The following is a 113073-nucleotide window of genomic DNA, read 5'->3' on the forward strand; positions in this document are numbered from 1 at the left end:
GTTTTATATATGCTGTATGTCTACATTAGTTTTATATATTTTTTATTTTTAGTATTAAAATTAATTAATAAGAAAAAATTTGTGTTTTGTCCAACTAATTATATTTATTTCCATATGTGTGTGTTAAAAACATTTTTTACATATTTGATAAATATAAAAAGAATAATGTTAAGTAATCAATAACTTTCTTGAACAACATGAACAACTATCAATCAAATCAAAACACACTACATCTTTAAATTATCCACTTAAATCTTAATATTAGAATAATTATCTACATACTTAGTAAAATGAACATCTAATATATCCATTGTTCACATTATTTAATATTTTCATTATCTATTTACATTTTTTCATATAAAAAATATTAATGTGATGCACATTTTGATTGTTTCTTTCACAAGTATATAGCAGAGACACTATAAGTCTATAAGGAAGAGTAGTGTAACCTGCAGGGTAGTTATCTTAATTATATGACATTAATGTAAGGATAGTCATATGGGGTTATTTTAATGCCACCATATCTTGCCCGACTTTGGATTTTCCGAATGGACACTAATGACGATCAATGTGTTATCTTATCCACATTTGTTAATTAATTGATGGCAACAACTTGCCAATAGAATAACATAAAATAAATAAGATGGTTGTGTTTTTATTAAAATGATAATAGTACTACGTTTTGGCAAACAAGCTTAGCTTTTCCCTATCTCACTCACTTTTTATCTCTTTAATATTCGTGTGTAGTGTAATGTCCTTTACATAAAAGTCCATGGCTTTGCCAGTTTTCCATAATGATGTGATTTCTCATTTTTGTCACTAGCTACGTCCATGTGATATTTGACTCGTTTCGTTTAATTTGATATTTATGGGGCTTTGTTAATTTGATATTTGATGCTATGATTATTATTTATTATCTTAATATCACTTTAATAGGCCCAACAACTAACGTCCAACTTGGGTGGATTGCAATTACTCATCTGAAATAATGGCATGTTTGAATGACTAAAACCTTAGAATGATCCCTCAGATTAATAAGTGACACGTAAACGAATATAGTTATAATACGTAGTACAAATTAATACATAATTAAATAGTATTGTGATACATGTTATATGTTATTGGTTAATACATCATCGTATTATTATACGTGGATAAATTATAAAATAACATGTGTCACGTCCATATCATCAACTTATGTTATCACGTCCTTAATTTTTAAAGATATAATTGGTGTAATTGAAATTTTAGAGATAATTTTAGTGTACGATACAAATCTTAAGGACCATTTTAAAATTTTAGTCATTTTAAATTCGTTTTTTTGTAATTATTTTTTAATGAAAAGAATAAAATAAAACACAAACACCCATTTGATAATGAAAAGTGGTTTATAATTGTTAAATTTTACAATTAAATAGAGTGAACTACTTAGAGTTCCTATAAACATGCATTAACAACTAATTAAATGTATCCGTTTTATACTACTAGATGATTTGACTTATGAGATGTAATTGTGTAACAGTTTTAATTTATGTATTTTTAAAATTTATATTAACATATATTTATATTTTTATATATTTATTTATAATTTTATATATTATTTTATTATAATTTAATTATTTCAATTAAACTGGTTGAATATCTAAATGAATAAATCAATAACTAAAATGAACATGAGCAATTTGATTTTTAGAAACTTGGTGTAACTTTGTTAATATGTTAATAAACATAACACAGTATATATTACAATGAACTTGATTTTTTATTTAAAAAAAAAGAATGACGAGATTTTCATTTAATGGATAGCTTTAAAAATCCATTGAAAAATAAAAATAATTTTATCGAGATCATTGATGTGAAGGCAAACGTAGACAATTAACCACTCTAGATGTGGAGTCTGAGGTTAACTATTTGAGGATACTACAAGAATTCTCACACAATTTAGGATTATATAATTCACATCTTAATTTTAAATATGTATAAAATTATAAAAACAAAAATATTAAAAGAACAAATCAAACCAATACTTAACTTTTCTTCTATCTTTCAGCCTGGTTGATTCTCCTTTTTATTAAAAAAGAAAACAAAGTAAAATTATCTATACCTAAAAAAATATATATGACAGAAGAAGTTAGTTATATCATATCAAGTCATATAATATTGTGGATGTGTAAAATCGTACTTGAGTAAATAAAAAAATATAAAATAAAAGAACAAGGGAACACTTTGAAAGAAAAAAAAAACAATAATGAGAGGTTAATAATAAATAAATAGAAAATATCTTTGTCCATAATAATTAGTGTTCGGTATTTAGATATATAATTTAATTTATGTTATCAGAGAAAGAAAAGTAATTTAAGAGAATTTAACTAGTTAACTTGATGAATTTTTTGTCCAGAATAAAAAATTTGACTAGCTAATAAGTTATTGTACTCAAAGGATGAAATTTAATTTCTTAATCTTACCACTTTAAGTTGATTAGTAATTTTTTTAAATAAATATTTTAATTATTTTATTTATTAAGAAAGGTATTTTAATGTCCTTAGGTCTCGTTACATAATTTGTTTATCATATAAACAAAATTAGTACACATATATTCTATTACACTGTAAATAAAATAAGATATAATTTTATTTAACTTTATCTTATTTACAAATAAAATATATAAAAATTAAAAAAAATACACATATTACTAGATAAATTTATAATTATTGAAATATATGTATTATTATAAAAAAATTACGATTAAAAATAACATTTAAAATATTGATTTAAATTAAATATGTTTATATTTTTTATATTTTAAACTTTTTTTAATTTAAATAGCTCATCCTTTATTTCAATACATTTGTTTAATAAACAGTACTCAAAATCTTTAAAAGAAATTAAAACCATATTCTATAAAATTTTTATTAATAACAGAATATAATATTCAAAATTTTTAAAATATAGTATATAAGACAATATAGTTAATAGGAGGACTGTAATATAGTACTCTCATCAACTATATTAATTATATATTATATTTTAAAAATTTTAAAATATTATGTTTTATTATTGATAAATTTTTTTTGAAGTATTATTTAAATTGTAACTCTTCCCCCCTCACAAGTAAATTGATGTGGGCTATTATTAGATCCACCTGTAAATGAATAAATTAAATTTTGTTTTACATAAATTAAAATAAGATTCGTGTAATTAAACTAAAGTCAGATATTCGTATAGGCTTTACAATTTTTTGCAGTTTTAAAATAGAATAACGCTATTTTTTATCTGTTATTCTAGCTAGGTTGAGTACGTTACGTGGAATCTTTAAATTTGACTTTGTTCTATACAAATCTTCAATAAAATGAAAAATGAATATAGAATTTAGATTTTACTTCTACTATCTGATTCTTTTCACGACTGAATCTCAATCTTGATTGAAATGAAAGACAGATGTAAACTTTAAAAGAAGAAGAATGAAAGAGACAACTACAGAGACAAAGAAAATAATTATTAATCAATAACTTGACTTACAAGATAACTTTTTTATAAAAATATTTATACACTTAGAGAATGAGTCTAAGATATTTCTAATTGATTAAGTAGCACTACTATCAGATTGTTTTGTAAAATTTCATTAAAAAATTATAGATATATTTTTTAAATAAATATATTATAACTTTGATTGAAAACTTAATTATTTAATTATTCTATTTTCTTAAACACCTTAACAAATACTCTTATAAATTTATTGAGTTAGAATATTCTAAATGTAGTGCTAAGCATTGAAGAATATTATTGGTAATGTAATTCATTTCATTTAGAGTACAATAGCTTAATAGCTAAATGTACATTACCACACAACAATCAACCCTATTAGTATATAGAAAATCATAAAATACCCAAGACTAATAAGTATTAAGTAAGAAGGAATTATTTAAGCTGTTATGTTCTATACATGATACTTTATAGCATAGAATACTATCATCTTTTTGTTGGGTTAATTTTGCTATATATACTTGCACATGATGCTATATTCTCCCAATCTTTTTTTTACATGACAAAAAAAAAACATTCCGCCAATATTGTAACCAAACATAATCTTTTACATTCCTTTTAGGTAATTTATGCATTATATTAATCACATTAAATATAAAGCATAGTATAAATAAAATATCACGGCCAATTTTAACACCAATTCCGTTGTTGTCCAGCGGTTAGGATATCTGGCTTTCACCCAGGAGACCCGGGTTCGATTCCCGGCAACGGAATTATTTATTTTTGTTTTTGGGTTTTTAATTTTTAAGTGGAAGCCCGGTATGTCATGATTTTCTTGTCAAGCAGACATTCATTCACCTATGTATTGAGCGACGACCCAATGATAGTAATATTGGTTATCTATTGGCCTTCAGAAGGGCAGATATACTCATTATAAGCCGACATAATCTTACTTTGACGGAAAAAAAAAAAGAAAGAAAAGAAAAAGAATAATCTAAAATTTTGAGACCATATTAAAAATAAATAATTAAAAACCGTCGTGCATTGGTCTAAAAATAAAATGACCAAGAATTAAACAGTTGCCTCTGGAAAATGATGTCTCATCTTATCTTATGAAATGATATATGATACCTAACCTACTAGGCTCCTTTTTTTTTTTTCTCACTCAAGAACCATGGCTACCACTATATATCTTTCACTTTACCTATTTGTTTAGACTTGTCTTTATCTTTCCAAGCACTGCAACCCATTATTGAATATTGACCATCCAACCATCTACTAGAGGACGACTAAGTTCTTGCAAAGACCATAAAGTATGGATTTAGAAAACTTGAAAAAAAAAGGCCCCTACACTCAATTATCCGAATCATAGATACTAAATCGCATTTAGATATTCTGGGGATATTAATTTATGAACATGTCATATTGGATATTCAATTATGTTATCCATATTGTATAATTCTTTATCAAATATTAGGAGAGAACAATGGTAAACAGTAAACACTGAACAAATTAGTGTACGTGAAAGGAACAATAAGGTGTATTATTATTTTTGCCTTAGGCCAGTTTAGAGCCTTTGTGAACTTGCTCATCTAATTTGCAGCCGAATTAATAGCATTGGTCATTTTTCACCTTTCTTAGAATCAGGATCATAAGCCTTGCAGCAACCAAAAAAAAAAAGCATAAAAATGGTAAAAGCAAAGCAAGGGCTATGCTTTTTATATAGACACTTGCACAGATTCCCTATGGTGAAAATTTTTACTATTTTAGCACAGAAACTACATACCAGCTATATGGAAAGAAGAAAACCATATCAACATCTCTTCAGTGAACATTTCGGGCCGGTGGTGCGACTTCTCCTCGCCGCCACCTCCCATCGAAAACCGGCAGAGGGGGCAGGTTTTGTGGCGACCTTTGAGCCATCTATTCACACAAACCTTGTGGAACTTGTGCAGGCAAGGAAGGACTCGAATTTCGTCTTCGTCCTTTAACCTCGACAAGCATACACAGCACCAAACAGCCTCACCATTATTCTCCATGATGAGTTCATTTGATGAAGATGCTGCTGCAGAGTCAGATGATAGCAAATAACATAAAGAGACATTGCTTGGTCCCTTTGTTAGACCAATTAAATTGAACACAATTGAAACCAAGTTGTTGAGATTATTCATCTCTGGTTTATCATTGTTGGGTGTGCATTTTTGTTAGATCCTTAATAAGAAGTAAGAACTAGAGTTGCAAATAACGGGTCACGTTATCATAAATAATATTTTTTCCTATATAGTCTGTAGTTTAGTTGTTTTGCTTGTTTTGAAAGGGTGGTTAGCTAAGAGGGTGTGTTACACCAACACAAGAGTGTTACACTCGACCTAGATATTCAGATAGATACCTCATTGGATTGCTTTTAGGGTGAATAATACCATAAACTACAGGATCTCTAACTATTTTGTAATACTAGTGTTATGTGGTTGATTATAATTTTTAGCATTTTATTTGAGTTTATATTAGGTTTTGCACTGTTTTCCAATTTCATCCAATTATATATTTATGTTCGTGTGACTTTAAGTTAGTAATTTTTTACTGATTTCACGATACCATGCATACAAATTAACATCGGTTCTTTTTTCATTCCTCATTGCTTTTGGAGAGAATAATACTATAAACTACCGCAACCAGCAACCTACCTTGTTATGTGGTTGATTAAAATTGTTACCATATTTGTTTTATTCGTCAATTCCTTCTTTACCTCATTGCTTTTGAGGGAATAAAACTACACTACGGAACTCCTAACTCATGAATAGTAGTCACTAGTCAGACGATAACATTTTAAACATTTAAAAAAGAAATCTTCATTGAAGATGTCTTTTTATCTTGTTTTACCATAAATGGTCATCGTTGTCTATTTTCATAAGTGTAGTTGGCGACAAGGCAACATCGTCTTATCAAATCCTATTTGTGTTGAAAACTATCAAAGTTATCAAAATAGTAACAATAGGAAAAAAATGCTCTGGATAGTTTAAATTATACTGACAGGAAAATTTCATAACTGTATTGAGTCTGCACAGTAAGTTTAGTCAATCGCATTTATCAAATATGATTATTATTAGAATTTAATTTTCATGTACCATTAGTATAAAAAAAATTTATACAAACAACTAATCGTGTATCCCTGTATCAACAAATTAACTAATTTTCAAACCTACTACTTGAAATGTCGTCTGAATATCTGAATCTCATTGAATGATTGTATAAAATTCTTTACATTATCAGTATATTAAATTATTATTATTGTTATTGTTATTATGCCATGAAAAGCTACTTGAATTTATTTGCCTTATGAACAGTTATGTTGATTGTATTCCCTGTGTAAAACACGCTGTAAAGAAAGAAAGAAAAGGAAGATGGCAGGTAGCTATTCACCATTGAAGGGTTTTCTCTTGACCAACTTGTTATTCAGACACCTACCTCTCACCTATAGAATTAAAGCACCATATGCCGTATACATAAGAAAAATCTCACAATTATACCAGTTTCTCACATCAGCCTAGACAAAACAGGGAATTTGGATTTGTAGCTTGCTTAAGCAACGAATCACGGTTAAAAGTGAAAGCGAAACCAAAACCATAACCGATAGAAACTGCTGACAATTATTTTCACAAGCCTAGACAGGAATATGTTGAGGGTTGAATTGAAGTTCAAAAATGTTAAGAAGGTTGTTGTTAGGTTACAAGAGACAAATCTTGTACCAGATCTCATGGATGCATACCATTGCACAATGCATTCAAGTTCAAGTAAAGCTATCTTTTATATTAATCTTTTATTAGTCAATAGATTAAGGATGGCCACCACACCTCAATCTAATTTGATAAAATGTCAAAGTATTCAAGTTTCCATGACTCCCAATGCAAGCCATTTACCTTGATTATGTCAGCACTCATACTACTGATCATAATCCAATATCTGCAAAATTTAGATCTGATACGGATAAATACTACGGATATTACGAATGGAATCCTGATTTGTTCACCCCTAATCATAGTTCAAAGCTCTGTAATGCTATATTTCACTAGTATATTGACAGGGATTAACGTGCAAAATTAACTACTAAATGTGTACAAAATCAATAAAAATAAGATTAGGTGAGGTAGTAAGTAGTTTATAACTTAATTATAAGGTATTTTAAAAAAAGAAAATTAGTGTACCACGCTTTTTCATATCTAAAAGCTCTTAATTATCAGCACTCTTACATGCAACACCTCTTAATTTCAAAGGACATTATTATAATTTACTCAAGACAGTGAGAGTTAAACAGAAATTGATGAGAGTTATTTGCAATACTAATAACTGAATGAGCACCAGAAGAGTCACAATTAAAGGAAGAGACGCTGAAATCTCTTACAGTTCATCTTCTTCCTTGATGTTCTTCATTCATTGCAGACGAATTAGCATCAGTGGCATCTTGTTCCTCGAGTATCTTCCCATCTTGTGGAACCAAGCAAGGGATCCCGTTTTTGATCTGAAATAAAACGGAATATGCGGATGGTTAGAGATTGAAGTGATGAAAGCAAAGATTGAGAAAGGAAAGCGAAGTAGCAGTAAACTGACAGGAAAGGAAACGGCAATGGCGTCACTGATTAGGGAATTGGTTTCCTGGCAGTACCTCAAGGGATGCTTCGAGAGAGGACAAACCAGAACCTCCCAGAGCCTCTTCCCCACTGGACCCATCGCCTCTTTGCTTCTTCTTGCCACTCTCCTGACAAAAGAAAATGTTATCTGTTCATTTTATTTTTTGTGGGCCCAATGACGTTCTTTTTATTGGGCTTTCCTACCAAAAAGAGCTTTCTATCAGACCAAACTATTACCCAGAACGGATCTACTTGATTTTTGCGTGTTCGAACAAAAACTAGTCTTTATGCCATGAAAATAAATATTAGTTATAACAACAACAAAAAAAAAGGAAGAATTTAGTTTAGTGAGGATTGAAAAGGAAGAGAAAAAAACGAAAGGAGATAATAGTAGATGGTTTCAATCAAATTATTATGTTATATAAAACACTTAAGAAATTATTTAGTCAATGATTTAACATTTAGCTGACTAAATTTGATTACATCTATAATTATTCTATTAATTTAAATATTAAAATTTAATTTTAATCTAGATATTTATAATAATATATTTATAACTCTGCATATATTGCTATTATTCTATTTTTATTTATGTTCTATTAAAATTCACGTGTATTTATCTGTAAAGTTATAAAGTTATAAGTTGAAAATTTATTAAATTATAACTATTATTTTATTAATTTTATAGGAAGATAATTATAGGTAAGTTTTGAATTTTAAATTAAAAGTAATTATTCTATTTTATTTGTTTTATTAATAGTAAATAAATTACTTTAATTTTAAGAGAATTTTATCAGAGTCATTTTTAACGGTAATAGAAATTAGAAAAAATGTTGATCACGAACATTAAATATTTTAATTTTTATTTTAAAAAAATGAATATAGGCAACGAATCAGGCGCAGTGTTTAGAGAGGTTTGGCAACCTCAATTGATTGAGTGGTGATCTAAACACGCCGTGAGAGTGAGCAGAGAGCAGAGGCATGTTTGTTAATGGCAATTAAACGATCAACTTGTCTATGTCAACCTTCAAATGAATGGTCAGAGTCTCATCTCGACAATTTCAACTTCTTCTCTGAAGCACCCTTTTTTCCCACCCAATAACCACTTTTTCTTCGTCTTCATCATTTTCCAATCAGTTGAATGAGGTTATTACGTTGAAACAGCTAGGAAATGATTCCTGCATGCTATCACAATAATCTTAAACATTGAACAAAGTAAAAGGAAGCCACTGAACTGAATAACATTCATTTGGTGATTCAAAATCACAAAGACCACCAAACCGAACAATATTCATGTGGTGAATAAATGGTGATCAACTTTCAATCAACAAGAATAGTATTTCTCTTCCTCTTCCTCCTCCTCCTTCTTCTTTCAAATTTGCGCACGTAAGTTCTTCTTCTACTTCTTCGCGCACGCAGATTTTTCTTTTCTTCTTCTTCTTTTGTTATAATCATCACCAACAACCGAACACCAATCATATGCTGAATTAATCAACCACTAAGAAAAACATTTCTGCATGTACAAGGGCTCAACTGAAAACATTAACAATCAAGTGAATCAAAATGAACAACTCCACTTAACCGAGCAAAATGTTAGTGTTGTTGATGATGATTATGACGAAAGAAGAAGAAGAATCTGCGTGTGCGAAGAAGTAGAAGAGGAACCTACTTTCGCGAATTTGAAAGAAGAAAGAGGACGAGGAAGAAGAGGAGAAATACTATTCTTGTTGATTGAAAGTTGATCACCATTTATTCACCACATGAACATTGTTCGGTTCAGTGACCTTTGTGATTTTGATTCACCAGATGAATGTTGTTCGGTTCGGTGGTCTTTTTTTACTTTATTTAGTGTTTAATATTATTGTGATATAATATTTTTCTCTTCTTTTACTTTGTTTAGTGTTTAAGATTATTGTGATATGATATTTTAAGATTATTGTGATATGATATTTTTCTCACGTTTATTCAGCACATGATTGGTGTTGGATTCAGTAGTTCGATTCACCTGATTGTACTCAATGAACGAAACATAATTTACTATATAAAATTAAATTCGAAACACTTCTGTCTACAATTTAGATATTATCAATTCAATTCAGATTCAGAACATTTGCTTTCATTCAATTCGATTGAAAAAATAATCCATTAGCAAAATGTTGGTGATGACGATAACGAAAGAAGAGAAAAAGGATGAAGAGAAGCAGAAGAAGAATCTATGTACGCAAAAATGAAGGAAGAGGTATACGTAAATTTAAAATGAAGGAGGAGGTATACGTAAATTTAAAAGAAGATGACATATATACATATTTGAAAGAAGAAACAGGAGAGAAGAAAAAGATAAAGGGCGTGTTTTCACTCGTTAACGAACACATACAACACATCTCAAGTCTCAACTGTAAAATTAATTAATTTTTGCCCGTAATCTTTCTAATACATCTGCTGAGATTATGAAATTGGTAGTAACGCATACAAGTACCTAAAAACAAAATCCGAAGTCAGAACGCCTTTAGCAGTTAGCACATAATACAGCTACCACATTGGCAATTTGGCATGCCTAACACAAACAGCCTTCGAAGATTCTTTAACAGCGGAAACGAACATTAAACATATAACACCACGTTGTGTTTAAAATTAGAAACCATATGTTGCCAATGATTAAATTATCAATAAGCAGAATCAACCAGAATTCACCAATTACCTTAACCAGATTCAACTATTTACTTACATATTCAAAACGTCCCCTAAGGTTCATCAACAAAGATACGTCTGATCCGTGAACAGTCAACAAAAATAGTCAGATAGATAGAAGGCAAACAACCATAAGTATAGGATCAATGCACATGGCAGATCTTTGACAAGCAAAACAAAAGCACAGGCAGAGATTTGAAAGACAATGTTAAAAAGCTTAACAAATCATTCAAATGCCCATTGGTTTTCCCGACGAACTTCCTCCTCTTCCTCCGGAGTGAAATCATTCTTGATGTTGAAGGTCTTACGAATTTCCTCGGGAGTCTTCCCCTTGATCATGTCTGCCACAGTTTGGCATGTGAGGTCCAGAAGGCTCTTGATGTTCAAGTAGTTCGCAGCCTGAAAAGAACAAATGTTACTTAAGTGCAATTGCAAAAAATTAAAACACCGGAAAACAAGAACTCATATGCATACTTAAATGTAAAAGTAATCAAACCATGGAAGCAGGAAAAAATGCAATAACAATTAGCAATTCTGCTTGTGAATGCAAACCACCAAATACTAACAAGAATCTATATACGAATTGATGAAACAACTAATGCACTAAAAATTGAGGTTATTGCACAAAAATTCATGTCGTGTGAAAAGCAGTGTTCAAAACAATATATAGTACCTATACATCAATGCAATTTTTAACATAGTGGTGGCTTTTGAAGCAAAAATCAACAACTGAAATCACAGTCTCTTATACAGACACAATTAAATATAAACACAAGCTATGTCTTCTAACCCTGCAAGATGAGTAAAATAACGAACCTTATTCAGCTCAGAATCAACCATGACCACACAAAAAGAATATTCAATATCTCAAGAAACTCTCATACCACAGAGAAAGGTTCACAATGCTCAAAACTACATCATCGAAAATCATAACAAGAAATTAAAATTCGAAAACAAAGTAAAGCAACATCGACACAACAAAAAAACTACACAATTCCGCAATCCAAAACTAGGAAACCCTAAATAACCATAATAACTGCACAACCACAAACAGATACAAGTCAAGAGATCGAGACAATGAAAAAAAAAGAAACCAAGAAATCAGCATAACCAAAAAAATTAAACAAATAAATAGAAATAGAAATAGAACAGACCAGGATGAGATCGAAGAGGGTGGCCTGGTCAACCTTGACGAAATCTGCGTCCCAGGTCTTGAGGTCTTCCTCGTTGGGCCTCTCTTCGGCGTTCGCAGCCTCGACGTGCTTCTTGCAGTACTCGATGACCTTCGCAAGGATCTTGCTGGTGACGTTGGGGAGAGGGATGCCGCTGTCGGCGCAATCGTCCTCGATCATGTGCTTGATCGTCTGCGATTCCAGCGCCACCGCCTCGTCCACCTCGAACGCCTCTCCGTCCGAGCTCTTGAGGGTGATCTTCCTCGTCGACGACATGATTGGAATGATATCAGAGATTGATCCTCTTTTCTCTTTCTCGTTCCCTTTCGCTGTGAAAAGGTAAAATCCCTAACCCTAGCTTTTTATTTTCGTTTTCGGCCCCTTATCTCTAATTCTCGATGAAAATCAAGCGAGGGGGCTGGGCTTTGGTTTTATAGAGGGGCACTAGAAGCATCTATCTTGTGACGTTTGGGTTATCCAATGCATCATGCCCTCCTACGTGGCAATTTTTTTTAGTTTTTATTTTTTATTTTAAAAATAAAACTTGGATATCTTACTACTTTCTGTTTCTTTGGCAGATTTTTATTTTTGGAGATAAATTCTGTTTTTATTTTCCGTTGAAATTAATTAAATTCAGGTTTCAACTTTTTCCCCTTTAACTTTTTCTATATATTTCCATCAGTTACGTTGATTTCTCTGACTTTGGTATGATAAGCGGTACTAACGACTGACAATAATGATTACATGCGGCATAAATGACGAGGGAAAAAAAATTAGAAAGCGGTCAAATGTAAATATTAGGTTATCTTCTTTTGTTACCCAATCTAATTATCAACGATATTCTGAAAGCAGTGGCTAAAATTTCAACACGATGAAATTTAGGATCTTTAAAGAAATTTTTTAGAAAAATGTCATTTTTATATATTGGAGAATAAATATTATTACTTTTATCTTGATAATTTTTTTTATAAATTCACAATACAAAATATTAAATATAGAATGCCATAAAAAAATAAGAATGACAATATTATTATACTATGTATTATTATATAAAATTAAAACTAAATAAGACTAACAAAATCCTAACACATTTTCTTGAAAAAATATCTTTTTTAAGGGTTTTTTTTAAATCTTATTATATGAAGTTAAAATTAAAATAAGACTTTTTTTTCTTTAATTCTTTTTATCTTTTTTCGTTTAATTCTTAACAAAACCCTAACACAGACTTTGATTCTTTTTATCTTTTTATCTTATTATATGTTTTTAAGGGGTGTTCAAATCTGACTCCATCCAACTCAATTAAATCACTTATCTAATTTAGTTCTAATATACTCTAATTCAATCTAATCTAGTATACTGACAGTACTAGTACCGAATAGCTAGGACCAGGAGCCAGGAGGGTCCCTTTTTTTTTGGGACAATATTCTCCGTGATTCCATTCCAAAATTATGACTAATGTATTCGTGAAAGCTAAAGACCCAACAAAAAAGGGGTTTAAAGTCCCATAAAATATAAAGTCAAAAAAAGTCCCATAATATATCGTGACAAACATACCAATATACCATGATACTAAACAACTAAAATCAAATTATATTAAACAAGGAAACCAATACATCAGTGGCTAAATCTGTAAGCTTTACACATGGGTAATGAGGCCAGAGGTATTGAGGGAAAAGGAAAAAAAGAAAAAGGAAATACATAGTTTCTGTCTTGCTATGAGTCCCACTAGCCAATTGCCTCTATTTAATATGTGGTTCAAAACACTCTTGAATCCCTAAACAACCGAAATACAATCTCATTTGTTCTAAGATTCCATGTACTGGGAAGGTGGAGGGCTTGTTTTGGTCTTCTCGCGATCTGCAAGTGATTCAACATTAAACATAAAATAGCTTTTGTTAGAGTATAATTAAGATCAATTAGCATTATCTAGCCTATCTTTTTCGTATTGTATCATTCCACACAAATCTTCTCTACCGCTATCTCTTACCCTATCTAACATGGTATCAGAGCCATGTTTTCCTCTTTGAGGAGGATAGGTTGTTTTTCTTCCGGTGAAATCACCGTATTTTTCATACTTCTCTTTCGTGCCAATTTTTTTTCCTTCTCTTTTGTCCATGCTTTGATACTTTTTTACCGATTAGCTTATTCATTACTTACTTATTCTTATAGAGAAACCATATGTTTTCCATCACCTTTCGATAGTTTGTCATCTCTTTACACTTTGTCACTTTTTCAGCAGTTTTCCGGCAGTTCGCCATCTTTTCAAAAGTTTTTCGACAGTTGGCCACTCTTGCGGCAGTTTCGTATGCGTTTCCTTCCGGCGGTTCCGTCTGTGTTCCCTTCCGGTAGTTTCGTCTGCACTTCCTTCCGGCAGTTCCGTCTGTGTTTCCTTACGGCAGTTTCGTCTGCGCTTTCTTCAGACAGTTCAGTCTGCACCCGTTCTATCAGTTTATGCATTTTTTTTATTTCGTTGTTTTAAATAAGTTTCAAACTCTAAGTTGTCACTTGAGTTTGAGAGAGATGTTAAAATATAATTAAGATTAACTAGATCAATTAGCATTATTTAGCATATCTAAATATTTATTATAGGATATTACGTCTTTATTATTTCGATTCTCATAACACCTATGAATACCCTTTCATATTGTATCATTCTCGACAATTTGAATACACTCAAACCTTTTCTCTATCGTTCTCTCTTGCCTTTTCTAACAGCTTTGATGAAATGCAAATTCATATTTATAACAAAAACAACTAGACCAAGAAAACCAAGCTGGATACAATTCAATTATGACTTTGGATTATATTCTATTTGTAATTTAATTCCACCATTATAGATATGTTAATGTGTCACAGGAAATGGGGAAAAAAACTTCCAAGTGTGAAGGATTGATGTGATAACATAAGATATTAATCACCATTGACTTTTATCATGAGCCCCACTACCTTGATTCAAGGATAATTAGATTCTCACTTTCTTACTTTAACAACTTCTTCACTTTAGAAGAACTTGATCCTGGTAAATGCAATGTGTTATGGTTATGTGGCACTAGCAGCACATGTTAGCGAATCTCATCTCATGACTAGACTAAAATGACCCACCCAAAATGCTGATTTGGATCTGCAGGGGACTAAAATTACTTGGGACTACAAAGCCGAAGACTAAAGTGAAGCTTCACTTCAATTCAAGAGGATTTTCCGAGAAAATGAAGAGACAAGACCAAAACACTTGTCTAAAGTTATGAATATTATGCACAAGAAGCAGAAGAATGAGTAGGACATACCACTAACTCCGCGGATCTCCACTTCTCTCCATTCTTGCACAAGGGCACAGCAGCAACACATCAAATGAGATAGAAAATCATCAATAAAGCCTCCCTGAAATAGAATTTAAATGTTAATACTTAAACATTTTATAGAGACCGGAAAATGCACACAAGTTAATACTAATTCTTCAATTCCATTGTATTGCTCGCGCCTTAGCAAATATACTTTATGCATCTTCAATGAAGCTAACAACATCTAAATACAAACACAAATAAGAGAAGAGATTTAGCAAGCATTACGGTGATGTTCAACATCTTCCGAAGCTTCCTCCTTACGCAGCAGGTATAACAACAGCAAGACAAAACCAATGAATATGCCATCAATTCACTACATGCATCTCCAGAAGCTGAAAAAACACAACTAAAATTAAAGTAGCGGGACCTTAATAATCTTTTGAGCATTTCAAATTAACTGGATTGAAGAAGTGCATACAGTGAGAAGTTTTGCACTCTGGATTAAAAAATGTAGCATTAATCTTTGAAAAAAAAGGTCTGAATGACATAAGAGTATTCTTCACAGTATGAGAAAGTGCAGACAGTCCCCCCCCCCCCCCCCCCCTCTTCTTTCTCTCTCTAAATGTTCAGTTCAATTGATGAAATAAAGATTTCAGATTGCATCACAATTGCTTCTCACAAAATTATTGGTAACCAGGGAAAGATACTAGGTACAAAATTAAAATTGAAGCCAAATATAAGATTGATATAAACTTGACAAACTTAAACTCTAGACTTGTTGGAAAGAAACAGCAAGAACCATTTGAAAAGAAATAGCACATAGATGTAGATTCATCACATTTAGTGCTAGCAGTACTGGAATAGATTATGACCAACTTACATATGGGCCTGCCTTTTGCAACAGTGGCAATCTTTGAAAATGTTCCACAAGGATAGAAAAATGTCTTCATACCTGCAGATCAACTGCCATATTTAATATTTATTACTTGAGAAGAAAGGTATAGCAAAATCAGAAAGTTCTCCTGTAACCCTGTTCTTTTATTAAAAAACACATTGTCGAAAGAAAGAGAGGTTATGCTCGATGAGATTACATACTGGAAACTATTCAAGCATAATTCAACATGCAAAGTAAGAAAAAAAGAGAAATGAAGCTTCCGCTAATAACAAACTTTCCTCTAGTAGTAGTCTCGCTCAACTGCTCAAGGTTCGGGAAAAACAGACTTCTAGCAACAGTATATAGCCAACTTTATCAAATAATTTTCATTTAATTCGATTTAGTTGTCCTTTTTTCATCAAATCAAGGGTTTGGCAACATCTTGTGCAAATCTAATGAAAATCGAGCAGGATAAAACTTACAAAGAGAAGGTTCAGAACAACAGCCAAGTAAATCAGTATGCCAGTCTTCCTGCTGATATGAACCTCCATTTGACAGCAGATCCTTTTGGCAAACTGCTGATCTGTTTCAGTTTGGGCATATAAGCATCATTAAAAGAATTATGAAAACATGGGATTGAAGAAGCAGGAACTGTAGAGTAGTCAAAAAAAGTAAAACTAAGGGAAAAATTTAGATCTTCCTGGATGTCAGAAGTGCATGAGTTCACTCAAGATTCACAAAATATTGTCATTGTTGGTCAACTAATTATCTCAAATTACATATTAAGGTTAAGGAAGATGAATAATGACCTTGATGTGGAAAGTGGGTCACTTTTAACTTGGTATTTTTCACTAGATGAATGGTCGTTGTCATTATCTACATCATTATAGTTGTATTCCTCCTTCTTATGAACCTTGTCAGTCTTCTCTGGAAGAGTATGAGCTGCAATTTCTGTGACATCTAACAACCGTTGAATGACTTGACATTGATTCATATCAAGATTTGCTTGTGAACGTTGTAGCTCTAGTCTAAGCTTTTCATTTTCTTTTTTAAGTGCTTCGGTGAATGAACAGTTGGGATATGAACAAGAAAGTGTTTTCTTCAGCATTGCAGCATCATCTTTGTCAGGATCTGGTTTTAAAATAACTGTCTGCACCTTTTCATCCTCAACATCCAGTGTGTACTCACGTTGATCCTTTTCAATAACTTCAAGTCTCTCCTGAATATTCCAGAGAATCAATAGATTTTTAACCCCTTTTGTTTTTTGACAAAATGATTTTTATGGAAAATGCTACAAGATAAGTCACAATATAAAGCAAACATAACTGTCCCTATAAATGTTAGGGAAAAAGTAAAATCTACAAGCAAAATGATGCAGGTTGTGCAAAACGCTCACATGTACTATCAACACTCAAAACATGGGGAAAAGCAACTCCAATTTGAATAATTGCTCAATTGGTTACATCTTCGGCTACTGCCTTTTGCATACAGATACTAGTTGAATGGAATACTTTGGTCAAAGTAATACCAACTCTATCTAAATCTAAAACATATCATTTCAACTAACATATGTTGGGGTCGTCCTATCCTCAGCATAAAATACTTATCACAAAGCATTGGGAAATTTTCTTATGATTGCCAAGAAATATGAATCAAAATGCTTTGAGTTTCAAAAGGTGCATTAAGCCAAATGCTATTTAAACTAGTTAACTGTACATCCCATCTTTCTGAATTCTATTATCTAGTGTATCAGATTCAACCACATGCAACTGTTTCCTCCCCCACACACCAAAATGAAAAAAAGAAAGAAGAAAATAAAAGGGCAACCAATCAATAAACAGAATAGTCTAGGACAATCTAATTCCTGCCAAAAAAATATTCCATACCACCAAGAGTTAGGCATCACTTGAATGAAGCAATCCCCATTTCAAAACTTGACAGCTTCAAACTAAAACATTGCTCAATGTTGAAGCTGAGAAAAAAACTTCAACAAATGTTGAAAATCAGTCAAAAGTTGGACTCCCAGTCTATTATTTTTTCACATAAGGATTAACTGAATTATACCCCCTCTACCAATAGCTTAGGTGACCCTCAAATTCCTCCCTACCCATGGACTGTTACATAGAAACCAGGAATGTTATAGCTTATAAGCAAATATGGCTATGAAAACCAGACAGAATAAATAATACCGAAAACTCTTTCCTCTTATTTTCTTTTTATGACCAAAACACAAAATTCCAATTCAGAACAAGACATAGCATTGTGAAGAACAAAAATAGCTACCCTGACTCGAGCATTGTCAACAAGAGTGATGAGCGGAACGAGCCGCAAGTATCTGTCAATCTCGTTTTGTGCCTTCCTGAACTGATAAACAATGTTCCATCCCATGGCCAGCAAGTAGAGGTAGCTCCTGTCCTGACAACTATTCACCAATATATATGACCTTCTGAGAGCATCCTCAAGCTGCTCCAATGGCTCCCTTGTCTCAGGGTACCTCTTCAGCTCCGAGATCTTCAGCTGCTCCAACAAGTTCCCAATCAACTTGAGATGCTGTGCAAATTGCCTGCAGTTTTTCTTATGCATCCTCGCCGTGCTCGCCGCTTTCACAATCAACCCAATCAAACGCACTGCATCTAGACCAGTTAACTGAGCCACATTTGCAATTTCCCCCATATGATCCCAAGGAGACGCCATTGCTTTGCTCCCTCCAAAATCAAAATCAACCCTAAATTACAGATATGTAAGCCTCAGCTCAAATCTCTAATTTCCATAATCGCTTTTTTTTTTTCAAATTAGAAATTGCAAGACATGAATAGTGTTCATCCATTTGTTTTTTCCTACCTCTGTTTAGTGGTTAAGCAAATAATAACATTGAGTTCCCTAAGCTTTTGATGGTTGAAAATGATTATGCGAAGAAACAAGAAAATTCTTCAACAGAGAAGGACTTTGTGTGCCGGATCAAGCCTCCTTCTGGAAAATGATTCTCAGAGACAGCATTGACCCTACAAGATTTGAATAATCAGAGACGAGAGCATGCAAACATAGCAAACATTCTTTTTCTTTTTTAAAAAAATAAAAAATATCAATAGTAATAATTAACATTAAACTACAGAAGAAGAAGAAAAAAAAACCAGTAACTCAGAACTTCAAAGACATGCTTCCTAGCATGCATGAATAAACAGCGCAAAATAATCAATCACCAGCTCCAGAAGAAAAATGTAATTATCATTTATTTATTTATTCCATTATTTAATTTAGTTTACCTTTTTCTTGCTTCTAAGAAGTGGTTACGTTACGTGAAATGGGCAAAAGGAGCGTCATAAACACGGAAGAAGTAAAACATTGAATTCAGTTAAGGGCAGACATTGCTTTGCGAGAAGGAGGACTTGCTCCTCTGAAATACTGTTTGTCTCTCTCTCTTTCTCTCTCTCGCACACTCTCTTTCTCGCTCTTATCTCTCGGTTCGGTGTCGTTTGTGCAGAGCACGGGAGTGCTTGGTGCAGAACTCAAAGTACCAGAGTGCCCTCCGTTTAGTCGCGTAATTACGAGGGTACCACTATTGTACGCTTTACGGAATTATTTGATTAAATTATTATCTATAAAAATAACGTAGCTTTATATTAGAAGGTAACGACCTGATAGTAACTGACACGGACAGGTTGACCCTTCAAGAAAAGTTTTTATAGCTAAGAGGAGACTGAATGCTGAAGAGGTTCTCTTTGACTCGTTGGTCATATTTTGTTACTAAAAGATGCAAAGCCAGCTGGCACTTCAAGCTGTGTGCGTTAGTAGCAGCTTTCATAGTGCCTACCCACGTGAAACAAAATTACGTATTAGACAACCACCAAATCAAAATACATACAGCCACATATTTTTCTCTCCACGGCTAGCAATGGATAAATTTTGTATTTGTTATTTTATAAATATGTATTTTAAAAGTATTATAAAAAATATTAATTTATTTAAAAGATCATTTTTTATGTTTTAAATATATTAAACAAAAGTTTTAACTTTAAAAATATGTCTTTAAAATACAAATTAGTTAAGTAATATATTATTTTATATATTTTTTAATAAAATAAATAGTTGTTAGAATAATAAAATCTTATATAATAGAATAATTAAATATATTATAGAATATAATTATTTCTTTAAAATAAGATTATTAAATTTTTATAAATACTAAATATTAAAATATGATAATTAATTAATAAATATTTTTTAAGGGCAAAAAACAAAAATAAGTCAAGGGAGCAAAAAAATTATCTGAATCAGTCAAACTAAAAATTGCTTCACGAATCAGCCAAAGCACATTACTATGTAATTCGAACTAGCTTGGTTCGAACTCTATAAACATATAATTCGAACCTACTTGGTTCGAACTACATGTAGTATAATTCGAACTTGGTTGGTTCAAATTACACTTGTGTTTCACTCCCCTAGTAATTTGAACCGAGTTGGTTCGAATTACTCTCAAATTGCATCAAATCGTAATTCGAACCAGGCTGGTTCGAATTACTAAGTTTTCGGCTATATAAAGAGTTCGAATCACCCTCATTCGAACAACTTCTCCATCCCATACCCCACCCAAATTCCAGAGAAAACGACCCAGATTCCATTCGACAAAGACTCGAACAGAAAATTCTGCTGATGGGAGACGATCCTGCAAGGCTATATCGGTTGGACGGAGTCGCTCATATAGCCGGGGTGATCAACGACGAGGATAGTGGATAGAACACTTCTTTGCAATCAGTTTATCTGAGTTAGTGGTTTTGCATGTGGTTTTAGTGGCGGTTTATGTTAGTGGTTTATCGTAGTGGTATTGCAAGTGGTTTCTTTTAGAGGTTTTGTATGTGGTTTTAGTTAGCGGTTTATATTAGTGGTTTTTTTATAGTTGTTTTGTTGATGGTTTATGTTGGCGAATTACTTTAGGTGGTATTGGAAGAGGTTTATCATGTGGTTTTATGTGCGATTTATGATAGTGGATTTGCATGTGGTTTTTTAAGTGGATTAGCTTCCGGTTTCTGTTAGCGGTTTAAGCATGTGATTTTGTTGACGGTTCAGTTTAGTAGTTTTAATTAGTGGTTTACTATGTGCCTTTGTAAGCGGTTTGTTATATTGGTTTCATATGTATATTGTGTTATTGGTTTCGATAAGTGGTTTCTATTATTACTCATTTTTGTTACTGGTTTTCTATGTCGATCTACTAATGCGGTCCATGTAATGCCCAGCCACAGAGATGCATCAGGAGCATGCGGTGGCAATAGGGCATGCGACTCGATGAGCGGTATGTGCCGTACTTGCAGATGGCGGGGTTATACCATCTAGCGAGGCTAAACGATAGATGGTTCCAGATAGATGAGTCCCTTCTCAGTGCCTTTGTGGAGCGGTGGCGTCCTGAGACGCACACTTTTCATATGCCCTTCGGAGAGTGCACGATCACGCTTCAGGACGTGGCGTACCAGTTGGGGTTGGCAGTGGACGGCCGTTATGTCAGCGGTTGCCTTACGGATTTCCATATATATATATCGAGGGTGGACGTCCTGCTTGGGTGTGGTTCGAGGAGTTGCTTGGAGTGATTCCTCCTCCGAGCCAAGTTCAGAAGTTCGCAGTAAACTGTAGCTGGTTCCAGTAGACATTTGGAGAGTGCCCCGAGGGAGCCGATGAGGACACCGTGCGGCGCTTTGCTCGTGCCTATATCATGATGTTGTTGGGCACTCAACTGTTTGCCGACAAATCCGGCAACCGCATTCACATCAGATGGCTTCCCTACATAGCTAGGCTTGAGGAGATGGGTTCCTATAGTTGGGGGTCTGCAACATTGGCATGGTTGTACCGGTGCATGTGCCGAGTGGCAAACCGACATGTGGTGAAGTTAGCGGGCTCACTTCAGCTACTTCAGTTCTGGATCTTCTGGCGCTTTCCTAGGTTTAGGCCTGCTGGGTATGATACGTGCAGCTGGCCTTTGGCATCGAGGTAATCTAGTGTTCTATTTCAAGTTAAATTAGCTAATGTTGATGTACGCTTTGTGCTATTTTATAATTCTGTCATACTTTTAATTAGAAATAACACCCATGTCTGATGCAGGTGGTCAGGTTACAACCCTTCCGTTAGCGAGAAGGGTCCTAGAGTGCAGATGTGGAGACTGCAGATAGACATGTTACAGCCCAGGGATGTGAGTATACTTTCGGTTACTTTTATTTAAATAACTAGATTTTAAGATTTTGTATAAATAGTTTGCTTGACAATGTTGTAACTTTTGTGCAGTTTATCTGGATGCCGTATAGCTCCCCCGAGGTACTGCAGGTTGTGCATTCGGAGGCGTTGGAGCCTCGACACACGGCGCTGTGGCGATCTGTGATGTCACTGATATACTTTGTCGTCATAGAGTGGCATCAGATAGACAGGGTTCTACCATAGTTCGGGATGTCCAGCCCCAACCGCGTCCCGACCTGAACATCGACTTTCTGATGTCGAAGGACGGGAGAGGCGGTGATCGTTAGTTCCCGTCCGCTTTGCAGCATTGGCATCTTCATTGGGAGAGTCGTGCAGACCACGTCCTCTGGTTCGATGTTGTTGTGGATCCTGGACCGTTGCACACATACATAGATTGGTGGAGTCAGCATAGAAAGAGGTTCTTGTCACCAGAGATGTATTTGGGGATTCGAGGGGCATTCCTATTCCTGTGGAGGCGTCACAGAGGGGTCCTGGGCTAGTTCCTGACATGGATCGAGTTGACGACGTTCCTGATATGCGTCAGATAGAGAGGAGAGCTCGAGTCAAGACACGACGGAGCCAGCGTGAGTTGAGGTGGCTAGACCAGGCTATTCAGGAGGCTGATGAGGCATGTCGGGGTTGTGGTCGAGGACGAGGGCGTGGAGGCAGACGGAGGGCGCCTGTTGTGGGGCACGACAATGGTGATCTTGGTGACGTGGCCGGTGGGGGAGGGGCTGCAGTCGGGGTTGTTAGTCCCCATCATGGTGGGCAGGGTGGAGAGGGATACGCTATCGGAGATCCCTCTACCCATGATGAGGTTGGACTTGGGGAGGGGCCGCTCTAAGATTACTTCGTTGGTGTTCCCGGTGACGACCAGATACTTCAGGAGAGTATGCCATGGGTGAGTTCGAGCAGCACGTTCTCAGACTTCTTTGCCAGTGTTGGTCTTGATGTAGATTTTGGTGGACCACAGTTCCTCGATGAGATCAGTGCCATCATACAGGAGGATGAGGCTGCCCGTGGCCGGAATCAGACGACGGGGACATAGGGACCGTTAGATGTCGATCTAAATGAGCCTCCCTCCGTGCCTCCTCCTGACTATTTCGCTTTGGGTAGTACCCCAGCTTCGACACATACTGCTGGGTCACATTCAGTTGCTGGGCCGTCTTCATCCCGACTGTTACATGTCCAGCCTAGGACGCCTGCACAGGCAGCCCCGCAGGACGAGGAGGATGAGATCGAGGATGAGGAGCCCCTTATCCGGAGAGGTCAGAGGACACGAGTACCACGTCGTTGCTTCACGGGGTCACACTTATTTAGATGATTAATGTGCCATGTTGTATGTTACCTATCTTCGTCTATGTATTTATCAGTTAATGTATGTTTGTGTTACTTATTGCTTTATCGTCTATCATTTACTATGAAAACATCTGTACTTTGCGTTTTGATATTATTTAATTTCTGCATCACGTATTAATTTAAATTGTAGATTTATTTATTGCCGTGTGCATTCAACAGACATTTCGTTTAAAAATCTGATAACAAAACAGTTTCATTACTTAGGATCCCATGCTTAGTAATTCGAACCAGCCTGGTTCGAATTACGATTTGATGCAATTTGAGAGTAATTCGAACCAACTCGGTTTGAATTACTAAGGGAGTGGAACATAAGTGTAATTCGAACCAACCAAGTTCAAATTATACTGCATGTAGTTCGAACCAAGTAGGTTCGAATTATATGTTTATGGAGTTCGAACCAAGCTAGTTCGAATTACATAGTAATGTGCTTTGGCTGATTCGTGAAGCAATTTTCAGTTTGGCTGATTCGTGAAGTAATTTTCAGTTTGGCTGATTCAGGTAATTTTTTTGCTCACTTGACTTATTTCTGTTTTTTGCCTTTTTAAATATATATATAACATGATTGCTATTTGTAATAGTTCCAAAAGTTTAAGTGGTATGGCTTTGGAAAAAATTTATTGGAAAAAGTTAATTAAGCTATTATTATATTTTTTTATTGACTGGATTTGATGTGTGATAGTTAATATATTAAACTTAAATTATTCAAACACTTTAGATTAACTCTCATCAAATGTATTTGAGAAGAGATTAGCCAACGAGTTATAGTTCAAATGACATAATTTTTTTATATTTGTTCGGTGGACGGTTACCGTTCAATTCGGGTGGATATTTGAGGGGGTGAGGACGCTTCAATCGTGGTCGTGCTGGGTTCGGATCTGCCGAGTAGCCGAGCTCTCGTTGTGGAAGGAAAGAGGGGGTGCCACCTGCAAAGACACTCCGACGCTCTAGTTAGTTAGTGTGCTGGTGTGGAATAGGTTAGGTGGAAAGTGTGACATACCTTGGGGAAGGGTAGGACCCTTCCCTTATATACCATGTCAAGTGTGGGCCCTAGGAGGGCAGAACCCACCTTCTTCGAAGCTTCCTTGTACAGATGTGGCGGCCAGCTGTCTCAGAAGGATGCGCGGGTCGGGCAGGTTCGGGTCACCTGACCGTTGAGGTCGGGTAGTGATCGGGTCGGGTACGCCCAAGTTCTTTCTTGGGCCAGGTCGTAACAGTGCCCCCGACGCGTGAGCAACAGTCGCGTGGGCTGTTGGTGACGCGACGTTCCTGACCTATTGTGTTGTCGCCAATTCGGACGTCCGTGGGGAGGACGTGCCCCTTTCGCGCGTGCCTGTTTGTTGCTGGGGTGATTAGTTACTACCTCGTTTTTCGTGCCGAGCATTAAATGCTCATAATGGGTTTAAAACCCTTTATGCAAAGACTGATATGCCCCTCGACTTTCGCGCTCCCTTTGGTGGTGGTTTTTAAAACTGTTCAGTAGTGCTTTTGGGATTCATTTGGCGATCATCTCCTCCGATTCCAATTCTGCCAACCTCCATATTCTTCTCCCTTATCGATTCCAGGGTGCTTGTTGCTGCCTTCTTTCCAGATTTTGGTTATCAACATAGGTAACTTCCTTTATCTTTTTGTCATTCTTCTGCTTCTGCCATTACTTCTTTTTGTGCATGCCGTATGTTTATCTTGCATGATGGTTGATCTTAGGTCCTAAGGGGGGGTTGCCATTCTTAGTGTGACTTTGTTTGGACCTTTTACGCTTTTAATCGTGTTTAGCCTTAGTTGGGGAGTAGTGTGGGGGGTAGCTTCTGTATTCGCTCCGAGCACCCGACCTCTTAGACTGACTGGATGGTCCCCCATGTAGGTATGGCTCGCACCGCCTCCCGGGCTTCCCCTTCTCCCGCGGCGTACGACCCCTACGCCTGGGTTATTTCCGACGTAAAGGACTCTCCCAACCAAATGGGCGAGGAGGAGCTCACCGAGTTCCGTCAAAACGAGTACTTATGTGGAGGGACCGACGAGGAGGCCAATTACGACGTCTTCGTCCCGGCTCCTCATGAGCGCTTGTACGAGCTCAATTTCCACGCTCCCCGAGTTGCCGACTGGATTTGGTTCTACAAATCCATGTTTACTCATGTGGGGGTCCGTATTCCGTTTTCCGCCTTCCAAATGGCGCTTATAGGTCGGATTTCCGTGGCGCTGTCGCAGTTGCATCCGAACAGTTGGGCTTCAATCCGCTGTTTCGAGATGGTTTGTGAATATCTCGAGCTGCCGATGTCTGTAGATGTTTTTCTTTTCTTTTTCAATCTTACAAACCCTTCGAAGGAAGGGAAACATAAGAAGGGGTTCATGTCCTTCCGGTCTGCCCAAGGTCGGAGGATTTTTGGTTTGTTTGAGGACTCCTATCACGGATTTAAGGATAAATATTTCAAAGTCCGCCCGGTCAAAGGTCGTCATCCCTTTTGGTTGTCGTTGGAGGGGGCACGCCTCATCCCGACTTATTGGAGCTTCGGGGCAGGGTCCAATGCCTTTGTTAAAGTATCCTATAAAGGCATGTCTGCGGTGGACAGGAAGATTGCCGATGTGTTGCTGGCAATCTTTGGGAGGAATCACGTGAATCCTCACCTTCTCATGGGTGACCGGAAGGCCGGTCGAAACTATATTTGTGAGAAATCTTTGCTTGCTTTGTCTCTTAGCTTCTTGCTTTTCCTAATAACTCATTGCGTCTAACGGACTTCTTTTTCTTTTTACAGTGGGAATGTCTACCGAGATAACGGGTCTCCCTAACTTGTTCCAAACCTTCCTGTGCGCGAGTGACGACGAGGGGGGTAATGAGAAATCTGTTGCGGTCGACGAGACCGGCACCTCGGCTCAGGGTGCCTCGGTTCAAGGTGACAAGGTGGTTCACGTTTCCCCCTTCCGCGAGGTGGTCGGCACTGGGGGTTCGACGTCCAACCCTGATGCCGACGACGAGGCGGAGGAGGTCCCTAGCCTCAAAAGGAAGAAGAAGATGTCCAGCAGTCCTGAGGGGGTTCTTACTGTCATGGAGAAGAATTTCGACTCCGGGAACTTTATAGATTCTCAGCTGATTCCTGGTACCGAAGAGCATTTTCATGAGTCATCCCTTGTCGGGCAAGCGAGGTGGATGTATGGTACCCTCTTGCGCGGCGCAGTGATAGCTCGGAAAGCCGAGTTCGAGCTGTCTGGGATGGAATCTCTTCGCCGGAGGTTGGAATCTGCTGGAAAGGCTAATAATGAGCTTAAACGCGAGGTTGAGACTCTTCGGGGGCAGTTGACCCAATCTAATGAGAAGCTTGACGCTGCCGAGAAAAAAGCTACTACTGCCGAGAAGAAGGTCGCTGCCGCTGAGAAGAAGTTGGAAGAGTCGGACGCTAGGGTTTCACGTCTTGTTGAATGCGAAATGACTTTAGAGAGTCAGGTCGGCGCGGCACAAGGACGGGTGGCCGCGATGGAGAAAGAGAAACAAGCCGTGGAAGCTGAACTAGCAGCGTTAAAAACAAAGTACAAGGACGTCGTCAAGCAGGGGAAGGGTGCGATCCTGGCAACGGAGGAGGCCCTTAAAGCTCAGGTCAAAGTTGTTGCTCCTGACTTCGATACGTCAGCAATTGGTGTTTTCAAGGTGATTAAAGACGGCAAGATTATTGACGTTCCCAAAAAATGATTCCTTTCGACTTGTATGAAACTTTTGGTTGGCCGTTTTGGCTTTTGTGAACTGTTGTTTTACCGGGTTGTTTGCCCATGTTATTATAATCAACACTTTTTTGTTCGTCTGGTTGTGTAGTCGTTTATATTCACCGTTATTGGTTTGCGGTTGTTATTCGTTTTACCGTATTGGTAATATTCCGGCTAAGTTGGTTGAGCCGGATCGTGGCTTTTCGTGTAGCCGTTTCGTATTGTGGTAATTGATGGGCTTCCGGGGTGATCGGTCCCGGGGTCGCGCGTTGTTGTTGAGTAGGGGGTTTTCGCTTGCGCAGTGGAACAAAACAAAAGAGAGAGAAAAAATTTGCACAAGTATATTTTATTCGAAAATTGCGTAAAATGCCCTAACAAAAAGTACAATTCAGACGCGTTAAATACTTAGCTCGGGTGGTCGGTATGTCGCCTCATGTGTTAGGAGTAAAACCTTCTCAGGTTGCTCGCATTCCACGTTCTTGGGATTTCTTTGCCATTGAGCCTTTCCAGCTTGAAAGCGCCTTTACCCATCACTTCTTTGACTCTATAGGGGCCTTCCCAGTTTGCTGCCAGTTTGCCTTCTCCTGGGGTCGGCAAGCCGATGTCGTTGCGCCTTAGGATGAGATCATTTGGTTCAAACTCTCTTTTGAGCACTTTGGCGTTGTAGCGTAGTGCCACTCTTTGTTTCAGCGCTGTTTTCGTCAGATGGACCATTTCTCTGGCTTCGTCTATCAGGTCCTTCTCCACGGCTTCCCCTACTCCTTTCAGAAGTAGTCGCGGGCTCGGTTCTCCGACCTCTACGGGTATTACTGCGTCTAACCCGTATGTTAGTCGGTAGGGTGTCTCCTTGGTGGAGGACTGCTCGGTTGTTCGGTAAGACCAGAGGACCGAGGCGAGCTCGTCTGCCCAAGCTCCTTTTTTATTATCCAGTCACTTCTTTAGCCCTAACAGGATAATCTTGTTCGCGGACTCCACCTGTCCGTTCGTTTGGGGGTGTTCTACCGAGGAGAACTTCTGTCTTATACCCAGGCCGGTGAGGAACTCCGTGAACTTCTTGTCGGTAAACTGTGTGCCGTTGTCTGAGATGACGATCTCCGGGATCCCGAATTGCGTTATCACCTGTCTCCACATGAATTTTCTGCAATTGGACGAGGATATGCTGGCCAGCGGCTCGGCCTCTATCCGTTTGGTGTAGTAGTCAATGGCGACTATAAGGTAGTGTTTGTTTTCGGAGACAAGACACGGAGACATGGACAGCACATTCTTAAAAAGCGTTTGGAAGCAAAGACATGGACACTGAACATATTGTCTCCGGGACAGTTTTTTATACTTTTGTGTCCACTCTTTTACGAAGGATAATGATGGACACGGAATTTGGAAGAGGGACACGGACTATTTTTATGAATTTCTTTTCTTTTTTGTCCATGGTGCTATTTTTTATTATTCCATTGTTACCCCTTCTTATTTTTCCTATTTTGCGTTGTTCTCAGAAAGTACTTTTTTTCTTTTTCTATCTCTACGTTCTTTTTCTTTCTCTTTTTTTCTCAGATACTCTCTCCTCTTTATAAAAATTTTTATTGGACTAGATAATTTCTTTTTTCTTATCATTATTACTTCAACATCATTTTAACCTTATATTATATTATTTGATTTGTAATAAAAATAATAACAAAAATAATTAGTCTGGAGACTTTTAAAAGATAAATATTATAAAGGTAAAATTGATATTTTAAAATGTTAAAAAATAATTTATAAATTGTAATTGATTTTATATAATTTAAAGAAAAATTAATTTTTTGAAAAGAAAAATAAAATTTTAGATAAAAATAATTAATTTTCTAAATAAAAATAGATTTTTATGTGCAAAAATTAATTTTTTCCATTTAAAAATGGATTCTTTTTTTAAAACTGATTTTGTATTTAAAATTAATTTGGCTTATTAACCTAAATGAAATTTTTTATTAATCAAACTCAGATTTTTTTTGTTAATATTAACCATATGTATTCCTACATATTAATAATAAATTTTAAAAAAATAATTATATTTATAAATTTTATTTTAATATAAATACTATTATATAATTTTTTATTAAAATTTTTTACTGCTTCAAATATTTTTTTCAAGTTCCCACTGTCTGTACTCTTACGTACTCTCATTATTTATTAAATTAGTTTATACTAAAAAATTTGGAATCACATGGCTATTTTAGTCATTTATATAATATTTTAATCTTGTCCATGTGTATCCAAACATAATACTGGACATTACATTAGTGTCCTATCCATCGTATCCAAACACGAAGCACAAAACATAATTTTTAATGTTTCTGTCTTATTGTCTTTGTCTCAGTGTCCTGTTCTGTCGTGTCTCTACAAACAAACGCTACCTAAGGTACTTGACTTGTCCGGGGCCAACTGGAAAATGTCCTAGGAGATCGACTCCCCATTGTGCGAATGGTCGGGAGGCCGTTAACAGGCTTAGCTCGGAGGCCGGTGCCCTGTGGAAATTGGCGTTCTCTTGACACTTGGTGCATTTCCTGACGAATTCCTTAGAGTCTGCCATCATCGATGACCAATAGTACCCGGCCCGGACTAACTTTCTTGCTAAGGCTTTGCCCCCTATGTGATGTCCACAGCAGCCTTCGTGGACTTCCCTGAGGACGTAGTCCATCTGGTCGGGGTGTAAGCATTTCAGTAGGGGCTGGTTGAGCCCTTTCTTGAATAGCTGTCCTTGAATGACCGCATATTTGGCTGCTTCCCTTCTCAGTTTCGCGGTATCCTTTTCGTCGTCGGGGAGTTTGCCATTTTCTAAGAAGCTGGTGATGGGGTCTAGCCATGAAGGACCCAGTCTTGATAGATGCAGGGTGACCGCCGGCTCCCTCGTCATACCTTGGATGAGGGACCGGTTGCCTTCTCCTGGTTTAGTGCTGGTCAATTTTGATAGGAGATCTGCCCGTGTGTTCCTTTCTCTGGGCACGTGGTGGACCGTGACCTTCTCAAACTTTTGGCTCAAATCCTTGACTTTTTCCAGGTACTTTTGTAATAATGAGTCTCTGGCTTGATAGCTCCCGTTTACCTGGGAGGTGACGACCTGCGAATCGCTGCATATTTCCAGCCTTGTTGCTTCGACTTTCGCTGCTAGGGTTAAGCCCCCTATGAGGGCTTCGTATTTTGCCTGGTTGTTCGAGACGGGGAATTTGAACCTGATCGACTGCTCGTATACGACTCCAACCGGGCTTTCCAGGATGATCCCGGCGCCCCCAGAGGTCTGGTGGGAGGCTCCGTCTACGTGGAGCTTCCACCGTGCGCTTGTTTCTTCGGTTGGATCTCCCGTTACTTCTACTAGAAAATCTGCCATTGCTTGTGCCTTGATTGCTTGCCGGGGCTCGTACCGTATGTCATATTGGAAAAGTTTGATGGACCAAGTCATCATCCTTCCCGCCAGGTCGGGTTTTTGGAGCACTTGTCGGATCCCTTGGTCCATTCTTACGACTATCCGGTGACTTTGGAAGTATTGTTTTAACCTCCGTGAAGAGGTCAAGAGTGCTAGAGCTAGCTTTTCCAGTTTGCTGTACCTTAACTCTGCCCTTTGTAAGGCTCTGCTCATGAAATAGATCGGTTGTTGAACCTTCCCTTATTCTCTTACCAGAACCCTGGCCAGGGCTTCTCCTGTTATGGCGAGGTACAGGTACAGCGGCTCCCCGACCTTTGGTTTTTCGAGAACCAGGGGTGCCGCCAGGATTTCCTTGAAATGCCTAAAAGCTTCCTCGCACGCGGGCGTCCATTCGAACGCTATCCCTTTCTTCATGAGGTTAAAGAAAGGTAGGGCCTTTGCTGCCGAGGCTCCGAGAAAACGGGATAGCGAGGTCAGTCGTCCTGCCAATCTCTGGACATCCTTGATACAACCCGGGCTCTTCATCTGGAGGATCGCTTGGCATTTTTCCGGGTTAGCCTCTACCCCTCTTTGGGTTATCATGAATCCTAGGAACTTTCCAACTTCCATAGCGAAGGCACATTTGAGGGGATTGAGTCTCATGCCATGTTGTCGGAGAGAGGCGAATACGTTCGCCAAGTCATTCAGGAGGTCATCAGGTCGCGTTGTCTTTGCGAGGATGTCGTCCACATAGACTTCTACAGTCTTGCCTATGAGGTCGTGGAATATCTTGTTCATCAGCCTCTGGTATGTTACTCCTGGGTTTTTCAGCCCGAAGGGCATCACCTTATAACAGAAGGTTCCTTCCGGCGTTATGAACGCCGTCTTGTCCTCGTCGAGACGGTGCATCGGTATCTGGTTGTGGTCGGAGTAGGCGTCCATGAAGCTCAAATAGCGGTAGCCTGCCGCAGCGTCGACGAGCGCATCTATGTTGAGGAGGGGGAAACAATCTTTTGGGCATGCCTTGTTAAGGTCGGAGTAGTCTACGCACATTCTCCATTTGCCGCTGTGCTTTTTTACTAGAACTACATTCGAGAGCCATGTCGAGTAGTCTAGTTCTCGTATGAAACCTGCTTCTAGGAGGCCGGCCGTCTGCCTGGCCACCTCCTCTGCCCTCTCTCGCGACATCTTTTGTCTCCGCTGGGCTACCGGGTGCGCATCCGACTTCACGGCCAGGTGATGTGACATAATTTTGGGGTCTATGCCCGGCATGTCGGCCGGTGTCCAGGCAAACAGGTCCCCATTGGCCCTGATCATTTCTACCAGGGGCTCTTTCAATTCATGTGGGAGGTTCCTGTTGACGAACGTGAACTTTTCCTCCGTGTCGCCGACCTTGAACCTTTCCAGGTCCCCTTCTGGTTCCGGTCTAGGCTTGTCGTCTACCCTGGCGTCTAGGTCAGCTAGGAACACTCCCGACGCTTCCTTAGATTTCTTCCTTAAGGACAGGCTGGCATTGTCGCAAGCGACCGCCGTTTCCATATCTCCCCTTATAGACCCTACGGACCCATCGTCGGTAACAAACTTCATGACTAGAAGCTTCGTGTTGATTATCGCTTTAACATCATTGATCGTCTTTCTCCCTAAGATGATGTTGTAGGCTGTGGAATCTCGGAGAACCACGAATTCGGCCATTGCCGATCTCCGGCCCTGTGCCTGTCCCACAGAGATCGGCAGGGATATTACCCCGTCTGGCTTGATGAAGTGGTCGCCTAATCCAATGACCCCGTGTTGGTGCGATGATAGGTCGGCGTCTCTTAATCCTAGAGCGTCGAACACATTGCGAAACATGATGTTCGAGTCTGCCCCCGTGTCGACAAGGATCCGTTTAACGAGGCCGGTTCCCACCCTGACCGTGATGACCATAGGTGGGTTCTCGGGTGCCTCGTCGAACCATTGGTCTTCGAGGCCGAAGGAGACGCATGGGGGGCCTCTAAGAACTTCGCATTGGGGCGGAGGAGACCGCCAGGATTTTGGCGTCTTTCTTGTGGGCTGACCTAGACCTTGGCGCAGAGTTTTTGGCGGTTACTACGTTTATCACTGTGAGACTGTGGTCTTTGTCTTCTGGCTCTTGTCGCCGCTTTGCTGCTCGGGTCTTGGCCTCTTCGCTGTCTTGGTCGCGTTGCCGTCTCCTCGGCTCCCGTATGAGATGGGAGAATTCAGAGAGTTTGCCATCTCTTATTGCTTGTTCTAATGCATCCCTTAGGTCAAAGCAGTCTTGTGTTTGGTGTCCGTAGCCCTTGTGGTAGTCACAGTAGAGGCTCTTGTTCCCTCCCGTTCGGTCCTTGAGTGGTCGGGGCTTCAACAAGATCCCTCTTTCGGCTGTTTGCTGGTAAACTTCCACAATGGGAAGTGTTAGTGGGGTGTAGTTGGTGAACTTTCAGATCCGGGGAAACGATCTGTGTGCCTTGGTCAGCCCTCCCTCCTTGGCTTGTTCCTTGTGCCTCTCACCGTTACCCTGTTGCCTAGGTTGATTGTAGTCGGAGTGCCGTTTATTGGCGGCCACGACCTGGCTGCCTTCTTCGTCATTTATGTATTCCTTAGCCACCATTTGGATCTCGTGCATCGTCCAGACCGGTTTCGTGGTAAGGTATTTTCGAAAGTCCTCGTTCAGGAGGCCGTTCGTCAGGCAAAGGCTGGCCACCGAGTCGGTTAGGCCATCAATTTCCAAGCATTCGTCGTTAAAGCGATCCAGGTATTTTCTGGTCGGCTCCCCGGGTCTCTGGGTTATCCCGAGCAGGTTGATCGGATGTTTTGCCTTTGCTATCCGCGTTGTGAACTGAGCCAAGAAGGCACGGCTGATGTCCGAAAATCCGTAGATGGATCCCTGCGGGAGGCCGTTAAACCATCGAATCGCGGGTCCAGCTAGGGTGACTGGGAAGGCCCGGCACCTCACCTCGTCCCCTACTCCCTCCAGATTCATTCTAGCCTCGAAAGCCGTGAGGTGTTCCAGAGGGTCTTGAGTTCCATCGTACCTCATGTCCGTCGGTTTGTCGAAGTGCTTTGGCAACCGGACCTCAAGGATGGACCGATGGAACGGGGTGGCGCCCATTATCACGGGTTGCCGCGTCCTCACAAGCCTTCCTTTCCCGCCTTCACGATCTCGTCCTGTGTGGTACGTTTCCTTACCTCGGGAGTAGATGATTGTGTCGTTTCGTCTTCTCGGGATGGGGGAGTCTTCTCGGGTGCTTTCCGCTTCCGTTCTGGAAGCGGAGGCGTGCCATGGGTGACTTCGGTGGGAATCCCTCTCCCGGCTTTCTGGGGACGGGGAGTAAGTAGGATCGGTGGTCCGTCGATCGTGCTCCTGATCAGCTAGTTGTCGTTCCAGATTCTGGACTCTGTGCGTAGTTCCTGCATTATTCGGGCGCTGTCACCGCAGTTCCTCCGAAAGGTCGCGTCTCTCGCGTTCTAGTTCGTGGTTCGATGTGTTGCCGGGGGGGACCTTCGTCGTCCTCCCGGTGATGCGACAGAGGCTGCCGCCTCTGCGCCGGCTGCTCGGCCTTGGTCTCCAAGACCCGGCACAACTTCCATAACAATCCCCACAGACGGCGCCAATGTTCGGTGGACGGTTACCGGACAATTCGGGTGGATATTTGAGGGGGTGAGGACGCTTCAATCGTGGTCGTGCTGGGTTCGGATCTGCCGGGTAGCCGAGCTCTCGTTGTGGAAGGAAAGAGGGGGTGCCACCTGCAAAGACACTCCGACGCTCTAGTCAGTTAGTGTGCTGGTGGGAAATAGGTTAAGTGGAAAGTGTGACGTACTTTGGGGGAGGGTAGGACCTTTCCCTTATATACCATGTCAGGTGTGGGCCCCAGGAGGGCAGAACCCACCTTCTTCGAAGCTTCCTTGTACAGATGTGGCGGCCAGCTGTCTCGGAAGGATGCGCGGGTCGGGCAGGTTCAGGTCACCTGACCGTTGAGGTCGGGTAGTGATCGGGTCGGGTACGCCCAAGTTCTTTCTTGGGCCAGGTCGTAACAATATTCATCTAAAAAGTCACAAGTTGGAGTCTCCCTATCTTCAATAAAAAAAATTTGTGCTAATTATTTTATTAGATCGATATTTTAAGTCAAATTAATACAATTATGTTAAATATGAATTAAGATTAGTCATCAACAGTATAAATATATATTAAAATATAAAATATATATTTAAAATAAATTTAACAACATATACATTTATTCATAAATATATTATGATTAATTTTAATAATTAATATATAAATAATATTGTTAAAATTCATATCTAGTCATGGATTGGGGTTGTGGATTTCCAAATCCAAATAAGGGGGGTTAGATGAGCAAGGAGGAAAAAGTAAACAAGAGTTACGAAGCCAACAAGGAGCCCAAGAGGTATCAAAAGAGTGAGGGAGCATTAGCGTCATTTACGCTGTGCTTAAAAAGGAAATTAAGATTAAAAAAATAAAAATAGAGGTTAAGAAATACAAGCCAAAAAATTTAATTAAATTTTTGTATTTTTCCGGTTAATAATATATAAAACTAAATTATATCTCATTATTCTATTTTATTTAAAATAAATATAAAAATTAAAATAAAAACAATTACTAAAATATTTTTATTTATTAAAAAAAAAATTAACACTGCAAAACATAACCCTTTTTGGCTTTTCTATTTCTCTTTTCCTGAGCCCTCAACCTCAAACCTTATCTCCTTCCCTTATTTTATTTTTTAGACAAAAATTATAAGTTAGGATCTTACAATGAAAAATGATAAGCCTTAATTTATTTTTAAAAATAATAAAATTAAAATTTAAAAAAGTTAAATAAAAGTATTTTTAAAAAGAAATGTTCTATTTTAAAAAAATTTAACTTGTGTTTTTTATTTAAAAAATACTAAAAGACTGGAATTTTATATTTTAATAATAAAATTTTAGTTTTAATTTTTAACCGTTAAATATAAATTTATAATATTAAACTTTAGTCTCCTAATTTCAATTCCAACAAATAAACACACAATAAAATAAGACTTAATTTGGTTAAACAATTTAATTAAGTTATTTTTGAAAGATAGCTTAAACAATAAATAATTATATTAAAAATAATTTATAAATAAGTTATTTTGTGTTTGAATTTTTAATTCTAAAAGTGTTTATTTTATAAAAATGTGGTAAAAAATAATAGTATTACGAGAGAAGTCATTTTTTCTAATTTTTCTATAAGTTCTTAAATAACTTCTTAAAAAGTCGTAATTTAATTTTAAAAATTGCACCAAATATTAATACTATTATTTTTTATAAATCAAAAATAAAAAAAAATTATTTTTAAAACTTCTTAAACGAGTCTTTTAAGTGGTCACCAAGGAAAAACAAGAAGCTGTAATTAGAAATACAAAAATGGAAGGGGCAATTAGAGATAGGGGCATACCGCAAGATCGACGATGATGGAACATCCATTTGTTGAATTCTCTTGTGTGGCAATTGGGAGGTTGTGTAAGACATGGCAGTGGAACATGACAGAGAGGGCAAATGTGATGAGTCGCACATGGCCCTTCGCTTTTCAATACCTAAATAGTTGTACCTTCTAGTAAATTGTTGGGAAATAATACTTTCTCTAATAATAATATAATTTTGTGTTTTTCGTGATTGATACGTGCACATTACGGTCACCTTGTTAATGAAAAAGTTGATTCTCAAGACTAATCTGTCCTTTGTTAAACTCTTTCCGCCCCTAGCGGGTTCACCATTCATGCGTGCGGTCCATTAATTAGGCACTTGTTTCTTATTACTAAGGTGAGACAGCTTTTTTCGCGACGGATTAATTTTTAATCCGTCGGATCGTGAGATACTATTTGAGTAAACAAAAACAAAAAAAAGTGAGAGTGTTTTTATAATTTTTGTGAGAAAAAAAAGAATTAATGACGGTTTTGTTATAAGTGTAGAAAACAATAAAATTAATCAGGAGATCATTTAAACAATTTTATTTACTAAAAGACTTACAGTAAAACTTTTAATAGTATAAAATTAAATTTTATCAATAATTAAATTTCAGTTAGAATTAAATTAAATTTTAATGTTTAGAATGAATTAATAAAATTATACAATTAAATTAAATCTCAGTATTTAGAATGTTTATCAAATAAATTAAAATTTTATGATAGACAATTTTATTTTTTATTAATATAATATTATATTTAAATAATAAATATATTTATATATTAAATTATATGAGACAATTAAAAAATTATATTTTTTAACTAAAATTTATTCACTTCTTTTAAAAAAATCAAAATTAGATTAATCTAAAAATATTGAATTCAAAAAATATTATTATTAATTAAAAAATTAAATATTTTTGATATTTGATTCCAACGACAAACCAACAACAGAAAACAAATTTAAACTATCAAAAACCAACTTATTGAGTGGTTTAATGACATAGTAAGTAAAATAAAATTAGTTATTAATAATAAATTATAGCAACTAATTCATGTTATTAAAATATAACAAAAGTATGTAACTTTTTACTAGTGTCATGATTGACACAATTTCATTTAAAATGTTACGTACTGACAAATACTTAGTGTCATTAATTTAAGTTAAACACAAAATTTATACAAGTGGATAATTTTTTTAAATATACATAATAAATCTTTAAAAAAAATAGGTATATATTATACTAAGTAACTTGAAGAAAAAGAAAAAAAAAAGAAAATGAATATAGTAAGCGAAGAAAGAGGATGTATTAAAAGGTAGGAAACATTGAAAGAATATGAGTGACAAAAATTAAAAAAATAATTAAATTATAAAAATATTTTTAAATTTTTAAATTTTAAGTAAAATTTTAACAAAATAAAATTTCAATTTGAATATATATTTCGGTCAAAATTAAATTTAAAAAAATAATAGAATTAAATTAAATTTTATCTGAACTAATTTAATTATTTTTATTTTAAACACTGAAACTAAAAATAAAAATTGAATTAAATTTAAAAAAAAAATTCAAACACATTATTAATAATTATTGTCAGTCATTCAATAAGATCATTTAATGATTTCACCCCAAAGTCATACCATATAAATATCACAAATATTACATGTATAATTAATTTATATATAATTACTTATGTAATTTACCAAAAAATATAATAAGAATAATTTTGAAAACAACCAAAAGTATATTTTTAAAAAATATCTATTTAAAATAAAATAAAAAGAATTGGTTATTTGAAAATAATTGAAAAAAATTAATTTATAATTTAGAATTGTTATAAAATTATTAATTTTAAAATTTAAATAAATAAAAAAATAATATTAATAATTATATTTCTAATACAAATTTATATAATATATGAAGCTTATACATAATTTTCATTAAATACTTAAATATTTAATACTTATGAAACCTAATCGTAGGCCACCGAAGAATTGCACCTGCTTCTGTATGTGCAGTGTGCTATCCATGTGACCCACTATATCCACGTCACGTTTGCACACGAACGGTGCTTTATGCGAGTAGAAATGTTATATAAATCTTACAAATTATTACGTATACGGGTTTTTTAATATGTTATTCAACTATTTTCTGTTTTTAAAGCGCTATACTCATCATGAAGTATTCTTTTTTTACTTTATCTTTTTTTTTCTCTTCCTCTTTCTCTCCTTCTCCCTCTTCCTCTTTCTCTTCTTTTTCTTTTTCCTCCTCCTCTTCTTCTTCCTCCTCTTCTTCTTCTTTTTTTTCGTTTTTTTTTTCGATTTTCATGGTTTGTGAAATCAAGCTTTGAAATCGTTTTGAAGATAATGGAACTTTAGAAATACACCTAAACGATTACAGAAATACACCCAAACGATTATAAAACTACACCCAATGAATTTAAGAAATACACCCAAAATTCGTTGAAGTATACCTTATGCATAATTCAGAACTCTTTCTCTTTCTCATCTTCATCTTCTGCTGCTTCTTCTTCTTCAAAAATGATTTCAGAGCTTGATGTCAAAAAACAATGAAAATCGAGAATAATGAAAAACGGTTCGAAGCGCGTTTTGAGTGTTAGTTTTAATTAGACTTGTAAGACTTACAAATCTTAATTGCTTGTATGCGAAAAATTTCTCATTTTATTATTTTGTAAAAAAAGTAGTTATTAATATCTAAAAATATAAATTAAAAATAATGGTCAAAATAAATAAATTATGATTTTCTGTTACGTGAGTGGCGCGTAGTGACTAGTGAGTAATGCATAGAATATTTATATATGAATGCTTTATTCTGGTTGAACTAATTATTAATTAATAAATATAATTAATGACTCTTTATGATTAGACCACAATCTTTAACTAGAGACAAACTGCGAGACTGCTGGCAACGCAAATAAAGTAACTTCCCATTAAAGTATTGTATCTTTATATGTATAAATTATTAGTTAGTACAACTAATTGTTTTGTCACGGGCAAAATGGAATAATAATATATGTATCGTGTATACTTTTGTATTCAACATATATAATTAGGAAGTTACAAAAAAAAAAAATACATATATAATTAGGTATAGATGTATGTGACCATATCAAAGTCTGAAACCTTTAATTTGCTGCTTTTTTTTTTTTTTTTCCCGTGGACGGGGCTTTACTGCTGCTAACTAGCCTTCACGGACCATTTTTAAGTTACGACAATGCATGGATGGGTACAAAAATTAAGTAATTAACAATAAAGTTTCCAACATGAGAACCATTTTTTGTCTTGATCTAGCTATATAATAATATGATGATAAATTGATAATCATTTGGTTTAACTGCCATACATCTATATCCTCCTCTCTTGTTAACAAAAAAAATTCTGAATTTGGTCGTTTAAGAGTTTGTCGAGGAATTCGATATATACCCAATGTGAGATTTAAATTATCGATATTTAGATTTACTTTGATAAATTTTTTTATAAAAGGTGTTTGTATTTTTTAAAAGTATAAGTACTTTATTTGATATTTGATAAATAAAAAATTTATGTGCTTATATTTATAGTTTTTAAAATTTAGAGTACTTTCAAAAATATTTAAAGAAGAAATTTTTAAAATTATTCTATATTTATCAAAATTAAAAAGTTTAATATAATCTTATACATTAATTAATATTCAAATTTAATTTTTACACTAATGTCTATTATAGTATTTTTGAATTTTAAAAACTATTTTACTAAATGCAGATGTTAGTGCTTATACTTATTAAAAATTATTTTTCATTTAATTTATCAAATAAAGATGCTACGACTTTTAAAAATTAGTTTTTATAAACTACTTTTGAAAAATATAAACTTTATCGAACTAAGTCTTACTTAACTGGGATAAATGAGTTGATTCGACCCTAAGTTGATTAATAATTTTAACTATACTAGAAGTACACTAATTAGTATTTTTTCTTTTTTCATCATATTCTTTCAGTCCGGCAGGTTGAGAACTAATCTGCTACGGTACTGAGTTTCATTTAAGAGTTTGTCGCTGGCCGATAAATTGCTACATGCACAATGCAAAATTCGAACTTCTACACTTATTTAAGCGAACTAGTAAACTAACTACCAAACCAATTTGATTGACATCAATAGTTTTTTTAATCTTTCTGTTTTTGTTCGGAACTATTTTGGGACAAACTATGCTGTCATCAGTTTTACTTTTACATCATTCCGGACCCAAAAACCTGAAATTGGATTAGTTGTTACGGACCCAATTGTTCAACAAGGCCCAAGTTTCCTAACGCATTTCGTGTAAGTTACAAAGTTCTGAAGAGTCATTGGCGACGGAAAAATGATTCTCCTGATTTGGTGTTGACATTTGAAAATATATAATTTCTGATTTTTTAGTCATTTTTCTTTATGATCTCTTTGACAAGGATATCATTTCCAATTGGGATGACTGAGAGTTTTCAGTTAAACCACATAGCTAGGTGAACTAAACAAGAAGACACATTAAGTTACAAACAAAAAAGTATATGAATGAAGAAGTAATATAGTGAGAATGAAACCAGTGTCAAATGTCATATTCTTCCCATACTCATCTAAGAGGTTGCGGTTCGAATATCTCTATCTTCGATTAAAAAAAAAACAGTGTCAAAAGAAGTCGTTGATTTTGTGACGGAGCACCATAGAAGTGATCAATTTATAGGCTTTCTCGGTAGGATGGTAACTATCCCAGAATATATAGTTTGAATCATCGGTACATGTGTTTATGCTGAGGGAGTTGCAGGACATGCTCGCTTCTATAATTCCTGTTCCACAGCATCCTTTGTCTACTACTTCAAAATCTACATCAACAGTTACCATATACATATAAATTTAATAGTAAGTTAAGCAAGGCAATACCATGCAACTGAACATGTGCTTGCTAGCTAGCTAGCTAGCTAGTGAGATAGATATGGAAGTATGGAGCTCTATTATATACGTATGTACGTACATATTGTTTTAGTTGGTAGTTGAGGTATATCTATTGCCATACCCATATGATATGATTTGATACCATGATAATTAATGAAGGGTGCTTGTTCCAATACAGATTTGAAGTATACATAGATATAGAAAAACAGAAAAGAGGGAGTGAGTCACATTGATCCATTATTTAATATGAATTGTAACTCAGGTTTAATTATTTAAAATAATTATAACTTAGTCTTAATTATCATTTATTTTTTATTTGTAACTGATACTTTATTATCGATTTAATGACTATTATTTTTATTTTAATGACTAAACGATCATAACATGAATATTATTAATTAATTTTATATTTTTTATATCTAATTTAAATAAGTACTTACATGATAAACTTTATAAATTTCATTTCATGTCTAAAAAAGGCAGCGGTTAATTCCAAGAGCAGACATTTTGTGGATGTCTCTTTTATTTAATTCATTTACATTTGTATGTCTTTGTATGTTATGTATATATTAAACAATAGATAATAATAGGGAGACAAAAAAAAAAACAGCTAGAATTTACTTTATTTAATATTTATTAATTATTGCAATAATTAATAAATGTTAAATAACACAAGTTATAGTTATTTTTGACCAATTTTTTTTATTATCAAACATTTTTGTAACAATAATGTTAAAAAATAAAAAAAATAATTAAAATTTATTTTATTTAATATTTATTAATTATTACAATAAATAATGAATATATATGAGTAAGATCCTTAATCAGGACTAAGAGTATGAAAACGGTCCAATATTATGATTTATGAATATGCAAGTGAATTTAATGGTTTTTTTTTTTACTAAATAAAAAGATAACTTTTAAATAAGTATGAAGAGATGGTGTCATTTTAAATATAATTGATTGACAATTAAATTTAATGTTAGTGTAGCTAGTTGCTGATTTCTCTATGAATATTATGTTAAAATAGTATCATCATAACTTACAACATGACTATATTATACCACTATTTATTATTTATTTTTATGTAACACAAAATCAACGTAGTGATTAATTAAAGAATATATAATATTTGTCTGTCACGCAATTTAAATTTGGCCCTTTTAAATTATACTTTTGACGAATTCTTTTACCATTAAACTATAATATTATTTTAATATTTTTTGGTTTAGCTAAATCATTTAATGCAAGAAAAAGTATAGATAGATAATAAAAATACTAAACAAAATGAATAATAGATATATCGAATATTTATTTTATTAGGTGTGCAAATAGTTATTCTAATATTAAGATTTAGGTGGATAATTTGAAAGTGTAATGTATTTTGATTTGATTGGTAGTTATTTATATTGTTCAAAAAAATTATTAATTACTTAGCATAACTCTTAATGTAATATAAGAATTTTTCGTTTTTTTCCTTGTACATAATATTAAATGCTAGTTATAAATATTGCAAGTGTATAATTAAATTTGGGTTGGTAGAGTGATCAGTTCATTTATCTATTTAATTAAGTATTAGGATTTGTATGCAGAATTTATTAACCAGTGATATATCTTTAAATAAAGAGATTCACGGATTACTCTTTAGATGGTGGGACCCAGGGATACCCTGTACCAAAAAAAAAAAAAATTAAAAGTGGATAGAGAGAGCATTTGATTACCATATTGAGCTGGGTTTTGAATCACTTGATCCAATGTGTTGTAAATATCGAGGTAGACGATCCTAGCATCTGGAAACTGTTTATTGAGGAGCTTTGTTTGAGAGAGGAGTTTCATGTTGAATAGAATTGCAGCTTGATTTTCAAAATCTGAACATGCTCTATTTATGCCTCCCTCTACTGTCCTCTGTGACGGCACACACCCTATAATTGGCATGCTAACCACTCCAATCCTCCTAGCACCTACCCCATAAAGCTCCTGCTTTCAAATTCCAATTCATCAATAATCAAGAATTTAGAAATGGGATCTATAATAATTCAATTCAAAACATATATAATATACCTTTAAGAATGTGAAGGCTAGTGAGGCCATTAAGTCAGTGTAAGATGGAATATCATATTGTGATTGTCTAAATGGAAGGTAAGTGTTAGCAATATCATCACTTCCCAGGCACACTATGTATATGCTCTTTGATACTATTGTTTCTGCTCTGTTTTCTCCAACTGCTTCCCTTATCTTCTTTTGGTACTCCCCCAATTTGTCTAATTGATCTGATAGTGACATTGCACCCTAAATCACAAACAATAGGAGTGTAATAATAATAATAATAATAATAATAATAATAATAATAATAATAATAATAATAATAATAATAATATGTATTCTCCTATTAGTTTAAATTTTTAAAATAAGTAATTTTATGATATAAGAATTCAATTCTTATTAATTTTAAAAAAAAATCAACATAAAATAAATAAAAAAAAAGATATGTAAAATTTATGCAAAATCTAAAAAAAAATTTACTTAAAAGAATATAATAAAAATATAATTATTTATGTGTTTTTTTTAGCATAAATTTTCCACACAAATGAATTTATTACTAATAAATAGTTTTGTCTGTATTGATGATATTTCAATATGAATAAAAGATAATAGCTTACTGCTGCTTTTGAGGTAAGAGGATCGTATCCAGCGCCTCCCGAGGCAAAACTTACACCAGTAAGAAGTTCTTGAAGTTGCAGATTTGGATCCAGATATGGTGGCAAAATATCTTTTACTCCAAATATTTCAGCTGGAAAAAAAATAATAATAATAATTGAGTTAGAACATGTTGATAATGTTGACTACTACATGCAATGGCACGTAATTGAAGTTTGTACCAATGAAATCTGAAGGGACTAAACCATTGCTGAACCTCCCATTAGGTTTATATCCTCCAGCAGCAAAGTCTCTACCATATGGTGGGAAATTGCATTTCGCAATGGTTTTGATGTAGTTGTTGTTACCTGTGTCCACTATGGAGTCCCCAAACACAAAGATTGCTGGCACACTTTCATTCTTCTTTCGTATATTCTGTTCTTGACAGCTCATACCTTTGACACAACATGAAATAATAACAAGAATGACTATAGCCACATGATAATAAGGAATCGCTTTAAAGATAAACCTTATCATCTTAAATTTTGAGACTAGAACAATGATTGTGTATATATATTATTGCAAGCTATTTATAGACATTTCTTTAAATATACAAGATAATTAAGGTTCAAATATAAAATTATATACTGATATCATTTTATCTTAATTATATATTAGTGCAGGATGACAAATATTTTACATTTTAATTTAAAAACTTTAGATTCATGTTTTAGGAATAATATATTTTTTTTATGAATATACAAGAAGGGTCTTAATTTGTTTCAAAAAAATTTTGCACTCTAATTACACCAAATCTCATTAATTAATTCTGCAAAAGTTGGATTAACTTGGTCAAAAACGTATTTCTGAGATTTTGCACAAATTGCCAATAACATTCAGTCAAGAATGTAGTTAGAGATTCGAACAATTAAACAACAAGATGCAAGTTATATTTCACTGTCAATCACAGTTTATAGAAATTCGAACAATTGAGATATTTATAAAATTGAAGATAAAACTATGACTTCTATTGGATGTGCACCACATGAACAAGCTAGATCTCTTTTATTTAATATTACAATAATGTGAATGACTTCTTCTGAATAAATAGTGATAGAACCTAGCCCACAACAACCCCCAAATATCATCTTAGTTGTAGGGGTGTATATGGTCCGACTCGGTTTGAAGATTCGGTCTGAATCCAAAGAATTTTGGACCATGAAGATTCGGACTCAAAGTGACCGGAGGAGAAGAAATAAAATCTGAAAAGTGAGTAAAATCGAGATTGGGCTATAGTTCAGGTCACCCAGATTCAGTCTGATGGTCCGATTATCATACATAATTAATATTCTTAATTTCTTATGTTAATATTTTATATTTTGAATGAATGATAGCTATTCTTATGTGAAATTTAAGTATTGTAAACTTTAATATTTTGTGTTATTAGTTATTATAAGACTACAGGTTAGTGTTTAATGTTTAGAATGCATAAGACTTTAGACTAATGCATAATATTGTGTTATTTGTATTGACTTAAATATTTGGTATTATTAGACAATATTAGTATTGATTGTGGTTATGTTTTAATTAAGAAGGATTGGTTCTTGTTATATTTTTTTAAGTGAATTTTACTATGTTAATAATGGTTGGAATTTTAAAAATTTGGATATTTTCAAGAAAATATTAAGGTAATAGAATGTTAATTGTCTAATTTTCGCTTGATTTTTACCCGATTTTCACCCTATATAATTGTGACCAAAAGTATGTAGGCTTCATCGGATTTAGCATCGGATTCGAATCTAATAAATAAATTCAATATATATTTTAGACCGAATTTGTATCACATCAAATCCGGTTTCACTGATCGACTCATGAACACCTCTAATTAGTGGTAACTAATAATTAATTAGCATTCTTTAAGCATAATAATTGCGCAACTGCACTAACATGGCTTATAAGCTAAGGGCACATGGGAGTCTTCAAGCTAGACTAGCTAGTTGTGACTTGTGAGTAAATTTAAGAGTGGGTATGGCAGATTCAGGTTGAAGTTGAAGTTGAAGACGGTTGGGGATTAAAGGGGTATGGGTTTCCACACTCAAAATTAAGAAAACGTGCATCTTGCACTCACTCATGAGACAAGTAGACAAATGCATTCAAGGATCAGATTTTCAAAATGCGGCGCAGCACCAGAAACAAACTCAGAAATTAAAGAGTAGCTACAAATATATATGACTAAGAAATGTGTTTCCAATACTCAGGAACGGATCCAGAAATTTTGGGGGCCAATAACATATATAATATTAAAAAATTATGCAAAAAATTATATAATATAAAATACATTACAAAAATATATTGATAGAAAATATATTTTAAAGTACAAAAAATATATATGTACTTTTTATTAACAAGTGGTCAATTTTTTGTTTCATAAAATTCATCGATAATAAAATTTGTGTCAAATTTTTCTGTAATTTTTTTTTAATATAATTAAAAGACAATTAACAAGAAATTTATCTTTCATTTTATTTTTGAATTATTCTTCACAATATTCATAGTTGAAAAAAAACTCTCAGTTGTAATAATTGAAATAGAGAAAATTAATACCAAATGAATCAAAAAAGTTGTTCACAAGGAATTGAAAAATTTTATTTAATTAAAAAATATTAGTAATAATATTTTTTTATATTTTTTTAATATTATTATTTATTTTTTAAATATTAAAAATAATTAATATTTAGGCTAGACTGAATTTTTATTTATATTAGACTAAATACTAAATAAATTTTAAAAAAAATTAAGTCGTACTTAATAATTTATTACTATTAATTTTTTTTTAAAAAGTTGAGACGAGGCCTCCACTCGCCCGGGGCCGCGTAAGTCCGTCCCTGCCAATACTAGTGAGTAAAACTCTCATGTCTTACACGAGAGATTCAATTGGTAGAAGCATGAAATACTTAATGAACTTTGTTTATTATTAGGTCAAATTTCTTTCATTTTTTTTTAGCTGGACCAAATAAATACCACACGATGACAAAACAAAATCCTCAATGTACAGAAATTTTCCTACGCAATACTACTTACCTAGGAATTTAAGAAAAATGTAATTTATATTGTTTACGTATATAACTCTTTTTTTATATGATAAAATATATTTTTTATTTTTTAATATTTATTATTATTCCTTTTAATACAAAAAATAATAAGTACGTAGAAAAAAATATGTTTTGTAACATAACACCTATACAAAAATATATTATTATTCTTTTTAATCCATAATCATCATATAAATCCGCAATAAATTAGTGTTAGCAAAGTCTTTTTTTTCTTTTGGAGAGTGATGTACTTTTGAATTTTCTGTTAGGAGTAAACACAGATCGGATATGACCAAAATCTTGATCTAATTTGCACTAAAATATCGAATCCAATCCGATTCATATATTTGCATATGTGATCGGATATGGGATATATCCGCAAAACATATAAATACTTTTTAAAAGTTTATTTTTATTAAAAAATATCAATAAAATATCTTTTTTCTATTTTTTAAATATATTTATTTTTAAAATAATATTAAATATGTTTTTTTAAATAATAAAAATAAAATAATGTAACATATATGATAATTATTAGTTAAAATAAAATATAAAAATAATATTTATTTATTTATTTTTACTGACCCACTGATATGTATATCGGATACGTAAATATCTACATAAAATCTGCAATTTAATTGTATTAGTGTGCAAATTGGATCGATAGCCTTGCAAATTGGATCTATATCTGTAATTTTCAAATCGAATTTAAATAAATACCGCAGATATATTCATTGAATCAAATTCGATCCACAAACACCATACTTTTCATGGGTTGGGGGCAAGAACGATTTGAAAAAAAAGCCCAATTCTGTAAAAACCAATATGAAGAAGAAGAAAAATGGGGCTTTAGTGAACAACTAACTGCTATGGTCAAGATACAGACATCCCCCTGCTCTAATGTTAGTCAGCAATTTATTACTTGAATTATAGTCATGTAATAGTTATTCTCAAATGAAAAAGACTAAATCTTTCTTCTGTTGTTGTAATTGAAAACTTCGCCTATGTTATACTTGCGGTACATAGCCGGTCCCAAGCCCGGATAAAGGAGGAGGGTTATGTTAGGTCTTCGACAACTAACATAAAAATATAGTCGAACCCCCAGCTTCCTAAGATGGGTAGGAGAAGAGGTAAAGTGGGATGCGAATGGAAGCGCGGAAGAGATGTGGAGGGAGATGGCAGAAGTTATTAGAGGAACAGCAAAAGAAAGCTTTGGTGAATCTAAAGGAATAGGACCAAGAGACAAGGAGTCATGGTGGTGGAATACGAGTGTACAAGATAAGATAAAGATAAAAAGGGAGTGCTTTAAAGAGTGGTCTCTATGCCGCAACGCAGATAACTGGAAAAAAATAAGGCGGCTAAGAAAGAGACAAAAGTGGCTGTAAGTGAAGCAAAAACAAGAGCATATGAGGGTCTCTACCAATCTTTGGGCACGAAAGAAGGAGAAAAAGGTATATATATAGAATCGCAAAGAGCTGTGAAAGAAGAAGGAGAGATTTGGATCAGGTTAAGTGCATAAAAGATAAGGATGGAGAGGTGTTGGCTCAAGAGGAGAAGATTAATGAAAGGTGGAAGCGCTACTTCTACGAGTTATTTAATGAGGGACAGAAGACTCTTCCGAGCCTTGGTCGGTTATGCACAAGGGAAGAAGATCAAAACTTTGACTACTATCGGAGGATCCGAGATTTCGAGGTAAAAAAGGCTTTAAAGCAGATGAAAAACGGCAGGGCAGTATGACCTGATAATATCCCGATTGAGGTTTGGAAGGGTCTTGGAGAAAAAGGCATCAACTGGTTAACCAAGCTTTTTAATGAGATTTTAAAGTCAAAGAAGATGCATGATGAGTGGAGAAAAAGCACATTGGTACCTATCTACAAGAATAAGCGGAATATGCAAAGTTGCAAAAACTATAGAAGGATCAAGCTTATGAGTCATACCATGAAGTTATGGGAAAGGGTGATAGAACGGAGGTTGAGAAAAGAAACACAAGTAACAGAGAACCAATTTGGATTTATGCCAGGCAAATCTACCACTGAAGCGATATACCTTTTAAGAAGGATGATGGAGAGGTATCGTAGTAATAAAAGTGATCTACATATGGTGTTTATTGATTTGGAAAAAGCGTATGATAGAGTACCAAGGGAGGTCTTATGGAAGGTTCTAGAAAAGAGGAGAGTAAGGATAACATATATTCGTGCAATTAAAGACATGTATGATGGGACCACAACTAGTGTGAAGACTCAAGGTGGTGTGACAGAGAAATTTTCTATTGGTATAGGATTACACCAGGGATCATCCTTAAGTCAATACCTTTTCACATTAGTCTTGGAACTACTCACAGAGCACATCCAAGAGCCTGTGCCATGGTGCATGCTTTTTGCCGATGATATCGTCCTTATGGGAGAGTAAAGGGAAGACCTAAATAAAAAGTTGGAATTATGGAAAGAAGCTCTAGAAGTGTATAGTCTGCGCATAAACCGTAGCAAGACGAAATACACAGAATGTAAGTTCAGTCTGAAAAGGGAAAACCCTAATATATAGGTGAAGATTGGAGAAAATAGCTTATGAAAAGTTTAAAAGGTTTAAGTATCTTGGATGCATCATACAGGATAATGGAGAGATTGAACAGAATGTAAATCATAAGATTCAAGTAGGTTAGTCAAAATGGCGGAGTGCATCTAGTTTTATATGCGACAAAAAAGTGTCTTTAAAACTTAAAGGTAAATTCTATCGCACCGCTATAAGACTGGCTATGCTTTATGGTACGGAGTGTTGGGCGGCTAAAGGGGAGCACAAACATAAGTTGAGTGTGGCAGAGATGAAGATGTTGAGATGGATGAATGGTCATATGCGATTGGATAAAATAAGGAACGAAGATATAACGGAGAGAGTTGGAGTAGCACCCATTGTGGAAAAGATGGCTAAATCGCGTCTCAGGTGGTTTGGACATGTGAGAAGAAGACCGATAGAACATCCATTCAAGAAGGTGGATGAGATGGAAGATGGACAAGGGGTGAAAGGCAGAAGAAGACCCAAGAAAACCATCCATGAGGTGGTCAAACGAGATCTACATGTAAACGGTCTCTCTGTAGACATGATACATGACAGAGCATAATAGCGTCGTTTGATTCATGTAACCGACCCCACTTAGTGGGACAAGGCTTTGTTGTTGTTGTTGTAATTGAAGAAATGAAAATAAAAATTATCAAGTAAATTTTTAAAGTTAGAAATTCTATGATACTTATAAAAACTATTTCCGTCCGGGTTTAAATGAAAGGAATCATCCAGTTGCAAACTCTTTTAATATTTACCTTCATTTACCTTCAAATTGTGAGTTAATTAGAATAAAGAAAGTTACTTTTATTAATATAAGGATGTTAAACCTCTTTCGAATAACAGATTCTACTCTTTTAAACTGATTTACCTTACTTCTCACTTAAGAGTTGGATATAAATTTTTTTTTTTATGCATAAAACTAACAACATATTTTATCATGTTCATCCACTTTATATACTAAAGAAAAAAAAAATAAAACACTAAGCGAAAAGAAAGAAAGAAAAAATACTAAGCTATTGTGAGAACTGAGAAGAACTAATAAAAATTTTGGATACAATTAATTTAATTACTCTCTCACAAAGAAAATGTGTTACAACGAAAATAAAAAATGTTTAAAAGAAAGTGGTCAAAACAAAAAAATGAGTGAAATATTTCTCATGAATGTTGAATATCTTGCCTCTTTAAAATAGCTAACTACTCCTTAAAGTACCCAAGTACTCCTTAGAGTATCTTATCTCTTTAAGAAATAAAAATTTTAGGAATGCACACATATATATATCCTAAATGATAAAAAGAATAAAAATTCATTTTCAACACAATAAAATGATTTAAAATTATATATATATATATATATATATATATATATATATATATATATATGATGGAGGAAAATAGATAAACTTGGCCTCAAAGAATCATGTGTAGTAAGTAAATGTTACTCAAACAAACACACATTTCCTTTAAAAGAGAAAAAAAAAAGAGATAAAACACATGTAAATATATCTATACACAGAAAATTTATGCAATAGACACCGTTACACTTACATCTAATCACTCACCATTGTAATTTATTACCGAATGAAACCAAAGCAACCCAATTCTTTTCTATTACTCTGTCCACCAAACATAAAAAATCTACAAAACACTGGGTAAAATATAAGGGACAGTGACATTTGCTTTAAAATATAAATATCAAACATTTATTATAGTTAAAAGAAAAAAGAAAAAATTAGTACTCAATAAATAAAACAAAAAAAAATTACTGGTCATCATTAAATGTAATCAAACAATTTATTACCAATCTTTAGCAAATAATTCCACAAAAGAAGATAACAATATAATTAGTAGTCAAAGGCTTGCTAAGCATACAGTATGCATCAATCACCCTTGCAGATTGCTCAACATCGAAATCCCTTTCTTTCAAAACAAATGATAGGATTAAACAAAAAATATTAGCTTCTCCTATAACTCATTCAAATACACAAACTTTCAAACTATTCACCAAAGAGTAAAGAGGCAAAGCAAAAAAGTGCAAAGAAAAACATCAAAGAAGGTTATCCCAACAGACCGACCTAAGAATGTAAAAATCAGAATGCAATTTGTTTTGCCAATCTTTATATTTTTCATCCAAATTCACACCCTCTATATCATACTTCTTCTTTCCTGTTTTAAAATTTGGGGTCAAAGAGAAAACACTTCTTAATTTTAATTATTAGCTGAGAAAAAAATTATGATAGCATAATCATCGATTTAAAAGGTAACAATCCTATTAGTTCTTCTTAGACATAATCATCAATTTTACATAACTTTTTCTACAAACATTAGTAGAACTCGATCCATATCATTCACAGAAAAATGACAAATTCAACTCAATCCATTTTGGCCTATGATTAACACCCAAAAGGGAACGTGTTTTGAGAAAACATATTTTTTAAAAAATAAAATGTAGTTTTGTTTTGAGTATACTTTGTTTTGTTTAAATCTTTTATGTCTTCAATGCTGATGTTAGTCCTGCATGCCCTCCATTAGGCCTTGACCACTTCCATCCATCCACCAAAGGTCCATTCCTGCCAACTGATCATAAAGCAAGCAAGTATCATTAAATTGCAGCTAAATGATAAGCAAAGGTGACATAATGAATACACAACACCACCACAATAAAAATACTTCTCCGACAAAATAACCTCTCAGGTTTCCGCAGCAACATGAAGTTCATCTTCTTTAATGAATTTAGTGAAGGATGAATGATCACACACTCACAAGGAATTGCTCGTCACAAACAGTTAATGAGCAAAATGCTTAAAGGTAAAAAAGTTGCAAACTTTGAGGGTACCCAACATCATAAAAAGCAGAATTCGAACCAAATTTATAAAAAAATAGAGAGAAATGAAGGATGGGGTATCGATAGAATAGGAGTGTACAAATTACTTGAGTTGGAGAGATGAAGCTTGAGGTCTTGGGGTTAGAGTTCGATACCGTAGCTCAGCCATTTCATGAGTTAAGTCTTCTACTTCCTCTTTGTCCTTTAACTTTTCTACTCGCAATTCTTCCTTGTTAGCCTTCAACTCCTGCACATAAAAAGGCATTACAATGAGAATTTCTATTTTAATAGGACATAAATTAAATCATTATGGCAAAGATATATCAGATGACTAAAACTTGAATCCACCAATTGGTCCTACTTGATGAGCACCTTGAGTAACATCGTCCATTAGCCCTGGTCCAGCCCCTGACCATGAAGTGCAATCCAAAAGATTTGCAATCTGCATAGCACACATACAAAACAGTAAATAACTATTATTTTCTTTTATAGAAAAAGATTTTATCAGAAAGAGAAATAAAAGAGATGAGACATCCTCACATAAATACAAAAATATATTATTAAAACCTAAAGGGATAAGTCATGTACCAATGTTAGATTATCCTTTTTCATTAGTTAGGAGAAAACACTTAAGCAAACCAGGAGCTTTTCATCATAGGAAAGCCGAAATGGTAATCCAAATTCCTATCCCAAATGAAATCACATTTGAAAGTACTCAATAAAATTCCTAGGGTTCTTTTCTATGTCAAACCTTTTCCAATATCACATTAAATTACCTAAGCCAAAAACTAATAATGTTTTTCAGAAAGCAAACTTATATTATTCACAGAAAGCAAGAAACAGGCATGAAGTTAGCTCTTCTGCTTGAATGTAAAAAGATCTACAATCAAGATATTAAAGGAATATATAGTGAATTTGCCACTCATAAGAAGGGCCAGAGTTATATGCTTATAGCCTTTCCTGATCTTATGCTCAAATTTTAGTGCCACTTCAGAAATAAAAAGTAGAAATCAACTAAGCTCGAAGTCCATGTGATTATCTATTCGATTGAACATATCAAATTCATTTAGCTTTGCCATGACATTTATCTTTGCATGTAGCTTTTCCAAATTCGACAGTGTGATTGACACTATCACATGGACCAACCTATGGATAGAAGAAACTTGTTATTTAAAACAACTATCCAGTCTATCAATTATTTGGAAAATGCATCTCTTCGTTTTTCAAAGTGTGACTAATAATTAATCAGTATTGGTATAAAATTTTAGTTCTTCTTCATAGTATTGTTCTATCATTTTCTTCTTCCTTCTTTCTAAGTCAAATCCTAAAGACAGTTTTAAAAATGAATAATAATAATAATAATAATAATAATAATAATAATAATAATAATAATAATAATAATAATAATAGCAAAAAACTTTGCACTGCAAAAGCAAAGGAATTAAACTACACAAATAAATTCTAAAAAAAAAAAACACCATATTTGGTACTTTCTATCAAACAGAGATCATTTTTGGAGAGCCAAGATATCATTTCTTTCTTTTAAAACTATTATGTCAAAATTTTTAGGTGTCTTGGGGAGGTCAAAACAATAGTATACTCACATTATTTATTTGGTGGCCAGTGCTCTCTCTCTTTTTTTTATTCCGTAAATTCGCACATATCAATTGCTAAATTTGTTTTCTTTATTTTAAATAAACAATGATGAGAAGACTCAAAAAAGGAAATTTAGAAAATAATAGAAACAATGCAATAATCTAAATAAGGACCATTCTTGCCTTACAGCAAATTATACTACTTTCACCACTAATATAACAATAAAGAGACACTACAACCTTTGCCACTGCTAAATGATCAAACCTGATTTGGTTTTGCTCTTTTGCCAGAACTATTTGATCATTTTTCTTATCATGACATTTGCTATGGCCTGTGGAAAATAGGAACCACTCTCACTGCATACTATTACCACCTATCACTGTTATGTTATTAAGCACACACCCATATTATCCCCAAGAAATTTCAGCTTCGGTTTTGGTACTCAAGCAATGTAGAATGATTGTGAGATTGAATTGAGAGAGAAACAAATTGAGGAAAAAGAGAGAGGGAGAGAGAGAGAAATGATGAATTCGAAATTTTTTTTGAAGATTAAAACTTTAAAACTCATTCAAAAATTTTTGCGGGAAAATTCGTGCTCATGAGTTTTGTTTAGAATTTGAAATAAAAACATTTGGCTGATCAGTGAAAGGCAATCCGTGTGATGGTGTTATCAGCCAATCAAATGCTACGATTATCCACTGAAGAAAAATACAAAACTACAGAGAACAGTTGTCACTCTCTTAGAAATCATTTAACAGTGCAAAATAGTGTGTGAATTTACTGTTTGGCTAGTTAACCATTATATATTAATAGATAGATAATAAATAAAAAAATTTATTTAAATTAAAACAAAAACAGAAAATATTTACAAAATCTTATACTTTATAAATGGAAAGACAATACTTCTTAATCTTTTGTCAACAGAATATCAATATATAAATAGCGTTACCGCTGAACACAGTTGGTTGAAGTCCTCTTGATTGAATACACCTGCACAGAGAAAGAGAAGATGGAAGATAATAATAAAGATATCAATAGAATATCAATATATAAATAGTGTTACTGCTAAACACAGTTGGTTGAAGTTCTCTTGATTGAACACATCTGCAGAGAGAAAGAGAAGATGGAGCTGCTTTGGTTGGAGCTGGAGTGCTTGGATTCCTATGCCATGTCTCAACTTGGATGGTTCGTTTATTCCTTTCATCCATCTCCCTCATCAATTAAATTTATTTTTCTAATTGAAATTTTCGTTTTTAATATAAGATTCAGCTATCCGTATCCTAAAAGCACACCTAAACATTACTACTAATTAAAATTTATAATTTTCTTTAATAAATATATTAAAAATTTAACTTTACATATTTTTCTATAAAAGTTTTCTTTCTCTTACGGGTCTGGCATCACGGTTTTGGTGCTTTCATGGATATGCACACAGATGGCAGATGATTGAGATGCACGTGGCTAAGTCTGGGAAGAGGTTTGATAGGTACCATGAATTAGGGAAATATGCCTTTGGGGAGAAGCTAGGGTTATGGATTGTGGTGCCTCAAACACTCAGCGGACGTTGGTACAGACATAATTTACATGATTACTGGTGGCATGAATAACAACAAATATATTAGCAACGGCAGTGAGCCAGTGGGGTTTATCGAGAGACATGAGGATGTTATCAGTAACAGAGTTTTCAAAAGCCCAGAAGTAGCACAAACCCACAACAATGTAAGCAGCAATCAGTCCCTTCCACATGGCCTTCTTTGAAGGCTTCTCCGGTCTCGAAGGAACTATTGCTTGGATCTCAAATAACACATTGTGTGCAGCATACCCAAATGCTAGGGTCCCCAAACTGGAAAGAAGTCGAAAACGTTCCCCATCGTAGTTGAAGATCTTCCATCATATTTCACATCTGGTAAGGCACCTTTACGAGCCGAACTTATCCATGCAGTCGTTGAGTAGCTGCAATTTTCAAATATATGTAACTATCAAGTTCTTAACTAATATAATTAATTACCATACTAATATTATTTTAGCATACAATATATATAAACTTTTAGGCTGTGTTTGGAAATTGTATCTAGCACAGAAATATAGAGATAAAAACCAGAAAAACAGAAATACATATAATGACCGATTTTTATCTTCTTGTTTTTGGCTCCAAAACAAGATCGAAACATGGTCTTAATTGATAAATAAATATGTGATTACCAGATGAACATGACGGCTGCGGAAATAGATACACCAATGATGGAATTGAAACTCAGGCTTGCAAAGATCATAATGAAGTAAGTGGTCCTAATTGGCTTACGGTCTTTGCAAAGAATCTGATGGGCCTTCTTCAAGGAATTTCCACCAGTAATCATATATATTATGTCCATACCAACATCCATTACGAATGTTTGAAGCAACACAATCCATAACCCTAGCCTCTCTCCGATGGCATATTGCCCTAATTCATTGCAACAGTAGTCATCCATTATATATAACATGCATATCCATGAAAGCACCAAAACCGTGTTGTCAGGACCCCTAAGAGAAAGAAAATTTTTATAGAAAAACATGTAAAGTTAAATTTTTAATATATTTATTAAAGAAAATTATAAATTTTGATTAGTAGTAATCTTCAGGTGTGCTTTTAGGATACATGATAGCTAAATTTTAATTAATGAGGGAGATGGATAAAAGGAATCAACAAACCATCCAAGTTGAGACATGGCATAGGAAAATCCAAGCACTCCAGCTCCCACCAAAGCAATGACATTGTGAAAAGCACTGTACCAAAAGATATTGATATTCAGAGAACTTCAACCAACTGACTTCAGTAGTAACACTATATATTTATATATTGATATTCTGTTGACAAAAGATAACAAAAGATTAAAAAGTATCGTCGTACAAGATTTTGTAAATAATTATAATTATTCAAACCTAGTATGAATTACATAATAGAAAACCAAATTCAATCTAATGCCTACAATTCATAGGATACCTGAGAAATCCTAAATCAATCTAAACCCTACTAACCTCCTGTATCTAATCGAAGATCTTCACCACCTACATCATCAGATCAGAGAATCAGAAGGAAGAGAGAAATCGAACTTGTAAAGCTAAATATCTTTCAGTCACTCCCACAAATCTCTCCCAGAAATCGATACTCATCTCTCTGAACCCTAACCCAATAACACTAGAGAGAGATAGCAGAAAAAAATGTGGCAAATAGTAAAAAATTAAATCAAACAACACAAACAGAGAAATAAAAGAAAGGTTTAAAGAAATGAATCAATCAAAATAGAATGCTCACCAGCCTGAGCAGGAGGAACAGCTTAGAAGCCAACTGAGTTTGCTGCTGCTGAGCCGCCGCAGCTGAGCCCTTCTTGAGTGGAGACGCTGCTGCCGCCGTGGCGATTTGCCGTGAGGGGTCCTCGGCGTCGTCACCTCGCAAATGGAAAGGGTTCGACGTCGCCATTTCTAGAAAGCTGGCGCGACATGAAGTTCGACGAAGCAGACCAGAGAGAGAAGATTCCACCGGCTGAACTAACCCGCGTCGTCGCCGTTGCTGTGCTCTCAAACGACGAGTTCGAGTAGCTACGGTTAGGATTTCGGATGGAGATCGTAGCGATTGGTGATCTCAGAACAATGGAGGAAGAAATTTGCGAAGATTGAAGAGACATACGAACTTGAAGGAGGAAAACGGGGTTGAAGAGGTCAAGAGGTAGGGTTTGGGAGCTAGATCGCGAGAGAGAAAGAGAGATCGACGGAGCGAGTGTGTCTTTGTGTGTGACGAAGTAGTGGTATAAGACAGAGAGAGCTTCTTCCTTTTCTCCCTTCACTTTCCCTTTCGCTTTCCTTTTTGATTTACAAAAAAAAAAGTGTGATACGAGGTTGGGTTATTTGTGCAGTTTTAATTGTACAGTGCAATTTAGATGAGATGATTTAAAAAAAAAATACTGTTCTAATTTGATCCAATTTCAAATAGTTTTGATTAAATTGAATTTATAATTTTTTAAATTAAAAAAATTAAATATACATAATAAATTTTAATATCAAATTTTACATAATCAATAGTAAAATAACAAATTTTAATAATATTTTAAAAAATAAATAATAACATAGAAATAAAATTATAAATTAATTAAAATAAATAAATAAATTTTATTTTGAACATAAAATATTTATTAAATAATAATAATACATGAATAATATAAAAATGTATAATAAATTAAAATTATAAATATGATAATAAATTTTATTATTATAATACATAATGTAGTTTGAATTGGATTTGATCGGTTTTATAAAATAAATTTAAAATTTGATCTGGTTCGTATAATTTACAAAAATAAAATCTAATCAAATTTAACTTAGTGTGATTTTAATAAATTTTTGATTTAAATTAAATTGGATGAATAATTTAATTTAAATTAGTTTAAATTTAAATACTCCTAATATCAGGTGAGATTAAACCCCCACTCTTTATACAAGATTATTGCTTAATAGATTTTTAATATTTGAATAATAATTTCTATATTAGTATATAATATTATGACTTATATAATATTTTTAGTGATTACTTTAAACAAGCTTTAAGTTAGAATAATCCATTTAAACGATAAACAAACATAAAAACTTTTTATCTGATAATGAGTTAGTCTTAGATTTAATAATTATGAAATGTTTTCATGTCTATTTCCTATGAGTATGAATTGTAGTTGTTAGTATAATTGATACTTGTTGTAAAATAAATAACTAAGATATGTTAAATATAAAATAAAGAAATAGAATTAGGTGATTCTAGTATTAATATTCACCATAATTAATATCTCAATATAATATTTCAAAGATTGATTTGGTACTAATTATTAATCTAATTTGAATCCTGAAGCAATTTAAAAAGCACAGAAGAACCTAATATCTAATTTCTTCAATCCCTAATTTCTCAGATTCACTTCAATTATTCTGTAGCATAAACTCAAGTTTTTTTATTCACTACTTTTTTCAATGATTCTGTTTGTATTGAGCGACTTTAATTTGTTTTCTTTTGTTTTAGATTAAATCTTAACTCTATAATTTGTTATTGAACTCTTTTCAAAGCCAACTTCAGCTTCATTTGGAAATCCCCGTAAACCATGACCTAATTGTAATTTCCTATTTTCTAAATCCAGAAATCCTGGTCATGTTTTTTTCTGGTCCTAATCGTGACTCTCTGAAGTCATGAACTCTACTGAGAGGAAAGAATTATTCAGAAAGTTTTAATTTATGCCTAGAATTAATCATGTTTGTGGTGGCTAAGTCATCTGAAATCTAAACTAAATATAGGTGTTGTTGCTATCTGCATTTTGTGTAGGACTCAGATCTCTCTATTTCATTGGCTACATTCTGAACGGGTTGACTAGTTGTTTGCACTTATTAGATTTATCGCAAGATTTTACAATGACTAATTTGTTGCCATAAACTAACAATAGTTAAATCCTGGTCATGTTTTTTTTTTGTTCTATTTTATTTTAAGAGCTAATATGTGTCTAAGTTCTGTGCTAGCAGAAAACAAGTTCGCAGTGGGAAGTGGAGCCAAAACTGTTTGTATATGCTACTATGAGCAGGAAAACAACTGGTTTGTCCTTGCTTCTTTCATATATTTTATTTTTCCATGCTTATTGCATCCTGGCAATGTAATGATTATGTTTTTCCATTTTTTCTTTTGGGCATACTTATGACTTTTCCTATATATCTTATATAAGTGCAATTTTTTATGTCATTTTGAAGTAAACTTCTACCTTTATGTCATTTTGGATTTCTCTTGTTTTTAATTTCAGTGAATGATCAACTAAGTTAGATGATTTAACTATTTTTGTCTCTGCTCAATGAAGTGTATTGATGGCTGTGTTCTGTTTGTGCTTGATATTTTTAACAGTGGGGTTCTTAGAGAACTTTGGGTGCTGTTAAGAGAATCCAGTTTGTTTGCCAAAATGCTAGTCTTTGTGTGCCAATGAAATACACAATGTGTCCATGAAGGTACCAGGTTGTATGGGCATTCAGAAAAATATGGTAAGATGGGAAGGTAAGGTCAGAAGGCCAGGAAATTCAGAAAAATATGTCTTTTAACAAAAATGTTGGAAACAAATCTGGGATGGTGGAATTTGTAGGCCCTAATGGGGAGGTTTTCATGTGTAGAAGTGATGTGGAGATTGGTTTGTCTCACCAAGATGCATTGATTGAACTTGGTTGCTGTTGTAAGAATGACCTTGCTTTAGTACACTATGCTTGTGCACTCAAGTGGTTTATTAATCATGGATCAACAATTTGTGAAATATGTGGACACATAGGCAATAATATCAGAATCTCTGACTTCAACAAGGTTGTTGGTTCTCTGAAAGAATATGAAGCCTTGAGGGAGAGAACTGTCAGTAGGGATCCTGGTCCTCATGTTCATGCAAATAATAATACTGGCGTTGATCCTGACGCTGTGGCTGCTATCCGGAGGCAAAGGCTAAGTGAGATTGCATTATGGTTTTGTCCTCATAATACCAGTAGTATAAACAACAATAGCAATGCCGACACAGTTTCACAGGTTGCTTCTGAGCAGCCTTCAAATTTTGTTACTGAAGATGCTGGCCCTGCACAGAGTCCTGCAACCAAGTGGGCCGTGGAAGGCGCAGGGATCCTGCTTGCTACTGGCCTGCTTACAATCACCCTTGTGTGGCTGATAGCTCCTCGAGTTGGAAAGGTACATAAGATTTAAAGCCAATCACAATAAGTGGTGAAACATACCAAATTCTTTATATGGTAATTTCTTGCCTAGATGTCTTTTGCCTGAATGTGTCTGCATATTTTGGAACTGCCCTAAATATGGGGCCTCAAAACCTATGCATTTACATTAATTATTATAGGGTTGAACTTCAGAATGTCATGATAATAATGCATGCATTGGGGTCATGCAAGCATGGTATTTCACTAAAACATGGAGCAAAGACACTAGTCTGCCATTGCTTCCATATAATTTGTAGAGCTTGCCTTTATTTCTCATGTCTCTCTATCTGCTAGATTAATACGAAATTGGAAACTTTAGCTAGCAATTTTATTCAAGGAATTTGTTATCATTCTTATAAAGGACATGAGATTAATAATGGACTCACGTTGATGTTATGGACTGGTATTCTCATACTGATCACTTATAAGGTGTTCTTCCCTTTGGCCATACGCATATTTAGGGCTTGTTTGGGTATGCTTCTAACTAGAAAGCCTCACAGAATTAAGCTAACAAACAATTAACAATCAAATGGATCTAACTACTCATAGTGTAATGAATCATCGTTCGTTTATAGATCAAGATTAAGCCTAGCCTAGAGTTTAGATAACTTAGTTCCAATGTTTAGAGCCACATCAATTGATCAATCAATATGAATTATGTGGACTCTGGCTTATATTCATCTGTAGGCTTCATTTTTTGTTGTCTTTCTTTTGATATGTTTGCTCTGTGAACATCTAGCTTAAGAAGAATAATGTCACTAGCGTTTGTGTTGTAAGGTGGTTACTTTTCTCGGAGAAGTCATTTTTTAACTCTCTGGAGCACTGGCTGCACCACTTTACCCTAGAACAATTTTTGCTGGCTAACTATGAAATGGCTCTAATGAAAAAATTGAGGCTTAAATCTTATAGCAGGTTGTATTTTATGCTATCATTCTGTGCTTCTGGCCCCAAACCTAACTAATTGCTCCATTCATGGCAACTTCGAGAGTTACTGATTTGGATGGGCAAAGGAAGGGACTGGACAGCCTTAATCACATCATAGCTTTTTTAGTCTTAGTTGAATATAGTTTTTTCCATGTTCGGGTTCATTCCAAAATACAGTGGTGTTGGTTGTGTTTGGAAGTTGATTATACAACTTGTTTGCTTCTTCGATGTTGATTTTGGTTAGAAGCCTGCATAATTCAACCTAACCTATAGTTGATCGTATTGTTGTACAGAAAACAGCCAAAAGTGGTCTTCACATCCTACTTGGAGGTGTTTGTGCTTTAACAGTGGTTGTTTTTTTTTCTGCTTTGTAAGTACTTCAGGCACCTTTCTATTGTATTTTGTTTGAGAAATTCGATCGAGTTTTGATTCTTGGATCCTGATAGTTTTGTATACTTGAGTTATTGCAGTTTGTGCTTATTAGAATCAAGTACGGACCTGCACGTTATTGGGCAATCTTGTTCGTTTTCTGGTTTCTTGTGTTTGCAATATGGGCTTCACGGACCTTAGTACTTAGACACATGGTGCCCATACACAATGCTAGTCCTTGGTACTGTGCACGAAGCCAAGGGTTCCAGGTACCAGGCTTTTGGTTTAGGAGATGATTGTTGGAATATTATTTGTCATACTAATCAGAATGAATGATATTTGGTCCCCCACCCCCTTTCTTTTGCAAAATGTAATGATTGGTATTAATTCACAAGGTCATGGTCTGAATTTTTGTTTCTAGACTTTGATATACTTGGTTTCTTGTTTCTATTTACATCAGTCCAAACAAAGTAAATTCATTCTTCGTTTCCCAATTATTATGGAATATGTGCAGGTGGAGGAGCGACTAGTCTCTGTGGATGAATTGCTAGATGCTGATGAGGTCTTCTGCACAGTGTTACTTATCTTGGCAACAGGTATCTCTTGTAGTACTACATAGGTTTCAACTTTCAAGTCTTTAGGTCGGTGGTTTTTTATGTTGTTTATAAGTCTCTTACAAAATTTTCCATAAACTTATTATTCCCCGAAGTAAAAACACCCGCTCCGTCCAATGAACCTAATATATTTTAATTAAAGAATATTCTCAAAAGACATAATTGTCATTTTATAAAGACAGTGGTTATATATATATTGTTTTCTTCCACTAGCAGGGATGGTGGTTGGTGGATTATTAAACTAGTCTATAGGTTTAGCTGTCTGAAAAGTGTCATGTGATATACTACGAATTATTAAGAAGAAAAGAAGATTAATGAATAACCGGTGACTTTGGTTTCCTAGCTAGTTAAGTCTTTTTAAATAATTGTTGGAAGACCTGGTGATTGGCTATGCGATTTAGCTAGCTAAATGCTTATTAGGTAGGTATCTAGGAAAACAAATTGGAACCAATGATTGACATTATTAAACTACTGTAGGTATCCTTTGGAGAAGGTATTGGAGCAGTGTTCCAGCAACTCTATGGTGTCCTTACAAGACTACAGATGGGTATTACAGAGGATGTGATGAATTGGACTGTTGAGTTGAGATAGGCACACAAAGAAATAGCTGGCACTGCATCTTCGCTGAAATCCCGTGCAAATCTCCAATCACTAGACCTAGTTCTTTGAAAATTTTGCTTTTGGATATGATTAGTTCTTGTGGATAGTCACTCGGGTGTGTGTATTGCTATTGAATGACCATATTATTTCTCTTGTTATCTAATATTCTATATAAATTTTATTTTTATATTCAAAAGTTTATTTGCATTAATGATTTATTATTTTTCAAATAGAAAAAATAATTAAAAAGATATAGGTATATAACTATTAAAATCGATAGTAGCGTAAGAATTTGTCGGTATCTAAATAATTAAACCAACGGCAATTATGTTATATAATAATATCGACGGCAACGTTGTCGATTTTAATAAGAAGGTAAAATTCTCAAACTCATATTATAAACGAAAATGATGTCGATTTTATTAAATTATTATCGACGGCTAGGCAAGCTGTTGATTACTTGATTTTATTCGAATTTTGAAAAATCGACAAGTTTAATAACAACCATCTCCGCTGTCTATTTTACCGTCGATTTTTAATACTATCGAGAAAAATCGACAAGTTTAATAACAACCATCTCCGCTGTCTATTTTACCGTCGATTTTTAATACTATCGATGGCTTAGCGGTCAATTTTAACGATGTTTCTTGTAGTATATTTCTTGTAGTATATATATTACCAATATATAATAGCGTACATAAGAGAGAGAAAAAAAAGAGTGTATTAAGTATTAACGGTATAAAAGAGAGAGAAGATTTTAATTGATTGAGTATGTATTATCTCACGTTCTTGTCTTATTTATAAAAGAAAGAGAAAATAAAGTACCGCTCACGGTTAATATTGCACCGCCTAAATTAATTTGATTGGACATTTATATTGCAACAATACTAAAGTTATCTATGGATTAATTTATACACAAAAAATAATATGGCTAACTCTAGAAGTATATAAAATTAGAGTAAATAGTAACTCCGAAAAAAAATTTTAATATGTGATTAAAATGTCAGAATAAATTGTTTTACTTTAAAAAAGCATAAAACAAAATTTTAAATTACCAAGGACAGTAATTTAAAAAATTATGCGGTGATTTAAATGTATAATGTCTTTAAAAGAATACTAAAACAATTTAAAATCACGATTTATTGGTAAACACGTAAAATAATTTAAAATATACAATAATATATAATTTAAAATTGAATAATATTAATTATAAAAATCTATTAAGTATAAAAATGATGTGAATGAATTTATGAATGTTATATAATAAATAAGGAATGTATTTTTATTATTATAATATAAATTAAATGTAATAAATATAAATTGTGTATTTATTTAATAAAAATATAAATTGATAAATGTATATTATTATAATGTGTTATTTTTTTGGAATTTAAATTCTCTAAATTTTGAATTTCACTTCGGTGGATAAAGTAATCTCTCACAATTTATTTTATAAGTAGAACCAAGAAAAAATATGAGAGAAAAATCATTCAAAAGTGAAAGATCACATTTTATCTTCTAAAATAAAATTCAAAATTTTAATTTATTTTTTAGTTGCTCCTAATATCCCTTAATCCGTCGGACTAAGAACTAATCCACACCCGACCAACCCAAATTATTTATTATAATATGTTATTTAATATATGCAATCAATGCTTTTATATATAGTAAATATTAAGATAAAAAACATAAGACCGGAAAAAGAATAAATAAACGTTACTTATTAAATAGAAAATTTTGGCTACTTTTGTTTCTTAAGTTTGGTTCCCAAATTTTTTTTTGGGCAAGAAACACGGATTGTACTCTAATGAAATAACCTATTAAAAACAAAAAGGAAAGCTATACTTAGTACTTATTTAAACGTCATTATCTTAACAAAAAATATCTTTTTTAAATAAATAATTTTTTTAATTTTTTAACATATTTAATAAATTTCTAATAATAAAAATAAAAATACAAAAAAAAATAAAAAATGTTCTTTTTAAGAAACTATAATTTACACTTTTTTTTTTAAATTCTTTTTTTTTAAAAATGATATTTTCATGTAATAAATAAACAAAAATATTTTAATATTATTATATCCAAACACAATTAAAAAATAAAAAAAATCTTTTCACATGAAATATCCAAACATAAAATTACTTTTATTTTTTCATAAAATCTTCTAAAACAAATAACTAAAAAAAAAATCTTTTTTAACAAACTCAGCTAAATAAACCCTTAAAATCCTTAAAATGAAAGTAGTCTGTTCTAATAAAATACTTCACTTGATAAAGGTATTTTTCTAAAATAGCTAATTAGACATTTGACCAAAGGGCTAAAAGAAATCTTTATCTTTATAGTAATACAAATGGGGAGCTCATTTGCTGACGTGGCGCTCATACGTTGAGTCTGGGAGTTTATTTGCTTACGTGTCGTTACTAGAAATTTTTAGATTTATATTTATAAATTATAAATTATTATTTGCTCAGGTTGTTATTTTCAAATTTTAAGTTTGGGTTGTTTTACTTAGGTTGTTATTTTTAAAATTTTAAATTGTTTTATTTGTTTGGATTATTTTACTTATGTTGTTATTTTTTAAATTTTAAATTATTTTATTTAAGTTGTTATTTTTTAAATTTTATTTAGATTGTTATTTTTTATATTTTAACACTATTTTTTAAAATCTGTTAATTCTTTTTAGCATAATTTTTTAAAATTTTGTTGATTTTTTTTAAATTGTAGCTACATAAATTCTTTTAAAGAAATTTAGAGTTTTAAAAAAATTTACATTAATTATTCTTCGGTTGTTACATACTAATATTACAATAAATAAATATTTACGTTAGTTTAGAATTTTTAAATTATTATTTATTTAAGTTGTTATTTTTAAATTTTAAATTTGGGTTGTTTAACTTAGTTTGTTGTTTTTTAAATTTTAAATTAAAGTCAACCAAATTTTAAAAAATTTAGTTATGATGCAACTATAAAAGGATAAGTTCTGAGAGATGTAAAGCACCACAATTTAAAGTACATCAATCCCTTTCTTTACATATATCCAAAATCTCCCTACTTATTCTACTGGCTGATATTCACAAAATTGCTAACATCAATCCTACAATCGACAATTTGTGTGTACGTATACGAGTGATATGGTTATGGACACTATCAAGTTACGGAAATTCTCCATTGCCATACTCAATTGAGATGGTTTGACTCGATGAAGACGCGAGTTTTCTACTAATATCCTTTTATCCATGACTCCAAGGTTATTTATTTATTTATTTAAATTAAAGTCTATGTACATTGGATTAGATATTAAATAAGTCTATATTTAACTTTTTCTTATGTTATTTTCTTTTTTAAGCAGGTATCGAATAAAGGTTGGTGTCATTGATGATTCTAACTGTGGATGTTATGTAGTCTTTGACAATGAGGCAAAACAAGTTTTGGAAGAGAGCTGTGTAGAGATACTTGATCCACTCCTATTGGTAAGATCTAACCAATATTTATTTCTAAAAGCATTAGTGAAGATATTTTTATTGGTACTTTTTATATTATTTATTATTAATATATTATGTAATATTCTGTAGAAAGGAGATCTATCAGATACACCTACACTTTTACTCAACCTAATTGATAAGATCTTTCTCTTCATTATTGAAGTTCAAATATATGATATTTCATATTTTTCACCTTCTTATAAAGTTAAGAAGATGACTAATAATGTGGATCTCATAAATAAATTCAAAGAGGCTCACCCTATTCAAATTGTGAGTATATATAAGTGTACTTCTATTAAAAATTAATTTATTTTTTGCTTTCTTGGTCATTAGTAGTATCTAATTTATAAAAAATAATTAATTATAATTTTAGGATATTGACTACACCGGTGCTTTGTTTCTAATTTCAAAGACATCCTCAATCATTGAAGGGGAGAAAGTAGAAGGTACTAAGGTATTTGTTCAAAAAATATTTTTTTTGTTTGTTCTCTCAAAATTAGATCTTAATTTTATTAAAAAAATATTAGTGAGATAAAATCAAAGGTTAGAAAGAAGTCTTTAATTTAACGTGGTTTTTTGTACAGAATTTGTTGCTTGAATTCTCCATTGAAGTTGCGGCCAATGATGAATCTGAATTGTTGGAAAGTGCTATTACACCAACTAAGTGACTATCCTCGGAGTCGGAAGATTCGAAGGTGGAAGGAGATACTTCAACTTGCAAGAAGATCAAGATTAAGAAAGAAACTTGAGAATTTGGATGCACATGTTTTGGAATCTCTTTTAGAGTCTATCTAATAGAATAATGCCAAACATATGTTTGTTTTGGTGGAAACATTGTCTTTTCTTGAGTTATTATTTTTCTTTTGGCTCTTTTCGATTTTTATGTTTGGAATTTAGAATTTTTTTAAATATAAATTGAAGTTATTTGGTTATTACTTGTGATTTTATTTTTAATTTGATTCTCACCGTTGATATTCTGATAATTTTTAATTTAATATTTAAAGTCATAAAGTTATAAATTTTTTCTTTGAATTATTGTTGATACAATTAAGTTAGTTATTAATTTTAATTGTGTACTTATTTAAAAAAAATCTAATTATAATTTTTAAATAAAGTATTATGTTTATAATTTTAAATTTAAATTCAAATATACTTTTTTTTTGAATTTTTACGTAAGCAATTCGGTTTGAGAATATTTTTTAAAAATTTATATAATTTATAAGTTACTATACTAATTACAAAGGATTATAATAAAATAAATAGAATTATCAGTCTTATTAAGATGTGAAATTATTTATACTATTTAAAAAAATGTAATACTGTTTAAATTTTAGAAAAAGTATAATAAAGTTAATATTGTTTATGATAAAACTATAAAAATTATTTTTAAATTAACAAATTTCTATATTCCTAATGGACAACGGACGTTTGATTAGAAAATTTTATTTAAAAATTTAAAATTTATACTAGCTAATTAGAAAATTCTATTTTAAAAATTTTAAATTTGAATTTCTAATACTAATTTCTAATTAAATAAGTTTTTAACCATTTCAATTTTTAAATTTAAATTTTTTTACTTGCCACATTTATAAATTTTTATTATTATCTTTTTAGATTGTCTCTCCACAGTAGAAATACTTTCATCTTTTTCTCTCTTTTTAAGTATTTTTTCTAAATTTACGTAATTTATAAGGTTATTAATTTTTAGATTACATTTAATTTTATTTATTTTTATCGATAAATAATAGGATTGATACTATTTATGACGAAACTAATAAAAACTATTTTTAAATTAACAAATTCCTATATTCTTAATGAATAACAAACGTTTAATTAAAAAAAGTTTATTTAAAAATTTTAAATTTACACTAGCTAATTAGAAAATTCTATTTAAAAATTTGAAATTTAAAACTCTAATACTAATTCCTAATTAAGTGGCTTCTTAGCCGTTTTGATTTTTAAATTTAAATTTTTTTTATTTGTCACATTTATAATTTTTTTTCTATTTACTTCGTTTACATTGTTATTTTTTAGATTATAACAATAGAGGTACTTTTATCTTTTTCTCTCCTTTTACTTATAAGTTTTTCATTTTCAATCTCTTTAACTATAAGTTGAATTTATTGATCGTGAGATTAAACTTATATTTATTTGAAAAAAGATACTTTTGTAAAAAATATATATATTATTTTCTGTAAAATATGTTTACGTAACTAAATAAATGAGAATAAAAAAGAAATTAAAGCAGCCATCGAAAATAAAATCTGTGCAATTTTACATAGACATAAGAAGGCATTAATTTCATGTTCTATTTGGTAAGTTAGACATGAGAAAAAATTGTAAAAAATTAGTGTTTTCGCATTTTAGAGAGACACAAAATACATGTTTTTAATGGGTATTTGTGTACGACTATGTCTTTCATATTTTTGTCTCAGTAAACAAACAACATACATGTACTCCTGTGTACTTCTCCTGTGTCTATATTTTGATGGACATATATACCAAAAACAGACGCTGTCATATGTGTACTACTTTATTTTTTTAATAATATAAAAAATTTGATAATAAAAATGTATTATGTATAATGTATATACATTTTTAATTGGTTAAAAAATTTATTTATTTGATATTTTTAGGTATATATTGAAAGATACAATAAGTTCAAAGAGAAGTAAGATTATATTGAAGAGAAGATTGATATTAAAAGACAAAGAAAATACAAAGCAAAGCACAATTCAAGGTAGATTTCATATAAAAAAATAAATTAATTATTTTATCATTTTTGTTTTTAGGTTAGAATAATATATTTTTTTATTTGGTATTTTTAAGTATGTCAGTTCTATATATTTAATTTTTATTGGGTATACAAAATAACTAACATGTCATGAGTATTTTGGTCGAATGAAAGCCCATAAAATACAATATTTTTTATATATTATTTAGCTATTGACAAGTAATAAATTATTAATTTACATTGTCTTCGTAATATGTTACTAAATTTGTTTATGAAAAAATTACAGGAAATTCGAGTGATAGTTCTAATGGTGTGTATTTTCAATCGGTGTTGTCGAACATTACAAATAGCATTAATACAGATTTTTATTTTTGTATGATTTTTTTTAGAACTTGCTTATGGGAATGTACATGCACTTTATGTATTTTGATTTTTCTACTATTTATTCAATTATAAACTTTAACAGAAAATATGTTCAAAACTAATATCTCGAGTTATCTTATTAGGTAATAACCCAACACCATATTGATCAAGGTCTCCAATTACTAATCTACACTCTGTAGATAAAAAAATGATGTTCTAATATTAGTGATATTAGTAATTCAGGTATCACACATGAAGCATATGATAGTCTATGTCATCAGACAAGTCAACAACATCTTCAACAAACATCAAATAATATCTACCAGTTACTATGTTAATATGTTTTTATTATTTAAAGACCAAAAATTTAACTTTTTAATTGGTCTATTAAAAATAATCATTGGTATATGCTAAATAATTATTATAGATTCATTGGAGTACACAAATCGAATTAGATTGCAAAGGGATGTAAGACTGAATATGAAGACTATGCTATTTCAAAAGAGACATGGTAAGATAAACATGATAAATTATAATTATCACAAAACTAAAATTTTACTTTTTTTATCTTTAATACTACCTTCATAATATATATTCATAATTCAGCTGATTCAAACATTTAACATATATTCATTTTTCTTTTTTTATAATATAAAATACTTGATGTATTATCTCTAATGATTACAGGAGCAAGTACATTTAATTCAAATTTAGATACTAAAAAATTAGAAGAAGTGTGCATAGCTGAAAAAAAAGACACCTGATACAAAGAGAAACATTTTTGAAGGAATTGACTACAAATCTTTCAAAAATTTTTCAAGAAGTTGAGAATATTACTGAAAATACGACTATTTTAGATGATTCTGTGCAAATTTAATACCCAGCCATATTTGATGTAGCTGAGAATACAGGTAATTTAAGAGGTAGCAATATCAACACTTTATTATTTACTATTGTTATGCTTTTTATAAACAAAAAATTATCGTTTAGTGTTCAAGTTTTAAAATTCAAACTAAGATATGGTTATATATTATAATTTTTGTATTTGAACATTGATTTATTGTAAAACTTAAATCTTGAGATTGGCACAATGAAATTGTATTATATGATCTCATCTTTTTAATCCATAAATTGCATTCTTCGGTAATCTTTTATAAATATTATTTTTATACTTAACATGGTGAAAGAAAGGTATATTTTTATATAAATTATTTGTTGCAGATATAACTAAAACAATTTATTATCTTGGTGATTATTAGATGTGATAGATATTGATGACCCAGAATTTTTTGTCGGCATTGCGACGCCATGATATGGTACGAGGAGAGATTAGAGAAGTCCAAAACAGGATCCAATTTTGAGTTCTCAATATGTTGTATGCGAGGGAAGGTACAACTGCCGTTTTGAAGCACCTGATCGGACGCTCAGGAATCTTATGTCAGTTACCGATCAACATAAGACACATAAACCATTTGGTGGTAAGATTGTTGTTCTAGGAGGTAATTTCAGACAGATACTTCCAGTGATTCCGAAAGGAAGTAGACACGATATATTAGCATCCGCTATTAACTCATCCCAGCTGTGGTCATTTTGTAAGGTTCTGAAATTGCATACGAATATGAGGCTTCTAATGTCTTCTTTGGATCAAGATGAAGGTGAAATGAAGATATTTGCTAATTGGATACTTGATGTTGGAAATGGAAATATTATCTCTGTTGTTGGTGATGAATCAGAAGTTGAAATTCCAAATGATCTATTGATTACAACTACTGATGATCCTCTCTCTCATTTGGTAGACTTTGCATATCCAAATTTGTTGCAAAATATGTCAGATTACAGGTATTTTTAGAGTAGAGCAATTCTTACACCCACACTTAAGAGTGTCGAGAAGGTAAACGATTTTGTCTTGACAATCTTTCCAGGGATGGAAAAGGAGTATTTGAGCTCTGATACAACATGTCAAGCTGATGAGAATGAAGATGTAACAAGAGTGGTTCACACCAGAGTTTCTAAATGACATCAAATGTTCGGGACTACTCAATCACAAGTTGACTTTGAAGCCAGGAGTGGCTGTAATGCTACTGCGAAACATAGACCAGACTTTAGGTTTATGCAACAGGACAAGATTAATAGTTAACAAACTTGGCAGCAACGTAATTGGAGCGACGGTAGTGACCGATAGAAATATTGGAGATAAAGTGTACATTCCAAGAATGAACTTGATCCCTTCAGATTCAGGATTGCCATTTAAGTTCCAACGGAGACAATTTTCATTAACAGTATGATTTGCAATGACCATTAACATGAGTCAGGATCAATCATTATCACATGTACGGCTTTATTTGCCAAAATCAATGTTCATCCATAGACAACTTTATGTTGCTTTGTCAAGAGTTAAGAGTGGCAGTAGCCTTAGGGTTTTAATTCTAAACGAAGACGGAAATCCAAAGTCATCAACAACAAATGTCGTGTTCAAAGAGGTTTTTAATAATATTTAGGTAAGAATAATATTATTTTCATTTTAATAGCATGTTATGATTTACACTTTTGTACAAATCTTTACTATAGATATAACTAATTTATCTATAACTCTTTTTTCAAATTTGAAATGAAATGTGTAACAAGAAGCACAACATCCAATGATTTTCTAATGAAGTTAGTAAGATATTAGGTTGTTGATAAATTTTTATTAGCTTTTTGATATAAAATTTAGGGTAAAATTAACATGCTATTATTACAGTTATATATGTTCTTATTTTTTTTTATCTCCCTCCTTATGGTTCAAGAATATTATAAACTTCGAACTCTTCTATTCATATTTTACTTTGAATAAAGATAAAATAACATATTTAACACGTTTATTATATAACGATGATGATAGTGTTATACTAAATTTAAAAAATATATGATTATAAAATATTATTTTTAATTTAATTTATCAAATTTAAATATAAGCCCGTGCATCGCACGGGTTTAACACTAGTAGATGAATAAATGTGATGAATAATATCCAGAGTAACATCATCGTTGACGCAACCTACTTTGTGCAAAAAAAGATCAAGAGAAAAATTTGTAGCCCTTAGCTTGCAGTATGATCTCCCTCATTGCGCCAATCGAGCCTAAAACCATCAATAATACTCCAAATACGATGCAAAACTGAAACACCATGAAAAAAATTTAGAGTCATATATATAGTATAATGGCAAATTTTGTGAGATTTTAATACATTCACTCTTAGTGTGTGTAAAAGAGTACTACACTTATATTTGATTTTTTATTAGTTATTAAGAGCACTATATATTTATTAGATGTCATATTATGCAATATATGGAAATTCAACTATATAGAACTATGAGAATAATTTTTAAAAATACATACCCAATTTGCACACCAGGATCCGCTAAATCTCTTTGGTTTATAGACTACTAGCCATATTATGCAAGGGAGCTGCGAAAGTTCATTAAATTGAATACCGTCAGGGTTTGTTTGTAGGTTGCAAAATAATAAATAAATAAAATGGGATTCATTTATTTCCTTACGAAGTATGAGGTTGGAGCAAAGACAAGTCCTCCTAAGAAGCTAAGGAGCCCACCAAAAAATGGAAATATAATTGCAACTAGCATAGTAAGTGCTGCATTGCATGTGAACAAAATTTTCAACGTTGCTGTTAGATTCTACTCACGTGTGCATTGAAAAAGAACAACTATTATATATATATATAGTAGGAAAAAGATTATGAAGAACACTCACCAACATAAATATTGCGGGAAATGAAACGAAGGTACCAAGTTGGCTTGAAATTCATTCTCCGTACCATGAATGATTCCATCATGTCAAACACCGGAACAGCAAACACCTAGCAACAACATGAGAACTTCTTAGTGCTCTCAGGAACTCTTGCATTCATTTATTAGTTAAATGATAAGTCATTAATAAATATTTGTAACAAAATTACTTTCACCGTGTGTAGCATAAATTAATTAGAGAAGATAATCCTCTTATTTATTCTAAGAGCACCTATACAAATGACTGAATATTATATATCCAGATAATAAATTGTGATGATGATGCAATACATCTTTTTAATTATCAAGTTTTTTATTTTTTTATTTTTTATGTTTTTAAAAATTAACATATAAATTTATAGTTTTTACTCTTTTAATTATTAGGAGAATAAGTAGGAAGACGAATTAGGATTTTTAATTATTACTTTATATAAAAATATATGTTAACTAATTTTTAATGTGCAGATAAATTCTTTAAACAGAAATTTGATAGCTAGTTAGTGACTTATGTTCATTTAACTATTTAAGTTTTTGTGTAAACAAAAATTTATAAAACTAAGATACGTGAAGCCCAATCTGGAACTCTAAACTAGCAAATAAATTAACACAGCCTTAGTGTAAAGCGAAATGTACCTGATAACTTCCAGTGACATGAATAACGACAAATATATTAGCAACGGCAGTGAGCCAGTGGGGTTTATCGAGAGACATGAGGATGTTATCAGTAACAGAGTTTCCAAAAGCCCAGTAGCCAAAGATTGCAACAGGGAAGTAGCACAAACCCACAACAATGTAAGCAACAATCATTCCCTTCCACATGGCCTTCTTTGAAGGTTTCTCCGGTGTCGAAGGAACTGTTGCTTGGATCTCAAGTAACACATTGTGTGCAGCATACCCAAATGCTATGGTCCCCAAACCGGTAAAAAAGTCAAAAACGTTCCCCGTCGTAGTTGAAGATCTTCCATCATATTTCACATCCGGTAAGGCACCTTTATGAGCCGAACTTATCCATGCAATCGTTGAGTAGCTGCAATTTTCAAATATATGTAACTATCAAGTTCTTAACTAATATAATTAATTACCATACTAATATTATTTTAGCATACAATATATATAAACTTTTAGGCTGTGTTTGGATATTGTATCTAGCACAGAAATACAAAGATAAAAAACAGAAAAACAGAAATACATATAATGACCGATTTTTATCTTCTTGTTTCTGGCTCCGAAACAAGATCGAAACAGAGTTTTAATTAATAAATAAATATGTGATTACCAGATGGACATAACGGCTGCAGAAATAGATACACCAATGATGGAATTGAAACTGGGGAGATGCGAGAGGAAAAACTGAAGGCTTGCAAAGATCATAATGAAGTAAGTGGTTCTAATTGGCTTACAGTCTTTGCAAAGAATCTGATGGGCCTTCTTCAAGGAATTTCCACCAGTAATCATGTAAATGATGTCCGTACCAACATCCACTATGAGTGTTTGAGGCACCACAATCCATAATCCTAGTTTCTCCCCGAAGGCATATTGCCCTAATTCATGGTACCTATCAAACCTCTTCCCAGACTCAGCCTCGTGCATCTCAATCATCTGCCATGCCGTGTATAACGTGCATATCCATGAAAGCACTAAAACTGTGATGCCAGGACCCCTAAGAGAAAGAAAATTTTTATAGAAAAAGATGTAAAGTTAAATTTTTAATACATTTATAGAAGAAAATTACAAATTTTGATTAGTAGTAATGTTCAGGTGTGTTTTTAGGATATATGATAGCTGAATCTTATGTTAGAAAAAGAAAATCTCAATTAGAAAAATAAAGTTAATTGTTGAGGGAGATGGATAAAAGGAATAAACAAACCATCCAAGTTGAGACATGGCATAGGGAAACCCAAGCACTCCAGCTCCAACCAAAGCAGTGACATTGTGAAAAGCACTGTACCACCACTTCCCATTCCTGGACCTTGTCACTGCGAGCCAATTATTGATATCTTTATTATTCTCTTCCATCTTCTCTTTCTCTCTGCAGCAGTTGTGTTCAATCAAGAGAACTTCAACCAACTGTGTTCAGTAGTAACACTATTTATATTGATATTCTGTTGAGAAAAGATAACAAAAGATTAAAAAGTATCGTCTTTCCTTTTATAAAGTATAAGATTTTGTAAATCTTTTTTGTTTTTGTTTTAATTTAAATTTATTTATTCATCTTTATATTTATTATTTAAAACTTAAAAATTAAAAGATTCAAACATCACTCTGATTTTTTTTGTCCAGTTAAAATCCTAATTACAGTTATCTTTTATTAATATCTTTTGTAAATAATTTTATCTTATTTAACTTTCTTTTTTTAAAAAACTTACGTAGAAATTACCTTATTGTAGATGACATAAGAAAAACCTACCTTTTTCCATAATTTGATCCTTCATTCTATGAAATTAAAATACGATATGTATTAAAGATTAATACTAATAAACGCCGCGGTAAATACTTTTCACCTTAAAATTTCCTTTCATCTCACACAAAGTAATTAATAACACTATTTTATCTATGGAGTTTCGGTTGGATAAAATTGGTGTACACAAAAATAAATTTAAAATTTGCTTAAAATATGATAAATCCCATCTTAATTATTACGATTTTAACTTTTTCTGTTTAAATTTAATTGGAGGAGTTATTTGTGTACGATTGATTTTAATAACCACAATATGACAAAGCATATGTACCTATTTCATCCACTCCTCAAGTCCATTATATCATTGGATTTCAAATTTTCCTATCCTGCACTCTTCTTTATTCGACACCCAAGCTTGGCTCCAATACTTTATCTCCTATTTCACGACTTCTGTATTTAGACTTTTGCTTTGAAACATTTTGCAGTTTCTATGCTTCCAAATACACCATGTGGTTGCAAAGAAGTTCGACACCTACCGCTGCTTGTACCTTGCTGGAATTGGTGCCGCAATCCATGACTTGAAGCATTCCTTAGCTCATCATGGCCATGTTCAGTGCGGACATTCATAGAAGCTGGTAAAATCCTGCAAAACATGTCACAAGCAACTTCAGAAGCATATTTTTTACTATTTTGACTCTTCTGTTCATTGCATAAAAGCAACAAACATATCAATGGTGTCCCCCTCATTGAATTATATATTGCATAATTGTACAGTTAACATGAAACCAAATTTTAGCATGATAGTGGATATGTAAACTTAAATGCATACTTCAAAATTTAAATACTTTTTTGGAACTGATATGAATTCATCTTATTATCAAATGATGATGCAAGACTTGGTAAGTAAAAAAGATGAGATTTAAAGGGAGAGGGACAACTGGTAATGCATATAATTGGTTCATTTTGGAAAAAGAGCTAGCCATAAAGGATCTTGACGATCCTTTAGTGTCAAAAGCATATGGTGCAGTATTTACTCATCTATCTCCTACATCCACTCCACTGCAATGAACTCCAGAATATGAAATCCCCAACCAAAGATAGGTAATTTCAGGATTAATCTTATTTATCATATCTATGCTAGTTCTCATATTGAAATGGGATGAAAAGGTTGAAATAAAACAGAGGCCAAATACTAAAACAAATTTTATAAGAAAACAACACAACGAGCTAGAAAGAGATGAGAAAACTGTGACTCTCACAGCAACGAAATGGAAATTTGAAATTGAACATTCAGGACAAACAGAATAAAAAGCAAAAAAGCAGAGAAAGAACAAAAGAAAGAATTGTAAGAAAACAGATCAAAATATATATTGCAACATTTTCCACAAATTTTAACACCCAAAAGAGCTAAATTGAAAGGTAAATTGAATGGATTTTAGGATTTGTTATTTGCGCAACCCAATTCACTAACTTCAATCAGTGTCAATATCATTATAGTATATAGCAAGATTGGAAATTCTATTATGTGTACTTAAAAATGACTACCATTTATTATGTACACAAATAATAATAATAATAACTCATTTGATTGATAAATATAAATTTTAAAGCACAAGATATCTGTTAAGAATTTAAGATTGCTTAAAAAGTTGAAAGTTTAAGTCCTTTTTAAATAATAAATACATTAAAAATTAAAATAGTCAAAATTCAGAGCATGTTGCCTAAAATGAGTTTATAGAGTGTGCATATATTGAATATGATTAGCCGCCGAAGTATTGAGAAAAACTGTACCTAGATTTGAATCTCAGAACTACTGCCCCAGTGCCCCTGAACCAGCGACCCTCTCTGTTTTCCGCTTATCATCAAAACCGTGGTATCCATGACTACCGTCTCTGGCCGTCGCAATGGTAGCTGGGATACCAGAGCTTGATGCCACACCCCCATGTCCCGCTGCCGCTGCTGCCTTTGTGGTCCACCTCACTGCAACAGATCTCATAACTCTCCCCTTCATCCCCAACATCACACTTCCTAGCAGCTGCAGCTACTCCATCAATGTAGGTGTCGATGATCTGCCACCTTGCAGGGTTCATGATCATCCGAAGATCTTACTATAATGGTAAGAGAATATTATTCATCAAATTCTTCTCATTCTCTGATGATAAATAAATTTTAACTGAATATTCTTTGAGAAGTGAGAAGGAAACCCAATAATTTTTACCTTAACACGCTTAAAATGTTTCTCCTGTTGTTGCACTCTCTTCACTTTATCCTCTTGCTTTTTCCTTTCCATCTAACAGAAAATCGAAAAACAACTAAAATTATTCAAAACTTCTATGAATTACATAACAGAAAACCAAATTCAATCTAATGCCTACAATTTCTAGGATACATGAGAAATCCTGAATCAATCTAAACCCTACTAACCTCCGATATCTAATCGGAGATCTTCACCACCTACATCATCAGATCGGAGAATCAGAAGGAAGAGATAAATCGAACTTGTAAAGCTAAATATCTTTCAGTCACTCCCACAAATTTCTCCCAGAAATCGACACTCATCTCTCTAAAACCTAACCTAATAGCAGTAGAGAGATATAGCAGAAAAATGTGGCAAATAGTAAAAAATTAAATCAAACAACACAAAAAGAGAAATGAAAAAAGGTATAAACGAACGAATCAATCAAAATAGAATGCTCACCAGCCTGAGCAGGAGGAACAGGCTTAGAAGCCAACTGAGTTTGCTGCTGCCGCTGAGCCGCCGCAGCTGAACCCTTCTTGAGTGGAGACGCCACTGCCGCCGCGGCGATTTGCCGTGAGGGGTCCTCGGCATCGTCACCTCGCAAATGGAAAGGGTTCGACGTCGCCATTTCAAGAAAGCTGGCGCGACATGAAGTTCGACGAAGCAGCCCAGAGAGAGAAGTGTCAATGAAGGATTCCACCGGCTGAACTAACCCGCGTCGTCGCCGTCGCTGTGCTCTCAAACGACGAGTTCGAGTAGCTACGGTTAGGATTTCGGATGGGCTCGTAGCGATTGGTGATCTTAGAATAATGGAGGAATAAATTGGCCAAGATTGAAGAGACATACGAACTGGAAGGAGGAAAACGGGGGTTGAAGAGGTAGGGTTGGGAGCTAGAGCGCGAGGAGGGAGTGTGTGTGACGAAGTAGTGGTAGTGGTATAAGGCAGAGAGCTTCTTCCTTTTCTCCGTTCACTTTCCCTTTGCTTTTCTTTTTGATTTAAAACAAAAAAAAAAAGAAAAAATGAGATGCCACCTAAGGTCATAGTTACCAGAATCGAATCGATTAAGGTACTGAATTATTGGGTCATTGATTCAACCGGTGAATTATTGATTGAACTGATTAATCTGATCTTATGAAAATAAAAAATAAAATATAATAAAAAATTTAGAATTAAAAATTTAAAATATATATCTTTACTAATATTTTAAAAGGCAAATCATCCATATAAGCCAATGGCACACCATAATTTCATAATTCAGCCAAAAGAAAAATGGATACATGAATCAACCAGATACACGTTTCTATGTAATTCGAATGAGAACAATTCTTCTAATTCAAATTACACACATGCACACAAGTACTAATTCGAATCAACCTGATTCGAATTACACACTTACACACACATTTTGTGATATAATTTGCAATACTTTTCTACCCATTCTTTTATTAAAAAATTAATAATTTATTAAAAATTTATTAAAAAATTAATAATTTAATAATTAAAAAATATATATTTTATTTCATGCATTAAAAAAACTAACAAAATATTTAATTACGAAACTTCTTTAAAATATTAATGAGCTATCAATTCGAATTTCATAGAATACTCTTTTGTCCATTTTTAATAGCTCATGAATATTTTTTAATAAATTTTTTTAATAAATTTATTTAAATTATACCATAAAAAATATTTTATTCTATACAAAATAATTTAAAAAATGACTTAAAAGATGTTAGAAGTACTATAAAAATTTGTAATGTCCTAATGACTTAAGACATTAAAAAAATACTCTACATAGTCAATAATAATTTAGAATTAAAGAAAATATATTTTTATCATGTATTTACATAAATCACTAGAATATTACAAACTTTGATAGTACTCATAACATCTTTTAAGTCCTTTTTTAAAATTATTTTGTATGAAATAAAATATATTTTTTAATTATTTTGTATGGAACAAAATATATTTTTTAATTATTTTGTACAAAATAAAATATTTTTTTTAATTTCTAAATTATTATTGACTATGTAGAGTATTTTATTTAAAATTTGAGTACATGCATGTATTTACCTAAGTCATTAGAACATTACAAATTTTTATAGTACTCCTAACATTTTTTAAGCCATTTTTTAAAATTATTTTGCATAGAATAAAATATTTTTTGTAATATAATTAAAAAAATTTATTAAAAAATATTCGTGAGCTATTAAAAATGGACAAAAGAGTATTGTATGGAATTTGAATTGATACCTCATTATTATTTTAAAGAAGTTTCATAACTAAATATTTTATTAGCTTTTTTTAATGCATGAAAAAAATATATATTTTTTTATTTTTAAATTATTAATTTTTTAATAAAAGAATGGACAGAAAAGTATTACAAATTATATCACAAAATGTGTGCAGTTCGAATCACTCTCTTTCGAATTACTATGGGCATCAGCATCAACTCTTGAGTAATTTGAAGCTGTCCAATTCGAATTACATAAAAACGTATATTTGGTTGATTCATGTATCCATTTTTCTTTTGGTTGAATTGTGAAATTATGGTGTGACATTGGTTTATACGGGTGATTTGCCTTATTTTAAAAAAAAAATCTAGGGGCCAGCAATTTTATTGAATTTTGGCCAGCATGTAACCAGCAGAGAAAGGTGAGTCATTCGATGAAATTTCACATCAATCTCACACCATTAAATCATCATTGATGGCTATTTAATGGCTACCAATCACAAAAGTTAGCTGTCCCCTAACATTACTCTTTTAAAAATATCTAACTATTCTAAACAATATGGAACAGAAACAATAAGTATTTTGTTAATTTTATTCTATCATAAATATTTTTATTTTGTTTTTATATTAAAATAACTATTATTTTTAAATTTTAATAATGTATTAATTAGTTTATATCTATTATACTATTATATACTACAAGTATTTATTGAAAAATTATGAAAAAAAATAATAAGTGAGTTTATAATTACGGTTAAATAAAAATATAATTAATTTAAAAATAAGTGAGCTTATAAATAAAATTAAAGTAAATTAAATAGGAGTGAATTATTTGTCCAAAGATATCAATATGTATTTTAAATTTTTAATTTGCATATACATTAGTAACAAGCAAGTTAGCTTGGTGGTTGTGGCTACTGTTTTTCATTTTAAGGAAATTTTGAAATTGAAACGGTTCGGTTAGATTGATTTTTACCAATTCATACTAGTTTTTTATTTTGTACGGTCCAATCATCAAACTGGACCAATACAAGATTCAATTTACTAATTTTTTGGTCGATCTGATCCGATTTTAATAACAATGCATAAGGTTATTAGTAGAAGACCTGTGCATTCACGGACTGAAAATTTCTGTTTTGTGTTTTAAATTTATTTTTCAGTCTTTTTGGATTGTCATTTTTTACGTTAATAAAAAGTATTTTTGTTGTTCAATTCTTAATTAAATATAACAGATTTATTTACTCTATCACTACTCAATACATAAATATTTTTTTCTAACTCTTCATAGTTTGCATAAATATCGTTACTTTTCGAAACATTAATTTTGATGTTTTTTATCTTGTGCGGTCCAATCATTAGACCAGACCAATATAGGATCGGTTTACCACTCTTTTGTAATTTCCATTATTCACTGCATTAACAACTATGGCAGAGTGCTTCCTGAACAACCCGCCACTTTGTACAATGACACTGTACATGAAGCTCCACATATGACATGCACAGCATTGAATAACCAAGGTACAGATAACATGTTATGTTATATTCACATAACAGTGCAAGCATTGGGGTTCTCATCGCTGAAGGCTGTGGTGTACTTGACCTCAAATGAGCTAGCACGTGCCAGTTGAGAAGCTTCTGGATCCAAGAGCACGTTCCTGACGTACCCAGGCGGAGCCTTCTTGTCATAAGCCTCTGGCGCATATGGGTGCGGAACGACGTCGTATGGTACATATGGCCAGAACTCTGCTTTCTTCCCGGTGCGCTGCCTCACACGCTCTAACACTTTCTCTGGATCCACGTAACCCTTTACTGTTAACTTGCTCTGCTTGGGTTCAACTTCCACTTCTGTCACGCCTTTCATCCCTTCCACTGATTTCTTTACCCTTCTCTCGCATCCTTCGCAATCCATCTTCACCTTTATTTCCACTCCCTGTATTTGCTTCACCTTTCTACTTTTGTGCTGTATTCCACACCATTCCTCACACAGCTCTCCAATACTATCAAAAACACCCATTATTGTTTATTAGTTTTTACGTGCCTCATTAATCTAAGCTAGCTAGTTTGCTTAGTTTATGAAATTTTATATATAGTCCTAAAGGAGCAATCATAAGATCGAATGCGACCCTGCTTTTGGCAGAAGATTCTAGTGAAAAAAAAGTGAACCAGATTATTCTAGTAAAAATATATTTTTTTAATTTTTTATTTTCTTTTATTTGCCGTGGTGAAAAGTGAAGACAATAAACCTACCCACCTATCGTTCATAAAATCATCATCATCCAAGGTGAAAAGAAAAGAACAAGTTTGTAATTGACTAAACAATAATTGATGTCTAGTTTTAGTCTTCTAGTTATAACAATTTAATACCAACGAATGAATAATGATTGATAAGGAGCTCAAGCACATGCATAAAAGGAAATAAATAGATAAAGAGTTAATAGTTAAATTAGTCTCTGAAAGATAAAATATTTTTTAAATATATTTTTGAAAATTTTTTTTAATCAAATTAGTCTTTCAAATATTACAAATTAAATATATTTGTCTTTCAGTTACTCCATTCACACTTTTCATCAACAATGGATGATATAAAATATTAACTGATAGCATACATGACACATAACATGTTCAATTAGATGTTAACTAAATATATTTGCAAAAATTTATCAATTTAGTTACTATGTCATATTAGGAATAATATTTGTATAATTAAAGAAAATAACTAAATTAATAAATTTTTGTAAATATATTTGATCAAATTCTATTAGACATATCAGGTATTATATATGTTATTAATTAACGTTTTATAACATTAATCTTTGAAAAGAAATTATTCATAAAGTGATTGGAAGATAAATATAATTAATTCGAATTCTTTAAATAATTAATTTAATTAAAAAAAATTTAAAAACTAAATTTAAAAAATATTTTATTTTTAAATATTAATTTGATTATTACCTCAATAAATAAACGAAGAAATTAAGATTTTTGGGTGAGAATTATAAAAACACCCAACTAAAACGGAGTATGAAAAGTTAGAATTCTATGATCAAATCAAATTCATAAAATTATTTCTATTGTCGTAAGTACTCGTTAACTAACTTTAACCTTTTAGTTTGAAACATAACCCGACGTAAAACATTAGCTAGATGAATTCATTATTATCCATTTTATTTGTTGTGTTACACAAACATTTTCTTATGCGATAAAATACATACTTTGAATGCTTATTCTATTTCATATATTTAGTTGACAAGTCATAAGAAATTATGTGCCAACACAATACAAAATAGAAATATAAACAAATAAATAGGACTCATCTCATGTGTTGTTGAGAGATATATAGTTTGCTTTGTTGGATCAAGCTAGTGACCACAACTATGCTCTTCTGGCTGACATTTGGGCTTTGAGGTAGGAGTAGATCCTCTTTAATAAAAAAATAAATAAATAATATCTAGTATTTAATTTAATCATTTATTATTTTTTTTCTCTTATTTATTTTTAATTTTATTTATAAAATTAAAGGTAAGAGATCACAGTATATTCTATCCAATGTTAAAAAAACTAGAGAGAATTCATTTCTCTTTGAGGCATCGACCATGGACTGTGTCTATAGCACTCTAACTGCCTATTGTGAACTGTCATGGACTCATGGGCAGGGGCGGAGCTAGGTACAAGCAAAGGGGGGCAATGGCCCCCCCTAATTTTAATTTTTTACATGTAAATTATATATAAATTTCAGTTTAGCCCCCCTTAAAATTTTATTTTAGTCTTATTTTATTGTGTAAATATTTTTTGCCCCCCTCCAATATTTTTTCTAGCTCCGCCCCTGCTCATGGGTGAGTGAGACTAGGATAGGGTTACCGACCCAAAAGAATAATAAGACTAAAGAAAAACAATTATTTATATCCGTAAATTTTATAAATGTTGACAAAAATATTTATTAAACAAAAAATTAATATTATATTTATAATTAATATTTATTAAATAATTATTTTTGTCACATAAAATTTATTTTTTATACGACAAAAATACTTAATTTTTTTTAATTTTGTAATAAAATTTTTAAATTATTCTTATATTTTGTCTTCAATTTTAACTTCATCATTTTTTTTTCTTTTTTTAATTTTTTTATTTTTCAACAAAGATGTTTCCTTTTTTTTCATCCACCATCGCATTGTATTTTTTCTTCTCGTTATTTTCAATCGCCAACATTAAGTTTAATTTGTGGTACTTTTCTTTCTTCTTCTCCAAGACTTCAATTGCAAAATCGGTGGAGGAAATCTTTTTTAAAATTCTATTTTTTTTTCTCCTTTCCGGTATTATGCTGTGCAAATCTAATATTATTAGGAATTTGAGTTTGTTCATTTAATTTCTGAAAAGGCTGAGTGGAATTTCTTCGAAAGAAATTGTCGTCGAAGAATAAAAAAGCAAGGTCGATCCTAGGTGTGGCTTAACATGAGACAAACTGATTTGTTTTTTTTTTTGGTGTATTAAAGGAGTATGATTTTGGTTTAATGAAGATGGGTTAGTTGTTGGATTTTTTTTACATTTCTTGGATAAAGTTTTTTTAAGATTGGACTTTTTGTTGGATTATTGAGTGTGGAGGAACATTGTAGTTTTATTTTTATAAGGATTATTTTAGAATTTGTTTGGGTATTGTTCTTATATGGTAAGTCTTGGGAGAGGTATAGTTTGTCTGGACTAAGGTTTAGCTCGTTTCAATTTGGGTTGGATAGAGCATATGTCGGCTTCCAAAGAACAAGGCAGCGAAAACTTGCAAAATGCTCAAATAAAAAAGAGTGTGAGGTGAATATAATGTAACTTAGAGTGAATAGTGTATCTTTTTTCTATAAGATTTTTTCTTTATATTAAGTTGTTACGTTATAAGGTATTTACTTTGTGGACCTATTATTTCGATAATCAATTTTAAATCTTTGCAAATGATTCCGTTATAACTAAGATTTGGTACAATTAAATAGACACATTTTATTTGTTTTCACCGAAGTTTTAATGTATAAGATATATTTGAGTCGAGTTATAACAAACAAATCAGGTGTCATTAAGTTGTAAATTTTTTTTTCAATGAAATTTATTTTTTGATTTTTTAGTGTGTTTGAAAAAATATAAAAAATAAAAATAAAAAATATTTTTTTAGAAATTATACATTATTTTTTGAAAGACTTTTTTATTTAAAACAAGATATTTTTAACATTATAAATAATTTTTTTCTTATGTTGTGATATCCAAACATAATTATTAAATAAAAAAATATTTTTATATAAAATATTTAGATATAAATTTATTTTAATTTTTTTAAATTATTTTTTCCCCTTAAATTTTCACCCAAAGAACTGAAACAAGTCCTTATTCATGCATAGGCTTATTTATCCTAGGTAACTATTATTAAGATAATTGTTTAAGCAATAAAGGAATTTGTTGTTGGTTCACAATTTAATTAATTATTTTAAACGGGTCTGCTACACATACAAGCAATAAGGCCTTACAAGTGTTACAAGTCCCCAGCTCACAAACATTCCACACGTGCACTAATTATATTGAATGGAGCGTAACATTCACGCGCTCCCACTCAAACGGTTATGCTTCTCTTCGCGTAAACCGCCCCTTAATAGCAGACTCTTCCACTTCTTCCAGTTCTCAAAGTCATTCAGAGAAAACGCAACCCTTCCATTTTCGAGCAACATTCGAAACTCAAGATATACAACTCGTCGCTAACATTCGAAAACTCCATCAACACACCATAAAACTCTCGATCAAGAATCTCCAGAGAAAACAAAGCTATAATACTCAAGGTACGTTACATTACCATTCCTGTATATTTTCCAGATTTCGAACTAGGTTTTACTGTTCTTCTAGGTTTTACTGTTTTTCTTGTTCTAAGTCTCATTTTACAGTTTTTAATGTTCTACTTGTTCTAGGTTTTACTGTTATTCTTGCTTCTAGGTTATTCTGTTCTTCTTAGTTGTTCTAGGTATTACTGTTCTTGGTGTTCTAGTTCTTCTGGTAACTGATTTTTGGGAGTATATTGCGTGATTTGGTGGGTGTATATTGAGTATTTTGTTGGGTGTATATAGCATAATTTGTTGGGTATATATTTCTGAACTGATATACTGTAATATAGTCAACAGTTGCAACTGTTCTAATATTTGCTTGTCCATGGGTGTATATTGCTTGACCTTGTAATATTGCTTGACCTTGTATATTAATGCATGTTTGAGTGATATCTGACTGATATATATGGGTGTATCTGACTCATATCTATGGGTGTATCTGAATCATATCTATGGGTATATCTTACTGATATCTATGAGTGTATTTTTCATTTCAGAAAAAATGGCAGGCAGAAACCAAGCTGAAAAAAATGTAAGAACAAATATATGTCTTAGATGAAATCAGTTTTATATAATAGAAATATATCTGACTATAATTTTACTTTGTTTACAGCAAACCAAAGACCTTAAGTGTGCAACACATTTGTTAAGTAAGAAATTCAGAAACATGAGCGAGGAGAAGAAAACAATTGTTAGGGATTTGGGATTTGGTGGCCTGATGCACATCCCGCCGCTAAGGGTGCATCACCAAATTGTCAGATAGATTCTAAGGATATTGACACTGATTAATGTAAATGTTATATAGTCCTGTAACAAATTGAACACATGCCGTAAAAATTTTCCAATTATAATCCAGTTTATTGTAAAATTTCTTTCAATAATTAAACTCTCTCTGCTGTATTCAAAATGTATGAATTACATGTACTATAATATGAAGGAAAACATCAAACCAAATATACACCCATAACCTGCCATTTTTTACACCCAAAGAAAGTTGAATATACACCAAAAAATCTATCCCCCTGATGCTTTATCCCTAAAATCCTAAACCCTAAACACTTAAAACCTAAACCCTAACCCCTAACCTGTAAACCCTAAAACCTAAATCGTAAACCCTAAAACCCTAAACCCTAATACCTAAAACCCTTAAACCGTTGTAAAAAAAAGTATTTTATAACATAAAAACAAGATTCTGAAGTATATATATGTATATATATGTAAAATGTGAAATACAAGAAAATTCAGAAATACTCCCAAAAGGACACTGCTTTTACACCCAAAAGAATGTATGCTCTCGCTCCTTTGTGTGCTTCACATCCCTGTCCAGAAGTGGTGATCCAGATAGATTGGAACCCATATATGACGGTCTTCATAGAGATCTGCAGAATACACCCAAACACAGACTATAAATACACCCGAAAAAAATTAAATTTACACCTCTGGTGCAGATTTTAAACAAACATTACCTGAAAGCCACTTGTTGTCCACAAGACCAAAATTCAGCAGAAAATCATTTCAATTCCTATTAAATGAGTCTTTAAGCACACTAATACCAGCCTCCTCGTTATTCTCTATTGTACGACGAATGGACATGCTTAGTTTCCTGTGCTGTTTGAGATATTTTAGATTTTCATTTTCCCTCTCTGCTACATGTAATCAATTGGTTCTTAATCTCATTTCCCTTCCTATTTGTGCTCCGAACTCTTGTAGAAAACTCTACAGCCTTGGCATAGTTCCTGTAAACTTTTCCAGCATCTTCAAGGGTGGTAAAGGTCATTCCAACCTTGGGAACAAGCTGGTCATCAACAACAGAGAGAGGCTGCAGAATACACCATGTCAAAAACTAAAAATACACCCAATCATGTCTGATATAATACACCCGAACCGCAACAACTCAACTAAAATGACAATAAAAGCCATAAACTGTAAATACACAGGCTGCAGAATACACCATGTCAAAAACTAGAAACACACCCAATTGTGTCTGATATAATACATCCGAACCACAACAACTCAGTTAAAATAACAGGAAAACCAGTAAACTGTAAATACATCCACACTTCCCTCAAAAATACACCCAAAAAAGTTCTGATCTACACCTGATCATCTGCTATAAATTCCAGAAAATTAATCAAAACTAATACATTACATTCAATCCACATATTTATCTTCATGCGTTGGTTTGACAGTCAATGTTCACGAATTATTCACCTACACAATGCTATACAAATTACTGCAACAAAATTCATAGTAATCCTATGTAAATCAAACATCAGGAACTTCGTTAGATTCAAATTCATAATCCACTTCGCTTGGATTCAGCTGACAATCTGAGGTTGAATCATCCATTATCTTCAAAACGAGTTCAAACTTTGATTTCAGAAAACAAAAAATCAAATAGAAAACGAAGCTGGAGTTACAGAGAGAGGAACTAACGTAAATGACGAAGAAGAAACGAGTGAGAAAGGAGGGGAAAAGAACGATCGAAGAAACCAGGAGAAGCTTCGCGAGAAGAAGAACGAGCAAATCTGCAAATAAGAAAAACGAAGAAGGAAACAAATCTTTTAAATTTGGTAGTTATATATAGCTCGTGTATACGACGTAGCCATTGGAGCGCGTTTTAGATTTTAGGGTGTTAAGTAACTTGTAAAGCATACAAGTCGTTAGCGCTTGTATGCAGAGCTTTTCTGTTTAAAATAACTCTTAAAATAAAGTATCCTGAAATAAGGTGAAAAGTCAAATAATTATGTGGTTGACTATAAAGTTATAAAATGCTACTGTATTAATGTCGAATGATATATCTTTATCGCTAATAAAGTGGTTAAGGTAAAAAAAATGTGACTTTATACAATATAAATGTCTAACACTAAATTTTCATTTATAATTGTAAAATTCAACCGAAAAAAAAGTATATCAATGGCAGTTACATCACATAATGCTTTTGAATATAATACCTAACTCTTTACACTAAATAATAAATACTAGTTAAAGTATTTATCAATTTATAGTATTTTTGAGGGATAAGTGGTACGCGGAATCGTGATTACACTTTAATTATATAAAATTCATTGCTCTTTCTTCTCTGGCAATGGTACCAAAAACATGATGCCAATACCATGGTTCACAATTCCGTATAACTGACCAACAAGTGCACTTGGTCGTCCAAGTAATACCTTACGTGAGTAAGGGTCGAATCCCACGGAGATTGTTGGTATGAAGCAAGCTATGGTCATCTTGTAAATCTCAGTCAGGCGGATATAAAATGATAATGGAGTTTTCGAATAATAAATAAAGTAAAGGATAGAGACACTTATGTAATTCATTGGTGAGAATTTTAGATAAGCGTATAGAGATGCTTTCGTTCCTCTGAACCTCTGCTTTCCTGCTGTCTTCATCCAATCAGTCTTACTCCTTTCCATGGAAAGCTTTATGTAATGCATCACCATTGTCAATGGCTACTTTCGGTCATCTCTCGGGAAAATGATCCAATGCCCTGTCACGGCACGGCTAATCGTCTGGAGGCATCACCTTTGTCAATGGTTGCATCCTATCCTCTCAGTGAAAACTACGCTTACGCGCTCTGTCACAGCACGGCTAATCACTGGTTGGTTCCCGCTCCTCCCGGAATAGAATCCCTTGATTCTTTTGCGTCTGTCACTAACGCCCAGCACTCGCGAGTTTGAAGCTTGTCACAGTCATTCGATCATCGGATCCTACTCGGAATACCACAGACAAGGTTTAGACTTTTCGGACCCTCATGAATGCCGCCATCAATTCTAGCTTATACCACGAAGATTCTGATTAAGAGATCTAAGAGATATTCATTCTGCCTTGTTTGCATGTAGAACGGAAGTGTTTGTCAGGCACGCGTTCATAAGGGAGAAAGCGATGAGCGTCACATAATCATCACCTTCATCATGTTCTTGGGTGCGAATGGATATCTTAGAAGCGGAATAAGTTGAATTGAATAGAAAAACAGTAGTACTTTGCATTAATCTTTGAGGAACAGCAGAGCTCCACACCTTAATCTATGGAGTGTAGAAACCCTACCGTTGAAAATACATAAGTGAAAGGTTCAGGCATGGCCGAGATGGTGACAAACCCCATTTTGATGGTTTATCTTGTATTGATTTTTGAGGATTTTATAACCTTTTACCCACATTTATTCAATGAAATAGCATGGTTTTATAACCTCTCCTTTAATTGTGCTTAAGAGTGAAAACATGCTTTTTAGATCTTAAAATGAATAAATTTAATTCACCTTGATTCCATTAGATGCCTTGATATGTTTGTTAAGTGATTTAAGGTTTAGGAGGCAAAGATTGGATCAAGGGAATGAAGAAAGAAAGCATGAAAAGTTGGAGAACTCGTGAAGAAATGAAAGAACCGGAAAGCTGTCAAGCTGACCTCTTCGCACTTAAACAACCATAACTTGAGCTACAGAGGTCCAAATGATGCGGTTCCAGTTGGGTTAGAAAGCTAACATCCGGGGCTTCGAAATGATATAAATTTTGCCATATGTTGCTTCGCGTTCAGGGGCGCGCACGCGCAAGGCCACTTTAATGAAATCGTCCCCAGCGGTTTTAGGAGCCTTGTGGGCCCAATCCAACTCATTTCTGATGCTATTTAAGTCAAGGATTGAAGAGAGATGAGACATCTAGTTACCATTAGTTTAGTTTAGCTTAGTTTAGTAGTTAGAATTAGTTTCTAGAGAGAGAAGCTCTCACTTCTCTCTAGAATTAGGATTAGGTTTAGCTCTTAGATCTAGATTTTAATTCATCTTCTTCTACTTCTATTTTCTCAATTCCTTGCAGTTACATTCATTCTTCTTCCATTCTTTTGTTGCAATTTCCTTTATGTTGTTCTTATGCTTTGTTGTAGATCTACTATTGTTCCTTCCATTTTCTTCTAATAATTGTTCTTCTTTGCTTTTCTATTGTTGATCTCTTGCCTTTGTAGTTAGATCTCTCTTTAATTCTTGAAATTTATGTTGTTTACTTTTATTGCCTTTTATGTGTTTGTTGAAATGCCTCTTCTAGATATAGTATAGATTTTGTTCCTCTTGGCCTAGGTAGAGTAATTAGTAACACTTGAGTTATCTAATTCCTTTGTGATTGATAATTGGAGAGATTGCTAATTGGTTTGGAGTGCACTAAAGCTAGTATTTCCTTGGGAGTTGGCTAGGACTTGTGGCTCACGTCAATTCATCCACTTGACTTTCCTTTATTTAGTAAGGGTTAACTAAGTGGTAGCAATGAACAATTCTCATCACAATTGAGAAGGATAACTAGAATAGGACTTCTAATTTTCATACCTTGCCAAGAGCCTTTTATAGTTGTTAGTTTATTTTCATTGCCATTTACTTTTCATGCTTCATATCAAAACCCCAAAATAACTCACAACCAATAACAAGACACTCTATTGTGATTCCTAGGGAGAACGACCCGAGGTTCAATACTTCGGTTTATAAATTTAGGGGTTTGTTTTAGTGACAAACAACTTTTTGTATGAAAAGATTATTGTTTGGTTTAGGAACTATACTTGCAACGAGAATTCATTTGTGAAATTCTAAACCATCAAAAATCCAATCGTCAAAATGGCGCCGTTGTCGGGGATTTGCAATGGTGTTATGTTATTGGTTATTGTACATATGTGAATAGTGTAAATAGCTTGTCTTTTGCTTGTTTACTAGATTTTGTTAGTTTTATTTTGTCTTTCCATAATGAATTCTCACTATGGCTATGAGTTTGGTCCTGATTGTGTTGTAGGAAATGTGAACTTTAATGGCAACATGTACCATGGATGGAACCATCAAAGATGGGAGGAGCCTCAAGGAATTGATCACTCCTATTGGCAACAACCTCCGGATACTTATAGGTATAATTTCCATCCTAATGCATGTCAATTTAATGGCTATGATGACTCTTCTTGTGACACTCAACAACCACCATCATATGCCTATGAATCTCATCCTCAACATGAACCTCAACCATACTCACAAGCCTTTCCACATCAAGCACCTTCCTATGATCCATATCCACCATATGACCAATCATTCATGCCATATTCTTATGACCAATATGAGCGAGAACCCTTAGAACCACCACAACCCTATCAAGATTACTCCCAAGAACCACCTCAATACCACAGCTACTTTTATGAGTCTTGGCCGTGGCCCAAAGCACTTTGTTTTCCAGTATTACCACCGGATACATAAATGCCACAGACACATAATTGGGTGAACCTTTTCAAATTGTGACTCAGCTTTGCTAGAGTCCCCAATTAGAGGTGTCTAGGGTTCTTAAGCACACTCTTCTTTTGCTTGGACCTCGACTTTAACCGCTCAGTCTCAAGTTTTCACTTGACACCTTCACGCCACAAGCACATGGTTAGGGACAGCTTGGTTTTGCCGCTTAGGCCAGGATTTTATTCCTTTGGGCCCTCCTATCCACTGATGCTCAAAGCCTTGGATCCTTTTTATTACCCTTGCCTTTTGGTTTTAAGGGCTATTGGCTTTTTCTGCTTGCTTTTTCTCTTTTTTTTTGTTTTTTTCCTTCTATTTTTTTTCGCTATTTTTTTCTGCAAGCTTTGTATTCACTGCTTTTTCTTGCTTCAAGAATCATTTTTTTATGATTTTTCAGATTATCAAATAACATGTCTCCTTGTCATCATTCTTTCAAGAGCCAACATATTTAACATTCTTTGAACTACAACTTCAAAAGGCATATGCACTGTTCAAACATACATTCAGAAAACAAAAAACATTGTCACCACATCAATATAATTAAACTAAGTTCAAGGATAAATTCAAAACTCATGTACTTCTTGTTCTTTTGATTTAAAACATTTTTCATTTAAGAGAGGTGATGGATTCATAGGACATTCATAACTTTAAGACAAAGTTACTAAATACTAATGATCATGTAATAAGACACAAAACATAATTAAGCATTTAACATAAATAAAACGAAAAACAGAAGAAATAAGAACAAGGAATGAGTCCACCTTAGTGATGAGTGCGTTTTCTTCTTGAGGAACCAATGATGTCCTTGAGCTCTTCTATGTCTCTTCCTTGTCTTTGTTGCTCCTCCCTCATTGCTTTTTAATCTTCTCTAATTTCATGAAGGATGATGGAGTGCTCTTGATGTTCCACCCTTAGTTGTCCCATGTTGGAACTTAGTTCTCCTAGGGAGGTGTTGATTTGCTCCCAAAAGCTTTGTGGAGGAAAGTGCATCCCTTGAGGTAACTCAGGGATTTCATGGTGATGAGCTTCTTGGGCTCCATGAGTGGGCTCTCTTGCTTGCTCCATCCTTTTCTTGGTGATGGGCTTTTCTTCTTCAATGGGCAAGTCTCCTTCTATGAAAGCTCCGGCTGAGTAACATAGATGGCAAATAAGATGAGGAAAAGCTAGCCTTGCTGAGGGGGAAGGCTTGTCGGCTATTTTGTAGAGTTCATTGGAGATGATTTCATGAACTTCTACTTCCTCTTCAATCATGATGCTATGAATCATGATGGCCTGATCCACAGTAACTTCAGATCGGTTGCTAGTGGGGATGATGGAGCGTTGGATGAACTCCAACCATCCTCTAGCTAAAGGCTTGAGGTCCAGTCTTCTTAGTTGAACAGGTTTGCCTTTGGAGTCAATCTTCCACTGAGCTCCTTCCTCACATATGTCCATAAGGACTTGGTCCAACCTTTGATCAAAGTTGACCCTTCTTGTGTAAGGACGTGCGTTCTCTTCCATGTTTGGCAAGTTGAACGCCAACCTCACATTTTCCGGACTAAAATCTAAGTATTTCCCCCGAACCATGGTAGTATAATTCTTTGATTTCGGGTTCTTACGTTGATCCTGGTTCCTAGTGATCCATGCATTGGCATAGAACTCTTGAACCATTAGGATGCCGACTTGTTGGATGGGGTTTGTTAGCACTTCCCAACCTCTCCTTTGGATTTCATGTCGGATCTCCGGATACTCATTTCTTTTGAGTTTGAAAGGGACCTCGGGGATCACCTTCTTCTTAGCCACAACATCATAGAAGTGGTCTTGATGGGCTTTGGAGATGAACCTTTCCATCTCCCATGACTCGGATGTAGAAGCTTTTATCTTCCCTTTCCCTCTTCTAGAGGATTCTTCGGTCTTAGGTGCCATCAATGGTAATGGAAAAACAAAAAAGCTTATGCTTTTACCACACTAAACTTAGAATATTTCTCGCCCTCGAGCAATAAACGAAAGAATAAAAGAAGAAGAAGAAATACGGAGAGGGAGAGGGAGATGTGGTTACGGTCAAGAAGAGAAGAGAGGGTTGTGGTGTGTGAATTTGGTGAAGAATGGAGGGATTTATATAGAGAAGGGAGGGGGGGTAAGATTTCGGCCATATGGGTGGGTTTGGGTGGGAATTCGGTTTTGAATTTTGAAGGTAGGTGAGGTTTATGAGGTAGGTTTATGGGGAAGAGTGGGTGGATGTGAGTGGTGAGGGGCTAATAGGGAAGAGTGATGGAGGTGATAGGTGAAGGGTTTTTGGGGAAGAATGTTTATGGGATTGTGTGAAAGAGGGGTGAGAAGAAGTGAGTGGAGGTAGGTGGGGATCTTGTGGGGTCCACAGATCCTGAGATGATCCTGTGGAGTCCACAGATCTTGAGATGATACTGTGGGGTCCACAGATCCTGAGATGATCCTGTGGGGTCCACAGATCCTTAGGTGTTTAAGGATTTACACCCTTGCACCAAATTAGGCATGTAAAATGCCTTAGCACACAACTCTGGGCGTTCAATGCCAGGTTGGTGCCCATTTTGGGCGTTCAACGCTCATTTGTTGGCCATTTCTGGCGTTGAACGCCAGAACCATGCATGTTCTGGGCGTTCAGCGCCAGTTTTCCTCCAGGGTGCAGTTCTGGCGTCCAGCGCCAGATTGGTGCCCATTTTGGGCGTTCAGCGCCAGAACCATGCTCTGTTCTGGCGCTGAACGCCAGACAGATGCTCCTCCAGGGTGTGATTTTTCTTCTGCTGTTTTTGATTCCGTTTTTGATTTTTTTGTTTATTTTGTGACTCCACATGATCATGAACCTAAGAAAACATGAAAAACAATAGAAATAAAAATAGAATTAGATAAATAAAAAAAATTGGGTTGCCTCCCAACAAGCACTTCTTTAATGTCAATAGCTTGACAGTGGGCTCTCATGGAGCCTCACAGATGTTCAGAGCATTTGTTGAGACTTCCCAACACCAAACTTAGAGTTTAGATATGGGAGTTCAACACCAAACTTAGAGTTTGGTTGTGGCCTCCCAACACCAAACTTAGAGTTTGACTGTGGGGGCTCTGGTTGACTCTGTAGTGAGAGAAGCTTTTCATGCTTCCTCTCCATGGTTGTAGAGAGAGATCCTTGAGTCTTAAACACAAGGTTATCCTCATTTAATTGAAGGATTAGTTCTCCTCTGTCAACATCAATCACAGCTCTTGCTGTGGCTAGGAAGGGTCTTCCAAGGATGATGGATTCATCCTCATCCTTCCCAGTGTCTAAGATTATGAAATCAGTAGGGATGTAAAGGTCTTCAACCTTCACTAACACGTCCTCTACTTGTCCATAAGCCTATTTTCTTGAACTGTCTGCCATCTCTAATGAGATTTTAACAGCTTGCACCCCATAGATTCCCAGTTTTTCTATTACAGAGAGGGGCATGAGGTTTATCCCTGAACCAGGGTCACACAGGGCATTAAAGATCATGGTGCCTATGGTACAAGGGATCAGGAACTTTCCAGGATCCTGTTTCTTCTGAGGCAATCTTAGTTGCTCCAGATCACTCAGTTTATTGGTGAATAAGAGAGATTCATCCTCCCAAGTCTCATTACCAAATAAACTGGCGTTCAGCTTCATGATTGCACCAAGGTACTTGGCAACTTGCTCTTCAGTAACATCTTCATTCTCTTCAGAAGAAGAATACTCATCAGATCTCATGAAGGGCATAAGGAGGTTTAAGGGGATCTCTATGGTCTCTAGAAGAGCCTCAGACTCCTTTGGTTCCTCAAAGGGAAACTCCTTGTTGATCACTGGACGTCCCAGAAGGTCTTCCTCCTTGGGATTCACGTCCTCCTCCTCACAAGTGGGTTCGACCATGATAGTTATATCAATGGCCTTGCATTCTCCTTTTGGATTTTCTTCTGTATTGCTTGGGAGAATATTGGGAGGAATTTTAGTGACCCTTTTACTCAGCTGACCCACTTGTGCCTCCAAACTTCTGATGGAGGACCGTGTTTCATTCATGAAACTCAAAGTGGCTTTAGATAGATCAGAGACTAAGTTTGCTAAATTAGAACTATTTTGTTCAGAGTTCTCTGTCTTTTGCTGAGTGGATGATGAAAAAGGTTTACTATTGTTAAACCTGTTTCTTCCACCATTATTAAAGCCTTATTGACGCTTTTGTTGATCCTTCCATGAGAAATTTGGATGATTTCTCCATGATGGGTTATAGGTGTTTCCATAAGGTTCACCCATGTAATTTACCTCTGCTATTGCAGGGTTCTCAGGATCATAAGCCTCTTCTTCAGAAGATGCCTCTTGAGTACTGTTGGATGCATTTTGCATTCCATTCAGACTCTGAGTAATCATATTGACTTGGTGAGTCAATATTTTGTTCTGAGCCAATATGCCATTCAGAGTATCAATTTCAAGAACTCCCTTCCTTTGAGGTGTCCCATTACTCACAGGATTTCTCTCAGAAGTGTACATGAATTGGTTGTTAGCAACTATGTCAATAAGTTCTTGAGCTTCTGCAGGCGTTTTCTTTAGGTGTATGGATTCACCTGCAGAAGTATCCAATGACATTTTAGCTAAGTCAGATAGACTATCATAGAAGATATCCAGGATAGTCCATTCTGAAAGCATGTCAATAGGACACTTTTTGGTCAGTCCTTTATATCTCTCCCAAGCTTCATAGAGGGATTCACCTTCTTTTTGTCTGAAGGTCTGAACGTCCACTCTAATTTTACTAAGCTTTTGAGGATGAAAGAACTTGGCTAAGAAAGCCTTGACCAGCTTATCCCATGAGTTCAGGCTATCCTTAGGTTGAGAGTCCAACCAGAGTCTAGCTCTGTCTCTTACAGCAAAAGGGAAAAGCATGAGCCTGTAGACTTCAGGATCTACTCCATTAGTCTTTACAGTATCACATATCTGCAAGAATTCAGTTAAGAACTGAAAAGGATCTTCAGATGGAAGTCCATGAAACTTGCAGTTTTATTGCATCAGAGAAACTAGCTGAGGTTTCAGCTCAAAATTGTTTGCTCCAATGGTTGGGATGGAGATGCTTCTTCCATGTAAACTGGAATTTGGTGCAGTAAAGTCACCAAGCATTCTCCTTGCATTGTTGTTAGGTTCGGCTGCCATCTCCTTTACTTGTTCGAAATTTTCAATCAAGTTGTCTCTGGATTGTTGTAATTTAGCTTCTCTTAGTTTCTTCTTCAGAGTCCTTTCAGGTTCTAGATCAGCTTCAACAAGAATGCCTTTTTCCTTGTTCCTGCTCATAAGAGAGAGAAGAAAACAAGAAAATAAGAGGAATCCTCTATGTCACAGTAAAGAGGTTCCTTATCGTTAGTAGAAGAAAAGAAGAGAAAAATCTGAACTCAGAAAGAGAGAGAAAGGGTTCGGATTTTTGGTGGGTGAGGGGGAGATGTTAGTAGATGAATAAATAAAAAGAAGGAGATGAGAGAGAAGGAGGATTTTCGAAAACAATTTTTGAAAAAGAGTTAGTGATTTTCAAAAACAGTTTTTGAAAAAGGTTAGTAATTTTCAAAAATAAAAAATTAAAATAATTAATTAATAAAAAAAAAGAAATTTTTGAAAAGGAGGGAGATATTTTCGAAAATTAGAGAGAGAGAGAGAGTTAGTTAGGTAGTTTTGAAAAAGATAAGAAACAAACAAAAAGTTAGTTAGTTAGTTGAAGCAAATTTTGAAAACCAATTTTGAAAAGATAAGAAGATAAGAAGTTAGAAAAGATATTTTGAAATCATATTTTTGAAAAAGGTAAGATAAGAAGATATTTTTGAAAAGATATGATTGAAATTGGTTTTGAAAAAGATAGGATTTTTAAAATCACAATTAATGACTTGATTCACAAGAAATCATAAAAAATGATTCTAGAACTTAAAGTTTGAATCTTTCTTAACAAGCAAGTAATAAACTTCAAATTTTTGAATCAAAACATTAATTGTTATTGTTATTTTCGAAAATTATGTGATAAAGATAAGAAAAAGATTTTTGAAAAATATTTTTAGAATTTTCGAAAATAACTAAGAAGAATGAAAAAGATTTGATTTTTGAAAAAGATTTTGAAAAAGATGAGATTTTTAAATTGAAAATTTGATTTGACTCATAAGAAACAACTAGATTTTTAAAATTTTTGAAAAAGTCAACTCAAATTTTCGAATTTGATGAGAGAAAAAGGAGAAGATATATTTTTTTTGATTTTTGAATTTTTATGAAAAACATGAAAATGATGCAATGCATGAGATTTTTAGATCAAAACAATGGATGCATGCAAGAATGCTATGAATGTCAAGATGAACACCAAGAACACTTTGAAGATCATGATGAACATCAAGAACATAATTTTGAAAAAATTTTGATGCAAAGAAAACATGTAAGACACCAAACTTAGAAATCTTTCATGTTTAGACTCTAATAAACGAAAAATGCACATGTAAAACAACAAAAGATGCAAAACAAGAAAAATATCAAGATCAAACAAGAAGACTTACCAAGAACAACTTGAAGATCATGAAGAACACTATGAATGCATGATATTTTCGAAAAATGCAAGATGCATATGCAATTGACACCAAACTTAAAACTTGACTCAAGACTCAAACAAGAAACACAAAAATATTTTTGATTTTTATGATTTTCTAATTTTTTTTGGTATTTTTTGAAAATTAATTGAAAAAGGAAAATAAGGATTCCAAAACTTTTAATATGAATTCCAGGAATCTTGCATTCTTAGTCTGAAGCTTCAGTCCAGGAATTAGACATGGCTCACTAGCCAGCCAAGCTTTTAATGAAAGCTTTGGTCCAAAACACTAGACATGGCCAATGGCCAGCCAAGCTTCAGCAGGTGATTCAGGAACAACAGCAGGTGGATTAGCAACAACTAGCTTGCTCTTGATAACAAATTGCAAGCCTCAGTCCAAATAAATTTAGACATGGCTTTACAGCCAGCTAGGCTTCACATGCTTCATGAAACACTAGAATTCATTCTTAAAAATTTTGAATAAAATTTTGAAAACATTTTTTTATTTTTTTTTTCGAAAACAGATGAGAAAATTTTGAGAGTATTTTTGAAAAATTTTTGAAAAGAAAACGAAAAGAAAATTACCTAATCTGAGCAACAAGATGAACCGTCAGTTGTCCAAACTCGAACAATCCCCGGCAACGACGCCAAAAACTTGGTACGCGGAATCGTGATTACACTTTAATTATATAAAATTCATTGCTCTTTCTTCCCTGGCAATGGTACCAAAAACATGATGCCAATACCATGGTTCACAATTCCGTGTAACTGACCAGCAAGTGCACTAGGTCGTCCAAGTAATACCTTACGTGAGTAAGGGTCAAATCCCACGGAGATTGTTGGTATGAAGCAAGCTATGGTCATCTTGTAAATCTCAGTCAGGCGGATATAAAATGATAATGGAGTTTTCGAATAATAAATAAAGTAAAGGATAGAGACACTTATGTAATTCATTGGTGGGAATTTCAGATAAGCGTATAGAGATGCTTTCGTTCCTCTGAACCTCTGCTTTCCTGCTGTCTTCATCCAATCAGTCTTACTCCTTTCCATGGCAAGCTTTATGTAATGCATCACCATTGTCAATAGCTACTTTCGGTCATCTCTTGGGAAAATGATCCAATGCCTTGTCACGGCACGGCTAATCATCTGGAGGCATCACTTTTGTCAATGGTTGCATCCTATCCTCTCAGTGAAAACTACGCTTACGCGCTCTGTCACAGCACAGCTAATCACTGGTTGGTTTCCGCTCCTACCGGAATAGAATCCCTTGATTCTTTTGCGTCTGTCACTAACGCCCAGCACTCGCGAGTTTGAAGCTTGTCACAGTCATTCGATCATCGGATCCTACTCGGAATACCACAGACAAGGTTTAGACTTTCCGGACCCTCATGAATGCCACCATCAATTCTAGCTTATACCACAAAAATTCTGATTAAGAGATCTAAGAGATATTCATTCTGCCTTGTTTGCATGTAGAATGGAAGTGTTTGTCAGGCACGCGTTCCTAAGGGAGAAAGCGATGAGCGTCACATAATCATCACCTTCATCATGTTCTTGGGTGCGAATGGATATCTTAGAAGCGGAATAAGTTGAATTGAATAGAAAAACAGTAGTACTTTGCATTAATCTTTGAGGAACAGCAGAGCTCCACACCTTAATCTATGGAGTGTAGAAACTCTACCGTTGAAAATACATAAGTGAAAGGTTCAGACATGGCCGAGATGGCCAGCCCTCCTGATCTAAGAACAATGCGTCTAAAGATGGGTCAAAAGACTAATTCCCAGATGATCTAAATACAATAGTAAAAAGTTCTATTTATACTAAACTAGTTACTAGGGTTTACAGAAGTAAGTAATTGATGCATAAATCCATTTCTGGGGCCCACTTGGTGTGTGCTTGGGATGAGCTGAAGCTTTCCACGTGCAGAGGCTATTTTGGGCGTTCAACGCCAGTTTTGGATCCTTTTCTGGCGTTGAACGCTGGTTTTGGATCCTTTTCTGGCGCTGGACGCCAGAATTGGGCAGAGGACTGGCGTTGAACGCCAATTTACATCGTCTATCCTCGAGTAAAGTATGAACTATTATATATAGTTGGAAAGCTCTGGAAGTCTACTTTCCAACGCAATTGAAAGCGCGCCATTCTGAGTTCTGTAGCTCCAGAAAATCTATTTTGAGTACAGGGAGGTCAGAATTCAACAGCATCAGCAGTCCTTCTTCAACCTCTGAATCTGATTTTTGCTCAAGTCCCTCAATTTCAGCCAGAAAGTATCTGAAATCACAGAAAAACACACAAACTCATAGTAAAGTCTAGAAATGTGAACTTAACATAAAAACCAATGAAAACATCCCTAAAAGTAACTAGATTCTACTAGAAACATACTAAAAATAATGCCCAAAAGCGTATAAATTATCCGCTCATCAATAAGTACTTTTTTCGTCCCCAACGTCTGGGGTCAAAATCAATTTCATCCTCAACCTTTTTTCCTTATTAAAATCATCCTCAACATTACAAAACGTTATAAAATCATCCTTTTGTCCATAAACAATATTTTTTGGACAATTTTACCCTTTTACAAAAATAAAAAATATTAAAACCAATATTAAAAAACAAAAGAAACCCTCTCCATCCCTGGCGTATCTCTCACTCTCTTTCGGTCTTTCTCTTCTCTCCCTTTTCCGCCACCCCACCACCGCTGCCTCCATCTCCTTCTCCATCTTCTTCTCCCTTTCCATCACCACTTCTCTCTCTCTCTCTCTTCACCACCACCACCACCACCTCCACCACCTCCACCACCATACCACCACTACCCTTAACTCTAACACCAATCCTGCTAACTCTTCATCCATTAAAATTAATATCTGAATGGTTGAACAATATCACCCAATCGGTGAACAAAATCAACACCCTCACACCAACATCAATTGAATGTTCAATGCAATACCCGAACAGAGAAACAAAACCCCCACAAAATCAGCACCAAAAATAATTTTAAAACTGCAACCCAAACAAAAATGAAGAAATCCATAATTTAAAACAGAATTGTAAGGGGGTTTGTTCCTGCTTTCGCATTAAGTCAAACACCTGCAAAACAACTCCGATATCTCTTCCCTGTTCCCTCTCCATCCCGTTTCTCCTACTCTCTTCGAATTCTCCCTTCCCCATATCCCAATTCTTCTTCTCAGCTTAAACAAAAAACCTTTTCCCTTCAGCCAATTCAGCAACAACAACCGCAAAATAAATTTCAAGGGTTAAGTACTTTGGATTTAGCAACAACAAATTCAGCATTTTTAGCCAATTCAACAACAACAACCATAACATAAATCAACAGAAACTTTAGATTTAACAATTCAACACAATCATCATCAGTTGCAACTTCAGATCAAAATCAGCAATAATAGAAATTTTTTATGTTCTTCAAAAAAAAAAAAAAGAAGCACGAAAAGAGGAAGGAAGTGACAAAAATAAAAAAATTCCTCCTACTGCTGCTGGCGCTGGCGCTATCGCAGCTGTGGGTGATAGAGCTCGACGCTGACAAGAAGAGCTTTCTCTACAGACCTGAACTTGATCTGGCCAACGGCCCGTGTGATTTTGCGCGTGGTTGAAGAGGATGCGATTGCATGTGAAGATCCCGTTGACCTCGCGGTGGCGGAGATGTGGGAGCGCATGACCTCTAGAAGGCAGAGGGACAGGGCTCAAAATTTCAATCTTGGTGACCTAGCTGTTGTTGCTGATTCTATAGTGGTTGTGGCTGTGGTTGCTCTCTTTGAGAGAGAATCCAGTCGCCGTTAATCCACTCATGTGGTGAGGCCCAAGCCTGCCGGTGATCTCGCCGGACCACCAACCATCGTTGTCGAAGGCATCAACTGCCTGGTAGAGAGATAACTTGCCATCGGAGGGAAGGCCAGATGTCCCTCGGGAAGAGCGTATCGGTTAACGGCTCAGAAACGGCGTCGTCACGGAGGAGTGTCTTGTAACAGTGGTGGGCATGAGGAATATGGGTTGGGTCAGGGAGGTGAAGGTAAGGAATTAGTGATGAGTTATGGTTGAGGTAGTATGGTGAGTCTATTGGTGGCATGCATAGAGAATGGGAAGAAAGAGAAGGGATAGGGGAGTGGGGTGGGGTGGGAGAGAAGAAAGGAAAGAGACACAAAGTGGGGGGTGCAGGTTGGGGGGTGTTTTTTTTATTTTTTAATATTATTTTTATTATTTATATTAATTATTAAGGGTAATTTGGTAAAAAAAATAAAATTGATGTATAAAAGGACGATTTTATAATATTTTGTAACGTTGGGGATGATTTTAATAACAAAAAAAGGTTCAGGACGAAATTGATTTTGACCCAAGACCTTGGGGACGAAAAAAGTACTTATCCCTATTTTTGAAGAGTATCCCTTACACTTTGTTTGGTATAATGGAACTTGTGAGGAAAGAAAAGGAAGAAGATGAAAACCAATGAAAAACTTGTATTTTCCCTGTTTGGATTAGCAGGGAACTTGAATGGAAAATAAAAAAGCCTACGTGGGGTCCAGTTAAAAATTTTCTGCCCAAACTTGTGAAGAAAACTGGGATGAAAGTGTAAAAATGTGTAAAAGTACATAAATATCCTTTCATTAATAACAAATCAAAATCCTTAATTGTTTCCAAACTTTTTGTTTGGCTATTCATAATCTTCAATTAGTTGCTTCTTCTAATTTATTTGTCAACTGTTTATGTCATAGGAAGAATTTCTGTCAGTATTATTTATACATGTTTGTTTTCTAAATTTTCTTTTTTTTATTTGTTTTCTTTTATGTATTGATTTAATTTCTTAATTATATACTTAAATTGCAACCAAGTGTAGTGATCAACTGAATTAACATGAAGACTACAATTTATTCAAAAACTAAGTGTAGTGGTAAAAAGTTAATCATTTATTGGTCAAAAGGTAATCGCTAGATTATTATACCTGAGAGTGCAACTATATTAGTAGGGTTGAGTCCCTTAGTAGCAAAGAATGCTTGAAGTTGATCCAAGGTCATTGAAGGACTTGAAAGGTTTTGTGTTAAGGTTATATTTGCTGTTAAACTTTTTCCTCCCTAATTGAACTTCCCCACTAGTACCTTGAGCCTTTAATAAACACATATATACATATTTGTATTATGTCCACGCATGTGATTATCATGTTTATGTAATATATGTACTTATTAATTTTGATCCGTTTAATAAATTCCTTATGACATAATTAATATAAATATATTTGCGCATACAAATTTGTACGAAAAAATATAAATTTAATAATAAGCAAATAGAGTTTTTTTAGTTTAGGACAAAAATAACATGATTTCTTTTGCGTCGGTTAAATTAGTTTATGACCATATTATTAAACACTTTTAGTTGCCAAGTTCACTAAATGTTGGTACTTATCCAATGCATTGATTAATATATCATGTGATTTACAATTTTTGATATGTTCACTCTAAACATTATATTCTCATAGATGGATAGCGAGAATATCGAAGATGTGATAGTAGGAGACAAAACGAACATCATACCTGACTCAGGATTTCAAGTTAATCAATTCTCCTCTACTGACCTGTATCATCTTGAACTGATACAAATCTTACCTCCTATTAGGGAAGACTTAGAAAAGAGATAACAGATTTGTGTCACGTCTCTTTCATGTGTTACGGTGCATACGTTGTATTCTTTGGATATCTTATCACAATATAGGCCTAGGCAAATTAATAACAAAAATTTGGAAAGAGAAAATAGACGTATGCAGTTAATGACACAGTTACTTATGTCTGAAAAATGCCGAGATGTCATACGTATGGCCCCTGAAGTATTTAGGCAGTTATATCAAAAGTTAAGAGGAACTGGTAAAGTAAAGGATTCAATTCGCTCTACCGTTGAAGAGCAAGTCGCTAAATTCCTACATATTATAGGTCATAATGTGAAAACTAGAACCATGTCTTTCTTCTTCCACTGCTCAGGAGAGACAATTAGTCGTCACTTTCACAATGTCCTACATGCTATTCTATCGTTAGAGGGAGAGTTCTTCAAGCAACCATCTGGTGAGGATGTTCCTTATGAAATACATAATAATAGTCGATTCTATCCATTTTTTAAGGTACTAACTCTTTCAATTTAGTTAGTGACATTTATGAAATAGTATATGAAATAATTACAAAATTGTTATGTTAATATATCAATATAGGTGATTATGTTTCTTATGTGAATATGGATATATATGTATGTATAGTTTTCACTCAGAATTGTTTGATTGGATTTTTTATGGGATTGTTACAGGTTACATAATGCCGAATAAGGGAAATAAAACAGCAGAAGCCAATCAACCTTCGAAAGATAACTTATGATGGTCTGATGATATGGATGAAGTTTTGCTAAATGCATTAGCAGAAGAAGCATCAAAAGGTAATAGGCATGATGGCTCGTAGAAAACTGAAGCATATGCCAATGTTGTGAAGACTTTGAGCATAGCAATAGGCCCTCATATAACAAAGAATCACATAAAGAATAGAATGAAGACATTGAAAGATCATTTTGCTGAGGCATATGACTTATTTCATCACTTAAGTGGATTTGCATGGAATCCTGTAACTAGAAAGTTTGAAGCTGAAGAGGAAGTGTGGCAAGACTTCATTAAGGTATCTTAAACTTTACTTTTATTACTTATACTTTTGATGAAGTTAGTCAACGAATAATTTAGTAAAATTTTTTTTTAAATATGCTTAAGGAGATTAATGATATAAAGTATGAGTAGTTTTTATTATTCTTTTACGAGATCATTTATTTATATATTTTTAAAAAGAATAATATATATTTTTATTTATGACATTAAAAGATAATAAAAAGAATAAATTCATAAAAATAAATTCAAAAAAATAATTTTTTTAATGAAGAAAATATGTTAAAATTTTGAAATATAATTTGGATAATTTTTTTATTAAAAAAATAATTTAAATACATTGGTATATTATAATTTATATATAATATAAAGAAGGGTATTAATGTAATTTTACTTGGTTATGATTTTCTCTCTTTTTACTTTTCCTTTCATCCAAACACAAAAAAAAAATTTCCTTTTATTTTTTTTCCATTCATTTTCTCTTTATCCAAACAACATAATAGAAAATCAACTTTTTCTTTCATTTTCTTTCCTTCTATTTTCTTTCTTTTCATTTTTTTTCTCTCATTTTCCATCTTCCATCCAAACAAAGTATTAGTGTTGTTTGCTCCCTTCTCTTTATGGGCCTAGGTCCTCTCACATTTATAAATGAATAAATAAATTAATTATTATCTCTTAATTTTTGATTTATCGATTGAATAAGAAAATACTATGAATAACTAAAAAAAAATAATTAATTAATTAATTTTTTTAATACCAAAAAAATTTATCCCTTAATTTGTTTGGTGTCTTGAAATAGTTAATTTTTGAATGATGAAAAATCATCATCATTAATTATATTATTAATCAAAATTTAAAATCCCACTAAAACATGAAAGCCATTCATAGAAAAAAACGATGAATCTTGAGCAGCACAGTTATTATTACATACATAAAAGTACCTTTTGAGAGAGACAGTACTAATAACGGTGGAAATAATTAAATTATTTTTATCTATTATATAATAGAATTTGAATATTTACCTAATGTTAGCAAAAGTATTTTTTTCTACATTGATTATTTAAATAATTATTAAAAAAATAATATAATTAAATAATTATATAAAATATTTTATATTATCAGAGTATTAAAATTAAACTATTATTATAACTATGTGTATAAATTAAATATGTATATTATGTATTGTTATAAAAAGAAATCAGCAACATAAGTTAATTTCATTTTCTTAGTACTTATTACTTAATCTAATTTACATGGGCCTACATCTAATTCAAATCTTAGTAGTTAATTGGTTATTTTATCTACTTCTCCTAATATATTAAAGTTGGATTCAACTTAAAATGATGAGTTTTTGTTACGTATTTAAATATTTTTATCAACTAAGTCTAATTAAATTTGTTTAAATTTAAAAAATTACTTACACATAGAATTAGAAATGAGTTTAAGTCAGTTCATAAGTTGGTTCAAGCTCGATTTATTAATAGTTTGATAAGTTGAGCTCGTGAGCTGATAAACCGAACTTGAGCTTAAAATTAAACTCAAATTAAATGAGGCGAGCTTGAGCTTGGATAAGCTCAGCTCATTAGCTCATGAGCCGACTCGATTTATTAAATTATTAATACACATATCCTATATGCATTTAATTTATTTATTATAGGTTGAATAGATGATGAAGTAGAACATGATAAATCTAATTAAATTGTCTAGAATAAAAGAGAATAAAGAAGACACGTTTATATATATTAATATTCTTAATTATTTAAAATTTTATTGTTATTTTTTATATATAATTTTGATGTAAGACATAAATAAAAAATTTATAATTGATAGATAGACAATATATAAAATTGATCTTTTTAAATATATATAAATTATAATTTATTGATATAGAATTATAGATTATATTCCTATTATTTGAGTCAACTCGTGAGTTCGTGTCAACTCGTGAGTTTTCAATGAGCCAAACTCAATTTTTGTGAGTCAAACTTGAGCTTGGTTTAACTCGGGCTCATTTCGACTCACTTCCAACCCAGTTACACATATGCATATTAGTTACACACTTTTTTTTACGTAAAAAATAATACCAAAATTTCTTAATCTTAATATAAAAAATTATTAATTTTGATATCGAAATTTTTTCAAAATTTTAAATTTGATACCGTACTTTTTATTTTATTTTTTTGTTTCTTCTTATTTTTTTTCTTTTTTCTTAGTACATAATTTGTGTTTTTATTATAAAAAACGACAAACTAAAAAAGAAAATAAAAAATTGTATAATTCTTTTTTTTCTTTTTCTTATTCTTTGTGTGATATTTTTTGTCTTTTTTTTGTTTTTATTTTTTTAGAAGATAAAACAAAAAAATTATTAGAATGTAAAACAAAAAGAATTATAGTACGAAGAAAAAAATGGAAGAGGAAGAGGAGGATGAGGAGGATTATTGGGAAAAAAACTTAAAATAAAAAATAGCACCGAAATTTTTAAACAGCAGTATATGAATTTTTTAACTTTGACAATAAAATTTTTTAACTATAACACATAAAATAGGATGCTGAATTTTTTTTACTTCTTATTCTTCTTCTTTCTTCATGTAGCATTTTTGTGTTTCTATTTATAAATTTATGTGCTTTTCATTCAATTTTGTTTGTGTTTATTGTAAAAAAGAATAAACTAAAAAATAAAAAAGTGCATAATTTATTCTTTTTATTTATTTTTTTGTTTGATTTTTTTATTTTATTTTTATTATTTTTAGAGGATGAAATAATAAGAATAATGAGTGTAAAATAAGAAAAACTACAAAAATAAAAAGAAGGATAACAAGGAGGAGGAGGCGAGGAGGAATAGTAGTAATATTAGTAGTTTAGAAAAAACATAACATAAAAAAAAGCAATAAAATTTCTTAACTACCGATGTAACATGTTTTGTTTGTGCTAGAAATTAACAACTATTAAATTTATACGTAATAAACTTAATTTGTCTAGTGGTTAGTTCATTATATACTTATATAAGTGTTAGAAAGTTTGAATTTTTTGTTGTACATACAACAACAAATTAACTAGCAATAAATCCTTTTAATTCGCGACGAATTAGTTCTTGCAATGGATACCGTAAAAAAAAATTAAATATAAATATATAATGTGTTAGATAATCGTTTCTATGAATTTTGAATATTTGAATCCACGACCCTACTTATTGAATTTGAGTTAATAGTCAAAATCGTCCCTGAAAGATACCTCGATCTTCATTTTGATCATCGAAAGATAAAATTAATCAAAATCGTCCCCGAAAGATACACAACTTGGTCACGTTCGTCCTTCCGTCATCTCTCTCGCTGAGTTGGCAAACGGTTGCTTACGTGTGCCGTTAACTGCGCCAGCGTGGCAAAGCCAAGTTGTACTATGGTGTTGCTACAAGATAAGTCCGTTATAACAAGTCAAATTAGTCCTTGAGTTGATAAACCCTAATCCCAAATTCAACGATAAATAAATTGCCCTCAAGGCTTTTGGTTGGTATAGACCTCGGTAGGAGGTGTAATTGTTGGTTCACGGCGAGGATGGAGACAGAAAATAGAGGTCGTGGTGGTGGTTCGTGGCATCCGTCGCACGACAATCATGGTTCTAGCACTGTCTCAGTTTGTGGCATACAATTCTGAAAGTTTACGGTGGTTGTGGGTCAGAGGAGCATTCAAATAGAGACCCTAATTATTAATACCGCGTTTCACTTAACCCATGCAGATGCAAACCCCAAACACAAGGTAATGTTTCAAATTCAAACATTGTTTCACCATATATATATGTTACTAGTTCAAATTCAATTGTCACTTTGATGTAATTAACTTTTTGTATGATAATATATGTAATATGAACAATGCTGGATTGGTGTTCTTCTTTTGGAAATTAACTGCATGCATCACTATCACTATATCTTCCCAAGTAGCTTTCAGTGTTGCGTTACGTTATAAAACATGCTTTTATACATAGCATCAATATATTATATATCCCTGTAACTAATTAATGTTGATATTAAACTTTGAAATGGAAACTTCACTGCATATGATGTTGTCAATCAATAACAATCACCTAAATACAATTGAATTTTGAAAGAATGGTTTGGATTATCTATCTAACACTATGTATGCAGTAATGGAAGCTGTGAAATGGGTAAGCCAGCTAAGAATTGAGAGTGATGTGAAGACATTGCTTCAGCCATATATGGCAAAAGCTTTTATTGCTCCTGAGTATATGTTTTTCTTATGAATCATAACAGTGATTTGGTTTCAGAAATGACTCCTCTGAGGTGTCTCGGAAGGTTGATGGCATTATTGTATATGGAACAATTGTGATTGAAATTTGTCTACATGTTTCTTGAGACTCAATTGATTCCTTTGGTCTTTTTTCATTGTATTCTGTAATGTACAATTTTTCATTATGATTTTGCTTTTGGTATTAGAGGTAAAGGCCGAGCAGAATACCTGAATTGGAATCTCAGGTTTCTCATCTGAGAGAGGATTTGAAGAAAGTGAGGGAGCAGCTAAGTTTATCTGAATCATGCAAGAAACAAGCTCAACAAGAAGCTGAGGAATCCAAGCAAAAACTCTTTGCCTTGTCTCTCAAACTTAAAGAATCACAGCAGCAAGTTCTAAGCCTCACTTCTGCCAGTCTTGAAGATTCTCTTACATCTTCCATGATTGAAATTTCTCATTGTGAGAACTCACAGACACAGTTTCCAGAATCATCAGATTTGGAACTACTAAACCTGAAACAAAACTTGGCAAAATCTCTTTGTATTCTGAAGAACATGAAACCTACTGCATCTGCACCTGTGTTATTTCTGCTGAGATTATCAAAGGGACAAATTCTGCAACTGCTAAGAGGCTGGCAAACTTTATGATTTTTGTGTCTACTCCAGGCTTCAAGCACCCAAGGAAAAATGATAAAAATGATTGATTAATTAGAAATGTGTTGTGGTTGAATCTTTTTGTATGAAACAACATTTTGTTTTTTGTATGGTATTTATCTTTTAAGACAATGTGTTGTTGTGTCATCAAAATCTCATAATTTTGCTATGGTGTTTATCTATTAAGGGAATGTGGCAATTAGTCTTCAATGACAAATTATTACTAAGGTTACTCAGTTTCATTACTTATTTTGTTTATGGCTTAACATAACTTATATCAACAATGACAGAGACTTGTTTGCAAAATTCACAATTTATAATAATGAATATAGACTTGTTTCCAACTTTAAATAACTACTCCTATTCAGGCCATGGAGTTCAATACAGCATTACATTCTCACATAACATAACTTGAGTTTACTTAGAAGTATATATCAAACAACAAAGTATCACATTAATTACAACAACCCCTAACGTGAAAATCATTAGCAGTTTCTGTGCTCTAACTTTAGCTTCCAAACTGCCCAGTCTCTATGCCACCTTCAACCTCCATTCATCATAGTTACTTTCAACCTCCATATCAATTCCTGCATCTTTCTTTGTACCACATATACCCACTTTTTCATAGACATCATCATCAACCCACTTCAACTAACTGCAGTGATTGCCCTTCTACAATTTCAGAAAGAGAGCAAAAAAAAAAAAAACACCCAACATCACAGAACAAGATGAAAATCATAAACTTTTTTCAACATCACTCACCCGGTACCTTGGACATACATAAAACAATCTATTCGGGTTCTCTGCTGTTCTGGATTTTTTAATCCCATTCTTCAACCCACAGAAACATGATTCGTGATGTGTCTTCAACCTCCTCATTCGCATTGAAGCGCTAGAACCATAATTGTCGTGCGACGGATGCCACGAACCATCACCACGACCTCCATTTTCTGTCTCCATCCTCGCCGTGAACCAACAATTACACCTCCTACCGAGGTCTATGTCCAACGAAAGCGTTGAGGGCAACTTATTTATCGTTGAATTTGGGATTAGGGTTTATCAACTCAAGGACTAATTTGACTTGTTATAACGGACTTATCTTGTCAGCAACACCATGGTACAACTTGGCTTCTGCCACGCTGGCGGTTAACAGCACACGTAAGCGACCGTTTGCCAACTCAGCGAGGGAGATGACGGAAGGACGAACGTGACAAAGTCGTGTATCTTTCAGGGACGATTTCGATTAATTTTATCTTTCGATGACTAAAATAGAGATCGGGGTATCTTTCAAGGACGATTTTGACTATTAACTCTATTGAATTTTGTATGATATCTACTTGTTTCGTGTATTTACTAGAGCTTGAGCCTTGCAATATGCAAATAATTAGTTGAATCATACAAGCCTTTAAGTTAAGAGGAAGTATAGGGAGCTAATGAAGTATTTGTACAATGTGTACAATGGGAGTTTAGGGATGTTCGATTCAGTAGGATATCAGATGTTTATTATCCCTGGTAATCGGATGGTTATTCTAGATGTATTGTGTTTGAGAAATTAGTAATATTTTATTCTGGAGGTTTATTTTTAACTCATATTGGACCAAATAAATAGCTCATTGTACACATTGTACAAATACTCTATTGGCCCCTAGCGGGATTCTAAGTTAATGGTGAAAATTCAGGTACTATTAATTTCAATTTCATGTGAAGTTAATAGATGATAGTCATTAAATACTGGATAGATTTGACTAAATTATCATCTAACAACTCTCAACTATCAATTTTAGATGAAGTTAACTACATCTAAATTTTCACCATAATTAATATCACTTTACTTAAAATATTATGAGCAATTCTTAAGAGAAAATATATTTAAGAAAAAAATATATACGTACATGATACGTGTAAAGTGTAAGAGTAAGACATTGTGTTAACTTCTACGTTCAAATTATTCTATAAAAGGAGAATTTTGATTACACCAGATTTCTTTTTCATTTAATAAGAAAAAAAATTAAATGAGTTGATATAATATCATATATACTTTATTTATAAAAATAAAAAAAATAAAGTTGAAAGCACACAAGTATTAAGCATTCTACCCTTCTAGTTTTCTCTCTAACTCAAGAATAACGTTGGTTTCTCTTGAGAAAGGTGAGGGAAATGAACAAGAGAGAATAGAATAGAAAGATAAAAGTAGTTAAGTTATAGATGAATGTCATGTCAAGTAGTATCATTCTCTAAGGTTTAGTAAGTTTTCAAAAGCAATAAAGTAATTATATTACTCCTAAGCAAAGTTGCATCATGTAAGTGAAATTTGGAACAACAAACGTATAAATCTTTAAATGCACTTGTAACATATCAATGTCATTCATTTCAGTAATTATATTACAGATGAACCGAGAGTGAATTGAGCAACAGTTTGATACTGAACTGAGAGAAAGCGAATCGGCTTATATATTACAGAAAATTGAGAAAAAATGAAAATGAAAAACAACCAATGGACAAATAAACCCACGTCGGGAAAATTTAAAAAAATAAACAAAAAAGCAGAAAAAACACTATAAAAGCACTTGAAAAAGAAGAATAATAACAAACTTATTTATATGATTTGACTCAATGGTAGAGC

General features: G+C 33.3%; 10 protein-coding genes and 2 non-coding genes across 45 annotated transcripts; 4 read left to right on the forward strand and 8 right to left on the reverse strand.

The window, feature by feature from the left end:
* Positions 1-4184: 4184 nt before the first annotated feature.
* TRNAE-UUC (transfer RNA glutamic acid (anticodon UUC)) lies at positions 4185-4256 on the forward strand. The gene has a single exon. It is a non-coding gene; the product is annotated as a tRNA-Glu (tRNA).
* Positions 4257-7623: 3367 nt separating this feature from the next.
* LOC112747707 (uncharacterized) lies at positions 7624-8261 on the reverse strand. Its single transcript, XM_025795878.3, has 2 exons — positions 8089-8261; positions 7624-7999 (listed from the first exon to the last, which is right to left on the reverse strand). Exons 1-2 carry the CDS (start codon positions 8206-8208, stop codon positions 7886-7888), a joined length of 234 nt encoding a protein of 77 aa, XP_025651663.1. The 5' UTR covers positions 8209-8261; the 3' UTR covers positions 7624-7885.
* A 2469-nt stretch (positions 8262-10730) lies between these two features.
* LOC112747708 (SKP1-like protein 1B) lies at positions 10731-13460 on the reverse strand. The gene is made up of 2 exons (XM_025795879.3): positions 11951-13460; positions 10731-11195 (listed from the first exon to the last, which is right to left on the reverse strand). The coding sequence occupies exons 1-2, from the start codon at positions 12242-12244 to the stop codon at positions 11022-11024; spliced, it is 468 nt and encodes a 155-aa protein (XP_025651664.1). The 5' UTR covers positions 12245-13460; the 3' UTR covers positions 10731-11021.
* A 75-nt stretch (positions 13461-13535) lies between these two features.
* On the reverse strand, positions 13536-19709 carry LOC112747709 (protein MID1-COMPLEMENTING ACTIVITY 1). Of its 4 annotated transcripts, none has more exons than XR_003174955.3 (10): positions 19387-19709; positions 18965-19125; positions 18407-18848; positions 16933-17342; positions 16606-16706; positions 16130-16201; positions 15535-15641; positions 15253-15346; positions 14161-14398; positions 13536-13825 (listed from the first exon to the last, which is right to left on the reverse strand). XR_003174955.3 is itself a non-coding variant. In XM_025795880.2 (9 exons), exons 3-9 carry the CDS (start codon positions 18815-18817, stop codon positions 13773-13775), a joined length of 1248 nt encoding a protein of 415 aa, XP_025651665.1. In that variant the 5' UTR covers positions 18818-18848; positions 18965-19125; positions 19387-19709; the 3' UTR covers positions 13536-13772. The 4 variants fall into 4 exon arrangements, 2 of the variants coding, with proteins under 2 accessions (XP_025651665.1, XP_029148697.1); XR_011872702.1 differs by having other exon boundaries at positions 19262-19546; XM_025795880.2 differs by lacking the exon at positions 14161-14398.
* A 13039-nt stretch (positions 19710-32748) lies between these two features.
* On the reverse strand, positions 32749-33867 carry LOC112747754 (uncharacterized). Its single transcript, XM_025795945.1, has 2 exons — positions 33267-33867; positions 32749-33152 (listed from the first exon to the last, which is right to left on the reverse strand). Exons 1-2 carry the CDS (start codon positions 33865-33867, stop codon positions 32749-32751), a joined length of 1005 nt encoding a protein of 334 aa, XP_025651730.1.
* Positions 33868-40723: 6856 nt separating this feature from the next.
* On the reverse strand, positions 40724-44899 carry LOC112747710 (GDSL esterase/lipase EXL3-like). Of its 2 annotated transcripts, none has more exons than XM_025795881.3 (5): positions 44003-44899; positions 43784-43914; positions 43185-43412; positions 42845-43100; positions 40724-41053 (listed from the first exon to the last, which is right to left on the reverse strand). In XM_025795881.3, the coding sequence occupies exons 1-5, from the start codon at positions 44295-44297 to the stop codon at positions 40860-40862; spliced, it is 1104 nt and encodes a 367-aa protein (XP_025651666.1). In that variant the 5' UTR covers positions 44298-44899; the 3' UTR covers positions 40724-40859. The 2 variants fall into 2 exon arrangements, with proteins under 2 accessions (XP_025651666.1, XP_025651667.1); XM_025795882.3 differs by having other exon boundaries at positions 44129-44843.
* A 6754-nt stretch (positions 44900-51653) lies between these two features.
* LOC112747755 (uncharacterized) lies at positions 51654-57714 on the reverse strand. Of its 24 annotated transcripts, XR_011872705.1 has the most exons (8): positions 57121-57636; positions 56844-57003; positions 56517-56591; positions 56028-56348; positions 54775-55778; positions 52591-52671; positions 52337-52476; positions 51654-51982 (listed from the first exon to the last, which is right to left on the reverse strand). XR_011872705.1 is itself a non-coding variant. In XM_072217544.1 (7 exons), exons 3-7 carry the CDS (start codon positions 56578-56580, stop codon positions 51934-51936), a joined length of 375 nt encoding a protein of 124 aa, XP_072073645.1. In that variant the 5' UTR covers positions 56581-56591; positions 56844-57003; positions 57121-57636; the 3' UTR covers positions 51654-51933. The 24 variants fall into 24 exon arrangements, 6 of the variants coding, with proteins under 6 accessions (XP_072073645.1, XP_072073646.1, XP_029148671.1 ...); XR_011872709.1 differs by lacking the exon at positions 56844-57003 and having other exon boundaries at positions 52602-52671; positions 57121-57695; XR_011872711.1 differs by lacking the exon at positions 56844-57003 and having other exon boundaries at positions 52385-52476; positions 57121-57695.
* Positions 57715-58567: 853 nt separating this feature from the next.
* Positions 58568-63266, forward strand: LOC112747713 (uncharacterized). The gene is made up of 6 exons (XM_072217547.1): positions 58568-59427; positions 59728-60540; positions 61781-61852; positions 61958-62125; positions 62371-62452; positions 62948-63266. Exons 2-6 carry the CDS (start codon positions 59908-59910, stop codon positions 63049-63051), a joined length of 1059 nt encoding a protein of 352 aa, XP_072073648.1. The 5' UTR covers positions 58568-59427; positions 59728-59907; the 3' UTR covers positions 63052-63266.
* Positions 63267-65433: 2167 nt separating this feature from the next.
* Positions 65434-67487, forward strand: LOC140179059 (uncharacterized). The gene is made up of 4 exons (XM_072217548.1): positions 65434-66540; positions 66643-66822; positions 66926-67006; positions 67137-67487. Exons 1-4 carry the CDS (start codon positions 66397-66399, stop codon positions 67218-67220), a joined length of 489 nt encoding a protein of 162 aa, XP_072073649.1. The 5' UTR covers positions 65434-66396; the 3' UTR covers positions 67221-67487.
* Positions 67488-72555: 5068 nt separating this feature from the next.
* LOC112747711 (lysine histidine transporter 1-like) lies at positions 72556-79092 on the reverse strand. 7 transcript variants are annotated; one of them, XM_072217549.1, is made up of 12 exons: positions 78531-79092; positions 78051-78122; positions 77624-77940; positions 76369-76475; positions 76164-76268; positions 75302-75463; positions 74711-75094; positions 74068-74461; positions 73400-73505; positions 73189-73280; positions 73028-73096; positions 72556-72805 (listed from the first exon to the last, which is right to left on the reverse strand). In XM_072217549.1, the coding sequence occupies exons 6-12, from the start codon at positions 75448-75450 to the stop codon at positions 72707-72709; spliced, it is 1293 nt and encodes a 430-aa protein (XP_072073650.1). In that variant the 5' UTR covers positions 75451-75463; positions 76164-76268; positions 76369-76475; positions 77624-77940; positions 78051-78122; positions 78531-79092; the 3' UTR covers positions 72556-72706. The 7 variants fall into 7 exon arrangements, with proteins under 7 accessions (XP_072073650.1, XP_072073651.1, XP_025651668.1 ...); XM_072217550.1 differs by having other exon boundaries at positions 75302-75501; XM_025795883.3 differs by having other exon boundaries at positions 75302-75536.
* Positions 79093-81517: 2425 nt separating this feature from the next.
* Positions 81518-82338, reverse strand: LOC112746849 (heavy metal-associated isoprenylated plant protein 27-like). The gene has a single exon (XM_025794982.2). The coding sequence runs from the start codon at positions 82317-82319 to the stop codon at positions 81849-81851; it is 471 nt and encodes a 156-aa protein (XP_025650767.1). The 5' UTR covers positions 82320-82338; the 3' UTR covers positions 81518-81848.
* A 14686-nt stretch (positions 82339-97024) lies between these two features.
* On the forward strand, positions 97025-97133 carry LOC112752222 (small nucleolar RNA R71). The gene has a single exon (XR_003176666.1). It is a non-coding gene; the product is annotated as a small nucleolar RNA R71 (small nucleolar RNA).
* The last annotated feature ends 15940 nt before the right edge of the window (positions 97134-113073 follow it).

The sequence above is a fragment of the Arachis hypogaea genome, chromosome 15, assembly GCF_003086295.3.
Source record: "Arachis hypogaea cultivar Tifrunner chromosome 15, arahy.Tifrunner.gnm2.J5K5, whole genome shotgun sequence".
Classification (NCBI taxonomy): Eukaryota; Viridiplantae; Streptophyta; class Magnoliopsida; order Fabales; family Fabaceae; genus Arachis; species Arachis hypogaea.

What these genes read in the sequence shown, in the direction of transcription:
- LOC112747707 (XM_025795878.3), bottom strand. Translation starts at nt 8,208, where the DNA reads ATGGGTCCAGTGGGGAAGAGGCTCTGGGAGGTTCTGGTTTGTCCTCTC. An exon ending in CCATTGCCGTTTCCTTTCCT is followed by an intron (nt 8,000 to 8,088) that starts GTCAGTTTACTG and finishes GTTTTATTTCAG; the next exon opens with ATCAAAAACGGGATCCCTTG.
- LOC112747708 (XM_025795879.3), bottom strand. Translation starts at nt 12,244, where the DNA reads ATGTCGTCGACGAGGAAGATCACCCTCAAGAGCTCGGACGGAGAGGCG. An exon ending in CCCTCTTCGATCTCATCCTG is followed by an intron (nt 11,196 to 11,950) that starts GTCTGTTCTATT and finishes TGTTCTTTTCAG; the next exon opens with GCTGCGAACTACTTGAACAT.
- LOC112747709 (XM_025795880.2), bottom strand. Translation starts at nt 18,817, where the DNA reads ATGGCGTCTCCTTGGGATCATATGGGGGAAATTGCAAATGTGGCTCAG. An exon ending in TTGACAATGCTCGAGTCAGG is followed by an intron (nt 17,343 to 18,406) that starts GTAGCTATTTTT and finishes TGGAATATTCAG; the next exon opens with GAGAGACTTGAAGTTATTGA. An exon ending in TTGTTCTGAACCTTCTCTTT is followed by an intron (nt 16,202 to 16,605) that starts GTAAGTTTTATC and finishes GTTGATCTGCAG; the next exon opens with GTATGAAGACATTTTTCTAT.
- LOC112747754 (XM_025795945.1), bottom strand. Translation starts at nt 33,867, where the DNA reads ATGGGCGCCACCCCGTTCCATCGGTCCATCCTTGAGGTCCGGTTGCCA. An exon ending in ACCTAGGCAACAGGGTAACG is followed by an intron (nt 33,153 to 33,266) that starts GTGAGAGGCACA and finishes CCATTGTGGAAG; the next exon opens with TTTACCAGCAAACAGCCGAA.
- LOC112747710 (XM_025795881.3), bottom strand. Translation starts at nt 44,297, where the DNA reads ATGATAAGGTTTATCTTTAAAGCGATTCCTTATTATCATGTGGCTATA. An exon ending in AGTCCCTTCAGATTTCATTG is followed by an intron (nt 43,915 to 44,002) that starts GTACAAACTTCA and finishes TTTTTTTTCCAG; the next exon opens with CTGAAATATTTGGAGTAAAA. An exon ending in TAGCCTTCACATTCTTAAAG is followed by an intron (nt 43,101 to 43,184) that starts GTATATTATATA and finishes ATTTGAAAGCAG; the next exon opens with GAGCTTTATGGGGTAGGTGC.
- LOC112747755 (XM_072217540.1), bottom strand. Translation starts at nt 57,285, where the DNA reads ATGGCGACGTCGAACCCTTTCCATTTGCGAGGTGACGACGCCGAGGAC. An exon ending in TGTTCCTCCTGCTCAGGCTG is followed by an intron (nt 52,672 to 57,120) that starts GTGAGCATTCTA and finishes TGTGCTATGCAG; the next exon opens with ATTGCAAATCTTTTGGATTG. An exon ending in GCTTCATCTCTCCAACTCAA is followed by an intron (nt 51,983 to 52,336) that starts GTAATTTGTACA and finishes CTTTATGATCAG; the next exon opens with TTGGCAGGAATGGACCTTTG.
- LOC112747713 (XM_072217547.1), top strand. Translation starts at nt 59,908, where the DNA reads ATGTCTTTTAACAAAAATGTTGGAAACAAATCTGGGATGGTGGAATTT. An exon ending in TAGCTCCTCGAGTTGGAAAG is followed by an intron (nt 60,541 to 61,780) that starts GTACATAAGATT and finishes ATTGTTGTACAG; the next exon opens with AAAACAGCCAAAAGTGGTCT. An exon ending in GTTACTTATCTTGGCAACAG is followed by an intron (nt 62,453 to 62,947) that starts GTATCTCTTGTA and finishes AAACTACTGTAG; the next exon opens with GTATCCTTTGGAGAAGGTAT.
- LOC140179059 (XM_072217548.1), top strand. Translation starts at nt 66,397, where the DNA reads ATGTTATTTTCTTTTTTAAGCAGGTATCGAATAAAGGTTGGTGTCATT. An exon ending in TACTTGATCCACTCCTATTG is followed by an intron (nt 66,541 to 66,642) that starts GTAAGATCTAAC and finishes AATATTCTGTAG; the next exon opens with AAAGGAGATCTATCAGATAC. An exon ending in AGGCTCACCCTATTCAAATT is followed by an intron (nt 66,823 to 66,925) that starts GTGAGTATATAT and finishes TTATAATTTTAG; the next exon opens with GATATTGACTACACCGGTGC.
- LOC112747711 (XM_025795888.3), bottom strand. Translation starts at nt 75,450, where the DNA reads ATGGAAGAGAATAATAAAGATATCAATAATTGGCTCGCAGTGACAAGG. An exon ending in TTCCCGCAATATTTATGTTG is followed by an intron (nt 73,281 to 73,399) that starts GTGAGTGTTCTT and finishes CATGCAATGCAG; the next exon opens with CACTTACTATGCTAGTTGCA. An exon ending in GATCCTGGTGTGCAAATTGG is followed by an intron (nt 72,806 to 73,027) that starts GTATGTATTTTT and finishes ATGGTGTTTCAG; the next exon opens with TTTTGCATCGTATTTGGAGT.
- LOC112746849 (XM_025794982.2), bottom strand. Translation starts at nt 82,319, where the DNA reads ATGGGTGTTTTTGATAGTATTGGAGAGCTGTGTGAGGAATGGTGTGGA.